Genomic DNA, 144,179 nt, shown 5'->3' on the forward strand with positions numbered 1-144,179 from the left:
TGAACCAAATATTAAAAATATGGATTCATCACTCCACTAGCCCACTGACTGCGTTACCCCTGAATGTGTGGTTTGTTATCTAATTGTGAAAACAGCTGGTTGATCCTGGTTGTTCCTACGGGTCACTTAAGCAAAGTAGTGCCGTGTAGTAGCTATTTGTAGCTGTGCCCATAGAGGGATGTTCTTACAAAAACACTTTCCAAAGAGCCCACATGCTGCCACCCACTGGACTCCTGGTGACCACTTGACTGTTTCCATCTATTTTAAGATGTGACTAATTACAAACAGAACTGGAGTACATAATATGTCCACTAAAGTGTTTTTGCATAACTTAACTAACATGCCATTTTAAGCCTTAGTGTGTTATTCTGCTAGGCTAGGTTCTTAGCAACTCAGGACTATAGTAAATGCTAACTAAATCATATTTTTAATGTTTCTCAAACTTTTAATAATGTTCTGGTGATAAAAATGATAGAATTACTGTTGGTGATCCCTAAGCCTGGCCACACTGTTACAGAAGCTTATCTGTTTGGCTTATTGCCATAGTAACTTTAAGGGCACTATATCTGATTTAGTTACCAGCACTACTTTCCTTGATAGATGTTATTACCTGGTTATAGGTCAATCAATGGTATTCTGCACTCTCATTGGTAGTCACTTCAATTATTTAACCATTAGTTAGTTATTATTAACCTCTGGTTCTCTTCCACAGTGTGTCTTTTGTCTTTTTCCTTCCCACTGTCACCACATGCTTGTTCAAAGGGGTTCATATGATTGTTGGGTTTTTCTCTGTATTATTGTAAGACCTTTACCTTATAATACAAAGCACCTGTTGTTGTGATTTGACTGCTGCTGTTATAAATACATACGTTTTTTTCAATGGACAAATTGTCAAGTGGAAAACTCTCTTGAAAAAAGAAATGGCCTGCTGTTGGCTGTGGTCACCAGAGGAATACAAAAGAGGAACAGAGCACATTCTCACATACATAAATCTTCCTTTTAAAAAAACAAAACAAAAAAAACCAAATGTCGTTGTCTAAATTCAAACCAAAACTGCTGAATCACTTAGTGCTGCTCAAATCTGGTCTGAGCAGCATTAAGTGGATCATTTCAAGTCGTCTGGTGAGTCAGTGACATCCAACCCAAAATGGAGCATCACATGGTAATGATGTCAGGTCAACATCTGGCTGGTGTTGAAGAAAAGAAAGAAGTGATAGATGATCAATGTTAAATTGTGTTGTAATAACTGCATTTTCTGCAGCCATGTGTAATTTTTTTAAAGTAGACTCTTGGATGCGTAAATAACAGGAAGTGCACCGCGCAATATCTGTGTCTAAACTCTGAGCACGTTCTGTTCCTCTTTCTCAACATACCTTTATTTTTATTTTACCCTTTCATATCAGAGAAGACACCAATGAAATAAATAGCATTAATGAGTCACTTTTATTTAATGTCCCAGTAAGCGATGAAGCTTTTCCTGCCTTGACATGTCAGAACAGCTGCTATGAAAAGGCTGTTTGTGTTTAGATGCACATTTATTAATACACATTTTCAGTTCATACATGGAATGAAGATCAGCCAAAGCATCAGATCCATATGGAGCAACAAAGAAACTGTGACCTTTCTCATGTCAGAGAAACTAAACTGGACGGGACAGTTAGTGCCACCTGCTGCTTGTCTCAAGGAAACAGCTGGTGTCAACACGAAGGCAAAGAAAAAGGTTTTAATGAGCTCATTTCTTTCATTTCTCAATAGATGAGATACATTTATAAATCATAAATTAACTGCAAGGCTTTGAAATTTCACATATTTACAGATCCTAAGTCACAAGTAATTTTTGCATTTGTATAAATGTACAACCTGGTTTTGCTTGTTCACAGGCTGCAGTGCAGGAGGGGCACAGTAAGTGTTGGTTTTTGATCACTGTGGGGTGCACACAGCTGGTATTTTTGAATCTACTCAAGCATGAGCGACATTGCTTTTTGTCTCCTACATGGCAGCAGGTGCTTTGACACCTCTGAATGTGAGTGGGGCAGGTTTGAGGGGATCCGTCAGGCAGCAGGTTTACACCCGCGTCCGGGAGCAGCCCTCGGGCCACATTTGCACCCTTCTCACAAACAGAGTCACTGAGGGCTTCCACTACAAACTACTGCAAACACCCTACCCCCACTCCTCCAAAGAACAAAAAACTCAAAGTCAAGTGTCATTGCAATGTGTCGCTTCCTGTTATCCTGATCTGAGAAGGTGTCGGTTGCTAGTAACTAACTAAAGTTGCTGTTTTGCTAAATTATAATTGCAAAGATGCTCGGCTCGGACCCCAGAGATTTTACCTACAGGAAAAATCACCAACATAAACTATTGATTAATCATGTTTTGTTAATTGGGGTACTATTTACTAAATGTTTATCAAAAAAGGCTAATTTGCATCATATAATATGGACTGATCTTGGATAAACATGCAGCGAACCAACAGAGACTCATAGTCCATAACCAGGAATAGTCCTAACCTTTGTGCTGTTTGTGCTTCCAGCTTACATCATGACGTTGTATTTACACTAATATTCTGATGGATTTGAATACTGCACCTTTCATAAGTAGGCCCAGACTACTTCACCCACCAGGGAGTCAAATTTGTTCACGGTGCCCCAAATTAACACTTTATATTGTAAAATGAACAATATGTGTTTGATTAATAGTCTATATTTGCCTTATCTGACTTAAAAGCTCCCTCTTATCTCATCACCACCACCATCACACTGGGATTCCCCTGGAAATGTCTCAGAGTAAGCCTACTGAACCTCTTCAGTAGAGGCACTTCATGTTTCTAACAAGTTTTATGAAGCCTGTGTCGCCTCAGGTCTGACCTCGCTAGAAAAATTTGGACTTTCAGGCACAATATCCCATTGCCTGTTAGTATCACATTAGCAACTCTTTGCTACATTCAGAACGTACTCTACACCCAGCTGGTAAACACTAATATGCATTCATAATCAACTGACAGTTCATACTACATACTACAGTTGTAGGTGAAGACACTGGTTTCTCTTTAAGACATTCTGTTCAGCCTGTAGTAGTGTCAGATTTTATACACAGGTTGTTTTCATGTAAGATCTAAACCTGGAAGGTAACAAGTATCGTACGACTTCCAGGACTCTGATTATAAATATCAAAAACCATATACTGATTTAAATTTGATATCTCCCTTTCCAGGTTGGCTCCTTGTGCATCTCTTGACCACTTTCATTTTAGCTGCACTCGTGGGCTTCAAACTTGCGCAGCATGGAAACATGGGTTTCTTTTGCAAACTGACCCAGTTCAGTGTGGAGGAGCATCACTGGTAATGAGACTGAGATCTCTGGCTTGAATCCTGAAAACTAAAAAGTCTGCAGTGGCCAGAAGGAAGCAGAACAAGTCAGATGCATGACTGGGAGCATATAGGGAGAGATGATCAGTGTGAGATTCTACTACTGTATGATCCTGAAGCACCTACAGCAGAACGCTGTGAATTTTATGGTCCTCCAATAATAATAATGTAAGATAAATGTGAAATCATTAAAGCAGTAGATTAGTGAAAGCATTACATTCCTTCACACAAAGCAACAAAACACAGAAACACAGCATGTTTCCTGTGTCAACAGCAGGTACCTATTATCCATTATATAATCATACAGTATGATTGTCGCCAGATTGGTTCATATTTTTTCTACAGACACAGGAAGACGCTCCTGGTTTTGAATGCAAAACCCAATCAAATCTGTGTTTCCTCCCTTGAGATGCTCTGGCAGGCCTTTACTGCTTCTCTGTCTGCTTGTTTGAAGGTTTTGTTCTTAATCAAGGGAGAAATTCTCCAATCATCCCCTTTAGCTGTCTTCTGTGCTCTTTCGCACCTTTTGGAGTTGCTGAGTTAGCCTGTTCAGAATCAGAGTCAGAAATATTTTGTTAATCCCAGAGGAAACAGCATGGTCACAGTTGTTCCACAACAGTAAGAAGAGTAAGAAATATTATTTGCAATAGTGATAAGTTAAAGTATCAATATTATATATAATACATTATACTATAGAATAGCTTTAATGTCTCTAATGTCTCTAAATCTCTGCCTAAATAAATAAATAAATCTGGGTAAATTCCCAGATGATTCCAGATGACCCCCCTTACCCCCCTGGAAATTACACCCCTGGCATTGATACTCCAATCAATACTCTAAAATCAAGTTCAATATATAGCCCACTGAATTTTGTAAATAATTAATTTTTGGGGTAAATTAAAAAATACAAATCAAACACACACTATGAAATTTGTGTGCTGTAACATCTACTAAAAAAAATCTCTCTTTTGATCTAACAAATTATTGTAGAAATAACTGTAGAATGAGTAATCACAGTGATTTAGTGGTCATTAAATTGTGTTCAGAATTTAAAAATACTGATTTATATTTATATTTATCCGGTCTACATAAGCTGCCTTTCTAAGTTAAAAGTATTGGTATTGTTATTGCCAATACTAGCCCTGTAGTTACTTGGTATTGGATCGATTCTAACCTCTGCAGTATCGCACAGCACTACCGACTGCTCTCCCAGCTTTAATGAAACTTTGAAGTGTATCATAAACAGGAAAATGATATTAGCCTTCAGAATAAAAGTTGTGCCTAACTCCTGCACCTAACAAATTTCCAACAGGTGCGACTTTTACTTTGAAGGACAACTTTAATGGTTTCTCGTTTGCGGGCACTCTTCACAGTTTCCCTCAGGGAGAAGCGAGTCCCTCTTTACTCACAAAATATGAACTCAAAGTTCACCACCCAGTGTTTAATGGTACATTCATTATACCCGCGCAAACTCCCCTCCTCTGACCTCCGTTGCGACTCAGGAAAGTCACGTGTCGATGACGTGTACGTAAACAAAGGCTGAACCAATCACAGTCGGTGAACTCCGGCAGCTGACAGTTACTTCCGCTAGTGTCACGGAGTTGTGTTGTCAAAATGGGACACGACAACCACCACCACCACTTATCTCTGTGTTTTTGCGATTTAATGAGGTATGTGTTGCTTTATTTGCAGTTCAGTGATAAAATGGTGTACAAAGAGCTGGTGCTAAACCCCCCAAACAAACAGGAAAAGTATTGTTGAGACACGCGACAAGCTAACTTTTGCTTAACTAGCAGCTAGCTGACTTATCATTAGCCTAATCAACAGTAATAACAGATTTACTGTCGCCTGTCCGGTTGTAACGATAGTAACAGATTAATAATTATCTTGAGTAGAGCTTGTTTTTAGTGTCACACATTGCCAGTCCTCTTTTTTCCGTCCCTCCGCAGGCTGCTGTGGTCGCTGCTGGTGCCATGCCTCTACCTGAGCCTGATCCTGACCCTCGTCCTCCTTCTGCTCCTTTTGGGGGTCCGCATGTGGCTGCAGGGGCGCCGCAAGGCCCGTCGGGATCAGGATGATGGCCCGGCGGTGGCTTTCTTCCACCCCTACTGTAACGCGGGAGGAGGCGGGGAGCGGGTCCTCTGGTGCTCCCTGAGGGCCCTCATGCACCGGTAAAATATTTAAAAATAATTTTAAGGGAAAGTATGTTTCATGTTTGTTGTTGTTTGTAGGTTGGCGAGGAAGTCACTTCTCTTCCAGCTCTGTCCTTGATTTCACAGCTATGTTTGGTTGAAACTACCTCTACTATTGTCTCCAAGACCCACAGACCATCTAGTGAGACCATTAGATCAGCTTCTTTGCTCTCTAGCAAATAGTATAGTACAAGTGACTGCTTTTAAAAACATAAGCTGACCCTCAGACCACAGAGATAAACCCTAAGTTTAAACACTAATGTAGAGTTTCTGCCTTTATCCCAGATATCCCGGCGTCTCCTTTGTGGTTTATACGGGTGACCAGGGAGTGACGGGTGAGCAGATTCTGGAGGGAGCCCGGCAGCGATTCCACATCACGCTGCCTCGATCAGTCACCTTTGTCTTCCTGCGTCACCGTGTACTCGTGGAGGCCAGCTCTTACCCTCACTTCACCCTGCTGGGTCAGAGCGCAGGCTCAATGTTCCTGGGTAAGATCTGGGCTAAAATGGAGAGACTAAATAAATTCAAGTACTTATTTATATTACAGTAAGATTTTTTTTCTTTGATTTAATATATGGGAACAAGATGATGTATATTTCTAACATTTTCTTTGTAGTCTCCACCCTATTTTGCTAACGTTTCTGCAAACATGAAACACATGATGTGTATGTGATTCCTTCATATAGATGTGATCCAGTGCTGTGGATCATATGTCTTTAATTTTACTGAATTTATTCTTTTCTGTGGGATCAACAGGTTTGTAAGTTGAAGTGACGCTGTGTGTGTGTGTGTGTGTGTGTGTGTGTGTGTGTGTGTGTGTGTGTGTGTGTGTGTGTGTGTGTTTTTTAGGGTGGGAGGCACTGACGGCCTTCGTTCCTGACCTGTATGTGGACTCGATGGGCTACGCCTTCACCTTGCCGATCTTCCGCTACCTGGGAGGCTGTAAAGTGGCAAGCTACGTTCACTATCCCACTGTCAGCACCGACATGCTGTCTGTGGTCAGAGAAAGGAACCCAGGGTAAAACTGCATTTAGACACAGCTCCATTTAATCCAGAGCTTCCCAAAGTATTAGCGCCCACACAAAGGCAAAGCAGGAGATGAAGCATAGCTGAATGTGTTTCCAAACCAACTTCATTCTAAGCCAAAGACTAGAAAATATGGTGAAGCATGTCTGCCCTTTGGTTTCACCTGCACAAGTGCCGAGGTAGGTCTCCCCTGCAGAATTGGTTTTCCCTTCGTCGGGAGCAGCGCTGCGCTCTTCAAATCACGGACAAACAGGATCCCACATTCTTGATTTTTAGTTCACAAACACTTGTAATGACTAACTACTCCTGACATTTTGGAGATGTTAGCTCTGTATACAGTAAAGTTATAGTGGGATACAAATAACATCAGGCTGATCCTGCCACGATTTCTTTCCCCGGTTCAAACAGTATCCCACAGCTGTTGATGTTTTTAAACCCATTTTGCACAGAGAGGCATTTTTTGAGAAGTGTATTGATAGCAATGTTGAATATTATTACACAGGAACTAAAAACAACTACACGTAAAATAATCACACCGTGACGCCTCTGCCTTTCTAAATGGAGGGACAGTAACTGCGTGTGTGTATGTAAGCGTGTAAAACCTGCAGATAGTCAGATTAACATTTTGTCTCTATCTGCCATTCTGCAATTCATCTCATGTAAGCAATAACGTGGCGCACAGCGTGACGTGAAAAAAGGCACATACCTTTGACGTTGCGTGAGGAACTCAGTATTCCTTGTCCACACTAAACGCAAAAAGGGAGTTTTGAAAAAAATCGCAGTTTTCAGTGATTCGAAACGCTGTTTACGTTTGGACGGAACAGCTGCGTTTTCACAAATACCCGTGTAGGTGTGGACGTAGCATAAAAGAGTTAGTAGTTTATTTCATTGCTACCTGTAATTTGAGTGGTACTCATGGACAGAAAGAGTAATTGAAAAAAAATCATCCAGCCTTTCTGTAAAATGAAAACAGAGAATTGCTACGTACACGATGTGTTCAGTGTGGAGTGTGTTACTAGATTTGCCCTAAGCTATTCAGTTGTGCTGTATGAAAGCGTCCCAGGCATTTGAGGCTAATCCAATCCTGACCTGTAAATGTTCTGTTGTGTGATTACTCTTGCCCAAAAAAAACAAAAACCTTACCTTTCATCTTCGTCTTTATATTTCAGATTCAACAATGCTGATTTCATCTCAAGAAACCCAATCCTGAGTGCATTGAAGGTGGTGTACTACTGCTGCTTTGCTCTGCTGTACGGCCTGGCCGGCTCCTGCAGTGACGTCATTATGGTGAACTCCACCTGGACGCTGGGACACATCCTCGCTCTGTGGCGCTCTCCGAGCCGCACCAGCATCGTCTACCCTCCCTGTGACATCAGGGCCTTCCTAGATGTCCCGCTGGAGGACGAGGACGAGATGGAGGGCTGGGAGGAGCTTGGAAGAGAAGAAGAGGACGGCGGCAGAGGGGACAGGAAGCGCCACTCCATTGTGTCGGTGGGTCAGTTCAGGCCAGAGAAGGATCACCAGCTCCAGATCAGAGCATTTCGCAAACTGCTAGACAGGAAAGGGGACGGCCCAGGGGGGAGAGAGTCTCTACGGCTGGTGCTGATTGGCGGATGCAGGAACCAGGAGGATGAGGAGAGGGTGTTGATGCTGCGGGGACTCTGTCAGGAGCTGGGCATCGCCGACTATGTCGAATTCAAACTTAATATCCCCTTTGAGGAGCTGAAGAGAGAGCTGGTGGACGCCACCATTGGTCTGCACACAATGTGGAATGAACACTTCGGCATCGGTGAGGACAGCATGTGTTACTAAAACCGTAAAAAGTATTTCTTTTTCAATAGTACTTACTACACAGTTTTCCACAGAAATGACCCAATGAAAAACTTAACAGTACGACTTTTGTATCAGATCAGCCGGTCTGAACATTAATCCTCCATCTTTGTCTCCAGGTGTGGTGGAGTGTATGGCCGCAGGCACCATCATTCTTGCCCACAAGTCTGGAGGTCCAAAGCTGGACATCGTGGTGCCGTACGAAGGCAGGCAGACGGGCTTCCTGGCTGACAGTGAGGACAGCTATGCAGCTGCCATGGAAACCATCCTGTCGTTGTCACCAACCGCTCGACTGGAAATGCGCCGTAACGCCAGGGACTCTGTGGAACGATTTTCCGACCAGGAGTTTGAGTCTTGTTTCCTGGCTGCCATGGAGCCTCTGATGGGTACTCTAGAGCGATGAGTTAAAACAGATGAGGTGCCGAGTCCACCAGGGACCAGAATGTTGTTGGTCTTTTAAATAGTGCTACACACATATATAGGATTGAACAGTGAGGGTCATGTGTATGTTTAAAATGGCTTAAGCTTGAAGGTTTAAGTGTGATGGGGTGGATCATTTTCAGCATAATAATCTCACAAAGCAAGTCAACATCATCAAGACACATTCGGGGTGGACACCCAGAGAAATAATTGGGATGAATAAACAAAACCAACAAAGAGTGTAGGACTGTGCGTGTGTCAAACTTGTGTGAAAGTCTTCAGTGACAGCAGAGCTGGAAGCACGATGATGGGAAAAAAAATCGGGTGAAAAATCACATTCTGTTCACCTCCAAACTGAGTCATGTGTTCATATGACTTTACATAAAAAATTACAAGACACCTTGAGGTTCAGGAAATATCCTCTTTAATCTCATAATTATAGCTATTATTTATGTTCTCTGTCATATTTGCTCCAGGAACAATTTAGGCAATCCGGAGATCACCTGGGTTTTGTTAGGATGTGCAACAATGGACACTCATAAAAGCTAAAAAAAAAGACAACAATAAGGTGAGGTCATCGGAAGGTAAAGCTAGGTAACAATGAAAAAGAACATTAACGGAGTTCTCACATAAAGACGAGAGAGGTGTTAACATTCCCGGATGAACGTTTAATTCCCGTGATTTATTTTCATCCTCATATCTTTACAGTTTCAGATTGGATGTTATCCACATAACTGCTTCGCCCCATATGTGCTAACAACCTTTTGTGATTAGTAAACTAAAAATACAGATCGAATCTGGTAGATAAAACTCACAAGACACATGCAAATCCAACAGCTCTAAAGAGCTTTCACTGTTGGTGGAGCTAAGGCTTCTGTGTTCGTGCTAAGCTAAGCCACACTTGCTGCATCTCTGTGCTGAAGAGAAAACTGATTGTGAGAAAGACCACAGGAACACTCACGTTTCTCAAAATGTATTTCGTTAAATAATTTAATATTGCGGGGAGAGTGACATTCCAAGCTCCAACACTTTTAAGCGTGTAGAAGTGATTTATGTCCAGTTAATACTGATATAGTTTGATTTTATTTTTTGCAGTGGCGTGATGTTAGCAACATGCTTGTAAATGTACGTGAAGGGAAGGGTGGAAATGTTGTCTGATGAAGAATTTCTTGTAACGCTTTCTGTGTGCACAAGAAGCACTTAAACCCACAGGTTTGTGGTTTTAAACCATGGCCAAAGCACTCTTAATTTAAATGTTTTTTCAGCTGTTGTATTCCTGTTTGTGATGAGGTCCAGGCATGGAAATATTATTATATGTAAAAGGCTGACTAACCTTTATTTTTAAAGATGAATTAGAACTATTTAAGTCTGTCCATGTAAAAAGGCTGTTTGGAGTTTGTTTCACTTGCAAACTGCAATTAAATTAAATAATGCTGCAATAAACGAAACACTTCAGATTTGTTGTGTGCTGCCAGCCTGTTGTAAAAAAAAACACACATGAAATAAACGAGACGAGATATCGTGCGCAAAAGTAAAACATTACCAAACATGATTAAAAACTCATCTGTTACATGTCATATATGAGACCTGTACTATGAAGCCAGTTTAGCTGCTTAGCTGAGTCCTGCGGTCCATCACCATCAACCAATAACATGTCAGTGAAATAATGTCATATTATAGTATCATGGAGTGTCCGATAATACCCATTTGTATTAATTTAGTAGTGCTTTTCCCCTCTTACAAGCCAAAGTGCCTTAAATTTCACAAAAACTCTTGTGCTTTTAATAGTGTATGTTTCCTCACACACACATTCACGTAACTGCACATTATTCAGGCTTAACATCTTATTCCACTGGGCTATTTACTGGAATAGGTTAAAGATAACTGAGAAAGTGTGACTTGTTGTTACGCCAGATAAACAACCTAAATTAACAACAATCCTTCACAGAGTCATGTATTCACATCATGAAAACAATCACTTTTTATTATCAGATTCCAGTTACTCTTACATTTTTGTCCAACTCTCACAAAATCAAAATGTTAAAGTTTGCAGGCGGTTAAGGAGTCTGAGGCTGCTCGTTTGAAGCTGTGGTATGTTGTCTGTGGGACTCAGGCTCAGCAGGAAATACCTTGAACGATCCCGCTTCTTCACTTGAATTCTGGACCTCTGCTTGGATTTGTTGAGGATCTCCAGAGCTCACTGCACCTTCATCCATCTCCTCCTCCATCCTATCAGCTAGTGGTTCGCGTTCCTGCTCCTTTTCGTCTGAGCTCGTGTCCTCCATGACAAACAGGTTCCTCATGGAGTCTGCCACTGCTTCTCTCAGCTCATCCTCTGACTCCTCAAAGTTCCTAATGAGAAAGAGTGGAAAAAATTAACACTTAATGACATGTAAGAGTTTAAAAACAAACACACATTGACCAAAATGTTTGATGTAATTAAGTAAGATTTGTGATGTTGCAGAATTGTACACTGCTGAGTAAAGACGGGTAGAGGCTTTTCGACTCGCTGCACATTGTGGCTCAACCTCTGTGTAGAAATGTGACTAAAAATATGAAGCATTGCAAAAATCATTGCTCAATGTAAAAAGTAACTTTGTTGTCTATAATACATTCATATCTTATATATCTGGTATTGTTCTATTCCCCCCCTCTGAAATTCAGAGACATGTAAAGCTCCGCGCTGTTACATGACGAGCAACACTGACGAGCAATTTTTGGTGCATTTTTTCACTAAATTCTTCTGGAATTTGACTAATGTGTCCAAAGTTATAGTTGACAATCTGATTCTCTTTCATTTAATCCTCTAATTCAGGGGTCCCCAATCCCAGTCCACGAGGGCCGGTGTCCCTGCAGGTTTTAGATCTCACCCTGGGTCAACACACCTGAATCACATGATTAGTTCATTACCAAGCAACTGGTCCATCAGCTGTGATGGATCAAGGACACATCTAAAACCTGCAGGGACACCGGCCCTCGTGGACTGGGATTGGGGACCCCTGCTCTAATTTCTGTACAATACTGTAATAAACTGATATCTGATAACTGTAACTCCATCTGGTTCAGCTCACTGTGGCAGCATGGAGTAAAAATACGCAGTATATTTAGAATGTGAACAGAAAGAAGTGTTGACTTACGTGTCATCATCATCTGACCTCGGCTCCAGACGCTCTTCATCCATCTCCACATCAGACTCCTCCTCTCCTTCACCATCCCTTTCCTCCACTTTGTCCGGGTTAATTTCCTCCTCTGTTCCGTCCTGCTGTGTCTCTAAATCTTTTTCACATTATAGACATTCCAGGACCACTGAGAACAGCACATTTCACCCTTTACACTGCTGGTTTCAACACCCATCAGATGTGAGTGTGTGATGTCTCACCTGTGGCCACTGAATCTAGAGTTGATGATGTGAGCTCAGCCTGAGCCAGAGCTCTCAGCAGGGTGTTAGGGGGCTCGTCAATCCACTGCCTACGACCTGCCACTTCCTCACCTTGTCCAATAGATCGACATTATTCAGAGAAGCAAAAACCGACTAATTGTAATAAACATTTTGAGCATCACCACCCAGCTGTTCTGTGGGTATGCTGCACCTTGTCCAGCCTCGACCGCCGTGTTGTAGACTGAGTTGATGTCCATGTTGCCGAGCGCGTTCAGCAAAGTCTGAGGAGTCCTGTTGCTCCACCCCCTCCTCCCCTGTAGCCAATCCTTGAGCTTCAGCTGTGCTCCTTCCTGGAAGGACAGAGTTCGATTCAGTGGATCCACTTCCTGCATGGAAAAGGAACGTAAGAGTGAGAAGAAGATTGGCAGTTAGAAAGATACTAAAGACTATATTTATTATATTTATATTTATTTAATTAATTATTTCACCTTTTCTTTTATTTGGCTTTGATTGATATCTTGTGTAATTTTATTATATAGTTCCTATGTACAGCACTTTGTGTCAGCTGTGGTTGTTTTAAAGTGCTTTATAAATAAAGGTGATGATGATGATGATGATATCTTCTGTCTCTCACCTGGTCATCCTGTTTTCTTCCTTCCTCTTCTTTCTCCTCCTCCTCCTCGTCTTCCCTTAGCTTTTCATTATCTAATCGGATCTCAAACATGATTCCCCTCTGTAGACGTCACAAACCCCCAAAAAGAGCAAAAGATACAGTAGTCTTCAGTGCTTCAGATGTGTCAACAACTTAAATGCCACTGTTGAATCTGGAAAGGTCTTCAATATTCAAATAGTTTGAATGCAGGTATACAAGTAGAATTACTGGACTAAACCTCTGCAGAATTGTTTTTGTTGGTATAAACTCACTTTGTCTTTGTGTTTTCTCTCCAAAGCTCTCATCTGGTCTCTGTTCTCCTCTCTGATCTGCCTCAGAGCTGCTTCAACATCCTGCAGAAACCAGACACAGAGAAAACTACAGTTATGAATTCTTCTGTAGAATGAATATTGTATCCCTAAATATGTGTGCAAACACTACAGTGATTGCTTTAAAAATAAAGCAGAATATACTGTCAGAGTATGGTTATAGGGTTGTAATAGTTCGTGAAGATAATACAGGTATATGCCATGCAGCCACAGGGTGTGATTTGCAAGGAGAATGGACCTTTAATCGATCTACAGTACAAACAACACTTTGTGCACTGGCAACGCTTTGATAGTTGAAATGATATTGCAAAGACGTGAACAATCTGGATTCTGTTCTGTTCCAACTTGTTGTTTCAGAGTCAAAACTATTACATTATTAATATAAAAAAGTAAATAAAAAGATTTAGAGTGTCACATTTTACAGGACATTCAATACAAATATTTACAGTGGGTGTCCAACGCATGCCTGGTCATCTACATCAGCATTCCCCAAAAAAGGTGAGATCTATAGTCTCGTATTTCATTCCATTGTATTCATTCAGTTATGCACGGTGTCTGTTGTCTCACATCCTGCAGTTACAAAGCCTTGATGTGAAGAAAGGCTACAGTTTGTTAGTTTGGCAGCTGATGGCGACGCTGCTGCGATGGGCTGTTAGAGAGGAACGGTCAGTGGAAAGACCAACCCTAACTTGACCATCATACACTGCATTCACAAGTTAGAGCCTGCAGTCCATGATGGTGCAGAACATGTTACAGAGATATTTTCACATATTTATGAAGTGTTTGTTGCTGGTCTGAATAAATGTAAAGCCTTGCCCCTTTTCCTCTCTGGAGGTTTGCATATATGAGTAAAAGAGGGGCACTGCACTGCAAATATCACGCTACAGGAAAGCAGAAAATTAACTGGCCTCTGAAAGAAATTAAATTAGCTTTAGAAAATTGCTTTATATTACTAAAATATCATCAATATGAAGAAAGTATTTGTGATTCCTATCCAGTAATCTATTTCACCAGTGCAGGTGCTGCTTCCTGGGGCTCTTTGTTGTCGACAGATGGTTCTATGTCCTTGGATTGCTCCAACACAAAGGTCTCGAGTTTGTGTTGTGGCCTGGCCTGAAACATGACAGGATGAAAATATGTTAATGCTCTTCATTATTGACTGAGAGTTGCTATTATGTGTATTTTCTGCAGAAGGTTGATTCAACCTTTGAAGTGACCCAAAGTGTAAAAGGGTAAGTTCAAGAGTTCAGGAGTTTGTACGTACCTCTGCTTCAGCTCTCATCCTCATCTGTTTCATCTCCAGGTGATATTGCTGTCTAATGAGATCGAGCTGACGCAGGTACTCCTGCAACCACACACACACTCTAAAAGCTACTAGAAAACATTCCTAGGAGAGTTTTTCTGCATTTCTTTATTTCTGTAAACACATTTTTGTCCTTCATTTAGATACTAAACATAACTGCTCACTTTAATGGCTGCTGTGTCTTGTGAGTGTGTCCCACCTGCTGACCCCCTTGTCTCTTGTCCAAAGGCATATGTTGGTGTTCAGGTTTGCCCACCTCCTGCTCTTGACCACCAGGCTTGCTGTTGCGCTCAGCTGTACATGGACGCAGACCCTGAACAACAGAAAAGCGAAGGCTAAAGGTAAAAGTGGCTAATCGTTGTGAAAACTGTGCCACTTTCATTTCTTACAGTATAGTCTTACAGGTAATAAACTCTACTGTGCATTAGTACAGTTTAATAGTGAACAGTTTTGATGTACTTGTGTTCCACTACACTAACCACAACACTACAGCTCCGCTTATAGTTAATACACTAATAGAAGAGTAGATATTCCAGCAACAGTGTGTGGAGGCACAGAGCTTAGTCCTACCAGCTGTTTCTCTGCTCTCAGCTTGTAGTCGTTGGCCTCCTGTCTTCTCTGCAGGTATTCATTTCGAGCGGCAGCCACACTGACAGAAGAAGATTAACTGTTACTTTAGTTCAATTCAATTGTATTTATATAGCGTAAAATCACTGAACAGGTGCTTAAAGGTATTTTATATTGAAGGTAAAGACCCTACATGGGTTACAGAGAAAACACCAACAACTAGATCACTGTCTTTGAGTAAGCCTTTGGCGACAGTGGGAAGGAAAACTCCCTTTTAACAGGAAGAACTAGGCTCAGGGCATCTATCATGACCTGTTGGGGTGAGAACAGGAAGACAGGGCAGGACCGTTCTTCTCCCTTGCAAAAAACTCTTATCTACTTGAAAGCTGAACAGCTGCTGACTGTTTTTATGAGTCGCTGCTATTTACATAAAGTGTGCTGCTAGGTCCTAGTATGAGTGCAGTTCCAAATTTATGGTCGTCTGGATGAAGGCTGGTCTAGTTTTGGAGACTTTTCCCTGATGCTAGGGAATCAGAGCTAACCAAGAAGATATTTTACCGTTTTATCCCATTTAAGTACTTAAAAAGAACCTTTAATGGCTGTATGTACAGCTGAAACAAATCATCCATTAATGAAGAGGAACTCAATTGACAGCTATGCTACTGTAATGATAGCTGGATGTACTTTCTATCCTATTGTTTTTATTGGTTGATTTAATTTAAAGTTTTTACAGAAACTGTTTCCTGAATAATTGTTAGCTACAGGTGTACTGGTCTTTGGTCACTCACAGCTGATATGGTTCCACAGAACAAGGAGCAGCTTGGTCTTCACATTGCTCCTTTGGTCTTTCCACAGGAGGAAGAGGAAGAACATCCTCTTTGTTCCTCCTCTGAAAGGCATCCAACTGGGCGTGGTAATGCTGGTAATGGCTGACAGGCTGCTGACCATTAAACCTGTAATTAATATTACATATTATACATGCATGATAAACCATCATCATTAAGTGAAGCTAATGGTTGATTAACCAAACCTGAGATCTGTATCTGTATGAATGATAAGAAACATACAATAGAGGTATAAGAAAGTACATCCTTTCAATTCTAAGGTTTTACATATCAGGACATAACTTGATGAGCTCTGGAGACTTGATGATGATGATTTAAATCAAGCACATTTGATTAGCAGCACATGGCTGCTACTTACCCACTTAATTCCCTCTGCATCAGCTAAGGGTCTACTTTGTCATACACTGCTTCTGCATTTTGGCTTAATTTTTGTTAAATATATAATGACATGGTGTAATTTGTCTATGTTCAAATCCAGTCTGGGGACTTTCTGTGCAGAGGTTACATGCTTTCCCGTGTCTGTGTGGGTTTTCCCTGGGAACTCCGGCTTCTTCCCACAGTCTAAAAACATTCTTGGGTTTAGGCTAATTAGTGATGCTAAACTGTCCATACATGTGAATGTGAAAGTGAATGGTTGTCTGTCTCTCTGTATTAGCCCTGTGACAGACTGATGACCTGTCCAGGATGTACCCCAGCTCTCACTGTATGAAGCTGGGATGGGCTCCCCAGTACCCCAACCCAAACTTGAACTGGATAAGCAGAAAAAGGATAGATGGATGTAATATGTCATGTTCATATGAGGCTGCGGCTAGCTATTATAAGCTCTAATTTTTTTTTACAGATCATCTTGAAATAAGATGCACTTAAAGCTGGTCAGGTTACACAGCTGTAAACAGAAGTGTCAATATCAGGCGGGAATAGGACCAAAGGAGTTACTATGCGTTCACATCATTCTGAGCAAACCTTTGGATCCCTGGAAACTCTCTATTGGCTGCTAGTTGTGCTTCTCTACGTTGAGGAGGCTGCAATTACAAACAAATGCAGTATTAATACAACAGAAATACAAGAAAAACTAAAGAACTGTATTATACCGACTGAGCTGTGCTTCCATTGCTTTACTGCAGCTTTGTTAAAAGAACAAAGAATTCCAGTAAAGCAAAAATCATGCTTGGATGATACGAGCTCTACTCCAAATCTGAAAAAGCACCTACTAGCTAAGTACAGCAGTTCCACACCACTGGAGGTACAGTAGTTAAAAATAAGCTAGCAAGTCAAGCAAGTCATTAACCGCTGAAACTTACAAAGTTACTTTTTTATGGTGGTAATCAGTGAAACTGTGGATATTGTTTCCATGTTATTACTTTATGGTGGGTGGGTGTGTAGGCTTTGAGAGGGACTTTCCAATCTGGTTTAGCAGGCACTCGCTTGTTGGCATTCCCCGGCCTCTCGGCTACTCTAGCCTTCTGAATCTTACCTGGAAAACATGAGAATCTTGAGTTAGAATAACAAGGAGTGGGCTGTTTTTTGCTGTCTGTGAGCACAGAGTCACACGCTGTGATTGTTGTTGATGGTCGCTGTCTCACAGATAAAGTTCACTTTTCTTGGTTTCTGTGTTTTTAATGTGTCACTTTCACACATGACATAAATGTAGGTTTATACGTGTATACAGTGGGGGGGGGGGGGGGGGGGGGGTTTACTGCTTTGACAGTGCATGCAGTTTTTCATGCACTGCTTTATCGATTAAAAGTAAAAGACTAAACCACTCACACAACAGGTAAAAATAATGTGCAAGTGTTGAGACAAATAAGTTAGGTAACCATTGTGAAGGAGAAAGTGAAAATAAACACCCCCTCAGTGATTTGTCCTTGGGCTGTGCGCTGATGTTATCAAAACACAATGTGAGCCAGGATGTAAGGTGATTACATTTAGTCCAATCAGGTTCCAGCTCTTCCCCAACAGTTACTGAGTGATACGAGCGGACAGGAGTTTCCCTGCAGCTTATCAGATGTGTTGAAGGACAGTCGTGGTGTGGGTAAGCTACCACTGGGTGTCACTACAGTATACACAATTGAAGACTCAGAACAGAACTGAAATTATTAAGAGATTCTCTTACTGCTCTTATACCTGAAGGCTCTGCTGATGTTTATCTAATACAACTCTTAGTGCTTGTACTATAAAAAGTAATGCAAAAAGTTTTGGAAAAAAACACTCCTGCATCATAGACAGTGACTGGAAAGACACCACAGGGAATTATGTTTGATATGTGCACACAGCATACAGAGGCATCCCTACAGCTATGCTTTATGTTCTTTAAATTATTTTGAAAGTAAATTAAAACATATAACCATCAATAAACACATCAGACTAACATCTGAAGCCCCTGAATTCGATCTGCACCATAACAACATGGTCCAAGTCATAATGAACTATCTTGAGCAACACAACAGAAAAAGAAGTACAAGCAGAAGTATTGCAGCAGATGGTCTGGGCTGTAAGGAGTCTTGACCTCAACATCATGGACACAGTCTAGGAATAGAATAGGCAGAAGATACTGACAGAACCTAAATCAGAAGGGGAAAAAAAATCAAAGCATGTTTTCCAGGAGATGTGTGAGGGAAAAAAGCTGCCTTCCAAGTAATTTAAAATTTTGTATTGTAAGTCCAGCTGCACCTGGTGTTTTTGCTGCTCCCCCTCTTGTTTTAACTGGTTGAGACCCCACAGCTTTGTTTCTATGCAACACGGTGTGGCTAAACTCCTCTTGCATCACCTGCTCACACACAAGAAATCACAAAAACAGAAGCAAACCTGCACATTCATATATGTATTTATCTGTCAGAGATTTTTATGACCAAGTCAATACCTGGAATTTACAAACATTTAAACTAACACACTATATCATTTTATGTAATGTGAGATCTGTTTGAATTCATGACCCGTGAAGTTCTGTCTGAAAAACAAAACAATTCCTGAAATCTGAATTATCTAAAATCTCAATTAATCTCAATTAATATTTAGTAATGTTTCAATCTGTTTGACAAATATATTGGGCACTGAAAAAATATTTTAAAATATTTATAACTAAGTAGTTGTTTAGTATTATGCCCATATAGTACTATTTTTTAAGAAATTTGTTTGCTGTGCTTGTATGATCTTGATTGATTGATTGATTGATTGGTTTATGTGTTTGATTTTGTTTCATGAATTAGTGACAGTGCTAATATTATCTTATTCCTAAACTATCTTTTTTATGTTGTAAACATGAACAATTTCCTTTTACTGAGACGATTTGATGACATCAATAATCTGTGAACCAATCCGATTGCAAACCTGAGTATCCAGGTGTTTGCTGATATGTTTCTCCAAAATAGGATGTCGGAGGACTGAAGTGACTGAGGGACGGTCTCGTGGGTTGACCTGAAAAAGAAAGAAAAAAAATGTTTGCTTTCATGTGTATGCACAATTAAAGTACAAACTCAGCGCTTCCTGGGAGATCCAAAGGTATTTTTTAGCAAAGACACACCATCTCGGTCTACCAATGCAGTCTCTTTCCTGTAGGAAGCATCCAGACTAGCTGCTCCAAAGTGACATCTTGGTCACATGACCAAACCACTTCAGATATTAGCCCAAAGGAGCAGTTGTTCTACTCCCTGCTAATTACAGTCTGACTCATTACTAATTAAGTCTGAGTCAAAAGACCAGCTTCATGTTCATACTTGTTGGTTTTGCACACTTGTTTATCTAACTCATATCCACAGACCAAATGAAAAACCTGGAAGTGACATGAGAGTGTCTGACCTTAAAGAGCTGGGTGACCAGCAGGCGTAGGTCGTAGGAGTAGCGGCTGGGTACTGGGCTGTAGCGCCCCCTGCAGATTTTACTGACAAGCTGTCGCAAGCTGCTGGCCTCAAACTGCAGGAGACAAGTCGACACAGGCACACACAAATACCCCATGGGATATATATATGCAGCACACAGAGAGTTCATGTAAAGATCTCTACTTTGGACGACCAAAACAGATTCTGTGTCAGTTTCCTATTCGGTCTAATTCTGATTCTCTTACTGCACTCCTACACAGAGGCCAGCATTGGCGTAAGTGTTAGCATTAAGACAGGATTAGTGAAGCTGAGTGTGTGAAGCAGCTTTGGGTGTGCAGGGCGTTGGGCATCTTACTGGATGTTTTAGGGTACAGAGTTCATACAGGACACACCCCAGAGACCAGATATCCCTGCAGGAAGGAAACACACACACACACACACACGCACACACACACACACACACACACACACACACGGACCAAGGTTAGAAGGAAAGATTTCAAAAGCAATCGGACATCATTTTAACCACATCAACTTTCTAGTGAGACATAGACTTTATTACAAACCACTCTCACCTCAGTGTTGATTTTTGGGGGTTTTATTTACTAAAGTGTGTTTGCAAAGCATGTTAAATTATTATTTCTGATACACCTCACCTGTATAACTCAATATTTCCTTGTGAAACTTAAGTTTCCAGTCCGCTTGAGCTGAACAACACCACAATCTTAAGAGCACTGAAGCAGCTAATCAGAGCATAGCTGCCAATAGTAAAAATTCTTTTCAGGCATTTGCTTTCTTGGCTCAGAGCCAAGCGTGGGTGTGGGGTGTTTGTCCTCTCGCAGTTTGGTGGGACCTTTTAAGCGTTGAGAAGTTAAAGGCATTTCTGTCTTCTTCTGAAAGGACAGCTTAGGAGTTTGGAATTAGTTCATGTCAGTAGGGGTGTCAGCCATGAAAACTGTGTGTGTGTGTGTGTGTGTGTGTGTGTGTGTGTGAAAGAGGAAGGAACTTTGACCTCAGTTGTATCAAAATAAGACTGCAGAAGAGTGCAGCAAAAACACAAAAAAGAATGGAGGAAGGACGAATCATCAGCTTGAGATGTTGCATGTGTGAGTTTGCTTTTGGCAGGCCTGTATGTGTCTCTCTGTGTATGTGTTTCAACACATTGACACGAGTGAAGGTGCTGCAGCCTGAGCAGATCATGACTGGAAGATTACAGCACCGTGCTCTATTATTACACCCACAAAGCTAATCCACAGCCACAGGTTCTAGCAGGGAACCTCCTCATTCTGGCCTCAGCTATTTGTTTAAACCCTCCCACATCCAATCACAGCTTAGTCCCCAAAAACAAGGTGTAGCAGGGATTTCAAGATCACAATGATTTCACCAATGATTTCCTGGAACAAAAAAAGGTTTTAGGCTTCAGTGGCTGATTCCGTGTGATGCACGCTGCATACTTGTGTTGCGGTTTCCTCAAGATAAAGATAAAACTGTGTTCTTCGAAAACTGTGGGCCTTTAAGGATAATAGTTTTAAGGGTTAGAAGGATTTTTTACTTTCAAGAGACTGAAAAACATAGCAGAGGACTGCAGGGGACTGTACTATGAAGAAGGAAGTTTGTACTATGAGGTTTTCCTGTACTCCAAAACAACTCAAAAACCTGGGACCAAAACTAAGAAAGATGATAAAAACTACATTGTGACATACTGTTTCATACTACAACATTTAAAAAAGCAAATATTCACATATAAATTATCAGAAAATTCTTTTTATGTAGTTTCCTACATAAGCTGCTCCTAATAAACAGACTTTACACTCTGGCTCCACTGCTAAAAAGTTAATGACAGATCAATTTATTTGTGCAGACATTTAGATGTCTGGTTTCAGAGCTGAACACAACTGGAGCTTCAGCCCCACACATGTGAGGTACAAAACAAAAACACAGTTTTACCATATCTGCTCTATTTTTGTGCCCCTCCTTTAATTGGTTTGTATAACTTTTTCTTTAAACATTAAATTGTGGGCACAACAAGCCTCTGTAGCTTATCATGGAATAAAATAAATATCCAAAAAGAGGTTATATTATGGAGCTTACTGGTTGCACAGGTATAACAGAACAATCTGAACAGTATGATATATATATATCATACTGGCAACCACACATACATACGTCTTGTTGTTATAGGGCCAATTCTCACAGATCTCTGGGGAGAGGTAGTACGGTGTCCCAACACAAGTCCTGGCCAGCTCCATGGTACTACACAATGTACAGAAACAACACTATTAGGATAAATAAATTAACTGTAAATACAAGTTTATATGCATGCTATCAAAGAACATACACTAAATTACTAGTGGTCTCATAAAGCAATATGGGTGTTTTTCATACAAATGTTTTTTTAGTAAGGGCACTCAGTGAAAACAGTTGGTTGAGGCAAAGTCTTGAAGGAAGCATTTGTTTTTGTTTTTTTGGTCAGCCATGTAAGATGGAAGTCATCATTAGTGGTGACGAGAAACATTAAATATATGTTCTGGAGAAAAGCAAATGAAATGACTTTCTGGAAAAATGTAAACACAAACAAGACCAAACATAACTTTAAACTGAAGCTCCTTTTGTCAGTGAGTCAAAATGTAAGAACATGAAGCTATGAACCTAAGTGATCAGGAAAATATGTATCATAAGTTATCTAACTGGCTAATTAGATTGTAGAAAACTTGTTTCTCTTCTTTACAAAGACTAACACGTAAGTCTGGTGTTTATTTTTTAGCCATTTTCACCTGCTCACTGGTTATTTTCTCTTTTATGAATTGTTTTTATGGGAAAATCCCAGTAGATCATCAGATTTTGAGGTGCACCTAACAAAGTGGTTGGTGAGCGTATATTCACCAGTAATTGGGACACGGTGTTTAGACCAGTGTTTGTGTGAATGGGTGAATTTAGCATGTTGTATAGATTGTTTTGAGTACTCCAGGAGAGTAGAAAAGGGCCATATAAGAATAAGTCCATTTACCGTACATTGCCTGCACTGAGATTGAAGAACTGGATTATCAGAGCAAACTCTGCTGTTAGAAAATAAATCATATGTAAATGCAAGTTTTGCAAAAGCTTTAATATAAGAGCTTTTAGCCTTCTCCCCTATCCGTCTAATGTGAACCATTACTTTAATTATCTGCTGTATTTTGTTACTGGGGAAAAAACGAAAAACACATTCGAGTTAATTGGCAACTAAGCTTAATGGACTGCCATTAAAGAAGCATGGTTTGCACAAGTAATAGCATTTTATAGGCTATTCTATATTGTGCTGGGAGCCAAACAGAGTGCTTTCAGCCCTGGGGTAATATGATGACATTTCCTGGTACCTGTTAGGATTCTGGCTGCTGCATTGTGAATGAGCTGAAGTCACCCTACTGATGATTTGGATAATCTGGCAAACAGAGCATTACAGTAATCTATCCTACTCGATATGAATGCATGGACCAATTTCTCAGAGTCAGTTTGAGACGATATTGATGCGATTATCAAAACTGAAACCCAGAATGACTGAAAGACTCCAGACTTGCTCACTGAGAGAGACAGAGTGGATAAATACGAAAGCATTTTCTGTCTCTGACTTTTTGGAAAAACAACAAATATTTCTGTTTTGTTTCTATCCAGCTCTAGAAAACTTTCCAGACATCAAGCAGTTAATGTCATCAGTGCAGCTCATTAGTTTGTGAATGGAGGTTAGTTCATCAGAGGAAAAGGATAAGCACAACTATGTGTCATCTGCATAAGAATGGGAGGATATCTTATGATTCTTCGTGATAGTATCAAGTAGGAGTACGTAAAGGTTAATCAGCAATGGACCAAGGACTGAGCCTTGAGGATCCATCCATCCATGCAATCAGGAACCTGACCTGGTAAACCCACTGTGTCATGAAGCCTTTGAATTAGAATGTCGTGGTGCTGAAAGCAGGAGTGAGTTCAGATAGAACTAAAACTCAGACTCTTTGTGAGCCATTATTGATGTTTATTGATGTTCTTTTTATTTTTTAACAGCCCTCTGTATCTTTAGCACCATTATTACATCCATACAATATTGATTGTAAATAAGGTTAGTACGTTGTTAAAGCAGGCCATACAAAAGGCGTCATACGTTTTTGTGCTCTGAGTGGATTTGAACCCTGATTGGTACTTATCATAAAGACTGTTAAATATATATTTACTCAGTTGTTTGTAAACAAATTTTCCAAATTTTGTGAAAGGGAAGAATAAAATATTAGAAAAGGGAAATTATGTCAATATTATTTTTCTTAAATAGTGGTGTGATTATTACATATTTTAGAGAAACAGGGAAGATGCCAGTATGTGGAGAACTATTGATACTGACTAAATGATTTGTAAAACATGAGCTACAAATTTGAATAGTTTCATGGGAATGGAGTCAAGGAACAAGGTGTAGGACTTGATGAATAATTGCTTCCTGATCTTTAAAATTTAAAGCTGAGAATATGAGGCATTGCTAGGTAAATTACTGTAACAGACTAAGATATTACCTATGATATCATGAACATTGCTCTTGTAGAAAGAAAGAAATTTGTCACATTTATTTATTGAAAGAAATTCAGTTGGTATGGTTTTGGAGAGATTAAGTAGTTTGTCAGTGGATGAATATAGAAAAGCAGTATTAAACTGGTTTTCAGTTCAGAGATGTAGAGTTGTCTGGCTAATTTAATTTTGTGTATCAGTAAAATATATTTTTATAGAATAAAAAATTAATTTGTAGTTTGTTTTTTTTTCTGTATTTTCTCTCAGCTCTCCTGCAAATCTATGAAAAACACCAGATAGTGATCTTGAAGTGAAGCTAAAGGATAAATGAATGTCAGTCGTACAAGTGGAAGCTGGCTGAACTCCTACAAAGCGTAAATCAAAACCTGCTGGTGGCTCTCATGAAAATTAGTCAAAGAATATTCTTCGGCATCAGGACTCATTCTCTGCGAGCCATGATTTTCTGCCCAAATGTTCATCAAACGTCCAATTGCTGAAACATTTTAAACATGTTTGCTATTTTCAGTCATGTCTAAAAATTATTGCATGCACAGACTGTTATTTACAGGACATGGATGTGTTTTTATCATTCTCTGCAAGCAGCCAAAAAAACTACAGACAGACCATTATTTCCACAGCCATTTGTTTACATGTCCGGGACGACGGTTTGTGGAATGATAATCAGTTGTTTGGAAGTCATCCATGTTTTACAGAGGGCTCAGCGACAGACAGCTGCACTGTGTGTGTGTGTGTGTGTGTGTGTGTGTGTGTGTGTGTGTGTGTGTGTGTGTGAAGATGACACTGACTTACTTATTCAACATTCTTGCGATTCCAAAGTCACCCAGCTTCGCTTTCATCCCTCCGTTGGTTAGGAAGATATTCTAGACCAGAGGGAGCGCAAGAATGAAAGGATGTCTGTGTTCAACAAGGATGGCACTAACATTGTGTGTGTGTGTGTGTGTGTGTGTGTAAACGGATAAGACTGATGATAGACAGTGATGGCCATGAGTAGTCTGTGGTCAGTTGTTTTGAGATATTCTTGGAGCTGGCATACAGCAAGGTCTTTGTTCAATGCAAAGCTGACCTCAGGACAGTTCAGCTGTACAATACTGTGCAATGATAACACTAGATAATTATAAAACTCAACCTCAGTCTCTGTGGGTAATGTTTACCACGTAAATGTCCAATAATGAATATAATGCATGATGTAAACTCTGCATTGTAAAGCTCAGGTAAAGTGATGGTACTTGTTCAGTTTGGTTCTGACAGGTGACTGTGATCACAATCCTTGTCTTTAAAAATGATAATCAGACTTACATTGGTTGTTGTCAGGACACAGACTACAGAAATAAATAACAGGTCTCGTGCATTTCTTTCACATCTTAGTCCAAAATCTATATGTAAATCATAAAAACATATAACTGTTCATGAGGAGGTGAATGCATGTGCAAGTTTGATCACTATTATTTGAAAAAACACCATTACTATATAAGGCCACCTGTTTTGTGTAATTTGTTGAAAAGTTCAAAATAGTTTACAAATACTGAACACAGACAGAACAGCTTGTTTTGAATGAATTAGCTTTATATGTAATTGCAGGCTGTAGTGAAGCAGGTTAAATACTTGAGCTTTGATGTCTCTGTGGAGAATCTTCCGGTCATGGATGTGTTTGAGGCCCAGACAGATCTGAACAAACCAGTCGACGATCTAAGAAACATGCAACTGTTTTATTACTGTGACATTTTCATATGGATAGAGAGCAAATTACCACCTAATGAAGAATATAAATGAAAACCTCCACAATTAATGTTCCGATTAGGCATAACATTGTGACCACCTGCCTAATATTGTGTTGGTCCCCCTTTTGCTGCCAAAACAACTCAGCCTAACAACCCATCGAGGCATGAAGGTGTGCTGTGGTATCTGTCAGCAAGATGCCAACAACAGATCTTCTAATTGTTAAGTTGCAAGGTGAGGGCTCCTTGGATTGGACTTGTTTGTCCAGCACATCCAGATGTGCTGGACAAACTTTGATGCCTCACAGAGACATCAATGTCCAATTGGTTTGAGATCTGGGGAATTCCGAGGCCGAGTTAACATGTTAAAACCCTTTGTTGTGCTCCTCAAACCATTTCTGTAACCATTTTTGTTTTGTTGCACATTATCCTGCTGAAAAGGCCATCCGGGAGTACTGGTTCAATGGTGCGGTTGGTCTGCAATAATGCGTTGGTAGGTATCTCATATAAAAGTAACATCAACATGGATGACAGGACCCAACGTTTCCCAGCAAAACATTTCACAAAGCATAACACTGGTTTGCCTTCTTCCCATAGTGCATCCTATTGCCAGGTGTTCGCCCAGGTAAGTGAGTCACACACACCCGGGCAGCCACATGAGGTAAAAGAAAACATGATTTGTCCAATGAGACCCCGTTCTTCCATTGCTTCATGGTTTAGTTCTAATGCTTACGTGCGTATTCCTGCCACTTTCGGTGGTGGGCAGGAGTCAGCACGGACACCCTGACTGGTCTGCAGCTATCCAGCCCCACACACAACAAACTGTGATGCTCTATGTATCTACAGTGGCTTGCAAAAGTATTCGGCCCCCTTGAACTTTTCCACATTTTGTCACATTACAGCCACAAACATGAATCAATTTTATTGGAATTCCACGTGAAAGACAAATACAAAGTGGTGCACACGTGAGAAGTGGAACGAAAATCATACATGATTCCAAACATTTTTTACAAATAAATAACTGCAAAGTGGGGTGTGCGTAATTATTCAGCCCCCTGAATCAATACTTTGTAGAAACACCTTTTGCTGCAATTACAGCTGCCAGTGTTTTAGGATATGTCTCTACCAGCTTTGCACATCTAGAGACTGAAATCTTTGCCCATTTTTCTTTGCAAAACAGCTCCAGCACAGTCAGATTAGATGGACAGCGTTTCTGAACAGCTGATCTTGCCACAGATTCTCGATTGGATTTAGATCTGGACTTTGACTGGGCCATTCTAACACATGGATATGTTGTTTTAAACCATTCCATTGTTGGCCTGGCTTTATGTTTAGGGTCGTTGTCCTGCTGGAAGGTGAACCTCCGCCCCAGTCTCAAGTCTTTTGCAGACTCCAAGAGGTTTTCTTCCAAGATTGCCTCGTATTTGGCTCCATCCATCTTCCCATGAACTCTGACCAGCTTCCCTGTCCCTGCTGAAGAGAAGCACCCCCAGAGCATGATGCTGCCAAACATAGCGTTTTGCATTTTGGCCAAAAAGTTCCATTTTGGTCTCATCTGACCAGAGCACCTTCTTCCACATGTTTGCTGTGTCCCCCACATGGCTTGTGGCAAACTGCAAATGGGACTTCTTATGGTTTTCTGTTAACAATGGCTTTCTTGTTGCCACTCTTCCATAAAGGCCAACTTTGTGCAGTGCACGGCTAATAATTGTCCTATGGACAGATTCCCCACCTGAGCTGTAGATCTTTGCAGCTCGTCCAGAGTCACCATGGGCCTCTTGGCTGCAAACTCCTGTGAGTTTAGGTGGACGGCCTTGTCTTGGTAGGTTTACAGTTGTGCCATACTCCTTCCATTTCTGAATGATCACTTGAACAGTGCTCTGTGGGATGTTCAAGGCTTGGGAAATCTTTTTTGTAGCCTAAGCCTGCTTTAAATTTCTCAATAACTTTATCCCTGACCTGTCTGGTGTGTTCTTTGGACTTCATGGTGTTGTTGCTCCCAATATTCTCTTAGACAACCTCTGAGGCCGTCACAGAGCAGCTGTATTTGTACTGACATTAGATTACACACAGGTGCACTCTATTTAGTCATTAGGGATCAGGCAATGTCTATGGGCAACTGACTGCACTCAGACCAAAGGGGGCCGAATAATTACGCACACACCACTTTGCAGTTATTTATTTGTAAAAAATGTTTGGAATCATGTATGATTTTCGTTCCACTTCTCACGTGTGCACCACTTTGTGTTGGTCTTTCACGTGAAATTCCAATAAAATTGATTCATGTTTGTGGCTGTAATGTGACAAAATGTGGGAAAGTTCAAGGGGGCCAAATACTTTTGCAAGCCACTGTATGTAACCAGCATTAACATTAAGCAATCTGAGCTACAGTAGCTTGTCTGCTGGATTGGACCACACAGCCCAGCCTTCGCTCTTCACACGCATCCATAACCTTGTAGCTGGTTCACCACTGTCCCTTCCTTGAACCACTGTTGATTAGGTACTGACCACTGCAGACCAGGAACACCCCACAAGAGCTGCAGTTTTGAAGATGCTCTAACCCAGTCATCTAGCCATCACAATTTTTCTCCAAACCTTACACCTTGAGGGCTCTTGCTCCCTAATATATCCCAGCCACTAACAGGTGTCATGATGAAGAGATAATCAGTCTTATTCACTTCACCTCTCAGTGGTCATAATGTTATGTCTGATCGATGTGTGTTTGTACTGTTATTTCTTGCGTGCAGTAATAACAGAGACTGAATGTCCTTCAGTGTGTTTGTGAACATATTTCAGTGCAAAACTATCACAGTGAGGAAAATCTGATCAGCCTTTATCAAATAGCTAAGGCCAGGGTGAGGTATACCTGCTCCTCAGTGAAAGGAACTCCTCTCTGTATGTTGATTTTCTTCATCAGATCTCCTCCGTCACAGTACTCCATCACTATATAAAGGCTGCCTCTCTCTATACAGACATCCAGAAAACACTTTAACACTGATATAAACTGATACATTACATCTTCTACTCTGAAGCCCACACATACCTTGAAAGGACCGGATGAAGGTGACAATGTTTGGATGTTTCATCTTTGACAGCAACGTCACCTCTTTATTGGATGATTCCTTTTCCTTTGCTGACATCTGAGCAGCAAAACACACAAAAATAAAAGGAGTAATGTGTTCTTGGGAAAAATACTTCTAAATAAGCACTAAATATAGTTTAGAATTGATCACTTGAGCTCTAATGGTTTTATCTGGGCTGCAACTAACCATTCATCATCAGTGCTTTTCAATGTAAGTATATTATTTACTGAAGTTACTCTTGTAACAAATAACACTTAAGCAACACGATTTTTAGCTGAGAGATGTAGAATGTCTCAAGGGCTGTAGTGACATACAAAAGACATAATCTAATGTACACAGTGAGAAAGACAGCTTATTTAAGACTTGTCTTAGTCTATACTGACTGCAGAATATGAGTTGTTTTACCATAACCTGATTCTACTTCAAATTAAGCTGGTGCCTGTATATTAGATAAGCTTAGTTTGTGCTTGAAGCATACATTACAAAGCTGAGACACTACAAAGCTGCTTGAATGCATGTGTAAGTCACAGAGAGCAATATAGTGTGATCGTTTTCCTGATCCCAGGCAGCACTGCAGGTAGTGAAACTGAGCTATGCTGCTGTACCTTCCTGAGGCTGATCTCTTTGACCACACACTGTGTGTTTCCACCTCCCCCTTTGTCTTTGACCAGGAAGGCTTTTCCAAATGCACCCTGCCCAATCTGTCTGATAACCTCATAGTCGTTCATTGCCCCTGGAAGACAATATGAGGGGCAAACAGTTTAGCTGATGAAACACAAACTCACTGAGACTGAGTAATAATGGAAAAAAAAAAAAGTAAAATAGTAAACTTTTTGTTCTCATTTTAAAAATTAATGAAAATGTTAAAACGGTGGTAAAACAAAATAAAATAAATGCGTGTAAGCTATTTGCCTATGCCCTCGCCTTAAAAAAAACGAATCAGTATTATTAACCCTTTCATGCATGAATTATGGCAACCTCAATCAGGATTTTTTCTTTTGAAAGTATTTTTATTCATCTTTAGGGCATGAAAAAAGATTTTTGAACTTCATTTTTTTAAAACATGTACTATTCAAAGAGTTTTTTACATGTCCACGTAGGTGGAAACCTTGCTGACCAGTGGGTGGCAGGGTATGGAGCGACACATCAGTGTCCAATGTAGTGGTTTATGTGCAAGTATACCATCAACACTGACACAAATACAAGAAAACAGACTTTGAATAGCTGTCCACTGTTGTGACCACTATGCGTGACAGGGTTAAACAATTTGGAATAAGTTTAAACAACTATTAACGCCTTCATTTTTCTTAATTATTAAGTCGCCGTCGAACACAGACGGAACTAAGGCCGTTGCCATGGAGACTGAAACACAGTCTACTAGCATTCAATTTAGCACGTTTAACACAAGTTCACCAAAGAGGAGGACAGTGCTCACTTTTTCTCTCTTATAGCGACACAGAAGCTCTGCACTTACCCTTTCAAAAGTAGCAAAAGCAGAAGTCACATTGCGAAAGAAAACGGCTGCAAATTACTTATAAAGTCATTAGAGGAAGCGCTTGTCTTCAGAAGTGTTGAACTACGGTAAGCGCGAAAGGAAACCACGCAGAATGCTGGGAGTAGTAGTTTTTGTAGGCGAGTTCGCCATTAGCTTTCGCCTTTATATTTCCCAAGCTGCTCAGCAGTTTCATTTTGTAGTGTTGTGTTACAGCACCTATTATTCATTAATTCATTCGTTCATTTTTATTTGCGCAGTAAACTACTTAAACTGCAACACATTTGGGCCATAAGGGGATTTCTTATTATTATGTTAATGTCAATTATTATTATATAAAAGGTTACCCGTTAAATGTATTTGTTTATAATTTCGTTTAAGTCTAACTTTCAACAGGTTATCTATTAAAATGTTCAAAGCAGCTGTTGCATGTCACTTCCTGTACACTCTAATTACGCCTGTTGCAGTACCCGACCTAGACTCGGTTTTATTTTTACACATAAACAGGACACGGACACAGGAAGATTATTTTCTATTGTTTGCTTTATATTACTTTCGATTACTTGCTGGTATACCTGCATTGTAATGTTATCTAAAAATCTTATGTTTACCTGTATAATTTTGGATGTTTTTTTAAGATAAGAACATTTATTTATACTACGTTTGCGTAGTTATTAAAAATGTTTCAGTAAATAGATGTAGTGGACTGGGTGTCTGCCACTTGGGATCAGAGCCAAAGGCGGATCATGTTTCTCTTGTCAGATTTTAGCATTCACACCCCAGATTGATATTCCAGGCAGCCATCATGTCTGTAGTTATTCATGGTGCGTGTTGCTCCGTCTGAAAAAAGGTGATGTAATCCTCTGAATAGCTCCAATATAAAATGGATCCTCACATCTTCAGTTATGAACGGGGTATTAGGTAATCATATCTCCAATTGTAATGACGGCAAAAACAAACTGATAGACGTGTTCAGGATAGATGCTAGACCTTTGGAAAAATGTGTATTTGTGAATAAATGTGAAATGCAGCAAATGTAAAATACAAATCTCTATATGTACTGTAAAAAGCAAAAATCCCCCAAAAAATTATATATTATTGAAAAAAAAAAAAAAGTAGGGACTTTGGTTGTTTAACTATTACTTATTACTCTGGTGTAGTGAGAATAGTTATAGGGGATGTCTTTACCAGTAGGAACAAAACTTATACCCCCCTTTTACATTTCTGAAAGCTGGCCAGTGGGTCTTAATTGAGTCTTTTCAGGGCCAATTCTTGCCCCTGGGCCTTATGTTTGACACCCCTGATGTAGACCCACAAACAGCCTGTAGGCTCCTGTTTGAGGGCCTCAGGCTGGCACAGGTTGGTAAGAGGAAAGCAGCTCTAAAAGACCTAAACTGAATCAGTACAAGCAGGCACAAGTTGAAATTAGCAAACATGAGTGAAACAATAATGAAGGTTTAACACGTAAAACAGACATCAAAGAAATTTAATAGTTTTCAGTCCAGTATTTAGAGCAGATGTAACTGTACGAACCTCAGCTTTTATGACCTGTCTGCAAACACCTCCCTGCTCCATCAAGGTGACTTTCCATCCACTGCTTTCCCCATGAGCCCCCTGGGTTAGGGCTCTCTTGATTAGTGCTTTAATCATAGACAAATTTCCACCAGGATCCTATGACACACAGGCAGAGAGCCCACTGTGACAGCTGATCTATGTTAGTTCACTGAGGTAACGACTGCATGTGATGACACCGCTGTAAACAGCATGGCCACTGACACTGTCAGTCACATTCTTTATCATGAGTTATGATCTGTATGATGAAAACAAACTGTGTGGTGAACAGTACACTGACTGAAGAAATAATCTGACCTTTCATTAAAGTCAAAGAACCCATAAAAGATGTAGCGCTGATGCACCAGTGTGGCCCACAGTGGGCTGCCACAAACGATTACTTTTGTGATTAGTCGACTAATCAGGTCATGCATCCATTGGACGTAAAACGTACAGCTTATTGCACCAGCAGCATCTGCTCTTATATAACTATCATTAGCTTACAGCTTTAAGTGTTTAAGGTCTGTGCTAACTAAAAATAAAGACAAGATGATAGTTTATTAAATTTTAATGAAATTTGCAGATTGTTTCGGTGAAGTTTAATAAACTCAGCCGTCTGCTCCTTGCTATCTAAAATATAACAGGACACTGGAGTATATTCTCGAGCATCTCACACTTCTGAGAATCAGTTGTCTGCTTGACGTTTATTCAGCTGTGTAAAAACTATAACTTTAATCTCAGCCAAGCCGATTTACTCTTAAATCCTACTACTTATTCCTGCGTCTTTTGGGATCTTACAAAGCTTCAAACGATGTGTCAAATATTAAATTAGTCGTTGACGATTTTAAAAGTCGACATAATCGTGACTAGTCGACTAATCGCGGCAGCCCTAGGCACACTAAAATAAACATGTACTGCTGGTTTCAAGTAGTCTGATCCTTTGCTCAATAACAGAAATACAGTCAAAATAATTATTAGTGTATATACACCAATTAAAAGTTTATAGGATTTTTCTGAAGCTTCTGGCACAGAAACACACAACACGCCATTTATAGTTTCTACCATTTTCTTTATTCTGTATGTCTGCTTATGTTTATAGATCATATACACAAATTGGTACAAGAAGAGTTATCCAAAAAAAAAAAAAAAAATTACACATTCATAAAAAGACAGACAACCCCTGTGAAAAAGATTTTAATATAAGCGTGTTTTTATTTCTCTGAGCTGTCTTTCATCTGAATGAAAATATTGTGTTCTTCGGTCAGATTTCACACACTTTAAAGCTCAGCAGCAGAAGCGCGCATTTACACTCTTATTTTAAGATCATTTTCCAGTTAAGAAAACAAGTGCAGTGTATTAACAGCTACAGCAGACAAAATACAAAAAAAGTCTTTGTGGACTGAGTGGTATAAAAGTCGCCCTGTCTTAAAATGCTATATGTGAACTGAAAGCAAGGAAATCTCATATTTACCCACGTCTATTAATGAAGAGCTTGATACTATGTTTGCAGTTAATTTGATTAAAATAATTTACTTTTGTATACTCAGCTGGCTGTAAGCTAATTTATCTCTGAAAATAATTTCTGTATAGAAATTGGAAAATAAAACAAAAAACGCAATGCTTCACTTTTTTTTTTTTTAAATTTTAGGATCACTGAATATTCACCCAACAGCATCACATTTCACCACGCTCACTCACTCAAACTACCTGAAGTAAAGAACAGGAAACAATAGACAGGTGCGGATTAAAAACACAATCTCACTGCACGCCAGTGACTTTAAGAGCACGTCGTGAGGCGACGAGGCGTCTTAAGGCTCACAGATCAGGGTTTCCACCACAAACTGACTCCCAAAGTGACGAATCTTGTGGCAGTTCAGAGCCTCGCGCTTCTGCATACCTGTGAGGTGATCAGAGAATCTCTTATATAAACTTGTATGGCTGCATTTCGTGTCTCATGTTGCTGAAAGAGTACACAGAACTTCCAAACATTCAAATACACAGATTAAAGGTTGCAATGATTTACAATCTCTCTTAATGCTTGCTAAACATTTGTATGGCAGTGCATTTTGTCTTTGCCTTTCCTGTTTGGCATCTGTAGTCTTATATCTCTGTATGTTTAAACCTAAATGAAAGCCTGACATGCTTACCCAGAATCCTGTCTCTGCGCTGCAGTTTGTAGGTGTCTTTGCCTTTGCAGAGGTTGTTGATGAAATAGCCGAGCTGGTCGACGTGCTCCAGGCGCTCGGTCACCATCATCTCCTCACGGACCAGGTAAGACTGAGGCAAGTAGGTGCCAGCCTGGGCAAAGGGAGGAACCAAATGCAAATTATTTAAAGCATGGTGCAAATATGTAAGAGCTTGCGCTTTTTGGGTCTGTATTTCAATTTTTGGACATCTCTTTTCTTTGAGGAGTGCCAGATTCTGCTTAATCGTCATTAATACTGGAACCTGTATTAATAGATCCATGGCAAATATCAATTTAAAGCAGGCAGCTTGGTGGTTTCAATTCATTTATTTTGGTCCCAGCTGTTTGGAACAGTTTGAAGTGTTTTACACGAGGAAGACGTTAAAGCATCTTCCCCGAGCATCAGTAAGGAACTAGTTTCCTTAACATGTCTGGGAAAGTATGGAATGGTAAATTTGAGCATGTAGGACAGCTATAAATCATGTCATCTAAAACCTAGATTATACTCCATAGTGGATGAAGGAACGGACAGAAGGAGACCTGATGACCGAGAAGCCATTCCTGTTAAAATTCTTTCTCATGGGTAGTTGGTGCATTGTAATGTAAATTCTGTGGGGACAAGCCTGCAGGTTAAAAGAAAAACAAAAGAAAAAAAAAAAAAGGCAAACATGTAGACATCCACACAGACCCTCAAATTCACTGTCTGATGATGAAACTGTTACTTGGACCTCAGCAGATTTATGGAAATATAATCCAGGCTTAAGCCAGCACAGGAACACAAATAGGTCTGAACCCTGCACAGTTACCTTGATATTGATGAGAAGGTCCAAAAAGTCTTTGGGAGGCATGACAATGGAGGTGTTGAGTGGGATGACATAGCACTTGTCCAGAAACAGATCCAGGTAAGCAGTCAGCCTCTGAGAAAGAAGGAATACAGTTAGAAAACAGAAAAGTAACTGGTATTTGCTTTTTTTTTTTTCTTCTTTACCTAGTAACGGAATAGAAAGCTGAGTTGGTTATCTTTAAAATCTAAATGTTAAATAGCTAAATATATCTGCATACAGTTTCCCATAAAGGTGCCTATGCTGGGAGATGGGTAAATCATCTCAGGCTGAATTCCTACTGGCTGGTTAGCAGACACTGCATCACTCACAACTCACATGTTCTTCCTAAAATTCTAAAGCTGTCAGAATGTTATTGCAGGTGATGTTTGGTCTACTTTGAATCCCTCTAAATGTGCAACCGTAGCTTTGCGTCAACATCACTATTTCCATCTTTTCAAGTACATACCCGGCTGAAGTCGTGGACGATGTCAGCTGGGTCTCCATCTTCAAACTCGGGCACTGGCACACTGATTAGCTCCACCTGCTCTGTCTCCAACACCCGGATCGTCTCTGACATCTGACGCATGTGGTTTGGCAGCTCCACCTCCACCTATGAACCAGTGCGTAACATTTTTAATAAGTTACAGTCACTGGTTACTCAGTGAAACGCTTTCCTTCTACCTAAACATAATTCAGAATTGTTTTTGGATCAAGTCATATTTTCTTAAAAAATACTTTTGGTACAGAAATAAAACCACATGGTGCAAAGCTTGGAGGCCTGTCAGCTCATACACTGATTTATGGCAGTGATGCGAAACTGACTAGGCTCACTTTCCTAAAAGAGCCCTGCAAGCAGAGGTCAGTTAGTCACCAACTCAGGACATTAATCAGTAACTCAATCGGTAATGATTAAATGAAAACAATAGACACACTGAACCAGTGTCACATACTGAACACAAACATATAAACACAGGCCTGTGTTGCAAGGGAGTTCATCATACTCATGGTATCTCGTCCTTATCTGGCTTCACCTACCCTCGCATCTTCAATTAGACCAACCAAATAACGCTTGGGGATTTTCAACTCGATACATAACCCAGAGTTTCACAATCTAACCACAAACCCGTTCACACATGAAAGAGCGAGGAATAAGGAATGTGCTAGAAATGACATAATTCGTCACAATCTTATTTAAGATCGCCAAGTACGAGGCTTAGGCTCAGGTTTACAGAGCAATGATTTCGATTTGAAGATGCCTGCAGCAAAAAAACCCAATTTTCCTAAAAATGTGATACCTGATGGGTATGCAGAGAAAACCAAAAGCTTTTTTCTGTCTCTAAAACCAGCTGGCCCTTCTGTTATCACTCTGGGGTCAAGAAGTTGTTTGTTTGTTTTTTTAAAATAAATGAGCAAAATACTCTCCAGAGAACTGATCAGTGGGTCAGTGGGTAGTGATTTCGTACCCGCTGGTCTCCAACCTTGACATATCATGCTCCAGAGCAAATCAGGTTTCCATCTTGAATGGCCACCATACTGATGTAGTCCACTAACAAATCAACCCCTGTTGTAACCCTGATAGCCGAGGGTTAACCCTGAAGCACCTCGCTGAGCTCCCAAATCCTGCTTCATAACACAGGCCTCTGATAAGGAAAAGATACTATATCCAGAGTTTTGCCATACCTCATCCTCCTCCTGGATCATGAAGTCTTCTTCGCGGTATTTGACGCCACAAAAAAATACTTGGCCCTCCTGTGGTTAAAAAAAAGAAAAAGAAAAAAGGAGACAGAGATGTGACATTTTTGACAAATAAAGCGTAACAGAACATACATCTCAAATTTGAGGAAGTCTTATTCCCAGTGAGTCCTTCAGTTTCGTCTGCTTCACAGCATTTTGTTATAACTAATAACATCAGTTTTTGACGTTAAAAGTTTAGTTCTCTCTGGAGAAATGCATAAAAACAGATACTTCTGTAGACACAAAGTTTTTCTGAATTTAGAAACAGCGCATGTTCGCATTTCCTTAAGGAATGTAATGTGACAGACATGGAGACAATTTGATTCTCTTTAAATTTAGAGAGAATTTGGATTAATAAAAATAGAAGAGGACATTCAGCCACATCACAGCCATTTACAGAATAGTAAACAGGAAGCCTGTTCAGATCAGCGACGGGTTTATTCAGTCTTCAGCTACAAAAGATGAGCTCAAGTTGATAAACTCAAAACAGCTTGGTCTAGTTTGTGTCTAGAACTGCCACTGTGCTGTAGGCGGAGCTTAACGTGACAAGAACAGCTGGCAGTGGCGTACATGCTCTGACCTGTCGCGCTGTGTCAGTTCACATTTACTTTTGCAATTTCTGATCCAAGTTTCATGCCTTTTCTTACCCATGTCATGAACAGAAATTAAATTTGAATGTGTTTTCTTCAGAAAGTGGAGCTGAAATGTGTTTAAAAGTACATATAAATTTGTACCATGTGCTTTGCTCTTCACTGTCAGTGTGAGCTGCAGGAGTACAGCTGAGCACGGCGCTTTAAATAAGGGTGGTTTTGTTCATGGAAGGACAATAACATCCTAAATTATATGCAATTTTGCAGTAACATACATATGCATGTTTATGTTCATCACTGTCACTGTTTTAAACAGAAAATGTGGAAACTTATATATTCCATTATGAAGTTGATAAAGTGGTGTCACCATTGGCCATTAGTTTTTAATCATAGATGATCAACTCTTCCTGAGCCACCGCCATCTGTGACATTCTGTTGTAATGTTGTTAACTGTATTTCTACCTGTCTGCTTTCATATTTAACAACGCACCATTTGCTCCATGCGCTGTATGAGATACTTACCAAATTGTCCTCAGGCTCGCTACTCACCTCCATGACATAGTAGCGATACAGGTAGGCACCTCCGACCACCACTCCAGACAGCATGAGGGCCAGACCGAGGCACATGCACCAGCACCAGGCACGAGACTGGTGACGCACCAGCACCGCAGCCTCAGCGTCCTGCAGGAGAGGGCAAACTACTGATTAGATACGATTAAGTTTAACTGCCTCCAATTATACATTCAGGGATCTGAGAGAATCCCCCAAGGATCAGTACGCATCTGGTTATTATCGTTAAATACTTGTGATGATTTTCAACACATACCTATTATTTCAAACCCTCACAAATGCATTTTCCTGAGTTTTGAAGCATTAAGCATTCAAAACCACCCTAGCCTTCAAGGCAGGGCCTCCTCCCAGAAAACAAATACACTGATGAAACTGCAGCTGGTCTGGGGAGAAGCACTTTCTTAAGGATAAACGCAGGGAACAAAAATGTGAGTACCACATATGAAAAGTTTACCATGCTGGACCTACTCAGGTAAAGTCTAAGTTCATGTAGGACAGTGCACGCACCAAGTACTGCGGTTATATAAATGTACTTAATAGCACTCCACATTACATTAATTGAAAGCAAAAATCAGCAGTATGGGTTGAATACTGTGCACATTTTGTTGTTTTGTTTTTTTAAATAAATTCAAATGCACTTAGACTCAAATAAAAATCAGAACCCGTCCCAACTTTCACCAGCTTTTCAGCCGGGAAAATATCTTGAACTACGTCAACTATTAATCCAGAGGCCAGGGTGTGAGATGAGGAAAGTGTGTGTGTGTGTGTGTGTGTGTGTGTGTGTGTGTGTGTGTGTGTAAGAAAACAAAGGCTTTCTTGAGATCAGATGAAGCAGGCTCAACATCTCTTTTCAGACTAACACAGCATCAGGGTGACTCATCATGATGCGAATCACAGAGGGGGGAAACAAACAGAGAGAGTGAAAAAATACCTAAAAATGTGAAAAGAAACGAAAACAGAGATGAAAGTGTGGCTCTCAACTCGTTCTGTTATTACTTCACTGGAATCTTCAGGAAAGAGGAAACTACAATAAGATCCGATTTACATTTTCTGTTTGTTGAATAGTGACTAAAAGGAGTTTCAATCAGGTAGAAACTTCTACTTGATTTGCATTTTCTTCTTCTCTCTCTGACCAGTGGGCAGTAAAAAAAAAAAAAAAAAAAAAAAAAAAAAAAAAAAAAAAAAAATCTGGGCAAGGTGAGGAAGCATGTTTTCTTGTTCTGGTTTCTCGTGTCACTGGAATGATCTCTTCATGCTATGTTCTTTTATTAGATTTGAATCGCGTTGCAAAGGCTGGAAGAACCGATAACAAGAAGCACTGAAGCTGTCCTGGTAGCTTTAAGGCAGCAAATGTTGATTTTTTTCCCCTCCGCTTTCTTTTATTTACCAGTTTCCAACCAGTTCTCTTGTTTGCTCCTGAGCAGCTATTGTACAGTGGCATTTAGAGCCCCCTTTTATTGAAGTCCAAATGTTTTAAAAGGAAGAAAACACAATCCACATTTGTGGAGAACCTTGCACGCGTTCGTTTGCTGAGTAGCAATAAATGCCGGGACACTTCAAGGGGCAGCTTTACCACCAACACAATAATACTGCCTTTGTGAGGATGAGAAGTTGTTATATTTGCATCAGCTGAAAGTCACGCTCTGCCAGAAGAGGCTCACCAAGCTGCAAGCGTGGCAACATTACTACATGATATTGCATGCAAGTCCAGCTGGCATTTTTGTTTTAATAGCGATTTCTGTTTATGCCATAAAAGTTACTTTCTCTGAACAACGTAACAAAGGAAGCTGAGATTCTAACGTGAGCCGAGAGGAGAAATGAAGATTATGGGATTATGGGCAAGTAATTCAACAGCTATGAAAAGAACAGGGGTTTTAGCTGCAAACAAAACCTACACTGTGTACTCCAGCCGGGCACGTTCTTTTAGGATAAAAACCTCCAACACATTTGGGAACACGTCTGAAGTACAGCTGATCTGTTGCTTTCCTGTGAATACCATTTTCTTTTTTTAAATTTCCTGTTAAGTCTGAAAATAAATTGTGCGGTTTCCGTTACAGAAACACAGACGAAAACATTTCATAATCTTTTTTTGTGGCAGTTTTGGGGGTGGGGGGCACTGATATTACATAATTATGCTTTATGCTTGCTTTCATAATTAACCTGGTTGACCAAACATTTTAACGTAAAGACAAATTGCTCACAGTGCTGCACTATGTAAAAGGCCCATCCTTCTGTCTTAACTAAAGCAGAACATCCAAGTCTCCTATGTTCATATGTAAACCACGCATGTACACCCATGCAACAATTAAATGATCAAAAAAGGCTAATATTTAGCATGCATTTCCAGACAGAGTGTGTTTGCTAATTTCCTAAATCCTTATTGGTCTAGAACTGGTTCAGTTCAACAGTGTGCTGTATACAATAACACAAGGGTTGACAGGAAAATGCTTATTATTATTATATAATCAAACCCAGGGGATATTATGGTTATTAAATCATCCTGGTTAGACCAAGGTCAAGACTACATGTGTAAATTTTATAAAATGAACAAACACAGTCTTTTGTCACACTGATCGTAGTTAATGGTAAATGGCCTGTATTTGTATAGCGCTTTACTAGTCCCTAAGGACCCCAAAGCGCTTTACACAACCTGTCATCCACCCATTCACACACACATTCACACACTGGTGATGGCAGCTACATCGTAGCCACAGCCACCCTGGGGCGCACTGACAGAGGCGAGGCTGCCGGACACTGGCGCCACCGGGCCCTCTGACCACCACCAGTAGGCAACGGGTGAAGTGTCTTGCCCAGGGACACAACGACTGAGACTGTCCAAGCCGGGGCTCGAACCGGCAACCTTCCGATTACAAGGCGACCTCCCAACTCTTGAGCCACGATCGCTAATCACTAAAATGTTAAAGTTGTTTTTTCATGTTTTAGTACTTGAACTTAACACATTTATACACTGGATAAAAATTTTTTTAGGACATCCTCATCTTTTGTGGCCTGCAGATATACTGTGTCATCACAAAACAAGACTTGTCAGCATGAATTATCTGCTTTGAGAACAGCTGACTTCCAGTTTAAAGCTTGTTTTTACATTTTTGATTGGTCAGTGAAGCATTACCATGCATTTCAGCATATCGGGTAGAGAAGAAGAGTGTTAAGAGCCTTTTCTGTTTTTTTAAAGCAGCAGCAGGGTGGCTGCTGAGAAATAGATAGTCAGCCCTTTCAGATCTACAAGTCAAAGTACAGAAAGCAGGAGAGGACTCTTAGAATGTAACATTTTTCCTGGAATGAACAGAAATACCGGTAGCGATTAAAAAAAGGAACCAAAAAGCAGACGTTAGCATGAAACCAAATATGCGGACAAATAAGAGGAAGTGGGGGGTGAGACCGTTTAAAAAGTACACACTGGCTGACAGATCAGCAACATGTTAGTGTCAGATGCAGTCAGTTTAATACCACCACTGCCTGGCAGAAAGACACCAAATTGGGAACATTTCCTCAGGCTTTTCTCCATCAGCTGTATAGCTGGGGTCACCTCTGCTAAATAAGGGGTTTGCTCCAATCACCGACATGTCTTTTTGGTTTTAAGGGAAGGGGAAAAAAAAGTTAGCAAAACATAAAAAGCAGAAGTCTCTATAGCAAACAGAACAAAAGAGTTCTGAGACCTTCAAGGAAGGACGCATGTATTGCAGTTTAATTAAAAAACATTTACTTTAAGGATCCTGATTCAATGTCACGAAAGAGACTTAACCCAAGCAAAAAGCTCATTCACAGGTACTCACAGCTCTCCACAATTGAACAGAGCAGAAGGAAGGAAACTAAAGCAGGAAAGTGTAGAGTAGTGCTGTCCAAAAAGGGTGTGAATATTGGCTCCAGTGGCAAAGCTGCAATAAGTTTACTAAGGGTGAGGTTAAATAAGGACTGATGACGACTTTCTCCCTGAAATGGTGAAATGCATGTTACTAATAACATATATGTCAGACCTGGTCTGCGGCTGAACTGCAGCTGACCGTCTATGGTTGGTTCATGTCTTTAATGAAGGATGAACTGCATGTGGTAACATACAATCTGAAAACTGCTCGCTACTCTCCAACAACAATTTAATGCACAGACCATCAAGCATGACGAGGAAGCATCAGTAGCAAGTTCACCAAGTAAAAACGTTTTCAAATTTCAAGACAAAGTTTGTATCAGGACCTCTGCTGTGGAGCACTGCTATGTCTTTTTCCAGTTTTACAACCATCTCTTAAAGTCTCACCAACAACAAGACCCAACAGGCCTTCAGACCAACGTTTCATAATTCCAACACACGCACCCTCATTATACCACTCCTATGTCAACACGGGAAAGCATGCCGACGTCATGAGAACAATATGTACAGTCAAAAACTCTACACTCAACACTCAAAATTTGTATCATTTCATCATTATTTGAGGGCCTACAGATTATTAATTGTATCATTACATTTAAAAATGTTTATGAAGTATATGAAACTGAAACATATCTGAGCTGGCCCAACTCTCAACACAAACATCTTTTTATACACAATGATATTTTTGTTTCTCAGTGCTGTCTGGTTAAATGACACGCCCTCTTTTGTTCTTAAGCCAGGAACGACTTATTGTGTAAGCTTTTTGTTGTGGTTGGTGGTCACCAGTGATGGGTGTAGCACATTCCAAAGTGTGAGGTTAATGTAATCAGATTACATTTCAGTACCTGCACATGTTTCTACAGTAATATAACTCGCAATCGCTTTGAAATCTCTTTGGGCTGGATTTCGACTGTCCTTTGTGTTACCATTTTTGTGTTCTCGTGCAAACACTAAAAGAAAGATTGTGTGTCCTCATTAGGACAGGGATTTGTGTTGCAGTGTGGTTTATATTGTTAATTGTGTACAAAGTCATTTATAGAGTAATGCAAAAGCAATGCAACAGTAGTGCAATAAGTTACTTTCTCTGGTAAGTAATTAATGAACATACAGCCTTACTTTTGAGAAAAGTAATGAGAATTGTGTAATACACTACACAATAGGGGACTCTTTTTGAGGAACAAACCCAACACTGGTGGCCACAGAAATCCCAGGTTTGAGCTGCTGCTGTGAGGATGAAGGCTGCTGGTTTACACTGTGCTGAAGTGTCCTCTGGGCTTCATTCACAACACCACAGGGATCAATGACGGTGTTTGTGTGTCTTTGAGATGAACCTACGGGCTGACCACACTAAACCCACCACAACAAACAAACATTTTCCAGTTAATTATGTTTGTGGATTCACATGGTTAGAGCTATTAATCTGTGTGTGAAGATCTTTAGAGTCATTGTGGCCACAAACCCTGCCCCCCCCCAACAAAAAAAAACAAAAACAAAAAAAACAACCAACAACAACAAAATAAACAAACCCAGTTAATTTTCCAGAATTAAAGTTGACAGCCAGGAAAAATAAATGATGTTTGTGCTCAGTGGTCAACAAGTAGTGGAAATCCTACAGAAAAGCTTTACAGTGTTGCTTAGTTGTTGAAAGTAAAAGACGATCAAGTCTCCAGAAATAAATCTGAGAAGTTCTTTTTGCCTTTTACACCTTAATGTAACACAAGACATGAAGTAAATTAAACTAGGGGATCAATGTTGATATTTATGCTTAGCATAAAGATATTAAATGTATGACAGTATAAAGATGAGGAGGAAAAGCTCATTTGAGAAGCTAGAATTCACTGAAAAGCAAAAGTACTTTTGCTTTGAAAGCAACTTCATGATTAAATGTAAACCACTGGCAGCCATGTGTGTGTTTATGTTCAATTCATTACTATTACTACTATTTCAGGAATATTTTAGTTATGCATATATTCCATTTCTGTCAGGCTTTGGTTACCTATTAATGCAGTTCTTTGTCTTTTGCAGGCATACTGAAAGCTTTAACACTTTTTCAGTTCACCTCAACAAATATGTTTCATGTTCTGTATTGTGGCATTTTCCTTGTCAATAATCAATATGCAAATAAAGTACTATTTAGAACTCCCTGTGATCCTAAGCACGATTCAGTCTTTCAGTAAATGTCTTAAGCGGATAATGCTGTCCATAAGCATCAGTCTACCTGAGGACGGCTTGTGTTTCCATCTCTGTGGATACAGGTGAGTATCACTGTCCAAGGCGGGTTTTATTTCAGTCTACACATGAAACTTTATCTTCACCTCTGAGCTACATAGCGTGTCTGTGAAGGCAGTAACTGGGTAACGTTAGGTCGAAAGAAGAAAGAGTAGAAAGAGTGTAAGGAATATAAAAGAAAGCAGCAAATCTTTGTGTTTAAAAAGCCAAAGTCAGCAAGTGTGTCACACTGGCTTAAAGGAAAGCATTTAAGGGAAGAGCTGAAATCCTATTAGGGGTTCATGAAGTGTATTACCATTGGCTGAAGTGTATTACAGGTGGTTAAATGTTGATCCTCCACCACACAGTGTATTTATAAGTATGTAAACATACATTAGGACTTAGATATGTGTCACAGATATAATACTAATAGCATCATGGTGGGACGCAACCCTACACTTTTTCACTACGTTAAGCAGTGGCTGTGCACACCATTCAGATAGTGTGCACTATGTAAATGTGCATGGGCTTCATAGCTGCTGTCATATATATGTGCCTGCTTAGTTAATCCTCCCTCTTCTTGAGTTTCAGTGGTCGGCAGCGTCCTGTGGGAGGCAGCTAAAGCTCTCTGGCTGAGTCTCCATCTGACTGATTACACTGTAATCCTTTTCAAGCAGCCCACGTGTCTGAGACACCAACCAGAGAACAAACAAGCAGAGAGCAACTGAGGAAAGGTTAGGTCTGTAATCCAAATCTGTAATTAGGTTTACTGATGAATGTGAAGGTGGAAGAAAATTTTTTACTGGCACATGTGGAATAGCTCCTTCTCAAAACTGAGAGAAAACATTATTTTCATTCGATTGTTTGCTGAAAGACGTGATAGACGGAAAAGAAAATCAATATTACGTAAAAAGGAGACCTTTTAAATCTCAACAGACTACTAATGATAATGATTACTTCCATAGCTGATTATACTGTTGTCAGACAGGGCAGGGAGGTTCACCAGGTTTCATGCTGAAATTAGGAATCAAAGCACAGCAAGTATGTACATGAAGCTCTTAACCTAAATACTGCAATAACGTTTTGCTTCAAAATGCCCACAACGTCAACAAGATACAACCACAGGTTCCTTTGAGCATCTGCATAAACAGCAGGTGTAAGCATGTAACTGCTCCAGCTCAGCCTCTATAAAACCACATACACTCAAAGTATATGACACCCAAACTGTGAGGCTCGGCAGATACAACTGCTCAAACATTTAAAGACTGAATTCATAAGATAAGAAGAACTTTATTTATCCCGAGGGAAATTCTGTTGCAATTAAAAGGCTCCTCCAAATGCGGCCGACAAATGTGTCCTTCATTTCCCTGGACTTGAAGGATGGGCTGGAGGTATTCTTCGTGGCCCAACGTATCCCACAATTCATAGCGTGGCCCAGCCAATTCCAGGTTCCAACAATAAAGCGGCAGCTACTTAGTTTTAATATTACTCTTTCTGGGTCACAAAATTTTCAAGATATCACCCAATATATCGGGTGATATCTGCTCGATTTATCAAGACATCACATATTTGCAAAAGTGCTATGCCGTTTTCATACCCTGCGCAGTCTTTCGCTACTGTTTTATTTGTTCCTGAGTAAATCGGTGCGGTTGATATTAAAGTTATAGTTTTCACACAGCTGAATAAATGTTACAAAGAAAACTGATTAAACAGAAGTGTGAGATGGTCGAGAATTTACTCCAATGTCGTGTTATATTTTAGGAAGCAAGGAGCAGAGGGCTGAGTTTATTAAACTCCACGTCCACACGTATTTTTGAAAACAGAGATTTAAAAAAAAAAAATCCCATCCACATGTAAAAGCCAAAAACGAAGTCAAACGGTGTCAAGAACATGCCAAATCCTAACCGTTTATGTTGTATGTTGGCCAATCAGAAGTCTAGGAACCTGGAAGGAAAAGAGTAAACAGGATTTTAACTTTAAGCACTTCTGAAAAGTTTTTGGTTTTTCTGGGAAGACTGCTAATTTTGTGTTACTTTTAAAGTGCCTTCATCATTTCAAATGTTAATGACTAAAAACAGTATTTTGGCTGGTGTTGACTCACAACTTAGAAATGGACAAAATGCACACAACATACATAAATAAACATTTAATTTAAAAAACATTATTTTATTCAAAATCGACGATGACGTTGGCGTCGGGATTTGGGTTGCGAGAGCGTCTGTGCTGAATGTAGAAGCCCCGTCCGACAACTCCGTCTTTCTAAATGGATGAACAGTATCTGCGTGTGTATACGCAAGCGTGTAAAAACTGCAGATAGTAAGATTAACAGCAACAGTATTTTGTCTATCTGCTGTTGTAGAAATTCATCTCATGTAAACAAAAACGTGGCGCACATCGTGACGCCAAAAAAGGCGCACAACTTTGACGTTGCATGACTAAATCTCAATTTTCCTCGTCCACGCATAAACGCGAAAACAACGTTTTTTGAAAATCTCTACCTTGGCAGGAGTTTTTAAAAATCTGCGTTTTCAATGACCCAAAACGCAGTTTGTGTGTTGGCCGAAAGGGCCAAATGCATAGAAAAATCTGCGTTTTCAAAAATACCCGTGTACGTATGGACATAGCCTGAGACAGCTGGTGACAGCAGTGTATATTTTTACAAAGTACCAGAACTTTGTTTAAAGTACAGTAGAAAATGTTCACAAATGAAATGCTACAACTAGAGATTAAAAAAAAAACAACTTAGCACTCTTTATTTTCTAATACTGTCTAGTTTCGTTGATGTTCAAAAAGACTATATACGGGAAAAGGAGTCTAGTTTCATAATCTTCGGAATACAGTGGTCCCTCGCTATAACGCGGTTCACTTTTTGCGGCCTCGCTGTTTCGCAATTTTGCATGCTGTTTTTTTTTTTTTTAACAGTGCATTGTGTTCTGCGTCCTGATTGGCTGTAGACCATTGTCAATCAATCTCATGCTGCGTCTCCTGTACAGTACAGTATGTGTTCAGCTGGTCAAATTTACATAAATCTTCAATCGCTAGCAGTGTGACTCTGAAGTGCTGCACTGTATGTTTGTAAGTTTTCTCCCAAACAAACACAACAATGTCAACGAAACGTTTTGGACCCTCAAAGGCACCTGCGGGTTCCTTTGGTTTCATTCTATAATACTGGACTTTTTTTCTACGAAGGTTTGAACTTTGAGAGTGTTTAAACAAGAGAGAGAAGTGTGAAAATGTTCATGTGTGTCTGAGAAAAGTGTATAAAGCTTATAGTGAGTTGTTTTACAATCTTAAAACATTTTGCAGATTTCACCTATTGCAGGTTGTTTTTGGAACGTAACTACCGCGATAAACAAGGGACCGCTGTATACTTCTCTTATCTGTACTTCAGCTTAGACACTTTATTAGCTGACACGCACAGGCCAAAGTTCAACCTTATCATCTATGTCACACTGAGACGGTTTTGACACTTTTGCAATATGCATAGTTTGAAGACTCATTTCTTCTATTTGACAAATCAAACTTATTATCAAACGCAGCTGCAGAAGCCATTTTGTAGCACAGTCAGTACACAGAGGTTGCACGACGTTGGTCCCAGGAACTTGCTCATTTATAAATAAATGGGGGAGTGGTTTGGCTGCTTTGTCTTGATTGTTACTTTTTAAAAATGTATTCATTTAAATTTAACCTGACTTGAAGACAAAAGTGGTTTCTCATCACTACAAAAAAAGTCTCTTGGTAGCTGGCTGTGTTTTACTTATTTAAAAAAAATATAATTTAAGTCGTGCAAACTTTTTCTCAACATATAATTGAAAGTAAAAAAAAAAAAAAAAAAGCCCATTAAGTCAGGAGAACTCAGCGTTTATATTTAAGCATGAAATTAAACACTAGACTCTTCTGAGAGTCTACAGCCTGATTCAAACACTGCCGCTCACCAACTGTGAGGTAAGCACAGGTGCTCCTCCATCCAAAGTTAAGCTGAGGTAGCTGGAAGTTATTTGCCTTACCATCTAAGCAGTTTTCGTCATTTAAAACCAAATTATCATATATTGGCCTTGTTTTTCTCATCTTAACATTAAGTACTAATAATGTGTTTGTTGTGTAAATGTGCCTTACAAACGCAAAACTGCACTGTCTCAATGACAATATCTTAATGTGATGAAAATCCTGTAGTGTGCTGTTGAAGCACTTGGTCAATAAAACTGATAATTTATTAAATAGAAAATTTTTAAAGAGAAAATATCTAACTGAAGAACGCTCTAAATTTGCACAAAGCGGCAATTTTGTAAAGCAGACATAATAGTATATTTATTAACACTTGAAATAAACAATAAGTGGACAAAAAGCATAAAGATTTTACTAAATTTGCAATAATTATTCTGCCGACTTGTAAGTCAAATAACTGTTTCAAACGTTTTAATTGGGGGGGGGGGGGGAACCAATCTGTTGGCTAAAGCTGAATTTACCATCTCAGACTCAGAAATATTATGATAGATTATTTTCTGTGCATTAAATAATAGGATAAATTGACTGTATGAGAGGTTTTTCACTGGACATGAACAAAGTTCTGGTTTTGGACACAGGGTGCTACAGCTGGTATTAATACTTGCTGAGTTTCCTAATGTGTTTACGGTCACCTGTAAATTATTTGCAAGGTTGCTATAAAACACACACACTGACATCGTTCTATACCAAATGCAGTGTATGGTGGCTACACAGCAGCTGTCTCTTATATAGCAACTAGGAACAACACCGAAAGTATAAAGGTGCAAGTCCAGCACTATGACTGTGCATGGCTCACAGCCATCCTGTATAAAAGAAAGACTGTAAACACAATCAGGCAGACAATATAAAGGGCTGCAAAGCCACATCACAAACAGCACACTGCTCTGTAGGTGCGGTCATGGCCTTCAGTTCAACTGCTGTGCAAGGATGTTTCTATCAGACCTTAACAGGTTAAACAATCCCCAATAATCCTGAGTGTGTCTCATACTAACGACAGTCACTGAGACAACTATAGAGGGAAAATAGGTCAAGCTAAATATTTAGGCTAAGCATATCTTCATGCTTAGTTTAGCTGTCCCCGAATACACCACAAGTGCTCAAGCAGTATCTGTGGAGCCAAACAGGCTTGCAAATTTGTTCCTGTTATACATGAACCTCTATGCGTTTCATTCACATGGCTTTTTGCTGTCTGGTAATACGCCAAGTCACTTTGTTAAAAAACATCTATTTACTCAGAGCAGATACATAATCAAGCACCTTTAATTCATTTCCAACCAATCTTAGAGAAATTTGTATTTGATGCAAACACAGCTGTATCCATCATAAAACATGCTGATAATTGTTATTCAATTTATCTAAAGAATACTATAAATTTTCAAGTTTACAAAAGTTCAATATGCTGTTTTTCTGCTCATAACTGAGCTAAAATATAAGAAGAATGAAAATGAAAGGGAAGTCAGACAAGAGTTTATCAGACAGATAGTGACTCAGAGAGTAAAGAGGAACCCAACAAAAAGAGAAACTATCAAAATTCAAGTTTTTTCTTTGGCAAAGTATGTCTTCATCACTCAATATAAGCCAGAACATACTCACTGCTTAGTTCAGCTAGAGTCAAGATGATGCAAATACAGCCTTTAATTAACAAGATCTATTCACAAGTAGTAAAATTGGAAAAATGTTCTGTAGCTGAGTTTGTGATCATCAGCAGTTGCAGGTGCTGGATTTTTAACTGGATTGCTGTCGATCTTTCACCTACTCAGCCTCCAGTGGCAAGCAATCAAAGTTTTGGTTAGCTATTGGATCTCTATCATTCCCTGTGAAACAAGTCTTCCACAGTTCAACAGTCTGCTGTTGTCTGGACCGCTCTTTGCTCCTGCAGACATTCTTTTGTTTAGTCTACCAACCAACAAGGAGCAAATGGCTGATCTTGTGAGACCTCCTACCATACATAATAATCATGTGGCATTCTCCCCAATCAGTAATGATTAATAACTGTATCTGAATCCAAACATCCAAGGAAAATTCACAGCTATAACAGGAGGCAGGAATGACCAAAACATCTGATGAGGGCAGAACGGGATGGCTTACAGACAAACTCACTGTCTCCAGCCTGTCAGACCACAAGACTCATGGCACATTCAAGTGTCTGCCATCAGGCCACCTTGTATCAGCAAGACTTGGCTCATCCCGCACTTTAAAGCATCCTAGCTCCTATTTTTGTATCATAACTCATCTGTTGTTTACTAATCGGCACATATGGCAGTAAACCAGCAAGCTGCTACATTTACAAGATTTGCAACTCACTGAACTACAACAGTGTCTGTGTTCACATGAGCAATGAGGAAAAGAAACGAGGAAAAGAAAACAAACAGGAGCCAAGACCTCAACAGATTGACTATTTTTATAATCAAATAACCTCCCCAACACACATAAACACAACTGGCAAAAACATAAAACATTTGCTAGTTCCTGTTTGGTCCTGTGCGGTCTGACCAGTAGAGCAGATTCCTCCCTCAGGAAGCAGAGCAGCAGGAAAATTTCCATGAAGGCAAAATAGATGACGGTGTGATAAACTCAAGCCTGCTCCATGAGAGTTTTTTTTTTTTTTAATAATTCTTTGATTTCTAAATATGTTAGAAAACACTTTCCAACATATTTCCTTGACTACAGAATGAGGTATGGGTATGGTGAATGGTTTTAATGGTATTTCTAATGATAATGCTTATCAGTCCATTACTTTAATGGTATTTTTATCGGTACTTTCTGAAGAAGAAATGAATCAAATTAAAAACAGAACTGAATTTACATCACATCACATGATTTTTTCCAAGCTATTTTCTAAACTAAGGCTAATGTACTGTATTAGCATACTGTTCCTCTCAGCAATTTTTACACATAAACAAAACAAAGTTCAACACGTTTAATGAGGGATTAGAGAACCAGAGGAGCTGTTAAAGACTTAATAGTCTTTCACTTATTCAGCTAATATTCATCCACCTATGACCGCTACTCAGGGGTACTTAAATCAGATTAGATATGATCCAGTGCTCTCTCACTGCTACAGACAGGACTGGCTTCGCGTGCTGGATGCGGGTAATAAAACTTCCTGTTCCATCTCTGCTCCTGTCCACTTCTGTTGGTGGTTTGGGATAAATGGATTTTTTCTAGTTGCGATTAATTTAAATCAGCTAACCGTCTGTTAAAGCAGCTGCTTACTAATAGCTTTAGCCTGCAACGTTTATATTTTATAACCACTTTTATCAGTTTTTGGATCCTGTTGAGCAACAAGACACACACCTCGTTCCTTGACTGTAGAATGTTTTTTTTCCTTTTTTGTTTTGAGGGCATGTTAATACATTCGAAAACAGATCTGATACAGTGCAGAATTTTAAATCGTGTCTTAGAAATTTAGTAAAGCGTCCTCATTTATGAAGAACTTGTTGACTTTGCCAATGATAAATCAATCATTAATCACTATCAGAAATGTCTGTTCTTCCACATGAGCACCGGACTTCCTCTACAGCTTTATCCTGTTTTGTTCTGATTTCCTCAGTTTGAGATATATTGCTTTATACGGACACTTTATTATATATTTGCCACTTTTTGACATTTTATTTAAATGTTAAGTTTTTTTTTAAACTTGCATTGTATTTTATTGCATTAGACTTTTACTTATTTAGTGCCTTCACTTTAGTTTTCTGAACTCTTTTGAACTCTTTTGTTTACAGGTTGAGTTAATTTTTGGCGGTTGTAACAAAGAAATTTTCAGACTTTTGGGACAATAATGCACTTGTTATCCTATCCAGACTTTGTTAATTTAAATCAAATTAGAGGATAGGGGCTGATATCTAACTCTAAAACAACAACAACCCTACTTTAAAAAAGGTTCAGTAAAGGACTTCAAAGGATTACATTTCAACTAAATGCTACTGAACCCCACGCACGAGACACATGGCACAAAGTCCTCATTTGCTCTCTCCACAAGTGCTAGAAAATCCCCCAAGACACAACCCCAAACGAAGTGCAGAATCGCCTCTTTTCTACTTCAATCCCCCTGAAGGAGCACATTAAGCTCTGATTATCAAGATTAAAAAGATAAAAGTCTGTGACACTGAAGCTCAAGACACAGGGGGGTGGGGGGTTGGAGGTGTATGCCACCTTCATACAATCTAATCCCACAATAACCAAGCAGGCAGATTGTGTGAAAGTTTCCAGCTAATGCAGAACTCTCACCACGAGTCAAGATAAGATATTCTCACAGCTTCTCATCGAGAATTACACTTTGTGGTTTGTCACTCATTGCACATCTTTGAAACTACAAGCAGCTGTTTGCGTTTGCAACTCCAACATGTAGCACGGTTGACATCGCAGCGCTCTCTGCATACAGAGAGAGCCCAGACGTCCTCAGTCAGAACGAAACAGAAACAACAGACAGCTCGTTTTACAACAGGGGGGAGGCCAGCGGGAAGATCTTGTAGACTTTACCGTCTGAGAGGCAACACGCCTCAGCAGCCCACACATTCAACTCCACAAGTCAGCTCGAAAACAGCTGAACAAGCTCCTTCGCAGGTTGAGATCACACAGCAGTCACAGCCACTCTGCAACTCCAAAACTGTCATTTAGTTGCACTTTTCTAGTGAATATTGTGTGAAATGCACTGCAGTGTCACCATACTGCACAGCACTCCTTTGGGTTTTTGCATTTTTATTTTTTTTTTTTTATTTTTTGGGGGGGGGGGGGGATTTTCCAACTTATGAATGACATTTCTAGGACACTCTACATACATACCTTTCAGACCACAGAGGTTGGCGAAGTGACAGACTCTTATGCCTTCCTATGAAGCCTTTCCTTCCTAAGCCGTCATTAATTGCTGAGAGGTGCAGACTAAATATAAATAAATTTGCATGGACTTTTGAGTTTAGTGATGGGGAAGTTCCCACCTATTATACTTTCTCTTTTGTGAGAGTGGCACCTTTCACCAAGACGCAATAACATAACATCTGCATTTTCTGTTGTGTTCTTTTCTTTTCTTTTTCCCCCCCTCAGCACATTTTCACGTCCTTGAAGTCTGAGGCGAACTGATTGCAGAAAAAGGAGGAATAACTGGTGAGAACACTGACAACTCCTGTAATACGAAACCAGATTAAAACCAATCTTAAAATTTGTCAGGTAAAAATCTACACGTGATTTGGGGTTAAAAAAAACAAAAACACCAAAATCAAATTCTGTTTATTGACTGATCGGTTTGGAAACTACACGCTTTAACCAGCTAGTATACTTGCTGACCTCTAAAACGACATGAAAAGTCAAGCAAAGCTCGTTCCTGCACTTTAGAGCCCATAAACTTACATTAACGTTTTCAGAGTATTGCCAGACCAACTTAAAAGGTGTAAATATTATATTTATGTGGCATTTAGTCAGTGTATAAAATAGATTTAAAAAAATGGAAACAAGTAGAAAATACCGGAAACGTCAAGAGTATCAAAGGTGAAAAAAACAAACGCCACCTGAGAAAGTAACGTCCACCGAACTCTGAATTATTTGACGTTAGTATTTTAAAAACATATTGTATGATTTTAAAATGTATTATTTAAAACTGTTCAAAGAGTGGGGAAACTGAAATATATCAGGAGCCCTGTTAAACAACAGTATTGTGTCTCTACGCATTTATGCTTAACTGCGCCTTTTCCCCCACCGAGAACCTAGTTTGCCGTTAGCCATTTTCTACTCACTTTGTCCTCCTCGGGAATAAGAGTTTCGGCGTCCTTCTTCACATCTTTCTGTGCCAGAGCCGTGTTAAATGATACCTTGACCATCTTGAAACAAGTGGTGACAATCTCCGACAGAAAGTGGGAAAAAAGCAACACAACAAAAAGCAAACAACAGCAAAGAGAATTTGCTCCGAAATAAAAAGAAGTCGCACTTCTTCCCCGGCCAAGTCTGTTGTTGTGATAAGAGCGACGTAAAGCTAGACTTAGAGTGACCGCGCTTCCGGCCTTCAAAATAAAAGCATATCCACGACGATTAGTCTGAGACGTTCCGACATTTGACTGAAATACGAAGCAAAATGGCACAATCCAAGCTTAAAACTTAGCTTACAAGCAACATCAATGTGAAACTATGTAAACATCTGTATCTACGTGCTTTATTATACCTTATTATACTTGCTTTTATTATGCTTTATTTTATAGCCTCTTCTATGTACGACATGTATTTCAAAACGATTTACAATAGGCCGAGAAGCACAGGCAATGGGAATGCAAGATAAACAACAAAATAAAACAATGCAGAAAACAATAAACGAAAAACTCAGTTAACATATTTAGTACTATACCTACTTAAAAGAACATATAAATGGCTGTTAAATAATAAAATAGATAAATAATACAAAAAAAGCAAGTAATAGACTAAAATGTTTTATTTAAATATAGAACATTAAAACTGTGCAAATATTATGAAAGTGATTAGATCACGACTGTTGCTCTAGTACCTAGAGCTGTCAATAAATATTATATAATTTACTTCCGAAATGTAATGGATTACATACACTAAACTCAAGACTTTATTACTATGACTATAATTTATAGAGTTTATTACTTTGCTGGGATATATTTGCATAACCAACCCATCAACACCAAAGAGTGGGGTGGGGGGGACAATCCGAGCTACGCACACACACACTGATTAATACGGTAAAAGTAAGGCAGGGGCGTCAAATACCCAGGGACCAGAATCAGTTGCCAAATACTCTCCAATCTGGCCCCTGGGACAACTTTTTAAACTGTATTTTCATAAGTTTTATGAGTTTTATTACTGATCAAAAAATTCCCCCGTGACCACTCACCTAAAGTAAATAAAGAATGAAAACACAAATGACACTTTTTTACTGTTGTTATTCAAATTCATCATTTTTGCAGTGGCCTTTAAAGGAAAAATACAAAAACAAAAATTCTTTCAACTAACAAAAATGTTCTGTTTTTATAAGTAAAAGACCATCTGTGCCATAAGCTAATAGAACTTTTTCTGTATTAATACATTTGGATGTAAATTTTATACAATTAACATAATTAGTGGAAGTAATTTATGCATTTATTTCTTACGGTTTAAGCCCAAATAGTTGTGCTGAAAAACTTTAGTATTTCTCTGTAATGCAGAAAAACTGAGATGTATTGTGTTGTTAAACTTTTTTGCAATGACAGAAATGACAGTTAAGATCAAATCTGGCTTTATATTTACACAAGGAGTTTGATATCCCTGCCATAACATAAGAGAAAATAAGAAAATTAACATAACGACACGAACTTAAATTATGACTAAAAACTGGTAGTGTGTTAAAGAAATAACATTCAACATAAAAATCCAAAATTTAAATAATTTAATGGGCTTCAAGGAAATATACACATTTTTGATTTACAGAAAAAAACAGAAGAACTGTCAGTTTTACCTGATGAGCTATATAATGAATTCAGAATATATCTTATTTCTTTGATTCAAATATCTCAACAAACCACGTGAATAAAATTAGGCTGTAATGTGAGTTCTCATCTGCGAAAGACAATATCCAACCACGAAATACAGAATCACAGTACACAGCTTGCAAGAGAAAAACGTTTTATGTATTTTATCTTTTAATTACTGTGGCACTTTTCCCTTTTTGTATAAATGCTTGCATTACATAAACTTTTATGAAATTTTAAGCAGGTTTGCACTTATTTTGACGGTCCGGAAGTTTCTTCAGTTTCGGTTTGCGCTGTCTACGGCCTGACCGGGGGAAACAGCCTACATCTGGGAAACGGCTGTTTCCCCCTGGTCGGAGAATATGGGAACAAAATAAAATAAAGCTGTGTGAACACATTTATATACAGTGACAAAACAAAACAAAAGATTAATACAATTCTTTCTCGCCAGCTGGAATGTGTGATATACTAAAAAAAAAAACACACACACACACAACAACAGTGAAAAAAGGATGCCAGAAGTACTGTACTCATTTTTATTTTCAAGCGCTTGAATCGTTACTTGAATATTTCCACTTTATTCCCCGTCATAATAATATATATATTATCAACCTTTCCAACTTAATGTACTCCTTATTTTTTTGGTGTTGCTTTTCGCTTGAATGAAGGTGAAATACGCTGATAATAGAAACAATATTTGATGCTCTTACTTGTGTAAATGAGAGGTAACCTGTAATTAAAAACATAGGTCTGATAAATAAGTGCAGTGCATTAAAACGTTAAAAAAAAACAGGAGGAATTTATTTGGAGTAGATGAACTGAGTACAAATTATTGAGAATTATAGATTACATTATAGATATATAAATAAGGCACCATAAGTCTAGGTTAGAATATGACTGCCAATAATATTAATAACGCCAATAAATGCTACGGAAGTGAGAACAGGAGTCATATCTCTAGCATACCCTAGAGACCAAAACGCAAATTGCCCGAAAACAACAAAGACGACGAAGAAGAAGATTTTGGAACGTCATTTCCTGTCTTGCGCAAACCAGAGGAACGAAAGTAAACATGGCGGCGGCGGAGAAATCGACGAAGGAGAGACTGCTGTCTGTGCTGGATGATTTGGAGGTTTTATCCAGGTAAAATTAAACTTCGTGCGAGCGTTTTCTCGTGTCTCGTGTAAACTGTTTGGTAAGCTATCAGTATTTTATCTGTGAAGAGATAAAATACTCGGAGCCGTGAACTAGCACCCCCAGTTTGTGCTGATTACTAGCAGACATGCCGCTCATTGGCCGAGCCTACGGCTTTTCTGAAAGAAAGATAACGAGCTCTGGGATTTGAAACAACCTGAAACACTGTTCTAATTTTTCTGTTGGAAACTGTTAGCAGTTAGAAGACTCCATTTTATAAAACAAGGTTGTTGAAGAGTTTGTAGGTACTACACTCTACGGCTAATAGTCATTTTCAAAAGGAAATATGTCTGTGAAGGGTCTCATTCATCCAGGTCATCGTAGTCTAAGGAGCTTGGAAAGAAAAGGGTCTGGACTTCTTTGAGACTGGGACTCTCCACCATTGGACCCTTAGAACTGAAGAAGCTTCTCGGATGAGAGGTGAAACGTCTTCAAGCAACTCAAAGAAGTCCAGGCGCTTTTCTTTCCAAGCTCCTTAGACTTTCAAAAGGAAACTACCACAAGAATGGCCAAAATGACTAATCAGAGAAACAAAGCGAACATAGGCGTACAGAAAACGATCATCAGTATGAGCTTTAAAAAGTAAATAAATATATAAACATAGAAATTTGATTTGTTGGATTGAAATGTGGTTTTTGACCATTTTTAATTGTGTGTGTGTTCATTTCAGGGAGCTGATAGAGATGCTGGCATTGTCCAGGAGTCAGAAAATGCCTCAACCTGGAGAGGACACGCAGGTAACACCCCACTCAGCCTTTAGTCGACACACGGAGATTTAAACAAACTAATGACCATCACAGTGGCTGTCAGACCATGCGTAGTCCTAGGGTTAGTGGTGATCAAAGGCCTTCTAGAAGCAAGTCTCACTATGTGGCAGCTATTCTAAAATGTCTCCAGCTATATATTTGGTCAGTGTTGTGAAACACTGTCCAGTTTGATACTTGTCTGCCACTCGGTGTCTGTATTTTTCCAGTTTCTGGTACTTGATCTTCAAGTTCTTTGTGGATTTGCACAGTCTTTTGTTTTTTGCTGTTTTAAAGTTTTGGTGAGACATGATCACTGATACAGGATCACTGTTTCTTTAAGGACAAACCTGTGCTTAATTGCTAAGCATAATTTTTTTTTAAATTTAAGCATTTAATTTTAATGCTGTCACATTTGAAGATATCTAGTTCCTTCCAACTGATTTTCTGTCGTCCATAAATCTTTCATAGCTTTTGAACCTTTTATTGTGTTAGACATGAGTGATTTTAGTTAGTTACACTAACCTGTATGAAGCCTATGAAATAGGAAATCTTTGATAACAGAATGTGTTGATGCTTTATCCATAAGATCCTGGAGCTGTTGGTGCAGAGGGACAAGGAGTTTCAGGAGCTGATGGAGGTGGCCCAGCAGCAGGGGAAGGTTCACCAGGAAATGCAACTGCTGGAGAAGGAGGTGGAGAAGAGAGATAGTGACATCCAGCAGCTCCAGAAACAACTGAAGGAAGCAGAACACATCCTGGTGGGTTTGGCTTGTCTCTTGTTGTATTTTTTTTTTTATCCAGAGCAGGGCAGCGCTGACAGATTGAAATAAATGCTCAAATGTTTTAAGTATGCTGGTGTAGCTGATACTGTGCTCTTACAGCAGAGGTGTTCAGGGTTATAGTGTTGCTATTGTAATGTAAAGGGGCCTATGATTCTCTTCTTTTTCTGATATACCGTGTTACAGATGTTCATATTAAACATGGCCAAGGTTTAAAATAATGAGGCCAGCATACGAATAGTCATAATAAACAGAAACTACATCTTCTTTAAATTCTAATATCATGTGAGAAGTGATAAAGAGGATTGATATATTTCTGTGTATCTGTTTCAGGCCACTGCTGTTTACCAGGCAAAAGAGAAACTGAAATCCATCGAAAGAGCCAGGAAAGGTGAGGGAACACTCCCGACACGTTCTGGTGAAAGCTTTGTTTGATGGCTGGTTTTCTCTTTGATGGCTTGCCCATAAATTGACACTGTTTACATGTTCTCTGCAGGAAGCATCTCATCAGAAGAAATCATCAAGTATGCTCACAGAATCAGTGCCAGTAACGCTGTGTGTGCTCCTCTCAACTGGGTGCCAGGTATGTGCCAGGCTCTCTGTATCTCACACTGGGTGTTGGTAAAAGTTCATGTTCAGCTTCATTCACTGTTGTCATACTTGAAAGGTGATCCACGCAGACCGTACCCTACCGACCTGGAAATGCGTAGCGGGATGCTTGGTCACATGGCCAACCTGTCCACCAATGGTGTGAACGGTCATCTGCCAGGAGACGCGTTAGCTGCTGGGAGGTTACCAGGTAAGTTCAGCTGAGCACTTAAAGGAAGGAGTACCCATACCTCCTGGCAAAGAGATTTTAGATGAGGTCAGAGGTTTGTTACGGTGATTTCAAAATGTATCATTTATCAATTTATCATTATCCATCCTTATCCATCCTTTAAAAAGTTAAAGGATGGATCCATTATTTTTCTTTTTATCAAGTATAAACACTGAACACAGGTTTTATTTGTTGCCATTCAGACTGCATCTACATCAAGCTCTGTAACATAAGAAACTTGGCAAAAAGTACCAGCTTTCAGATACTATATAAGGGAGCTGAGAGAGAGGCTGAGATAAGTAGTGTCAGTCAGTGTTTGGCGTTTCACAGAATAATCACTTTTCTCTCGTGTCACCTCAGACGTCCTGACGCCTCATTACCCGTGGCAGTCGTCTGATGTCTCAGTGGGGATGCTGCCCCCTCACCACGGCAATGACTTTGGCCTGGAGCCTCCGGGTCACAACAAGGAGAATGAAGATGATGTAGAGGCCATGTCCACAGATTCCTCCAGCAGCAGTAGTGACTCCGACTAAAAGTGTGTCTCAGAGTCAAGAAATGCTGAGACGTGTGTGTGTGTGCGCGCGCGTGTCTGTTTGCTCGACTTAAAGCTCACCAGCGAGCAACATCTGAGCAGGCATCTTCAGCTTCAGTCATTTATTGTGCCTTTGAGAAATTGATTTTTTAAAATGTACCCTTTTTGAATATTAGTGAGTTTATGGTGTTAGTAGGTGGATTATGTTCCCTTTGGACAGAACCAGGCTAACTGGCGTTATTATACAGTTCAGTGAAACTACTGTATAAACTAGAACTAGCAAAAATGAAGAACGTGTCATTCTGGACTCCTACATGAAAGAAGACAGACCAAAGAATATCCTTCAGAAAACAAAGACAATAATTTGCCTTCTTTTGCTCTTTGGTGACACCGTGTGTGTGAGAGACTTGATGTCTAATTTTAGTTGGTCACGGTCAGAATGTTTGCAGTGTAGTATAAGTTGTGTAAATATGCCTGTAAATACTCAGTCTTGTAAATAAATACTTTTTGAATACAATTTTTTTTCTACTCTTTTTGTGTCTGGATTTGTGGATTTGTTGTTTTGTTATTCATGTTTAGGAACACCAACTTTCAAATGTTCCTGAACAGCATTAGATGGAAGCAGATACAGTCAGAGGTCATCTCATCCATTACGATTCAGTACATTTCATGGTGCAAGGTGTTTGCTGTATGTTTTTATTTATCAAATCTTTGAAAATCTGAACTGACACGTGCTGGAACACTATTTCTCACTGGAAGTGGAAGTAGAACATAATGCAAAAGAGCAATAAGTACATCAGGGCCATCTTGCATTTGACATCACTTTTTTGAGTGGAAAGATAAGGAGATAATAGAGATACAAGCCAGAAATTAGCACTGGGTAGAAAAAGTTTCATTTCTTGTTACATACAAGTGGAACTAATGTCAGAGTGCAACACGATGCCTACATGTTGTTGTTGTTTTTAAAATGAGCCATGAGATATGACTTCATTTATTCATTTACAAGTTTATACTTGACACTAAGAATTGTATTTATTTAGGTTAAAGGGCGGAAGGAGTCTTTATTTACAGTATGTTGAGGCAATGATAGTGCTGCCTTCAGGAGCTCACTGTAAAACACTATGTTATTGTATACTATGGTTAAAGATTGAAATAAAGATTTGTTTTTGCAGTATGCTATTAAAATTATGTGATGTAGCCTATTTGAGTTTTTGCAGTGTTATGAAAAGGGGAAATAGTCACGAAGTGGATATTTAAAACAAATACATTTAGCTACTTTTTAAATGCTCATTTTTATTCTTTAAAGTAAGTACGCATATTTTCAGATATTTGAACACACACCAGCAGTATACTACCCTAACCCTGAGTCCTTCATCCTAAGCATTGTACAATGGTAGTAATAGGGCCAGATTAATAAAAAAAAAAAATAACAAATTGTGTTCATTTTCAGATTTTGGTTGAAAATTTGACATTACATTTGAAAAACTATTTTGAGGGGGAAAAGGCGAAATGTGGAGATTGCACATTGTGTTTATGGTTAAAAATAAACAATTTACTTGTAACATAAATCAATTCTGAAGTACGATTTTACTAGTTCATCTACGCAAGGCACTTTGTAGAGGGCTTTAATCTCTACATTTCGACTTTATTCTCAAAATACTAATTCCTAGTTTTTACAAAAATAGTGTATATATATGTGTGTGTGTGTGTGTGTGTGTGTGTGTGTGTGTTTATACGTATGTATTTTCTTTTTTTATTTGGCCATAACATTCCTTTCATGGGACTGAACGTTCCGACAGCATTTGAAATTACCAGAGGGGAGGGCGTCTTTGGAATCGCACTACGCGTGCGCGTTCAATCCACTTTGCTGTAGAGGGAGACATGGCGACGTCCCTGATTTGCGGCCGTTTGACGGCTAGCCTGAGAACTTCAGGGGCTAGAAACACTATTAGCTCCGCTTGTAAGGTAAGTGTGTATCCACAACGGAAGACAACGTTTGGGCTTTCATGGAATGTGTCTGTTATGGCACCACACCTTCCCCGAGGGTTAAAAGTTCTACGAATCTGACAGGGTCAAATTTGACATTAGCACAACTCGATTGAGTTTCCGTTATTTTGGCTAACACGCTAACTAGCACATAGTTAGCACGGCCGGCTGTCAAATCTGCAGATTAAGCAGTAAACGGCCAAAGAATCACTGTGCCCTTAGTCTTTTCTGTAGCCGTACACTTCGTGTGGCTGTGAACGGCATTCTTGGTGGAGGATATGCTCAGTGAAGCTCAGTGACCTCCACCGGCAGCTGCTACAGCTTCCATCCCAGCGATTCCTCCCCCATGACATCTGTCCCGCTGGGTCTTCTTGGGAAGTTATCTGGCCAAATCCGCTCAGGCTCGGAAGCATAAACAGCTTTCACTGCAGAGATACGCTGTAAATATACAACGGGGGGGGGAACAGCAAGATAAAATGACGGAAGAGATCTAACCGGGAAGAGCGCGCAATTGAACCGGGAGTCCATTACACCAGGGCCCCCATAAGGTAGAGCCTGACCAGCAAAACTCTGAATACTCTACACTGAGCAGAATTACGTTATTTATGTCGTATTGGTGGGAGGCTTTGGGTCTCGACATTCCAGCCTAAACATTGCTGCAGACACCTGACACCACAGGACAAACTCAGTGGTCTCATGGCTGTGCTCTGGCAGTCCGGAGCTGTTTTGGAAGCATGAAGAGGACCCACACAGTACAAAACAGCTGGTTTTAGTGTTTTGTCTTATCGGTGGTAAACGTATCAGCATTCTTAACAGAAGTCTTTGTGTCATCTTAGGTGAAAGTTTGAAATGCTTGTAAAACTTATTTTGACACATTGTTCAGATAACATCAGCAAAGCTTTACATTTGTTTTACTAAAAAGGTATCTGCAGGTTGTTGAAGCTCTCTAAAAGCACTGAATTCAGTTCTTTTGTCCAAAACTCGGAATACGCTATTTAGTGACACAATATTAGCATTTTTTCAGCTAAAAAAATTTATAGGATACTGGTTTGAAAGATGGCTGAAAGGTGTAATATAGATCAACGAAAAAGACCGGTGATCTTTAAATTGTTTCATTCTTTTTAGGCTACCTGTCAGGACTCCGTTTGCCTACATTTGTATTCATCAATAGGAATTTTTGAGTTATCCATCTGGAAATGTGATATAATGTATATTTTAATTGCAGTATTGTTCTGGGTTTTCATTTTGGATGGTGTAACAGTGAAATAATACATGTGTTACACTTTATGTGGTTGCAAGAGGGACTTTAAAAGTCTTACTTGAGTAGCCAACAAAAAGTCTTCAGTTGCTCCCTTTTTTTTCTGTTCATTATAATCTTGATAGTGTGTGCACACCTATTAGAGTTAATAATGTCTGTTTACACACACTTTTGCTTGTGATATAATTTTATATAGTGCGTAAAGGTAACAGAACAAAGTAATGTTTGACTAATTGTCTGGTATCTGAAACCTCAAAAACCGCAACAGGTTTAGTTCTTCTTGTTCTGTTTTAGCTAAACACTTACTTCAGTCACAGGTACGCCATACTGGTACCAGGGGGGCTTTTGGCCTTCAGAACTGCTTTAATTGTCTGTGGCACAGATTTAACAAGTGGCTGGAAACATTCCTTAGAGATTTTAGTCCATATTGACATGGAGCATCACACAGATGCAGATTTGTCAGCTGAACATTCATGGTGTGAGTCTCTTGTTCCATCACATCCTAACGGTACTCTGTTGGAATGAGATCTGGTGACCGTGGAGGCCATTTGAGTACAGTGAGAGCTTTTAAATGGTGATCAGTTTGTACTTAAGGCCCCAGAATGTTCCAAGAAAATATTCCCAACACTATTATACCACCTCATTAGCCTCAGCTATTGAAACAAGGCAGGATGGAGCCTGTTACGGTTAGCTTTGATGCTATCATCTGAATATCACAGCAAAAATCCAGAATCATCATTCTGTTGACTGCTTTCGGTGAGCTTCACTTCCTGTTCTTATCTGACAGGAGTGGCACCTGGTGTGAGTTTCTGCTGCTTTAGTCTGAGTGGTTATTGGAGCTACTGTTGCCTTCTTGTTAGCTCAAAGCAGCTGACCATTCTCCTATCACCTCTGACATCAACAAGGCATTTTTACCCAGAGAACCGCCACTCACTGGATGTTTTCTTTTTTCAGTAAACCCTAGAGTGCAGATCAGCAGTTTCTGGTACTCAGACAAAGCCTGTCTGGCAGCAGCAACCACTCCACCGTCACAGTTACTTAAATCGCTTTGTGTCTCTGGTGTGATACTGAGTTTGAACTTTAACAGGTTGTCTTGACCATGCCTATTTGCCTAAATGCTGATTAGATATTTGTGTTAATAAGTAAATATGTGAAGCAGGTGTGCCTAATAAAGCAGCCAGTTGTCTTCTTTTTTTTTTTTTTTTTTTGACCAAAAATGAAATGTTGGATTTTTCTTTTGGTCCACTGATTTAGTTGAGGAAATAAACGTGATTGTCTAATGCCCAGCTGATATGCTTTGAGTAACACTTTGTTTCACATCCTTGCTGAAGTTTCCAGTGTTGCTTTTGTGGTCCTACGGACTGTGAACGATTCTCTCTTCCTCCAAGGATGGTTATGTTTTGTGTTGTAGGAATTTTATCTCGTGGGTTTAGTGTCTGCGATTTTCACATGTTGCTCTAGCAATATTGAGCAAAAGACAACACAATGATGTGTCTGCTTGTTTTGAGTTAAAAGAGATTGTTTATTTGTAGGTTAGATTGACATTTGAAGATGGTAGATGTACTGGTTTTAAGTTCATTGCTTCCTGCGCTTGTTCTTTCTGTCCCTTCAGGTTCTTGGTGGTTCTTCAGGTCTGTTTGGCGGCCATGTGTCCCAGCCCCAGCCCCCTCACGTGCAGCAGCAGCAGAGGAACCTCTCACTACATGAGTACATGAGCATCGGCCTGCTGAAAGAGGCCGGCATCTCTGTGCCGGCCGGCATGGTGGCTAACTCCTCAGAGGAGGCGTACGCTGTGGCCAAGCAGATTGGTAAGGCTGAACAAGTCGTTAACAAGCAAGTTCACTTTCACTGTCCTTTACTAAAGGACAAAAAAAACAAAAACTGTAGTTCTGTTATTTAGAACAGTTTAAGTGATTTTTAAAGACAATGTCCAACCTCAGTCAAGATGCACAGCTTCACACTTTAATGGATAAAGAGGCACTGACATTTGAAGATGTTGTATATGCATTTAATTACAGAAGCCTTTAGAAACCCAGCAGGCTAAACTTCAAATGCTTTGATTGTGAACTGACTGTGGCAATATTAACGTTTTAAATAAATCATAATACAACCTTGTCTGTAAGAAGCCAAATTACATTAGTACTGTTTCTATTCCAAACAATCTCATATTGTATAAGCCATCACTTTCACAAACTTGACTTAAGTACAGAAGTCTTAAATTTAGAGTCGCTGTAGTTAAACTCTGTTCTGTCAAACTTCAGTCTGGAGACCTTTGAATTTAGCTACCATGTTAAATGCAGTGGGCTTTAGTAGTGTTATGAATGTTTTATCTGTTAATGGTCCACCACCAAGCCACTGTTGTGGATTTACTAGTGGTGATTTTCTTTGGTTGGTCTTATATGAGCAAGAAGAGCACTTTAGAGCTATGTTTGAAATGAAAAACTTTAAAGATGCCGGTGTTAAACATTTTGACCCCATTGCTCTGCATTAGACTTGAAAGCATTTAAAGAGATGGAATGAAAGTTTTGACTTTAACCACGCTATTACTCTCTGACAAACCCAGTGGCGTGACTATCCATTTATGCTGCTAACTCTTTCATCACCCCTCTGGACCTGAATGCCACTTGGAGGCTTTTCTAACATTGTGTGTGTGTGTGTATGCGTGCGTGCGCGCGTGCATGTGTGTGTGCGCGTGAGTGAGTGTAAGAGTGAGACAGACAGAGAAAGACTCTCGCACACCCAGTCTATACATAGCCATCTCCTGCTTCAGTGGTATCAGTTGACACTCAGCGTGCACAATTCTTGGATAGAAAGAAGATGCACCTGTTGGAATCAATACACACCCTGTTTCTTGTTCATTGTAAGTAACATGAAAGGAGCTGCATGCCATGTTTTTTTTTTCTCCTCATATGTTACTCCTACTTTGCCTGTGTGTGAAGTTATATTCCTCTATCAGTAAGGAGACATGTGATATGATAAGACTTATTTAGCTAAGCTGGTCCTCTACTGCTTTTTTTTTTGGGGGGGGGGGCATATACAGTATGTTGCAAAAGTTTTTAGCCACCCCTAATTTCTTTATTTTGCTAGGAAAATGGGAAGCGTTTGCAGTTATTTATTGACACATGTTCAATCATACATGGAAATACAGTATATAAGCCAAAAAGAAGAAGCTTGAAAGTCAAAATTTGGTATAAAGACCTTTATTCTTCAGCACAGCTTGAACTCTCTTAGGAAGATTGCTTGTCATGTGTTTCAGTAGTCTTCAGGAATTGTTCTCCAGGTTTGTCGAAGGACATTCAAAACTCTTCTTTGCATGTTTTCTGACATTTTTTTTCTGTTCTCTGACAAGATGATCCCACACTGATTCAGTAATTTTAAGGTCTGTGCTCTTGGGAGGCCACTGTCTGTTTGTTCATACAGGCATGCTTTCACTGGATTGGCAGTGTGTTTGTGGTCATTGTCATGCTGATAATGAAGCTATTGATAGTCAGATGTTTTCCAGATGTTAATTTGCAGTGGATCAAAATCTGATGGTACTTTTTCATGATTCCACCAATTTGACAAGATCTCCTGCGTCCCTGGATGAAATTCAGCTCCAAAACATGACGAACGAAGCCTCCACTATGTTCTATAGATGGCTGTAGACATTCACTGTTGTATTTTTTCCCCTGTATATATTAATGATGATTTGAACCAAATATGTGAAATCTGGACTGATCTCTCCATAAGACCTGCTGCCGCTGATTTTCAGTACAGCTTTTGTCTGATTTTGCTGTTTATGTTCTTTAAGAATGACTCCTTGACAGCTACCCCTTTGACTGAGACCATTTCTGAGGAGGCTTGCACGCCCACATTTGTGAATGTACTAACTCAAGAATAAGACGATGTAAAATTTTTATACGATAGGTGTATCTGCTAGGAGGCTGAGTGGTTCCACTGGCTGCTGCCACGTCTTCTTTTGTCCTCCACTTTTCTAATTTCATCAAAATCTTTAAGAAATTTTACAGACTGCTCTAAAGAGCTTGTTTGAGACAGAGGATGAACTGTGATAGGGTGTGGCCAAGGCCAAGTATAAGATAAAAGGAAATGATTAAACTGAGCTACGCCCCCCCCCCCCCAGTCCCAGAATGAAACTGTGTATTGATGAAAATGAACAAAAGTACTAATTAATGGAATAAAACTGAAACATGCTGTGTGCTACAGCATGCCATGCTGTTCTTAAAGAAGTTAAAGCTAAATGTGTATATAATTTACTATTATCATGAGACATTAGCACAGTTAGTGATAAGTTGCCACCTAGAGTTGAAGAAAACTGGTTCAAAAGCCAAACTTGTGAACAAACCTTCAAATAAAACTCAACTATGACCCAGAGCTTTGTGTCACTGCATATTTTTGAAACGGTCAAGGGTGCGTTAGTTGCCAACTGGAGTCCTTCCCTCTCACTTTTAAACTCAGCCATTATTGCAAAAGCCTCATGGTGTCTTGTAAGCCTCTGGCCATATTGTTTATGCGTGACAGGAGAATAAGATCAAATTAGTCCATCTAAACGTTGTGTCACTAAAGAAAACATACAAATGGAGGTCTGTTTCTGTTAATATCAAAATTGAAGTAGAGCAGTGATTGGTACATCTATGTATAAAGCAGCAAACACACATTTGAAATATGTGAGTGTAAATATTAACAGAAAACCAGGATATTTTTTTACTTGATATTAACAATGTACAAACTTCATTTCTGGCCGGTCTATCATGTAACTGATTAGTTACTATGACATTTAGTGCATTTAATATCACAGTGTGTAATTGATGAATGTGTGTGTGTTAGGTTCGAAGGACCTTGTGGTGAAAGCTCAGGTTCTGGCTGGCGGCAGAGGAAAAGGGACGTTTGAAGGTGGACTAAAGGGAGGAGTGAGGATCGTCTACTCGTAAGTAACCCACCCTTTATAATTAAACAAAATAAGTCGTTACTGGCAACAAATCGGCTAAATTACGATTGTCTATATGTAAACACATCTTAGATAAAATCCTGTCCTCACTTACGCGTGTACCAAAGAGTATGTTTTGCTGCTTCACAGTAAAACCCATGTTTAAGATTATTAACATGAAACAGGATCAGCAGGAAATGTTTGTGTTGGCCATGGGAGTGGAAAGATTGTAGGAGAGATAACGGTAAATAACGATCACCCTAGCTCCTCATCATGTTGTGGCACAGAAAGGAGGAGAGGAGAACACATACATGAAGAGGGAGGTGGAAGACACCAGGGAGTTCAGCTCCTTCTGTATGAAGAAACAGTGCTGTGTTTAGAGACCTTAATGATGTTTGACCATGTTTACATGCTAATCAATTTAACCTACCCTACCTTGAGTAGTGAATATGCAGTCATTTGAAGAATGTTTTCCCACGACTCTATGCACTTCTGTGAAAAACAGCCTGCGATTCGATAGCTTATAAAAAGATCTTTAGCAACAATAACGTAAAAAACTTGAAGTCATCACAACTGTGCTATCATGAACTTTGACATGCTAGCTACGGTCTGTAGGGTCTGACATGTAGCTCCTGTGTTTTTTGTAGTTTCTTAGCATTGCTAAGTCTGCACTTGCTGAGGATTTTCTGGGCTGTTTCCACTGCTGGAAAATTGTGAGGGGTCTTTCTCATGCCTACAGATTGTAGAGCTGATTGAATATCTGAGCTGCTGTAGTCATCAAAGTGCTTCATTAATTTTTATTTAGCACAGCTGACTGCTGTGTAATTGGAAAATGCTGCCTACTTGGCAAAGTGTCTCCAGTATGGCAGCAACAAACTGCAGTAATACTGAAAAATGGATGAAAATGAACTCCAGACTTCATCTGAAGAACAAAATAATTAATTGGACTATTCATTTCCTCTTAATGAGTTTGACAAGCCTGTTCTATTGTCTGTTTTCAGAAGTTACTGCACAGACTTTGCATACTGTTGTTTAGAGGACAAAGGCTGTAAAGAGTGGAAATTAACTTTTTCTGCACCGTACAATACACGGAGCAGATTACACTTACAACCTTGGTAACTGTGTCCATCCTCATTCTCCTGCTTACTGACTAGCTCAGGAAAGTAGTGCTGACAGATATGATTTAAATGTTAATAAACTCAAGTATCTGTTTAATAATTTTAGTTTGTATTGTCCTTACAGGTTTTTATCTATTTGTTTCATAAGTTTTCTAATTAACTTGTTATGCATTAAAAAGTTTTCAATTTCCTGTCTTCTCCTCATCTCCAGGCCAGAGGAAGCCCGAGACATTTCATCTCAGATGATTGGTCGAAAGCTGTACACCAAGCAGACCGGGGAGGCGGGTCGTATCTGCAACCAGGTGTTCATCTGCGAGCGCAGGTACCCACGCAGAGAATACTACTTTGCCATCACCATGGAGAGGTCCTTTCAGGTGAGGGAACACAGGCGCACCCACAAGAAGCCAAATGATGTGTTTGCTCAGCTGAGAACGATGCTTTCACGGGAAATGAATTTCCTTAAAAAACAACAACAACAAAGGTGGAAAAGTTCAAAAGGAGTGCTCTTAATGCCCATTTCTTTGTGTTTTGTAAATCATGCATTAACCTTTCAAACAAACCTTTAGAGGAGATGATAAATTTTTTATGTTGAATGGTGTTCAGGCTTTGCTCCTCCCCTAAATGGTCCCAAAAAATCACAGATTTAGTGTTACTAATAACCCATCAGTCTCTGTGTAGAGCCCTGAGCCCTGGCTGAATGACTTGACACGAGCTGTCAGGCGCGACTGCCATCGAACTGAGCGCAAGTGGAAAAAGGACAAACTACAAGTGTCATTCCAGATGCTGAAGGACTGTTGGCGTCAATATCAAAGAACTGTAAAAGATGCCAAAAGAAAACACTTATCTGACATTATTTTGTCAAACTGCCACAACCCGCGTATTTTATTTAAAACTATTAACTCTGTTCTTAATGCACCGTATACTGACTGTATTGAGCCCTCATCAGAAGCCTGTCAAAATTTTTTACACTTTTTTATTGAGAAGGTCTCCTCCACAAGGGATCAGATCTCTCCTTGTGGTCATGACCTCTCACTCTCTGTTTCCTGCTCTGCTGTCTTTGACAGGTTTGAGCCTGTGACTCTGTCCTTTTTAAAGGAGACTGTTGGTCATCTTAAGCCTGCAGGGTCTCCAAATGATGCTGTCCCTCCTCGACTTTTAAAAGAGGTGTTACCTACAGTTGGTCCTTTGGTTCTTGAGCTGGTAAACCATAGTCTGATGTCAGGTGTTGTCCCTAAAGATTTTAAACATGCAGTAGTCAAACCCCTGATTAAAAAACCTGCTCTTGATCCTACGGTTCTTGCAAATTACAGGCCTATCTCCAAACTACCTTTTCTTTCCAAAATTCTTGAAAAGGTAGTTTACAGCCAAATAATGGCCTTCCTGGAAAAGCAAAATGTTTTAGAGGTTTTCCAATCTGGTTTTAAACCCTTTCATAGCACTGAATCAGCCCTTTTAAAAGTTTTTAATGACATATTTTTAGCGACTGATGCTGGGGACTGTGTTGTTCTTGTGCTTTTAGATTTGACAGCTGCGTTTGATACCGTGGATCATGCCATTTTATTCTCTCGTTTGGAGCACTGGGTGGGCATTAGGGGCACAGCACTGGAGTGGTTCAGGTCCTACTTGACGGGGCGAACTTTTTGTGTCAGCCTTGGTGACTATGTGTCGTCCTCCGCTCCCCTCTTGTGTGGTGTCCCACAGGGCTCAGTTCTAGGCCCCCTCCTCTTCTCTTTATATCTGCTTCCTCTTGGTTCTGTACTGAGAAAGCACGGCATTCCTTTCCACTTTTATGCTGATGACTGTCAGATCTATGTCCCTCTAAAGAAAAAAGGCAGATACCTTACACAGCCATTACTTCAGTGTCTCGATGACATTAAGGCTTGGATGTCTGTTAACTTTTTAAAATTCAATGATAAAAAGACAGAGGTGATGGTTTTTGGTAGCTCCACTGAGACCCCCAATGTGTATGTAGATTCCCTGGCACAGTATGTTAAGCCAACTGTCACAAACCTGGGGGTCAAAGTGGACTGTGATCTGAAGTTTGATAATCAAATTAAGGCAGTGGTAAAATCTAGCTTCTTTCACCTCAGGCAGCTGGCAAAAATAAAGCCAATTCTTTCACGGCAGCACTTTGAGACAGTGATCCACGCCTTTGTTAGCACTCGGCTGGATTACTGTAATGCACTTTATATTGGGCTCAGTGCATTATATATTAGTCATCTACAGAGGGTGCAAAATGCCGCAGCTCGTCTTTTAACAGGCACTTGAAAGTTTGAGCACATTTCCCCTGTTTTAGCTTCACTTCACTGGCTGCCCATTTCTTTTAGGATTCATTTTAAAATTCTTTTATTTACTTTTAAAGCTCTCCATGGCCTAGCTCCATCTTATCTCTCTGAGCTGCTACAGCCTTATACACCCACCCGCTCTCTCAGGTCAGCTGATCAGCTGCTCCTGAAGATACCCAGGACTGGGCGTAAACTTAGAGGAGATCGTGCTTTTGCTGTAGCAGCTCCAAAACTGTGGAACGAGCTTCCTTTAGAGATTAGACAGGCCAGTTCTTTATCTGTTTTTAAGTCACTCTTGAAAACCCACCTCTTTACCCTGGCCTTTGACACCACGTGAGATGTTGGTTTTTTATTTTAGTTGTTTTTAGGTGATTCGATGCTGTTTTATCTTGTTTTTGTTTTAACATAGGGCTGTTTTTAATTTTATGTTTTATGTGTTTTATTTATTTATTTCGCTGTTTTTTGTTATTCTATTGTTTTAACTTATTTTCTGTACAGCACTTTGTTCCTGTGCTGGGTATTTTAAAGTGCTTTATAAATAAAATTGGATTGGATTTGTTAGAGGTGATTAGTATTAGTCTAAGTGTTAGGGAAGGTACACTTACACTACAGTAATCTCATGATGTTTTTGCGTGGCATTGAATGAGCTCTAGATCATTTTAGTTGAGCTGTTGACAGTCTGCAAGCCTAGTGTGAAAAGCTCAAGCTGCTGCTGTTTGTTTACTTAAACACATTAAACACATTACTCATTCATTTAAATTAAGATCTGTATCATAAGAAAAGTCAGCTCTGAAAAAATTAGAGGCAATTTATAAACTACAAAAATTAGATGTGAAATTAAAGATTTAGATGAGATTAACTGTTGTTTTTGTAATGTAACTGTACATCGCACCTCCCCTCCACATCTTTTCATTCAGATGACTAAATTAAGCAAAGCACACACAGATTCATCTGTCAGTGCTTAAATGCATCTTGACTCATCTTCATTGAACTCATAAAAAAACAAAGTTGTGATTCAGTTAACAGATTTTGTCCACTAGATGGCAGCACAATACTGAAGATAAAGTCAGTGTTTTTACATGTGTTAAGAATTTTAACACTTTCACTGGATCTTTTTCAGGGTTCAGTGAGTCTGTATGCTTGACTGGATGTTCAGGTTTTTATTCATAATTAGGCAAAGCTGCTAACATTTGAGTCGATTGTGTCTATAACTTGATTATAGATCATGAACTATGCGGTGAGCAAGAATTTTATGTGTTTAAAACGTTTTCACACTGTTGTATATAGTATATAAAATTCTTATTGTAATGTATTCCACATGTTCTTACTGTATGGAGAAAGGGATAAAGATGCTGCTCACCACAGAAATTCCTTCTTAGTATTTTGCCGTCATCACAGCAGAAATAAGGAGGTCTCAGCTCAGGAGTCTTTGGAACAAAACCTTGTATTAAACAGGGTTTGTGATCTGAGGAGCCTCCTTAGGATGTGCAGTCATGAAGACTTGTGTGGATAACATTTTTATTTTTTTCTCTCTATGCAGCTGTGTTTATGAAGCTGCTGCAAGCAATCAGCGCGCTCAGTGATTAGCCTATTGACAATCAGATGAATGTGAAATTAATAAGTATTTTCATATTTTATAAACTATTTAGTGTTGCTTTTCTAACAACAATGAAAATTACTTATTCCGGTCTGAGAGTTTCTTCTTTTTCCTGTTTTACACGACTTTAAATAGAAAATCTGAGGGTTTGAGAAAATAATCTGAAGATAAATGACATGATTATAAAATTGTTTATTGTTGTCTTTTGCATTTTATTATGAGGATGGTGATTTTACTGTGCAGGCACAGACTACTTTGTTGCTTTTGTTATGAGAGGTTTGAGGTTTTTTTTTTCATGGCAATAGCATCTTTTAGTTTTTACACAGAAAAATAGGAAGTCTGAAGGATGTGGCTTCAGATTTGATTTAAATTACAGGAAGAGCAGCCAGGTCAGTAAAAAAACAGAAGGTAATTTTGATTGTAATTATTGGGAGAGGATAGTCAAAACCTCCTTGCATAAAATCACTCTTATTAAATCACCCGTTTTCTTTGTAAAGGTGTCTATCCGGGGCTTAGGTTTCACAGATTTCGAAACAAAAATGTTGCAGTAACTCTAAGATTTTAAATCCCCATCCCTCCCACTTGTGTCCCACAGGGCCCTGTGCTGATTGGCAGCTCACAGGGTGGCGTGAACATCGAAGATGTTGCAGCGGAAAATCCAGATGCCATTGTGAAGGAACCCATCGACATCGTGGAGGGTATTAAGATGGAGCAGGCTGTCAAGGTGCGATCAATGGTAGATGTAATAAGTCACGAAACAGACTTGAGGTGCACCCACTTTGTAGTTTGGGCTGCAGGAAGACTTGGAGGAAGAGAAAGGGGAGTGTGTTTGTGTGCGTTCATGCTGCAGTGAGTGCCAAAATGTCTAAATCAGAAGGGGCTCTTTGCTGTTTAAAGAAGGTTAACTCTTATCTAAACAAGGTCATTGGTTGGAGAAATTGTTGCATTCTTCTTAGCGTGTTTTTGCACCTATTTTTGATATAATTAAGGTTTTTCGAATTTTTAGTTTGTTATCCGTTAATGACAAATTTCCGCCCATCATCCCAAATTTTCCTCTGAGCCTAAGTTATAATCATTTTCCAGGGCTTATAGAAAACAACTGATATTTTCTCATGTTTACAGTATGAAATTGGTGCCTGGTTTAGAATAATCATACTTTTTTTTATTTTTCAGTCTGATGTTTGCCTTTAAAATAATCTGTTAGAGGGAAAAAAAACCCTTATCCTGTTTTAGATGATGTGCCAAGCAAGATAAATAATGCTCCATGTTGTGCTTTATTTACAAAGATGACTCTACAAACATTCAGCTGGAGCTTTTTACAGAATCAGATTTTCACATGAGATGTACAAACAATAACGGCGATGAAGAAAGAAATGTTATCAGTTAATTTTAAAATAGTCTCAATAAGACACTGGCTCTAGTCCTTATGAAGGAGTAAGCTTGTTTTTTAAGGACAACAGGTTGTGTAGGTAGGGTTGGGTATTCCTGCGGTGCATCAGGATAATATCCCCAGTGTTTCACTTTTGTCAAATTACAGCCTTATTCCAAAATAGATTACATTCATTTTCTACCTCAGAATTCTATTCACAATACCCTATAATGACAAAGTGAAAAACATTTTCTTGCAATTCTTGCAAGTTTATTAATAATATAACATGTACAGAATTTTTCACAGTCTTTGCTGTGACACACAAAATTGAGCTCAGGTGCATTTCCCTCGGGATGAATAAAGTATTCTGATTCTGACTATGTTTCCACTGATCGCCTGTCGGGTGTTTGTACAACATTACTAGAGTCCACCTGTGGTAAATTCTGTTGACTGGACGTTGTTTGGAAAAGCACACAGCTGTCTATATAAGGTCCGACAGCTAAAGGTGCATATCAGAGCACAAACCAAGGAATTGTCTGTAGACCTCTGAGACAGGATTGTATTGAGGTACAGATCTGAGGAAGGGTGCAGAAAACAGCATTGAAGGTCCCAGTGAGCACAGCGGCCTCCATCATCTGTAAGTGGAAGAAGCACTAGGACTCTTCCTAGAGCTGGCCGCCTGACTAATCTGAGCCATCAGGGTAGATGGGCCTTAGTCAGGGAGCTGACCAATAACCTGATGGTTTCTCTAACAAAGCTCCAGCATTTTTCTGTGAAGCGAGGAGAACCTTCCAGAAGGACAGTCATTTCTGAGGACTACACCAATCAGTGCTGCATGGTAGAGTGGCCAGACAGAAGCCACTCCTCAGTAAAAGCCACATGACAGCCCCCCTGGAGTTTGCCAAAAGTCACCTGAAAGATTCAGACCACGAGAAGCAAAATCGTCTGGTCTGAGGAAACAAAGATCAAATGCTCATCACTGCCCATCACCTGGCCAATACCATCCCTACAGTGACGCATGGTGGTGACAGCATCATGCTGGGATGTTTTTCAGCAGCAGGAACTGAGAGATTAGTCAAAGTCGAGGGAAAGATGAATGTAGCAATGTACAGACACATCCAGCGCTCAGCTCTGCGACAAGGTTCATCTTCCAACAGGACAATGACCCTAAGCACACAGACAAGATAACAAAGGAGTGGCATCAGGAGCACTCTGTGAATATCCTCAAGTGGCCCAGCCAGAACCCAGAGTTGAACCCAATTCAACATCTTGGAGAGATCTGAAAAGGGCTGCCAACCAACGCTCTGCATAAAGTCTGATAGAGCCTGAGACGTTCTGCAAAGAAGCAGATCATATTAAAAAAAAGCGCGCGCACACACACGCACACACACACACACACACACACACACACACACACACACAAATGACTTGAGGCTGTAATTGTGTCATTATGTTTGTTTCATCATCACTATTGCTGTCATTATGGGCCAATGTGGAAGAAGTGAAGCGCTGCAAATACTTTCTGATGCACTGTGGTCTACCTTTTGTCAACAAGATGATGCTGCAGTGTTTGTAATGTAGCTGCTGTACTTTACAGCTACTTGAGCAGCTACTTGTGAGAGAGTGAGAATGTTCCTGCTACATGTACCGAACAAGTAAAAAGCACTAGGGGGAAAATTCAGCACTCTTGAGCTGAGCGCTCAGGTGTGTTCACTCAATCACACTTGGATCATGAACTCCATTAACTGTAGTTTATTTCCAGATCACCTGAACAAACTCAAAACATTACAGCTTTCACAAAACTATCATGTTTAATAATCATTATCACGGCATCTGCACGTTGCAAAAGCTTCTTCTTGACCGATCTTAAAAAAAAATGCGCTTAACACAGAAACATGATCTTAATAATAATTTCAATTAAAAAAAAAAAAAAACTACAAAGATGAAGTGATCGCCCTGTAGCCATGACACGTTATGTCTGCTTGTTTCCTGACATAAATCAACTTGGAATTCATAATTACAGAAGGCTTCATCAGGTTCTCCCTCTGTTTCTTCTTACATCAGCAGGAGTGCTTTCACAGTTGCAAGCTGTATCTGGACGGCTCTTGTTGGGTTTTCTCACGGAAGCTGCCATCAGTCTTTTACCACTGTAAATATGTACTGCTCAAAATAAAATGAAGGGAACACTTGATCATCGCAGTCTTACACCAAGTCGGTTAAACCTCTGGACATCAGTCTGTCCAGTTAGGATGCACAACAGGACAGACCCAGTGTCACCTGCTTTGGTATAAATGAAAGTAACAATGGCTTCTTCCCCTCAGAAACATTAAGCACTGATTCTAGACTTGAGTTCTCTAAAAGCAAAGTTAGAGGAATTGTAGTAATAAGAAAATCATTCAAACAGAACACAGTTCATGAAGAAATTATTCTAATCACCTTTAAAAGAAACATGAATTTCGTTATTTTTCGATCAGCTGACTTTCAGAAGCTAATGCTGGAGTTCTTTCTTGTTTTTGGTGGACTTGATTTATTTTGTTTACAGATGTACTCATTTCTCCACCCTGTCTCACTTCTGACTGTCTTTCTTTTCCTTTCCACTTTATTCCTGTTCCCCTGTTGCTGCACATCTCTTTGGCTCTGAATATTGAATATGTTGATTGTCATAGTGAAAGCAGAGACTCAATATATTTGACAGAGAGAAGAGGTGTTGATTGCAGGGCTCTCAAACTAGATGGAGCGGCATTGATATTCCTTCGCTGCATTTATTTTTGTCCGCCAAGACCACATTTTTCAAACAACGTGATGTTCTTACAGACCCAGCAGGCTTTCCGTGCTTCTAATGAGACCTGTCGAAGCTACTGTTTCTGTTTGAAATTTCACTTTTGTCTTAATGTCGACAGGATTAAGCTCTGTGGGAGCAGTGAATGAGACAAAGTGCTACATATGTGACCAAGAAAACCAAAACAATGAGCTGAAAGATGTTAAAGATATCAGGACAGTTAGAGGAGATGCTTAAATCAAGCTATAATTCTTATGCCATTGTTGATAATGATCAGAACTCCCTTTCTCTCAGTGTACAGAAGTTTTACTACACATTTAATTCCTGACAAATCTTAATGTAAGTAAACCACACAAGCTCAGTGTTTCTACGTGATAAAGAAACGCTGCAGTGGTAAGTAAATCTGTCAGCAAGACTTTTTCGGCAATGACCTACCAGAACTTTTTCTGTAGCTGTACACTTTAATTTAAGCTGCTTCGTAGTTATAAAACAGAAGATATTTGATCATTCAAAAAAATATGAAAATACTGAAAGTTTATTTCTTTCTAATTACTTAATTACTTTGTAGCGAATGCTGTGAACCTAAAAGTATAAAATTCCTCCTTCACATTCTCCAAAGCCGGAGTACAGTCTTTTCTCAAGCCGATTTTGGCCCCTGGGCTTTATGTTTGACCCCCTGATCGCGGCTATAAACATGTATTCTTTGGGCATTTCTCTGCCATTTGTTTGAAAATAGCTCGCTGCTGATTTTTTATTTTTATTTTTTTTGACAAAGTACATCTGTCTGCAGGTTGCTCAGAAGATGGGCTTCCCTCCAGCGTTGATGAATGAGGCAGCTGAGACCATGGTCAAACTGTACAATCTGTTCATTAAGTATGACGCGTCAATGGTCGAGATCAATCCCATGGTGGAAGACTCCTCTGGCATTGGTAGGCGCACACACATGCACCTGTCTGTTTCTGTCCTTGTAGGGTGGTGCTGGGTCTTGTCTAGCCTTTTCCCCTAACCTAACCCAGCTGTTTGGAGTGATGTATAGCCTGATCATGTGGGCAAACAAATGTGTTTACAGTTGTTTTGAGCACATTTTAAGCTTTCAGTAGCAGGAAACTGTTAAAATCCATCAGAGATGCAACCTGAGTTAGAACAGACTAATCTTTCCCTTCTGAGTCATAACATCACTGTTCCACTCTCTATCACACACATTCTGTCTCATTGAATTTTTAATCATGTGGTCTGGAGAACAAAAAAGAAAACATCCTCTTTGAACACAGAGATGAAGTCAGAGTCACTGTTAGGTTAGGAAATACAACTTGAAAAAGGAATATAATGGCATTATTTTATGGTATTTTAATAAATGTAAAAACTAGGGGTGCAACGATACACAAAATTCACGGTTCGGTTCGGTTCGATACTTTGGTGTCACGGTTCGATATTTTTTCGATACAAAAAAAATGTTCATGCCTTTTTAATTTGTCATTTATTAAAATTATAAATATATATTTTAACTCAAAAGTACAGTTTTTAAATTTAACCCTAACCCTTGTGCGCGTTTTTTATTTTGACAGCGAATACGCACCTGCGGACCACTTATGTGCAGCCCTGGTTATTTAGCTCGTCATATTGCAGCCACAGAAATTCTTTTGTCCATGAAACCATAAAGCTGCACTTTCTTTTTGCCTTATAGTCTGATTTGTCATAACTTCTCCGTTTTGTGGTAAGCTTTTCTTTGGCTGTCACTTCTTCACCCTGACCTGTCTTATTTGGCTCAGCAGAACTGAAATGCTTTTACACGCTCACTCACATAAGCTCAGCGATTCTCTGCGCGACCAACCTCTCACATGTTTAAGCTGCGGGAGATTTCACTTGTCATGTTTGCATAGTAAGCTAACGATTAATAAGACGATGTCAGAGGAATTGGTGCACAAATTATCATCACTCACAGATCAGTGCTGTCGCTCTCTATACACAGTTCGCACGATTGCAAAGTGAAAGCAAAAAAACAAGCGCAAATTCAAACGCGACTTCAATATGTCACATATTGACAGTGGCTCATCGATGCCAATGACATAATTACCCAGCTACATTTCTGAAAGAATGCAAAAGCATTGACATATATTTTTCCTACAATAGCCCGACGGGCAGGGAAGAGATAGATTTTGGTAGCTCGACTGAAAAAATCGCTAGCTCCGGGACATCGGGCTAGCGATATTGCGAGCCCTGTATCTGATTGAGGAATCACTCATCTTTGGAAAAGAGAGTTTATTACAGAGAAATGGCTCTTTCCAAAATAAAAGCTATACTATCCGCTTCTTCTGGGCTATATTCTCAGCAGCATAAGGAGAATCATGTGCTAACAGCTGTCTAAATGACTCGGCTAAAGTTAGTAGCATGCTTGTTGTTTTTGTCTTTGCACTACGATGATGTCGGCGTAAATGTGCAGTCATATTCGTTGTGTTCCCACTAGTGCTTTCAGGTTAATCTCGTTGAAATGACCTTAACGCCACAACACGGCAAATCTCCATTAACGAGCTACCGCCGATCGCCCCGTGCATGGGGCTAGACGGCCAACACGTTAACGAGCTAACTGCGCTAACACACTAGTTCCCACCCATGTAATTGAGCATTGCGTGGCACATCCAACATACTGTTTTACTTTAGTTCATGACTCGCTTACCTTCAGGGTCATACGTCACATGAAAACCAAAATAATTCCAAACGCCAGATCTGAATGAGGGTGGGGGAGGTCCATGTTAAAAGGAGAGCTTAACTTCTGTCTTGCTAGCTTGCCCTGCGCTCTTCCTTCTGACTATGCTGTCTGTGTGGAGCGCTCAGTGGATCTGCGCTCGACAGTGCAGCCTAGGCGGAGTAGTCGAACGCAGATTCACTGAGCGCTCCACACAGACAGCATCGTCAGAAGGAAAATTGATAAAATAAATTACAAATGTTGTATTGTTCGATACATATGCGTACCGAACCGAAAGCACTGTATCGAACGGTTCAATATCGATACGAATATCGTTGCACCCCTAGTAAAAACCAGTTTGGTCTTACCGAACAGTTCAGCATGTATTCAAATGAAAAGCATGCAGGTGCCCAAATTTAGTTTTGGAATTTTTTTTTTTTTTAAGGATTTGTAAATCTGGTAATCTAAAAAAATGGCCATTCATTTCATTGATGGCATTTCGTAAAAATTAATTACATTTTTTTTATGTCTTAATCCAAAAATAATATTATTAAGGAAAACAGTGGTGAGAGGCTGCTGCAAAACCACATTTATTGCAATGAAGTAGCATATGATGATTACCTTGGACATGGTTGCTTTGAAGATGAGGATCAGACCTGTGACCGGTCACAGTTGGCTGTCACATTAAAGACCTTTGGTGATAAAACTGAATCAAGACACTGCTATCAGTTTGCAACTGAATGGGGTTGTTTTGTGATAGTATGCCATTTAACTGTGATAAATCCCTGGGAATCACAGACCTGTGGTCATTTCCATGCACAGAAATCACCTTTAATAATTAGTGATATAGTTGCTTCAGGACGACTGTTTAGTTGGGAAGTGACTTGGTGCTTGGTAACCTTAATATAACCAGAATACAAGCTGCCCGGTGACCAGTTGAGTCTCCTACTGCAAAGAGACTCATCAGCGAGTTCAGCTCATTGGCAGACTGACCAAATCTTTTGGCAAATGTTTGCAACCCTTCTTTAAAGTAAAATATTCAATGCAATCACTGGGCAACCACCATTTTTTGTTTATTTGTTTTTTTTGCACAGGTGGATTGATCATAAAAGCTCTGCTAGCTTTTGTTTTACCAGGAAATGCTTTCATGGTGATTATAGTAACAAGCGCTGTTGCTGTGAATGCTACACAGCAAAGAGAGGCTTTACTTCCACATTAAACTACAACTCTTCACTGCTGTTGTGTTATCAGTCATGTTGTTCAGAAAAATATGTACTTGGACTGAATTGTGTAATCATTTTTGTCGACATGAATGTGCCTAGGCTCTCTTTTTTTACTAAATATAAGTGAGAAGCAGCATCAGCTTCTTGCTGCATTTTTCACTCTTTCACTCTTTTCCAAATCTTCCGGAAGATTGGTTGGAGTTGCACTTTTTTTCAGCTGCACAGTCATGTTGCTCAAGAGGGTTGACCCTGACAGACATTAACCATACACGACTTGTCAGTTTAATTGTTAGTTGGGGAATTTACCACTTGACAAATATCAGGATTCTTTAATTTCCCAGGCCTAGTTGACATTAAAGAAAAATGGAGCCATGCTAGTCTTGCCCAGGTTTGCAGTCTTGCTGACTGAGATGTGGTTGGTATGCTTGTGCAGCTCTTGGCCTCTAAAGGTCATTTTCATTTTGCGGAACAGACTAATTTAGCTGGACTTATGGGTCTCTGGCAAGGAGGAATGCACTGGGGTTTGTCCATGAAAGCATCCTGGAGATGATGAGGAGATTGATTTCAGTCTGAGGTGTGCGTGTTGTTCTGTCAGTGAGTCAGAGTTAATGGCTTTGCCTGATGCACAGTGATGAGCTCCTCAGGCATGAATCACAGCTCTCAAACACAGTTGTGAGGAAAGGAGACCGCTGACCTTTGTGCCAAACACTATGCTGAGCGCCTGATGAGCTGTTAGGTCCTCCTTCTGCATGATCTCATATATATATATATATATATATATATATATATATATATATATATATATATATATATATATATATATATATATATATATATATATATATATATATATATATATATATATATATATATATATATATAAGCTCCTTAGCTTCCTTCACTGTAGTTTGAGTGAAGCTCAGAGTGTTTCTTTTTCCTTGTACTCATAATCAAAGGCAGACATTTTAACAAAGTGTAGCCAGAAATAAGTTGTCCTCCTGAATTATTCTTTAATAAGCAAAACTCTTTCCTCAACATATTCAATTATTTGATCATTTCTGAGGTGATATGCATTTAGAAAAAAAGAACTCAGCTGCACATTTACATTCCTGGTGCCAGTGCTGGAAACACTCTGTGACACCCCCCCCCCCCCCCCCCCCCCCATGGCATGGCTCTCTGGCAGATGGAGAGATGAGCTGACATTGATCTTCTTCTAATGTCAAAATCTTATGTGTCTCCTTGTCAACAGTAATGTGCATGGATGCCAAGATCAACTTTGACTCCAACGCAGCGTACCGCCAGCAGAAAGTGTTCGAACTGCGGGACTGGACTCAAGAGGACCCGCGGGACCGGCAGGCCGCCACGGCTGACCTCAACTATATCGGTCTTGATGGAACCATCGGCTGTCTGGGTCAGTCCAAGCGAAATGTCAGAAAAGCTATTTAGTAGTTTCATTTTTTGTGTTTATTATAGCTTTTGAACCTATTTGGTGGTCATTTTGAGATATGTTCTCAGTTGTAATCCTGATTGGGTACTGCATTTCCCATAATGCTCGGTTATGCCAGACAGAAAATGAACGTTATAGGTTATAATGGTAACCCAGAGATATTAATATGACCAAACTGGACAAGATATGAATATCTATAGATTAAAAAAAGGAGCTTGCTAATTTGTCTGCGATATCCTGCAGTCTGTCAGTCTCCTGTTTACTGTCTTTTTCTCCCTCAACTTTCTAGCCACCTCAACTCCATACACGGCATCCCACAACATAAAGCCACCAAATAAGAAACCTTGTGGCCTTTTAGTGGAACTGTTTGTTTTTCTTGACTTACTTTAAACAATGTCTCAGAAACAGTTCACAGGTCAAGCTGAGCTGCTGTGTTGTGTCCAGTGCTGTGCTAGCTTATCTGACACAATTCTGTCTCTTAACAATGAAAAGCAGATCATACACTGTGTTTTTTCCCCTCTTTCTTATGTCTTTAAAAATATCCAAACTCAGTAGCTTGTTGTTGGCTCTAACACTTTCTACTGGCTCAAAGTGCGAGGGACTCATAAATACAATGGGGTGGTATTTTACAGCACAGTGGCACCCAAGTCTTGTTTCCATGTGTAAAAACTATTTTTAGTGAGAGTCTGTAATGTTTTGTCATCATTTAAAGATTTCAAAATGGATATTAAACCATTTCCAACCACTTTCACATAACATAAGGAAGAAGTACAGTTAGTTTCAGACCTAGAAGTACACACCTGAGCTGCTTTAGTTCAAAGTGGTGCATCAGTATCAGCCATTAAAACCTACCAGCCTATCACCAATTGGCTTTTTATAACGACTATCAGACCAGACTTTGAGTGTAAAGACAGCACTGTCGTAGTAGGAGCTCTTTTAGTTGTGATTTAAATGTAATGCGTTTCCATTTAATGTCAGTCTTATTATCAATGAGTGTTTTTTTTTTTTTTTTTTTTTTCCAGTACATATTCAGTGCAAAAGAAGAAAATCCTCTGCCTGAATCATTTGACCAGTGGCTTTGTCTGTTTTAGTAAATGGAGCAGGTCTGGCCATGGCTACCATGGACATCATCAAGCTCCATGGCGGCACACCAGCCAACTTCCTGGATGTAGGAGGAGGAGCCACAGCTCATCAGGTGACGGAGGCCTTCAAACTCATCACCTCTGACAGGAGGGTAAGAAGATGCCAGCTTCCAAAGGCTGTTCATGGTTTTAAACAGGAAACTGTTGAAGCCCGATGTAGCTCACCCCTCTGAGCTCGTCAACATTCAGTTTTTGATGAAGTTGTTTCTTTTTTCTTTTTTTCCTCAGGTTCAGGCTATCCTGGTCAATATCTTCGGAGGAATTATGAGGTGTGACGTCATCGCCCAGGGTATCATCATGGCTGTAAGAGACTTGGACCTCAAGATACCCATCGTTGTGCGGTTACAAGGTGAGGAACAAACTGCTATTTTTTTTTTTTTAATTTTCTTAAAAGGATTTAAAATGTGGCATTGTATTCATTAACTTGTTAAATTGAAGCTTTGACTTTATCCTTATTTGAATTTTTACTGTTGTTAAATAATTTCCCATGAATTTGATGGGGGATTGATGCCTCCCTCCTTCTGAATGTTGAACGAAAGGATGACGACCTCAGACATCTGGTAGCAGCCAGTTGAAGTGATTTGGGAAAAGGATCAGAGATTATATATATATCTCATCTGCACTAGGAGCCCCTCAGGATCCCTCCATGAGAAGATCTTGCTGAATTCAGGGATGTCTGATCTTAGTGAGCTATGGAATGCAAGGAAATCCCGACAACTCTCCAGCACAGTATCTCAGATTGAAAACAAGTACAGATATTTGTAACGCAGATTTCATTACCAACCTGACCAACAGCCTAAACCTTGTTTTAAAAGGAAATGGAAATAGACAGGGGTTTGGGCCCAAACACAGTGTTGTAATGTTCTGGATCAACCACAGCCACAGGCTCCCCCTCCAGTGGAAACACACACTCTCCCCCACCTTGTCAGGCGGGTTAACACGCAGCAGCTGGCAGTGCTGAGGGGGGGGGGGGGACTCGTGTCCGTTTCATTTGATGCTTCCTACTTCAAAGTCTGGCTCCTGGAAACGCGCAGAAAACGACAAACACAAATGAGCTGTGAATTATTGTGATATCGTGTGATATATGCATATGTACATTCATACTCTATATTATCAAAGGAGGCCAAGTGTTGAATACAAAGACTTGCTGGTCCTTTGTGGCCTTCCAGAGAGCTGAATCCCTCACTGGGTGAAATTCCTCTGCCAATTTGGTTTTCTCATCTTTATTCATTCGTCAGTGCAAGGCAGTGAAATTTGCAAGCACAAAGAAATGGTGCATGCTTGTATTTGGAGCCTAAACAGAGCTGACATTTCTCAGTTTTCCTCAGGGTAACATTTTCTGCTCCTGTTTTCTATTTTGGAAACGAGAGGATGTCACCTCAAAATGCTGCTGCTGAGGTTTGCGTTCCAGCGCCAAGACTGTAACTGCACTGCAGCTTTAGACACGTTACGTGAATTAAACAGGAGCGCTGCCTTCTGTTTACATGTTTAATCAGTTTTTTAAAAGTTATTCTTTACACATTTTATAATCTAAGATGTAGAAGCGCTTCTGAAGTTGGATTGGAGTCATTAGGTAGTTCTGTCTTGTATCTCAATTAGCACCTCTGTGGTCTTGTCTGCAAGTGTAAATGCACTGGTGACGAACAGGGCAGGTAGTTTTGGTGTTTTTTTTTTGTTTTTTTTTTAATTTTAGGGAAGCTTTGCATGTTGAGTTTTGACTGAGTATATGTCAAAGACATGGTTTGATCACCATTATAATAGTTTCTGGGTAGCTGCATAGTCAGAGACCCAGGCCCTTGCTAACTTCTGATGCACACCCATTCATTTTGTTCTATAAGCCTGAAATATGACAGAAATGACTCAGTTCTGAAAAGCTTCAATTGTTACTGCTGATTGGCTTTCAAAGGTTAAAAAGTTAATGCCACCCTCCTTTTCTTTTGATTGGCTGCTCCTTGCATGCTGTATTTTTTTTTATTTTTTATAGGATGTTATGATCAGCAGTGTCACAAGGCTTTGGATGATGACTCCTTGTTGGAGTCACCTGAACAGAGATGGACTTGGGCTGCTTTAAGGTCACTTTGTATAAAATCTGTTTCAAAGAGAAAATAAGATATGGGTGAAAGGTTCAACAACAGAGGAAGTTGCCTTCTTTAGCAGAGTACATCCTAGTTCATGGTTTGCAGCAGATGTTTTCAGTTCCTTTGTAGTGATGTGTGCTTCTTTAGAGGTTTGGACATACTTAACATACTTGCACAATTAAAAAATTGCTCATTAATATTGGCCATAGCAGAAACTTTGTGTATTTTATATTTTCTTCAGGGAGTATTTTCACACACAAAGTTTTTGGACATGGTTGAATGTAACTGAGATTTTGTTGATAACCTATAGCGATGTGATTAAATACTGTGGTTTGTTTTTCTACCTTCAAAATGAAGTTAATTGACTGAGTGCGGTTGATACTGTAAGGCTTCAGAGTACTCAGTCATTCAGTCATCTGAAACTAAATACTCTGCTGTTAGTCTAAAACTCTGAAGACTATTTGAATTTTAACACCCTGCAGTACAGGGTAAGATGGACTGCAGCAGATGCATTTGATTCATTTGGCAAGAATTCCTTCATGTATGCTTCATCTGCTTTTATCTTCTAAAGTTAGTGGTAAAGGGTAAAAGAAAGTAGTTGGAATAACTTTCCAAAGCTATTAAATTCTGTCTTGTAACCTCTTAAACATCTGCTGTGTTTTTAACTTTGATAAACTTTAAGCATCACACTGATGAGCTTGAAACTCAAATGCTTCATGGATTTTAAGTCAGAGCTACAAGTAGCACCTCTGTAAGGCTCTACATCAGCACAAAGACGCTTTTCCTGTGAGCCAATCCACAAATGTGCGTGTGACCAAATGACTTGTTAATCGGGGCCGGACTCGGATACATCAGATGGGTCACAGCTCCTAATTCGACTCTGGAAACTTGACTGGACCACGTTCTCCTTTCAAAACAGGAACATGCTCTTTTTTAAAATTTTAATGTTTTTTTTTTTTAAATAATAAATATACTGTGTGTGTCTGTCTACACACTGACAAGTTACTTTGGTATGTTTATACATGCTCTTTCGTGTCTAAGACTGCTTCCTGGTTTATCCTGGATTCATGGGTTTGTGTATTTGTGTCAGTGGCTAATTCTGTAATGTGTCTGCTTTGCTCTGTTTGTAATTCTTTTCTGGGTTGTGAGGTCTGTCTGTATAATCAGGCATTAAAGCAGATGTTGTTGATCTCCATTGATTTGTAAAATAAGCCTCCGTTACCATTTTTCCCCTATGGTTGTATCTGTGGTTGCCATGGCTGCACACCAGCCACAGAGGCAAGCTGAAAAAAGTTGAACCATGAAGTGTGAAGGCATCCACCAAACAAAGGAGGAGGCAACGGCTTGTTGTGTGACAGCAGCTTTAATAAAAACTGTCTGCTGGGAGGTTATAGGGCAGTTTTAGGGAAATTGAGTTTTCACTTTGGTCCGGCGAACATTTTCTTTTTCATCAAAGAAACTTCATCAGCTCTCCAAACTTCTGGAAAGACCTTTTAGACATTCAGCTTTGTTTTTCCCGAGTGCAAATGGAAACTGTGGTCTGAGGGTGGACAGTACAGGAGGCACAGGTATCCACAGAAAACCACAAGGAGGTTATTAGCTTCCTCGAGGTTCAAAAACATTCAACAGCATCCAAATGAATGTTTGCCGTATCAAGAAACTCTCAGTTCTGACAGTGACACAGCTGTAGGGTGGCCAAAGGTACTGCTGTTTTGAAAAACTGACTTTTTTTCATTTATTTTTTTTGTTTGTTTGTTCTCAGGAACAAGAGTGGACGACGCCAAAGCTCTGATTGCTGCCAGTCCGCTGAAAATCCTGGCCTGCGACGACCTGGACGAAGCTGCAAAAATGGTACGCACAAAGACCCACGTTCAACTCAAATGCTCACGTCATAAATGGGGAGAGCAGGGCTGACATGTACCTGCCTTTAGATGTGTCGCTGTATGCGAGGAGGCGGAGGGTGTGTGTGTGTGTGTGTGTGTGTGTGTGTGAGAGAACCAATGTGAGGAAAAACGTCACTTTACATTTATAGCACAAAGTAACCAGAAAGCAGCAACAGTGTGAAAGCGTATGTGAGAACAGGGTTGGGGAGCAGGTGTGCCGGGAGGCAGTTTGATAACATTTTATTAAATCTTACTCTGTTCTAAACACTTTTCACATCCAATTAAGCTGCTTGATTAATTGCTTAAAAGTGGACTGATTCCAGCTTTCATGTAATGATTATATATGTGGAAAATGGTTGTATTTGATCTAAAAACAGGATATTAGTGATGAGCAGGATCAGCTTTGTTAGATATGTGAGTTAGCGAGGAAATGAAAGCCTTTGTTCTGTTCTTCTGGAGTTAGAATACAAAAGATTTTCAGGAAAGATGAGAAAGAATGAAAACCCTTTAGATTGTTGTGAGTGGAGAGTCCTTGTTGTTAGATTAGGAAAAGAAACGTGTATCAGTCACCTGTATTAGTAGTTGTCGTGTTTGGTATTTTTGTTCTGCCAAAATAACTAAAAAAAATTTTTTTTAAACTTTAGAATTAATATGATTTTGGAGAAAATTACTAGACAAGTATGACATGATATGGCATGAAACTGCAGCGTGTGTCTCAGTGCACAAACCACAAGAACAAGACTGCACATGTGCAATCAGCTGATTAACATGTGCAGCTGCTCTGTGACTGTTCAAGTAGAGTTTGAGGTGTGCGTGTGTCGAGAGAAAAATATGCGTCTTCTAGATGACACTTGGGCGGCCCACTCCCACGGTAAAAGTTCTAGAAAAAGTTTTAGAAACGTAGAGCGTCAGCGGCTAAGTTGGTAGTAATGATGTGAAGTGAAGCATGACTGCTGTGAGTGATGGGGATGTCAGCTGTCAAACCTGAAGTGCACTATGTCTCAATCCTAAATTGAAAGCAGAATACCTGCATAACACCTGAATTTCAGACTTTTCAAGCACAGTCAGGAGGAGGATTGGGATCCCATTGAAACAGTTGCATGACTTCAGAGACCTGTATCATTTGTGTCATCTGTTCTGTATTGACTGTCTTAAAAAAAAGGTCTCCTTTTTAAAAACACGGGTTTGTTGGTTAAATAAAGGTCAATTGTAAAAGTATGTTATGTTAAATTTTATTTCATGAGCCCACTCTGCTCTGTCCACAGGTTGTAAAGCTTTCTGAAATCGTCTCCCTTGCAAAGGAAGCTCAAGTGGACATCACTTTCCAGCTGCCCATCTAAGAAACTCAACCTTTCAGATCTCTTCCTCCAAGCACTTCCTCTCTCACACCCCTGGGTCAGCCTATCAACAACACGCCACTCCACTACCCAATCAAACAGCAACATGAGCTAGAGAGAAGACACATTAGGTTAGCCCTTTGTTGAACCTGTTTCTGGCTCTGTGGCACAATGACACGACTCTGAACAGCCCCCCCCCCTTTACTCAAAGTCTCAAACCCAGAGAATACCCTTAAGTTGCACTTGAGTCGATACGCACAAACCTCCTCCTCCTCCTCGTTCTTTTTCGCTCTCTTCCACCCTGAGAGGGAGACTCGCGGTGAGCCTTTCTGTCTTCTTTGGTACTTGTTGCGAACACTTCCTTTGACCTACTTTGAAACAATAATAGAATAAAAACAGTAGCTTTGTCTTGTTACTCGGTGTTCAGGTTGGGGCTCTTTTGAGTCGGATCATTTCCTGTTTCCAGCTGAATGCTTGTGAGTTGGGACCCACTAGTGCTGTCCATTACACGGTTTAGCACGAGTGCCTTTCAATCTCTAAATAGGAATGTATTCCTCCATTCACGATTTTCTTTGTGTGTGAGTGAAGAGCTACAAACACACAAACAACTTGCTGGCAAGCTTGACACTGGCATGAGGAAACAACCTCAGTTTTCTCCTTAATGGAGAATCAGCAGCATTGATTTAATATTGGTGGGGTTTATTTTCCATGCAGGCCTCAGTGTTATTTCTGTACCTCCTGTAGGCATGAGTTCCTCAGCCTCCTTCATTACTCCTGACACAGCAGATGTTTCCTCCTTTCAAAACTGCACACTCGGCACGGACGGTCTTCGGGTTCATCTCTGACTTTACCTGAAGGTTTGAACGGCTCAATCCGGTTTAACCCGGGTTTGAACGAGTCGCATTTGTTTGCCTGAATTATTAGACACCAGACCTGCGGGCGTATCGATCGACGTCAGGATCTGAGCGAGTATTGATGAGCGGGCCTGGCGTTTGGGCTGTGCCCCAGCTGTGGTGGAGCTCGTGTGTGGGTATGTTGAACACAGGTGATACATCACATAAATGTGTTGGGCACCTCAAGTTTTGCCAGGAAGGAACATGGAGATCAAAAGTTGAATGATCTCAAAGTAAATCAAGAGAGCTTGGTGTACGTTCCTGTTCCCATGGAAACTGCTCCTGCTTACCTGCCAGGTTTCAACCAGATGGAGTTCACATCTTGTGACCATCTGAAAATCAAAAAGGCCGTTGTTTTGATGTCTTTCATGACAATACTTTTAAGATCTTTGTTTTGAGCTGCTAATTAATCCAAATAAGGAATTTGAAGTATTCCCGGGCAGTGTGAAAATAATTAAACAGAAAATGCAAAAAGTTCTCAGTTGCAGTCTTCGTGTTTTAATATTGAGATTATTTTCCAAATTGAAACTGCACAAAACAGGAGGACGCAAGCACTTCCACTGTCATCCAAACAGTACTTGCTTATACTGTCTAAAGGGGGCAGCCAGGAAGTCTGAAGGTTGACGTTCACAAGTCACAAGTTTTTCCGGTTGAGCTCAAACTGAAGAGGACAGAAAAGTCACTGGTTCCGATTGCAGGTTTATCACCGTGTTCAAAGTGGTCATTGTAGGCAACTTTCTTGTTAAATGAACTACTGCCATAATTCCCCCCCCCTGGAGCATGAAAGTCACCAGAAATGGACTGATGACTGCTGAAGACACTGGAATTTTGTGTCGTTCTTTATTTATCTGCTTTGTTCTCTCTATGGAATAATTCACTGGTTTAGACCTCTGCAGTTGCTGCTCCCGTGTGTTCAGTCGTGCCATCGCGCCACAGTCTATTAGCTCCTTTTTTTGTTTCTGTTTGTGAAGTCAGAGTCGAGGTTGGGGTACTCCAAGTCAAACTGTAAAACGGCTGTAGGTTTTTTTTCCTCCTTCCCTTTACTCCTCCTCCTCCAGCTCTCCAAACACAAGCCGACATTGTGAGTTGTACGTCATTTATTTTATCTTGTAAATAACCAGACTGATGTTCTCGCTCTGTAAAATATTTATGCTCCTCACAAAGAGCACAGCAAAGGAAGAAAAAGAAAAGAATAAATACAGAGAACACCAACTTTTCCCTGGTTGAATTTCTTGTCTCCGGTGTGTTTTGTCTTGGACACTGTACAAAGCTGAGCATTTATTTTGGTTTAATCTTCTTACCAAAAAATGCCTAATTGGTGCTGAATGTAGTGGCACCATAAAGCCTCAGAAGCCTTTATTTAGTTTCCTGTTAAAGAGCAACTGTTTAATGTTTTGTATGAGTTTGAAATCGAGAACCTGCAATAGTCTTGTGAGATAGTGGAGAATACTATTCATACATCCAGGCCTCCACCCATTTCTTCTGCTTATCCGGGGCATGGGTCACAGAGACAGCAGCCTAAGCAGAGAGGCCCAGACTTCCCTCTCACCAGCCACCACCTCTAGCTTAGTTTGGCAGGAGGTCCTCGGTGTGCCAGGGACACCTACAGCCGGAGGCATTCTACTAGGCTGGCTCCTTTCGATGTGGAGAGGCTCTATTCTGAGCCCTACTCAGATGAGTGAACTCACCACTTTCTCTAAGGGAGAGTCCAGCCACCTTTTGAAGAAAGCTTGCTTCTGCTGATATCTGCCATCTCGTACTTTCAGTCACTACATAAGCTCATGACCATCGGTGAGGGTAGGGTTGTAGATGGACCGGTAAATGGTGAGCTTCTCTTTTATGCTCAGCTCTGTCTACCATGACGGACTGGAACACAATCCACATCACTGCAGGCATGGCTGCAAAGTGTCTGTTAATCTCCCCTCCCCCCTCACTCGTGAAGAAGACCCCGAGATATTTCAACTCCTCCACATGGGGCAGCAACGTGTTCCTGACCCGGAGTGGGCACTCCACCCTTTTTCAGCTGAGGACCATGGCCTCAGGTTTGGAGGTCCCAATTCTTGTTCCTGCCGCCTCACATTCTGCTGCAAACTGCTTCAGTGCTCGCTGGAGGCCACCACCTGAACAAACCAGCAGGACAACTGCAAAACGCAGAGATGACATTCTAGATGAGTGTTGGTTTGATCAAGCGGTTTGGAGAGGTAAAACCTGTTCCCTTGTTAGTCTTTGTTGAACTGATTCCAAGTATACCAAAAAGAGTGGCCAAATCAGTGTTGGATAGGATGAATGCACTGGTGAGTTTAGCAACATCAAAAGGTCTGGAAGACCAATGAATTGGACGATTGCAGAATTCTTTCCTGGGTTAAGATAAAACCTTCCACGACAAACAGCCCAGTCAACAGCTGTCGCAACTGCAGGTGGCTCATTGTCAAGAGACACCTTCATGAGTGGAAATGCAGAGGGTTTACAACAAGGTGCAAACCACTGGTTACAAAGGATACCAGAGGATTAGACTTTGCCAGAAAAAATAAAAAAGATTCTGCACTGCTCTGGAAAACAGAGGACAAATGACACCAAGTAAGTCACAGTTACAGAAAACAACTAATATTCACTCTAAATTTATCGAATTACCCACGCTGTACAGCCTCTATTCATGAATATACAGATTACTGTCAGTAGGAAAAAAAGACTTTTTTACTTGTTTGTTTTTTTTTTGTTTTAATGTTACGTAGAAAGCAGTTTGTGAAATTAAATGATGGTTGCTCCTTATGTATGGACATTGCTTGTGGTGTACCCCAAGGGTCAGTTTTGGGTCCAAAATTCTTCAACTTGTACATTAACGACATCTGTAAAGTGTCCAAAGTATTAAAAATGGTTCTCTTTGCTGACGATACAAACATTTTTTGCTCTGGTGATGATCTGCAGAATTTATTGGAGGGTATGACTAATGAAATAAGTAAAGTGAAGTTCTGGCTTGATAAAAACAAATTATCATTAAATTTGAATAAATCTAAACTGATGTTATTTGGAAATAGTAGTTTAAATACAAATGCAAAGATTCAAATAAATGGTGTTGATATTGAAAGAGTCAGTGAAAATAAATTTCTGGGGGTAATAATAGATGAAAAACTTAACTGGAGAGCTCACGTAAGATATATTCATTCCAAAGTATCACGAAGCATTGCAGTACTAAACAAGGCAAAACAGGTATTCGACAGAACATCACTTCATATTCTCTACTGTTCACTGGTTTCACCATACTTAAGCTATTGTGCAGAGGTCTGGGGCAATAACTATAAAACCACATTACATTCACTTTTTACTCTTCAAAAAAAAAGCAATTCGAATCATCCACAATGCAGGTTATAGGGAACATACAAACTCACTATTTTTGCAGTCTGAAATATTGAAAATTGACGATATAGTGAAATTCCAAACAGCACAAATTCTATTCAAAGCAAAAAATAAAGAACTGCCAGGTAATATTCAGAGTATGTTTTTTTTGAAAGAAGGAAGTTATAATTTAAGGGGTTTTTGTAACTTCAAAACAATGAAGGTACGTACTACAAGAAAAGGCTTTTGTGTTTCTGTTCATGGAGTGAAACTATGGAACAAACTGAATATGGAGTTAAAGCAATGTCCAAACATAAAACAGTTCAAAAAGAGTTATAAAAATATGATCTTCTCGAACTATAAAGAAAAGGAAAATATTTAAATTAAGTGAATGTCTCTATTTAAAAACAAACAAACAAAAAATTCATGATGTGATATTATAGTATATAGTATATCAGAAATCTGTTCACTATTTTTATTACAAATTATATCAGTAAGGAAGCTGACTAAATATTCACTGATAATTTATGGGACAGGGGTGGGATTAAATAAGTGTATACTTCTTCCCACTCCCTTTCAACATGTAAATTAATCAGAATGTTTTTTTTGTATGTAATTTGTATAGTATATTTTTTTTCTCTCATTTCTTTTCTAAATGTACTTGTATATTGTTCACATGTTGAAATAAATTACCAATCAATCAATCAATCAATCAAACCCTTTTCTGTAATTTTGCTGAGGTTAAAAATGTTCTCAGAATGAGTTAAACTATCACAAACAACAGGGAATATGTTTTCTAATGTTTACCTGTGTAATCTCAGTCCCATCTGAATGGTGTTTTAAACTATGGTCTTTGTTTGATGCTATTTTCTAACAATTCTGCTCGGTATGTAGCAGGATCATTTTGGTGTTTAAATAATAATAATTTTGTAAGCATATTTCCATTTGTGTTGGGCCTGTAACGACTGAGCGAGCGCTCTCTGATTGCAGGTTCTGTCAGAGTCACCCACGCTGGCTGTAATGGCAGGTTGATTACCTGAGTGGGTGTTTCTTGACAGCAGGTTAAAATGCTTTTGACTATGTTGATGGAAAACAACACATGATGATTCAAACTCTGGTCAAGTAAAAAAAAACAAAAAACTGGAGGAACATTCACACATGGTTAACATTTGAAGATTACCCTGTTTTAGTTTTTTAACAAGGTAGAAGTTTTCCAAATGCATTTAAAAAGAAAAGACGTTTAATGTGGGCACTTTGTCGTCTTTCAGCTACCCTGCTCTGAAGTTGAGAAAATCAAACATCAGTCAGGTCAGAGGACAGAGACCAGTTGAGATTGTAGAAGGACACGAAACGGATAAGGAGTTAGATATTTCACACACTCACACTGAGTTGGTCAAGACCCAAAATGGAACTAAAAAAGAAAGAGTGTGTCCTATAGTCAAAGCTTGACCAATCAACTGTTGAATAGGTTTACAATAACATGCCAGATGATACAAGTTTAAATCATAGATGGTATAGAAGATGGATGAAGTTTATGGGTCTGAAAACTGAAGCCAACATGGAAAAGCCTTAAACTTGCATTCTTCCTAATGACCAGCAGTGGGTTGCAGAAAGCCTTCCAGTTTTATAGAAGTCTACGACCCTCAGCTTCCTTGTTCTCTTATCCCAGTAAACTATGCCGGCTCATTGGCTAATGGCTTGCCAATCACAAGTCGAAACACTCAGCTTGAGGCTTTATAATGGGACTTCAAACCATCCTGTGTTTTGTGCCGCCCATGTTTAAGATCAACAAATCTATTTATTTAATGATAGTTATGTAAGTTCATGCTTATTGTATCCATAGCAACTAAGTAACAGCCAGGTGCTAATAATCAAATGCTCTTCATTAATTCATTATCAGTGAGCGTGTTCACCTCTGAAATTTTGACAGCTTTTAGCTTTGCACAGCAGCATCTGAATAAATCAGACTTCTAGAAAGACTTAGGACAGATGTGGCCAAAGTAGTGCTGTTTAGCTATGGTGCACAGCACCGTGTTTGATGAAAACCAAACGCAGTATATCAGCACAAGCACCTCATACCAACTGCAATGCATGGTGGTGGAAGGGTGATGATTTGGGCTTGTTTTGAAGCCACAGGCCCTGGTGACCTTGCAGTCATTTATTTGACCCAAATTAGGTCGTGCAGCACAGATCGTAGACATACATCACAGTTGAAAAGGGAAAGAATCAAGGTTTTACAATATATTAATCAAAGTTCAGACCTCAACTCAATTGAGAATTGAAATGCTGTAGTGTGACCTGTGCAGAAAGAAATGTTTGTAAAAGAACTGAAGCAATGATGTAAAGAAGAGTGGGCCAGCAATTATTTCAGGGTACTACTGCTCAACGAGGATCTGCAAGATACTGAATCATAAGGTGTAGTTAGTTTTTCGCAGGACTGCATAGAGTTTGGTGAAAACATTCTTTCTTACATGACTATTGTTCCTTTGCAATTCATATAAACTAGCGTCAAAGGTTTTGGACTACTGACACCAGATCTTCAATCAGCAAATTTGGACAACCTCTGTTATATTTTTATGAACACATATTTAAAAAACAAGGGTAGTAATATCTTCCAATCAGTCGATACAACAAGAATAACCGCAATAACTACAAGCAAGAGTTTGTACTGTCACATTGTGAGTTCATTTTCCTGTGTGCATGTATGTGTCTGAGTGTGTTCTGGCTGGTAACAAATCTAAATAAAACCTCTACAGGAACACACCAGTTAATCTGTGAAAGATGCCAAAACAAGCAAAAAATATAAAATCACTTCTTAAAGAATGACACACTGATTCATAATGTGCAGTGTGAAGTCATTTACTATACAGTTGGTCAGACAGCTGCTAAAATGCAGGTGCTTGACGTTCACAAGCAGCAGATCTACCAATCAGTCAATCTGCACACAGCCACACGTGCCCTCTTCCAGTTCAGGCAACAAGCTCTAGCAGTTCTTTGCTGCTGAAATCCACAAGGGCAGCACTGTTTTAATATGGACGGTGAGATGAAGTCACTGCTTTAAAGCTGAATGTGGATATGGCCTTTGAGCGCTGGAAGGCCGTGTCACTGTAGAAGAGATGAAAAGCTGGGTTAAGTCATCAGAGGACTCCCTGCTGAGTTCACATCTTCACTCAAATTAAACCTTGCCAACACAACACACACTCACACTGAGCTTTGAAGTCAAGTTCAAGTTCAAGTTCAACTTTATTGTCACTTCAACCATATACAGTTTAAAAATACACAGTGAGGCAAAACAACGTTCCTCCAGGAACCAAGGTGCTACAAGACAAGTTAGTGCAAAAAAATAAATAATATATAATATATCTAGTAATAATATTGTGCAAAAGAGCATTTACAGGTTGGTGTGTGCGATGGTTTGGTGGTGTAGGTCAGTGTGTTTGCGCTTTGTGTTGTGAAGTCTTTGCTCCAGCCTCTTTTTCTACGATTTCCTTGGCTGTAGCACCAGGCTCAAATCTCCACCCTGTGGGTAGAAGAGATGATTTTGATTGTACACAAGACATTTCATTATATCTCTCCCTGCCATGTTTCTCCAGAGATGAAAAGTCTGCGGAGGCCAAAAATCTTGTGATAAATGGACCTTTTTTTATTTCTAAAACTAATTAAGAGGGAAAGGAGGGGTAAGCTGGGCTCTGATTTGTCATGGATGCACTGTATGCAATATGGAACTAAAATATGAAACTCGATGACACATTTTTAATTTTCTAAATGTGTGTTTGTGGGTGGCAGGCACAGCGTCTGTGCTGGAGCCGGGACAAACTGCACTGAATCTGTGTCATGAGTAATTTTAGCTGTAATGGAAAAATGTAGCAGTACCTTACTAAAATCACTTGTGCAGTGTTTAATAAACTTACGGCGGGTGGTCAAAGTAAAACAAATGCTCTCTACGATCTAAGTCTAGCTTTGTTCATCTCAAAACCAAACCAACACTTTTAATCTGGTGTTGTTTTTCCTTTTTTGTGTATGTGTGTGGGTTATTGCTAAGTCATTCAGTTCAACCAGGAGAAGGTTGGTTTTTTTTTTAACTCTGTGCATAATTTATATTTGTCTTTGGTATGGAGAACAGACCCCAGCAGAACATGGAGCAGGCATCTGTGGCTTGAGGTGGGTTCCAAAGTGGCCTGCAGATGTACAGCAACTTTTAACAAACTAAACGCAAGGATTACCAAAGTCTCTAAGAGTAATATTGTAGGTTTGAAACACATTACATATATGAATTGCAACATAATCAGTGAGACCAAACGGTAGAAAAGGTGGGTTATGAGGAAAAGCTCATTCACATGAGAAAAAAACTGGGGCAGTAACTTCCTTGTGACAGGGAAGACACAATTATGGCATTTCGTTTCAGTTTTTTGCTTTCAGTGACAGATTGAAAGTGTTGAGAGGGGTGGGAAGTCCCCCAGCTTATCTTTCATTACATCTGAGAGAGGATCAAAGGACTTAATATCCAGCTTTTTTATTTAAAGTGATACAAAGTGCTACAGCATTTTATCTGTATGTGATTATGCTAATAATGAATCATGCTTAAATCTGCTCAGAAACAAAAATAGATCTAATCAAAATCTAATCAGATGAATGAGAATATAATCATCAGAATGAAATGTTTCTAATACCTGAGTTCTTGAGTTTGGTGTGAGTTTGTACTGTGCTGACATGGATATTTCAATGGAGAAGTTAAACACGGTGTAGCCCAGATCTTGTCTGAGGGGGAGAAGCTTTAAGTGCTCGGTCAGAATGATTAAGGAATGTCTGACTTTACCATGTATCATTTATGAATTTATTTTTGCTGTATAATTACAAACTCTGTGTAAAGCATCTTGGTATGAAAATAAAGCAAACACTTGCGAGACCTAATCATAGGTGTAACCATCACACATGTATCAAAGTAGCTGAGTATAGAACACAGAAAAACATGAAGGATTTTTTTTTCTAATTCTTCATAGTTCCTGGCATGAGCAGAAAACATCATCTGAATCCAGCCCTGGGAGATCACAGTTAGAAATTACAGCAAGAAATGCCAGAGAAAAACCCCTGCATGAACCACAAACTCATTTTATATTTTCTGGCTTTTTCTCTGTGAGATTATAACCTTTGAGAGTTTGTCTGTTTCCTGCTGGATTACATTGCATTCAAAAATTCTAAATTGTTGCCTTTATCTTTTTAAATTATTGTGAAACAAAAAAGTTAAAACCCTGTGTTTTATTAAAATAACATCACCCAAAGGGTTGCATACATCTCCTGGTGGAGATGGAGATGTGTCTTCAAACAATTGCTGCAGTCACTCTCACACAGACTGGTACTTGCGGACTATTCTGTTAACATAGACAAGTTGCCAACATGTTGTAATTTGTCTGTTTGCTATGGGGGACGACTTAACTGTTTGCCAATGGGTCATATTCCTATAAAAAAGCAATGTTTCTAAGTGCTTATGCCATTTTCCTGTCAACTAACCATCCTGTGGCAACAACATCAGTATTGTACATCAGTGTCTAGACTTTGGATGTAAGTAGCACATGTTAATTTAATTTATTTATTATATAATGTGATTTTCTGTGTACATAGACAACTCCTGGAAGAACTGGACTACCTGTACAACCTGTAAAACCATTCCTGTTTTAGGGATTGTGCCATTGTTGTCCCTTTAGTGCACCTGTTGCTATAGTTTCATCAACATTTTCATTAACAACCCCTCTGCTACTTAACCCAATATCAATATCCCACAAGTTTACTTGACTTGATTCCGTACTCTGATTAAAAAGTGTTCCTGTAATTGTTTTGAATTTCTGTGTATGAAGAGTGCAACAGATTTATGACTTTCGAGGATTTTTTTTTACAGTCAATAAGCAATTTGACCCCATTAATTGAAAACAGCCACCAACCCTTTGGAGTCCATGTTGATTTTTAATCTATCCTTGATCTTGCATGCATGTATCCTATGTAAGCTAAATCACAGCGTGATAGCAGACTGATCAGGTGTCTTATTGCTGTTTTAACACTCATTTTGCTGTAACAAGACAAGACACTTTGAAGACAGCAGCTGAGTGCAACTGGCTGCAGACTCGCTCCATGTAGTGGTAAGACTACACACCTTTGGAGCAGGAATCACAAGTTCGATTCCCACCTGGTATCCAGTAAGGGTCCTGGCTCGACCCCCATGCTAAAAAAAAAAAAAAAAAAAACAAGCCCTGGAATTGTGCGGCTATGTCTGCAGCTCGGACACAAGCGTTTCACTACATGTTATACTTTGTATAATTGTGTACGTGACAAATAAAGGTTGTTTGTTTGTTTGTTTTGAACAAACCACGTGAAAAGCAACAAGAACTTCACTGCACATGGCTGCAGTAAAAATCTCCAACCACTGTTTTCCATAGAGTGACTGCGGGACGAATTTGCTATTCATTGACTTTCATTACTCTTCTCTCCAGAGCATACCTCCACCTCTCCAGGCTCTTTCCCACCTGCTTCCTACTCTCACTACAGAACTCACCATCATCTGCAAACCTCATAGTCATTCAGGGTGGACAATCCCGCCACTTCTCAACATGTGCTGCACCAGCTTCACATACTTCTCTGACACCTGACTTCCTTATACAAAACCACACTTCCTCTATTAACAGGTCTATAGCTAGATCTTCAAGAATGAATGTGGGTCATATGATCTACAGATGATAGCTTGGCTATCTATGCTTAAACTAGTTTTATTAATTATTTTTTCACCAAAACCAACTGTTTCTTCCCTCCTACAGTGGCTGTGACTTCAATCACATCCCAGTTGTTCTATTTAAAATCTACTGTGGTTGTGTACAGAAAAAAAACACTGTCACTGTCCCCAAACCTACAGGCCTAAGTGTATTAAAATACTATAAAACCGGCACCGACATGATGCATTTTACTGACGAAATTTGTGAAAATCTTAATTCTTACAATGGGTTATTTTTACACATTATGCCATGGCCTAAAATAAAAGGCTTCTCCACCACTGATATTTGAAGTGTCAGCACGGATCACATCAGGGACTCCCACTCTCTCAGCAGAGGCGACCGTGCTGCTGCTCACACGTGAATCCTGACGCCTCTGGCTGGTCATTGCTCACTTTGTTGCAGCAGAAGTGAGGGAAGAGCAGCAGGAAGGAACCCTTTAGAGTCCGGGTTGATTTTTAATGTGTCCTTAATCTTGCATGCATGTACCGTGTGTAAACTAAAACAGAGCCTGATGAAAGTTTGTAAATTAAAGAATAAAAACAATAAACCTTATTATACAACTAGATTGTAAAATAATGCTGTGAAAGATTTAAAAAACTATAAAAAACCCCACGTCTGCTTCCTTCATGCTGGACATATATATATATATATATATATGTATATATATATATATATATATATATATATATATATGTATATATATATATATATATATATATATTTATCAATGAAGGTTTTAGCTTTGTCTTTGATCAGGGAAATGTGTGTTTGTTGACCAAATCTATTGGAAAAAGTGAATTTTACATATTTTTTTCATTTTACAAAAGAACTTCAGTGATTATCACAGACTATATTTCATAACTTTATGTCATCTTCTATCCTGTCCTCCTTCTCTCACCCCAACCGGTCGGAGCAGATGGCCCCGCCCCTCCTTGAGCCTGGTTCTGCCGGAGGTTTCTTCCTGTTAAAAGGGAGTTTTTCCTTCCCACTGTTGCCAAAGTGCTTGCTCATAGGGGGTCATGTGATTGCTGAGTTTTCCTCCGTATGCATTATTGTAGGGTCTACCTTACAATATAAAGCGCCTCGAGGTGACTGTTGTTGTGATAAATAAAACTGAATTGAAATTGTTATAGTGGGATAGCGAAATGTGGAGGCTAGTCAGTGGTGCTGAAACAATGTTTATCTATTCCCATGTCAGAATCCTAGAACTCACATGCTGTTATATTAGTGTGTGATTGCCTGTTGGACCAATGGAGGACGCAGCTACGTAAGCTAAGTTATCATAATTATTATTTAATGGTATTTTCATGGTTTATACACTTGCACTACTGTTTGCAGACCTATATGAGTTGTTTTCAACTAACTGTTCCAATTTTAGCAAATTTGTAAAAATTTTGTTAAGGTATTTTATTTAGGAAATTCATTGGTTTGACAGCTTTACAGCATAAATAATGGGTCTCTTAACTGTTACAGTAAAAATGGTTGACATAAACTACACAGTGATATTAATCTTGACTTTTTAGTGTTCTGGTAAACAAAACAGCCTGAAAAAACCCCCCACAGGTTTACAGTATTTGTGTAGAAGCACAAAAACAAAAAGTGTGCCGATCTGGCCTATCTCTTTTATTCAGAAGCTGTCGAATTTGAGTGCATTTATGTGTATAAACCTGACACCTCTACAGCAATCTGAGAAATCCATCTTCTCAACTTTCAATTTTCAGTCAAATCCAAACACATGTTTTCAAAGACCTCTTGCTGGGTGGGAAACCTGTTATTTTCATCCAAAGATATCACTTTCAGTACCATTAGTTCAAGTGGGTTTTTTTCTCTTTACATATTATCTATTACCGGTAGATGATTGCTTTCTGCCCCAGTTGTCACATAAGTGTATCTGAGACATATAGGGTTCATAACGGTCCAACCTCTTATTTCAGCCACAAATCCACTTCTAGTCTGTCACTGTTTCCAACATTAGCTAGTATTTTGATGGTCAATCTGCCACTGACGTCACTGCTAAAAGCTGAAACAGAAATTGTTTTGCACCACATGTTTACTTAAAGTCTTATTTCAGTGAATGCTGTAAAGCATGATAAGACTTTGGTTGACTGGTTTGTCACTCTGGGCAGCAGTTATTTATTATTGCCTGATACTGATCGCTGTGTGCAAAATACACAGTATTCCACTTCCAAAATACCAGAAAAACTTTGCATCACCTTTGTACTCTATTGTTAAATTCAAAATTAAAATAAAAAACTTACAGACTCCTGTAGGGCTCAGTGATGGGGAGACCCTTATATCAGGAGAGGAAAGTCATAATAAAAGTGTCACTCATTCAGCATGCATAAGCCATAAATGATGAAGAAAAGGGTCTTTTAATTAGAAATGAGAGAGAATGGAGAAAGAAGGCTGACTGCTCAGGTGAACCCTCACTGCTTTAAGACGCCCGTTAATAAATAACTGGCATTATGGGATATCTATGTAGGGCTAGACATGAGGGAAGTGATAGCTGGCCACTTTTTGAGGTTTCCTCTTGGTAAAAAAACCTACATTTTAAAGAAAATTGATCATTATTTTACAATAAGGTTTAAATTTCATATACTTAGATAGGAACACAACTTACTTGTGGACACTGGACAGTTGAATAAGAGTAGACACAAACATAACCTTGATTTCAATGAATGATTTAATTGGATAATGAAAAGTCAATCACACTACAATGCAGGAAAAAAACCATTTTTGCCTTCGCCTTTTTTTAAGCTGTTAATTTTTCTATTTTGAACACACAGATTTCATGATGCAGATGATTATCGTGCATTGCATTACAGAGCGGCTGTGACTGTGGGCAACATTTTGTAACGTTTTATTATAACTTCCTACTATAAAGTGGAATCCAAAGCAATTTGCTTGATTTTGCTCTGATTATATGTTTATTTGTGTTGATACATGTGTATTATTTTTCCAGTGAATTTGAAATGTACTTCTTCTAAGTCTCACACACACACACACACACACACACACACACACACACACACACACACACACACACACTCCACTGTCGATTTCTCTTTTTGGCTTAGTCTGGAAACTTGGTGAAATATACTCATTTTCATCACAGAACGACAGCGTGTTTTTTTTTATGAATGGACTAAATTGACCAACAACTGCCTGCCACCTCCATCCCACCCAGCTTGCTGCAGCTGACTGGCCTTATCACAAGTTAAGTAAATGAACTGGCAGCAGCAGCAGCACAACTTCTGTAAACTCTGAACCTTATCAGAGCACGCCAGCTGAGAGCAAGCAGCCAGGGAGCCAAGCCACCTGTATTCACACTGCTGGAACTCCATCACTGTCTGCACCCAGTGAGGAGATAGCAGGGAGAGAGAAGGAAGTGAGCAAGATGACGAGAGGAGGATGAAGCACAGATGGAAAGAAAACTGTTTATCTGAGTTTTTGTGACCTAATAAAACTATCAAATTCAAGCGAGGCTCATCATTTTCAGCCGGAATCAGTTGAGATGTTAAAGTGAAAACTGTTTTACATCAGAACATTTGCTGCAGACAAAGGACACAGTTCATTTTAGTTCACAGTACACGGCCTCACTGATGACGAAAGCCCTGAATACTGACACACAGTCAGAAAATACAAGCTGATACACAAAAAACCTCAAACAACCCGAGGCACGTCTTGATTCATGCTCAATCATCAAGGTATGTAAATCTCAAAAGGTTGATTCTGTTCATCTGGACGTAGCATTTTCAGTGGAAGATATGTTTTGTCACTCATCCAAGTGACTTCTTCAGTCTCACTGAAGACCTCACAGACTAAAGAAACTACTGAAAACGCTACGTCCAGATGAACAGAATCAACCTTCTGGGAGCCCGAGGCACATTTACAACATAAAAGTTGCACATTAGCACAGCTATGCAACCCAGTTTTAATTGGAAACAGGCTTTTTTTTTTAAACAGCAAGGAGATAAATAATCAGATCTGGTGCCTCTCTCTCGCTCTCTCTCTCTCTCTCTCTCTCTCTCTCTCTCTCTATACATATATATATATATATATATATATATATATATATATATATATATAACTATATATTTCAATGCAAGTGACTTCTGATTAATATCATAATATAATATCATCTGTACAGCACATGACCTTTGATTTGGAGGAATAACTCTTAAAGAATCTTTATATTGGGGATAATTGTAATAATAATAATAATAATAATAAAGATTTATAATAATAATAATAATCAAGATTTCTTTGGGATGGGCTAAAGATGACTTTACGCAGTGGTCTGACTCTCCCATCACCCAGACTTTTGTAAAAAATTCATGTAATGTCTGGATGGATTTAAAAGTTGTGACCTTGCATAAATTTACCAAAATATCATCAAAGATAAAGCCAGTCTTATGAAATACTGCAGGATGTTAAGCAGCACCCATTTTGGCTTTAATGTTCTACACTGGGAGCTTGTCCTCACATGTCAGTGTGGGCTGGTTAAGCATGAAGTCAGTGAGCCACCTACTGAGGCATGTGCCCCTGCCTGCCTGAGCCCACTTCCTCTGTTTCACCTTCTTCAGGATGAAGCATCCTTGGCAGTGCTGTTCCTCCTTAGTGCAGCAGCCCAGCAACCCTGCACACAAGCCTAGTCTGAGCTGCCTGAAGCCTGTCCCAGCACCCCTTTATCTCTACTGCTGAGGACAACTGATGCCAGGTCCACGTCTATTCCTCTGCCTGGGTCAGCCAGGGCTGGGTCTAAATTCTTAAATTCTTCCCCACTCTGAGGAGGAAGGTCACTAGGGCCCAGACTGTTCCTGCACCTAGTATTAATACCCTCTAAGAGACTGGCTTGCCTGAGCCCCCATGCTTACTGTGCCAGCTTTCTAGCTGACTGTTTTTCTTGAGCTCCCTGAGTATCCTGAGCCCCCAAGTATCTCTGAACTGAAAAAGCTACAGAGATCCAGGAGCTCCTGAACTTGCCGAGCTCGAGTGACTAGAGACAAAGAGCCTTGATCCTTTTGAGCAATGTGAGCTGGGTCATTACATCCAATACTGACCAGACAGGATCGGATTGTGGATATGGTGAACTTTTGGTAGCTCTGCTATTTTTGCTGCTGTTAGCCTCGGTTAGCTGCTGTTGGCCTATGTTAGCCGCTGTTAGCGTTAGTGAAATTGTCTTTGAAGTGGATGTGACATAGCTGAACTCTGATGCTTAGTTAATAAACTCTCATATGATGCAAGAATGCAAACAAACTGTTATCAGAGGGAAATTGGGATTTTTAGGCTAATGTTAGCTTATAACCTCCTTTTGTTGTTGTTTGCTTGGCTCTTGTCAGCTGTCCGGAGGTGGGAGGGTCACATGTATAATCTACTGATGAGACATAATTGTGACAACATTGGAAATAAATGAACATATTTAAGCAATTTTTTCTGTTAGAGCTATGACTTTAATCCAGGACATTAGGCTTGAGGAGTGGAGGAAGAGTTTTATGAAGATGTCAGTGGCGTTGTCACTTTTCTTCATGTTTTTGCTTCTTAGTTCAAGGAGACCTACATATCTTGAGGTTGAAGGTTCGGGCATTCATTTAAATGCCCCTCCAGTGCCAACACGTTCTCATCCCAAAGCGTAACATTTTACGCTAGGTGACAAATCGTCAACATATTACGTTTTCGGGCACCCAACACGTTCCTACATGACGACATCGGAAAACTGAGGACCTATGACAACCGTTTGGACTCAATCTACACATGTTTACTCTTCTCCTTCAAATCGCTTGGGAAAACACTATTTAACGTCATTAAAGTGGTGGTTAAGCTTAGGAACAAGGTTATGGTTAGGGTTAGGGAGAAGGTTAGGTTTAGGGCTGGAATACAGGGCTGGAACGTCTATTACCGCGGGACCGTCATTCCACTGGATTTCTGCCATAACCCGGCGCGTACCATAAGAACGCGGAAGGTCACCTTTCGCGTTCCTCAGGAACGCCGCGGGACGTGACAAAACGTCGGGATGTTACGCCTCGGGAGTGAGAACAGTCTGCCAGTGCACATGAATGCCTACAGCTTCTCTTCCATCTTTGTTGTGACCATCTGTTGCTGGCCTCTAGCCATGTGTTTAAATTGCTATTAATCTGAAGGGAGATGTCCTTCACGGCCACTGTATTAAAATATGGGGAAGGCTCTCAAAAATTGCAAACCCGTTCCTATATATTTTTATAAATTAGTTATAAACTTATGAAAATGCATCTGTTTGTTATAAAATGTATATATATATATATCATATATGAAAATTGTATATATATTTATTAGTCATTTTCCTATTAAATAACCTCAAAAGATCATTTTAAATTTGTTTACAGTCTGATAGTTGATTTTTGGATGAGCAAGAGCTGGATACGACCTTCTGGCTGTGCCATGATTACAACAGTCAAGATGAGACAAGGTGAAAGCATGTTAGCATGAGGTAAAAATAAATGATAACCACGTGGTCCTTTTGAAGTGATTTTGGGTTGTAGGAAGCATTAATGTGTTACCTTGGTAAGTAAGTCCAGAATTTACAATAATATGAGCAGAGACCTGATTAAAATCTGTCAAGGATGCTATTAGTGGGGCATCCAGATTTCTCTTTTTCAGGAGTGGCCTGCAGTTTTTAATGATGCTGGAGAGATGCCTGTGAGAAATGAGCAGTTTATAATTTGCAAGAAAACCACTGCCGCAGAGCAAAACAGCTTTTCAAAAGCTTGTAGGCAGGGTGCCTAATGAGCAAGTAAATGTTTAACATGCCAAAATATTTCTTAGAAATTTCTATTAATTACACCAAATTCAGAAATGACCATAGTTTTTGCACATGTTTGATGCCATCCCTGCTCGACTGAGTGGATATAATATTAAGTTTCAGCAAAGTCCGCTGACTTGGTTCAGCATTACTTGGCAACAGGGAAAGTGAGGCAGGTTGTACTGGTGCATTTGTGACAGCTACACATGAAATGCCTTCATACATGCCATGTCCATGAACTGACAGATTTCCTTGCTGAGCTCAAAAACTCTATTGAGAATTTTTATCCCAACTCAGCCAACGGACCTCTGTATGATAAGGAATGTTGGCAAACTGAATCTATTTCCCACATAAAAGACTGAAATTGACGGTGATTTAACTTTTAGCTCAGATAAAATTTCGTTTGTGTTACGGTGATCATTACATGCTCCATTTTTAGGACTTTACCACCAGAGATGGGCTGTAACGCGTTACTGTAATCTGATTACTTTTTTCAGGTAACGAGTAAAGTAAGGGATTACTATTGCAAAAACGGTAATTAGATTACCGTTACTTTCCCGTAGGAACGCTGCGTTACTGCGTTACTAAAACCTGATTTTTTGCGAGAATGTCTCATGACAGTGACGTAAGCGAGTGCGCCGTTTGTAACAACAGCTGTGTGCAGATCAACAATGGATCATATATCGATTGTGGGAGAGAGTATGAGCGTGCAGCGTTTAAAGCGTGGAAGTACTGACCTTACTTTGAGTTTGATTCCATAAAAAGTGACAAAAACATTAGCGTCCATCGTGCGTGGGAAGAAAACTTCTTTTTACAGTGAAAAAAACCCCTAAACTTCCAAGCAAGCACCGAGTGTGCTATGACGTAATGGGAAACTCACAGAGAAACTCGCGGATTCTTCAACTGACCGCTGCGGCACACCTGCACCAGGGTAAACCTCTGCCTACCCAACTCCTGCTTTACAGGTGAAAATAGAGCAACAGGACCGCTGAGTCTTTGATGTTATTTATTTTCTGCTGTGTTTTACTTGCATCTATTTGAAAGATTGAGTGTAAACACAAAATATATATATATATTTTATATGCTGGAATGTGCAGAAAATAGGTTTAAATGTTAAATAAATTTCTTCCAGTCAGAGAATGGTGCATATAATTTAATTTTTGCTTCATGCATAAAGTCAAAAGATTAAAACTAATAAAACAAGTTTTAAAAAGGGACTTTTCCATTTGATTACATTTTGTATGATGGATTATGCAGAAAAAATAGAATTGGGCTGAAAGATCTATCACTTTATCACCTATTCAGGTTGTAAATCGTGTTTTTAAAAAGTAACTAAGTAACTATGTAATTAATTACTTTTGAAAATAAGTAATCAGTAAAGTAACAGGATTGCCTTTTTGGGGAAGTAATCAGTAATTAGTTACTGATTACTTTTTTCAAGTAACTTGACCAACACTGTTTACCACACAGCCTTTCCTGGTGTATGATGCACTGATATACTGTTAACTCACCGGTACAGTTCTCCTCCTGCATCTTTACTCGCATCCTGCTGACTAGTCTGCTTTTTTCACCGCATAACACTGGCGCTCCATCTGTTGTAAGTCCAACAAGTTTGTCCCAGGGCAGTTTTTATGTCAGTTACACTTTGACATACGTTTTTAAAAAATGTCTTTTCCTATCGTTGTCCCGTGCATCGATTTAATGTTCAATATTTCCTCTCCACGGATGAAGATGGCCAGCTGTGCAATGTCCATCATGTCTATACTTTCAGCAGCAAGAGAGTATGCAATAAAGTTTTTGCTTCTTTCACACAACTGTGTTCTTAAATCAGTGGCCATCTCACAAACCCGATCAGCAATCGTATTTCTCCTCAGGCTCACATTTGCCAAAATCTGCGTTTTGTCTGGACACAAGACGTCGCACAGCTTCATCATGCAGCTCTTCAGAGTGGCTGATTTGGCTCCTCTGCTACAGTAAAACTTGCTTTCACAACAGCTTCACGTTGTGATTTTGCTCTGGTGAAAAAAAGTCTGCTGAAATGTTAGATTCTTCCTTAGCTCTTCTACTTTCTGTAGTTTCTGCTCTGCATTTAGGTTTTTCAGCTTATGCTGACCAGAGGTGGGTAGTAACGAGTTACATTTTTCTTTGCCCCCCAAAAAGGTATGTACAAAGCGAAGGAGAACAATGCCGGTCCGTACAAAGACAGACTTGATGAAAAGTCAAAGAAAAGATACGAGGAAAAAATCAAACCAGTGAAAGGGTCAGACCCTTACGAGCACACAGAGAGACAAAATACGTTAGCGTGCTGCCCAACTTCACCACGCTCATATTTATAATTTTACGGTTCTTGGAGTGAGGGCATACACTCGTGAAGTTTAGTAACTTCAGGTCACTGCAACAAGCCCCAGTTTACCGACGGATGGGTACAGGACCTTGAAAGGCACCGTGTAGAACGAAAGACCATCATATGTATCATAAGTTTACCAGTCTCACAAGTCGTCTTCATGAATACACATTCGTTAACCGTTTATTAATAGGACCTTTGAGCTCAACGGTAATTAATTAGTAGTGGAAATAATTTCTGGTAGCATCACAGAAATGTAGCAGTGACAATAATATTGTATGTTGTAATCGTACTGGGCAATTAGTGATACAAAAAACCTGTTTTATCCTGTGAATAAAAGTATATGTTTTTGTCAATGTACCATGGTTATAAAAGAAGCGAAACACAATATTGTGTCAGGACAATTCACTATTTATGCACAATAAACAAAGGAGCATAGCGCGACAATTTCTTTTCAGCGCCAGACTTGCTTGTAACCTATATCACCAATTATGTTAAGAAAAATGACGCATTAACTACAACAGCAGACTGACCTTTGTGGAAATGCTTGGAGCAGACTAACCTGTGAGCTGGAGTGTTCTGGGATGTTATATTTTGTCTTTGAATGGCTGCAATCCAGGCCACCCGTCACCTCTTTGTTACTTCGGAAACATGGCTCGAACAATTTCTCTTCAACGACGTAATCCGATAACAACCGATCTCTTTACCCGTCGGCTTCCCGTGGCTGTCATGCGACCGGCTATTGCAGTTAATAATACAACAGCTTCTTGCCATTTTTTGGGTTTCTTTTTATCGCTGTATAACTGATTTCAATTGAAAGCCTGCGTGCACTAGTACCTCTTGCCACGAGTTCCCAGAATTCTTTGCGGTTTTACCCCTGAATGACGTCACATTTTCAATCTCTATATGCAGCTGAAGATCGCCTCGACCAGCCGCGAAAGCTGGAGTAAAACGATAGTCCAAAAAGGGGCTTAGCGTGAGACCCAAAGCCCCCAGGGGCGAGGCGAGGCCAGCAGCAGGAACAAAACTGGACGGCCAACAGATCGGAACACAAGATAAAACAGGGCAAGACAAGACAGCAGCTAGGCAGGTGTCTCGACTCTTTGCTTAAAATCAGGCAGTTGGTCCCTGAGAAGGTGCGGCAGCAATCAAACCCTACAAACAAAAAAGGCAAAGATAACCTTAATCGTCTCTAATTTACAAATACTAGCAGCTATAATATAAGCGGCTTACTCCAAGACTGGAGGCGCTGTACTGTACGGTGAACGCAACTCACGCGTCTCTCCACCACAGCTGGAGTAAAGAAAAGAGAAACAGCCGCGCTGTAGCGGGCCGGAGAATTATGACTACTATGGACAATGGACAATGCCAGGCATCCTCTGCACACGGCCATTAACAACCAGAAGAGTCTGTTCAGTGACAGGTTGCTTCTCCCAAAGACAAGAACTAACAGACTTAAAAACTCCTTTGTCCCACACGCCATCAGACTGTTTAACTCCTCTCTGGAGGGGAGAGGGAGGGGAAACAGGAGGACAAAGGAGGGGGGAACAACTAAGCTGTAGTGCCTCTTCACCTCACTGTACAATACCTTGTGCAATACTTTTGTAAATAGTCAACAGTGCAATAGACCTCAATACCTGAAATGTGCAATTCACTTGTATTTTTATTTTTTATTCCTATTTATTCTATTTATCCCCTTCGTATATTTTATTTATATTGTCTCTGTATCTATATATATGTGTGTGTGTGTGTGTGTGTGTGTGTGTGTGTGTGTGTGTATATATATATATATATATATATATAATATTCTGTAACTCTGTAACTTCTGTCGGTGCTGTGCTTTTTTGGAAATCAAATTTCCCAGAGGAACCCACCCGAGGGATTAATAAAGTTCTATCTAATCTAATCTAATCTAATCTACTAGTTACCGACTTTTGAGACAAATCAGAGGTCGAAAGGAGGCCTACCTGTAGCAGTCACACAATCCGATCGTATCGGTAAATTAACCAATAGGCCAGCATTTACTGCTGTATCGCACCAGAAGCTCGGGAGGAATGATCCAACAAAAAAACCGGCTTCCCTTTATACAGGTAAACACCACCCTGTAATCAATATGCAGGTGGGTTCCTAATTAACCATACAAGGATACAAGGAGCGAGTGCAGCGGAAAGAGAACGAGGGTGGTAGAGCGAGCGAGAAAGAGAGAAAAAGAAGGGCGAGTAGCCCATCCGGCTACATCCACATCAGGTAGATGTAATTTAACTCCAAGCAATGCTTCGGGGCTAATATAATGAGATGATCTGAGGACGATCTTTTAACTGCTCGCTGGTTAGCTAGCGTGAGCTATAAGCTAACAGCTAGCATGGTTAATGACGCTAGAGTTCCACGCACATGCAAACAGCTCGTCTCTACTGCTTTAACTGTTAAAACACAAGGCAATACTGCGGGTGACAGGGTTTGTTATGTGAAACAGCAGCTTGTTTAGTTTAAACAGTCTGCATTAAGCTGGGCAAACACTGTGCGATTTTTTTCAGTCACGTTATTCAGCTCCTGCTCAAACTGTACAATTGAATCTCAGGGGTTAGAAGCTCATAGGTCACGATGCAGGGTCTCACACGGCCTGATGCTCTGATGCGACCTGAGTGCTCAAACTGTGCATTCATAACATGAAGCTTATCATACAAAATCTGTCTCTCGCTCTCCCTCTCTCTGTCTTACAGACACACACACACCACCACCGTCAACTTTGCCAAATTACTAATGGAAAACATTGACCAGGCAGCTGTGATTGAGCAACAATGTCCATCCAACTCTTTTCATGGTTGCTGTAGTCATCATAATTTTGTGAGGCCACATTGAAAAGCCTTGGATACGGAAGCGTAGTACGGAAGCATAGAGCTGCCACCCAGGCAAAAGATAAATAGAAAAGTGAAAAGTATATTGTTCTAACAATATACCTTTCACGTTTGAACAATATAATATCACGTTATTACAATATACAGAATTATCACGTTCGTACAATATAAATATTATATAGGCTACATCACAGCTCCAGTCACGCTTCCATCACCGTCTTTCTTGTCTTTTCACAGAGTAACAGCCAAACAGGAGGATCTATTGGCTAGCACTGCTTAGCCTTGCACACATTCTTATTTTAAACTTAATCTGGAATTCATTGCAAACTGTTTGTGCGGGATATGAATGACAAGATTTTGTTTTTCTACAAGAGTTAGTAAAAAATATCTCCAGTGTGATCAAATCTTCTTGCCAAACATCCGCAGCTTTGCAGTGTATACAGCACTATAATGACCAGACCTAATTCTTTTGAAAACCTTACATCTTTCCACAGGTCTCCACTTTATCAGACATCACCTAGACACAGAGCTGGATGAGGCCAGCGCAAACAGCGGCCTAACCAACTAAGATGATGGATCCATGGGGTCAGGAAAGCCAGAAGCAAGGGAGCTGGAGAGGTACCTTTCATGTCCATTCACTGGAGGTGTGGATCTATTGCATGGCGTTCCTCATATCAAGAAGCTGTCCATCACAATCAATAGCTCTTCCTGCATCTGGAGCTTGTGAAGGACTTCTCAGTCATGCAGGACTCCTGTTCACTGCTAAACAGTTACAGCTGTTGTAAAAAATGTTGTAAAATTCTTGAAATTAGAATTGTTGTGCCTTATTTTGTTGATCTTTTTACATATATTCCTTTTGAAAATACTCAAATTTGTATATTTATTTATTTTTGTTTGTCTGATAGCATTTATTTATAAAATAAATCGGACATTTCAAACAGTTACTCGCTACTTGAGTAGTCTTTTCACCAAGTACTTTTTTACTCTTACTCGAGTAACTTTTTTGAAGACTACTTTTCACTTTTACTTGAGTAATAATATTTTAAAATAATGCTACTCTTACTTGAGTACAATTTTTGGGTGCTCGACCCACCTCTGATCCTGACGTTTTGTCTGGTAGATTAAATTCCTTAATTACAGCCACATAAGCTCCACTAATAAGACACATGGTTTACCAGCAATGTCTGTAAACATATATTCAGTCACCCACTGGCGCTGAAAGGTTCTTTTTTCAGAATCAACTTTTCTCTCCACCATTGTGAGCAGCTAGCTTCCTAATAACAGAAGTTTGACTTGATTGACGCGGGACTGTTCCAAGTTTGCCTAGCGTTCAGTAAGGAGGCTGCAGCACTGCATTATGGGATCTGTAGTTTGTATATTATTAGCAGTGTTGGGTAAGTTACTTTAAAATAGTAACTTAGTTACATTACTAGTTACTTCTCTCAAAAGTAACTCAGTTACTTCAAGTTACTCGTTACTTTCTTTTTTTTTTTTTTTTTTTTTGGAAGTGACATCAGAAACAGCAGCATGTGACATCACGTGATGGCGGAGCTTCAGTTCATCCTTTGTCATCCTTTTTTTTTTTTTTTTTTTTTTAATAGGACAGGGGGAAAGAATGAAAGAAAGAGGGGGAGAGGAAGAAAGAAAACCAAAGGGGAGAAGAGACGGTGAGAAGGGGGGGAAGAGAGAAAAAAAAAAAAAAAACAAACAAAAAAAAAAACAAAAAACTCCTGGGTCACCTGTATGGAGAGAAAGAAAAACAAAAAAAAACAGGGGAGACAGCAAACAACAAAGAGCAACATAATAATAAAAAAAAAAAAAAGCACCATCACAATAAACTAGCTAGTCATAGATATCAATAGTTACTAAATAATAAACGATATTGTGCAGCACGCAAGATAGACAGCGCACAGTGTGCTTTGAGGCAGCAGCCAAGAAAGCTGTAGTCCGCATCTGTGAATACCCATGTGTACACCTGTGTGCATACCTGTGTGGATCAGCATGCTTGCATTCCAAAGGTTTCTCCATGTAATGATCTGCTAGAGAGTGTGGGGAGCCACAGCCCTGTCCTCTATGGTATCAAGCAGGTATGGAGGAGATCAAAACTCCAGACATCCAGAGGCCCCCAGAACCCAAGAGACCAAGGAAGACCCACAGAGGGGCAGCCGCGCCACTGTCCCAGTAAGAGCTAAGGAGAGTCCCAGATGAGAGCTCATTCAGCAGCCGCGGAGCAGAGGCCAGGGGGAGTTGCAGTGACGCGCCCGTGAGCTCCGCCGGCAGCCAGCTGTGCCTGAGTGACCGAGCCCCAGGCCGAGAGGCCGGGGGCACCCCACCTCCAAAGTGGCCCGAGCGAGCCCCAATAAGCGGCCGCCAAGGAGTGAGCCGGTGTGTACCCGGACGCCCACCCCCAGACACAAAGAACCACCAACGCACCGATACCTGAGGGAGTCCGCCACCGGCAGGGGAAGTGGTGGTGGGTGGAGATAGGCCTCCAAACCTTGGAGGGCCCGAGATGTCCCCAGAGAGGTGGCGTCTGATACCCAACCTGACATATAGACACAGACATACAGGCACACACAGACACAAACATCCATTCCCACCCTCATGCTCTCATATGCACTTACTCCACACTCAACCGACGTGGAGACAGACATAAAGGGACGCTGTATACACGATCACACTCCCCAAGCGTACTCTACTAACCGGGTCTAGGTTACTCGTTACTTTCAAAGTAACTAGTTACTAGGGAAAGTAACTTTGGTTTTACTCAGAATTCTCTTGTTAATGTGTTTCTTCCATAACTTTGCCAGTCTTCTAGCTTGCTTACTTGCCACAAGTGCACTGTGCCACCTACCAATAGAAAGGAAAAGATAATGTGCATATTTCCACGAGAGAAATCCCACGCCTGGACCGTCATTGACTGCTGCCATGATTCTAGCCTACGTCACAGTGTCATGTGCGTCTTTTACATCCAACACAAAAACTGCAGTCGTGGTGCTTTCGATTGTACTCAGAACTCGGAAATTCTGCCTTCTGAATAGGAAGATATAGGTAACACCAGACTGCAGATGAGCTGCATACAGAGCTGGACTGGGACAGAAAATCGTCCCGGGCATTTTGACTAGAGACCGGCCCACCATTATAGGAAAAATCATAAAGCCTTTGAATGAAAACAAACGCTGTTGTGACAGTGATGTGCACTGTTTTGATGGTATATATGCATCAATCTATCAATCGTTTGTTGTAAGATTCAGATAATTATTTTTTAAAAGCGAGACATTTTAAATGAGAATAAGAAAGAAAAGTATTTCTTTGTGCCCCCCTTTCCCTGTTAATGCCCTACATGCCCCCCTGGCAACACTTTGCTAGATCCGCACCTGCACAGTTACCAGCTGTCAGCTACCTAAAAAAGGATCCTGGGGTTATTTGTCTCTCAGAAACAGTTCATAACTTCCCTTCAACTCATTCATGTCACCTAAAAGGTAAACCTGTTTCTCCATCACCTGTTCAGCTCTGATGATTCAGTAAGGACATCTCCTGGTTTCATCTTCATGTTTCCCTCTCACCACATATCCAAACCGACATCCTGACCAGCAGCTTTTTTGCAGCTGTGGCTCCAGCAAACATCAGCTGATACTAGAAATTAATATTAAATAAATTCTAACAATAGCTGATCAAGCTTAAACGTGCTGCTGTTGTTTAGCGCGACATCCGCTGGTTTCCTCTTTCGGCGCAAAGTGAGCGATAAACAAACAAGAGAGAAAAGCCGATCAGCTGATCATTGATCAGTTTAATGATTGAAGTAGAAACAGGAGAGGGAGGGGGAGAGAATGAGAGAAGAAGAGGCAGCTGTGCAGCGTAAACACAGAATAACTCCAGCTTTGTGCCTTTTCCATTGTAGCTGAATTACGGGACAAACTGTTCCTTTTCACCTCAATAAGAAACGCGTAATATTTTCTCTGAATACCAGACGGGACGGTTGGCAACTCTAATAACTTATGAACAAAATAAAGTTCAACATCATTAACTTCATAGCACCACCCAGCTGTATAGAAACTCCGTCATGCTAGCTAGCACGCAGTACGGAAAAAGTCAGAATAACGAAAATAAACTCCACCTAAACTTGGTTCATATCTGACCCAGAGAGACTGCAGGTCATAACTTCTTACCTGAAGTTCAGTTCACACTTGGACCGGCGGCTGCCTCGGGTCTCTTTTCCTTCTGTGTCCCTTTTCCTTCATCCACCTGCTGGCTTCCACCACTTGCTAATGTTACTGAATCTGTGGAAGCTCCGCGATAGCCACCACACGAAGTAACGAGTAACGACCCTATCTAAATCCCAGTAACGAGTAACGCGTTCCTGGTTTTGGCATAATAACTAGTTACCGTGCTCGTTACCACAATAATAACGTAGTTACCGTAACGCGTTACTTATTAACGCGTTAGTCCCAACACTGATTATTAGCGCCTCATATCGCCGGGCCATGCATAACAATATTAGTACATCTATATAAAATGATCTCGGGGCCGAATATAAATGTACGCCGGGCCGGATGTGGCCCGCGGGCCTTGACTTTGACACATGTGGTTTATAGCATCCTGCCATGCGATTGCATTTGTCCCTAACCATTGGGAACCCTCACGTTAACTTTTATCAAATGGTAAAAAGTTAGCATCCTTCCACTGTGTTTATGTTATGCTAACATAGCTGTGTCGCTAGCGATCACGTAGCACATCATTATATACCAGCTAGCCCAACTTCAGTAACCCTACAAACGTCACTGCTGTTTAGTTTTCTGTCTTCATTCATGTTGAAAGTGATAGCAGAGCTGCACATTTTAATTTTTTCAGAAATCTCTCAGTCAGAACATGCTATAGGTGGAAACTAGCGAGCTAACTTCCTGCTAACTTTTAACTCTGTTAAATTTAATAAGTTCTATTTTAATGGATGATTGGATGTTTTAACTTAATTGTTACACCTGGTAAAGCAGCAACACTGATTATTTTATTAAGGATGAAAGAATTTAGACAGTTTTTAACTCTCAGTGATGCTGCAGTGTTTGTTTAACTTTGGGACCTGAAGTTGACAGTGTTTTGGACCCAGATTACTCCGTGAGGCTCCTGACTACAGTAGCCATAATGCTCCGACAATCCATCAAGCTGTGCGGCTTTGTATCTTAACAAAGTCATACTAAAACATTGTTTGACAGATTTTTGAGCGCCGCGTACCACATAAAATCGTTTCGAGGTCAGTAAGCACAACCAGAATTCATACATTATAAGGCGCACTGTCGATTTTTGAGAAAATTAAACGTTTTTAAGTGCGCCTTATAATGCGGAAAATACATTAAATACATTTAACCACAAAGGTGTCAGCAGTGATTATCAAAAGTATGAAGTAAGGCTGGAAGTTCTCCAGCCAAGACATCATTGATCTTGTACAGTGTGTTTGATCAGCTGTTTAAGACCTGTGACATTTAAAGGGCTTTGTGATGTCATTCATACATACCCGAGTAATGATTTGTGCAGGTATTTTTTAAATTCATCTTCCATATACAACTACACATGTTTCTTTTCCAAATATTTATTTATAAGTGACTTATGTATGTATGTATGTATATATATGTATATATTGTACTATTCTTAGTTAGCGTATTGTCTGTCTTGTCTTAATGTTGGTTTAAAATGGAGCACTGTAACAAAAAATAATTTCCCCCAGGGATCAATAAAGTATTCTGATTCTGATTCTGATTCATATGTGTCACAGTGTTCCTGTACATATTATACATATGTCTGGTGTGTTTTTATTACAGATAAGTCAGTAATTTGTTGATCAAAGACACTTTCCCCCCCTAGTTTTGCCTGTCTACACCACCACTGGTGATTTGGTGGATAAATTAAATAGTCAAGTTGTGATTGATGTTCAGACTTTCAGCTTTAATTCAAGGGCTTTAATAAAAGTATTGTGTTGATTGTTTAGGAATTAGAGTCATTTTTATCCATAGTCCCTGATCTTTAGAGGCTCAAAGTTATTTGAGTTTTTTCACTGTTATTTTAAATATGTGTCCTAAAGAGATGCTTGTGAAAGGGAGGGAGACGGCATTAGGCTGGAACCCCCCCCCCCAACACCACACATGAGGGAGAGAGAGTAAAAATTCCAGGAGTGGCCAAATAAACAAACTAGTGCATTTAGAAACAGAGTGAAAGCATAGCCCAGCTTAGCAACACCGAAACACCCGTCGCGCCGTCGCGCCAGTACTGCTGAGCGGGCTGCACCTGTGGGAGAGAGTGACTGTGCGTCACACTCGCAGCCCAAGTTTTCTGATCCCAGACTTCATGACCTATGCACTACTGTGAGTAACTCTGTTTTGCCCGCCATTGTGTTACCTGACTCGGATAATTCCGTCACCTTATGTTTGGACTCCAGAGACACTGTACAGCGAGGCACCTCAGTGTCAGATCATTCACCGGTTGCTCTCGCTAGTAGCCTTTGTGTTTTTGAGCCCTCTGATTCTGGTAATGCTCACAGTATTTTCTTTGATTTAGCTGATATGAATGTGTCACCTGCAGATAGGGTTGCCAACTCCCTGAAAAATAAATAAGGGACACCTCGTGGCCAGGGCTGGGCGACCCAGTTGTCTTCACCCTTCCCAGTGTGGTGAATTTTCTAGCTCTTTTTTTGTGTGTGAAATTATTTTTTTAACCATTTGACTTGAAGTTGATTCAAGTAGATGCATATTCTATTCTTTGTGATATGAACACATGTGAAACAAATGATCATTTAGCCATTTATTTTTAGCTCAAAATTACAACATTAACACAATAAAACAGGTCTCTTTCTTAAACAGAAGCCTGTCATGCTTAACTTTTGAGAATATAAGTAAATCTTTCTTTAAAAGAACTCTGTCCTGCTTAACTTAAAATAATAGAAAACAATAGAAAGAAAAATATTCTTGTAACAGTGCACATTTAGTGCATTTAGTACAATTGGCTTCAGTTGAGGTATTATTTCAGCTTTTCTAATGCTAATCAGCTGCTCCTGTTTGAAAACCCGCTTGTTCCCATGATTACGCATCTTAACTCATCATCATTATTCATCTATGTATTACTTTTATGTATTAGTCATCAATTTGTTGTAATCATCTATCCTTGCAGTTGTTTATTACACAAAATAAGTTATATTATCTTCTGGCCACATAGCGCTGATATTCACTGCACATGCCCATACTAACTTTTTCCAGCCAGGTGTTTTCCTTTTCCCATTCTTCCCTTTCTCTGAGGGGAACAAACATTGCTGCTCTAATGCTGGGCTCACACTGTGCGATTTTAGGCCCATTTTGAGCCGATTTTTGAGTGATCGGACCGATTTTGGCCTTCATCGTGCGTCGTGTAGTATACGTGGGGTAACGAGAAGTGATTAACACCTCACGACCAGCTCCCGATCATCAATCGCTCGTGAGGGTGTCACCGCAGGCGCTCACACTGCTCACGCGCAAACACGTAAACGTCCGTGAAAAAGACGTTGCAGCACGGCTGTGGAGCGTGTGATCTGGACACAAGCGATGGAGGCACAACTTGGAAAACTTTGGAAAGCTCATCCGAGCCTTTTCGATGTGGCATCACAAAATTATCACGACCACAACAACCGTGAAAATAGTTGGATTTACATTGCTGCTCAATCACAGCTGCCTGAACAATGTTTTTCATTAGCAATTTAGCAAAGTTGATGGTGGTGGTGTGTCTGTATGAGTGAAAGACAGAGAGAGAGAGAGCGACAGAATTTCTGTTATAACCTTCATTTTATGGAGACACAGTGTGAGCACTCAGGTCGCATCAGAGCATCGGGCGGTATAGTGTGAGACCCTGCATCGTGACCTACCAACTTCTAACCCCTGCGAGTCAATCGTGCAGTTTGAGCAGGAGCTGAATAACGTGACTGAAAAAAAATCGCACAGTGTCTGCCCAGCATTAGGTGTACTGACATCCGAGACTTGCACCGCAGTGTCGGCGTTTATTACCCTGTTGGCCATGCTTCTTGTTGTGGTCATCTGTTGTCTTCCGGTATTTTCTCCGCAAGCGACCTTTCCTCGACCAATGAGATGAGCGGTAATCTGAATTGTCATACTCGAATTGTCATAAGTGTGCTGTCAGCTCATTGGTCACAAGCAACACGGACTTTCAACTCCCGCCACAGATTTTCTATGGGGTTGAGGTCTGGAGACTGGCTAGGCCACTCCAGGACTTTCAAATGCTTCTTATGGAGCCACTCCTTTGTTGCCCGGGCGGTGTGTTTTGGATCATTGTCATGTTGGAAGACCCAGCCTCGTTTCATCTTCAAAGTTCTCACTGATGGAAGGAGGTTTTGGCTCAAAATCTCACGATACATGGCCCCATTCATTCTGTCCTTAACACGGATCAGTCGTCCTGTCCCCTTGGCAGAAAAACAGCCCCATAACATGATGTTTCCACCCCCATGCTTCACAGTAGGTATGGTGTTCTTGGGATGCAACTCAGTATTCTTCTTCCTCCAAACACGACGAGTTGAGTTTATACCAAAAAGTTCTACTTTGGTTTCATCTGACCACATGACATTCTCCCAATCCTCTGCTGTATCATCCATGTGCTCTCTGGCAAACTTCAGACGGGCCTGGACATGCACTGGCTTCAGCAGCGGAACACGTCTGGCACTGCGGGATTTGATTCCCTGCCGTTGTAGTGTGTTACTGATGGTGACCTTTGTTACTTTGGTCCCAGCTCTCTGCAGGTCATTCACCAGGTCCCCCCGTGTGGTTCTGGGATCTTTGCTCACCGTTCTCATGATCATTTTGACCCCACGGGATGAGATCTTGCGTGGAGCCCCAGATCGAGGGAGATTATCAGTGGTCTTGTATGTCTTCCATTTTCTGATGATTGCTCCCACAGTTGATTTTTTTCACACCAAGCTGCTTGCCTATTGTAGATTCACTCTTCCCAGTCTGGTGCAGGTCTACAATACTTTTCCTGGTGTCCTTTGAAAGCTCTGTGGTCTTGGCCATGGTGGAGTTTGGAGTCTGACTGTTTGAGGCTGTGGACAGGTGTCTTTTATACAGATGATGAGTTCAAACATGTGCCATTCATACAGGTAACGAGTGGGGGACAGAAAAGCTTCTTACAGAAGACGTTACAGGTCTGTGAGAGCCAGAGATTTTCCTTGTTTGAGGTGACCAAATACTTATTTTCCACCCTGATTTACGAATAAATTCTTTACAAATCCTACCATGTGAATTCATGGATTTTTTTTTCACATTCTGTCTCTCACAGTTGAAGTGTACCTCTGGTGCAAATTACTGTCCTCTGTCATCATTTTAAGTGGGGGAACTTGCACAATCGGTGGCTGACTAAATACTTTTTTGCCCCACTGTACATACTGCTACTAGCACTGTAGCCCCGCAGAACTGTTTTACTCAGCCTTTGGATTCTGAGGTTTCCCAGTCTGAGCTCAGCCACACACCACCAGTATCATCAGCTCTAGATGTAACAGTGCATGCTGAGAAACACATACCCCCTGAAACCGTGTGTTCTATAGCTAATGCTCCTCCTAGTGACTGTTTCATGTTCCAGCCTATTTTGTCTTTAGACATTCCTGGTATTTCTCAGCCAACTCCTCAACCAGCCATTGCTTTCGCAGCTCCTCAAAGAGTTACTGAGAATGAGACCTGTGTTGCTGAGCCAGCCAACTTAAAGTCTACGCCTAGCGTTCTGCCTGAGCCAGGTGACACAGAGACTATTAGCCATTCCTCTGCTATGAACAGTTTACTCTTTAAACCAGCTCTTGTATCTGTGACTCCCAGTGTTGTTCCTTCAGTTTCTCAGGCTGTGGTTTTTTCTGTGCCACAACTTGAAAGTGCTAACTCGGACGCTACCTGTGTAACCTCACCTTCTCTCGTGCCTGCTAAGCAGGAGACTGCTTCTGTTTTTCCTCGTGGACTCCTTGAAACTGTGTATTCAATGCCTGCTAAGGTTAAGAGCCGCAAGGTTTCATCTGCTATACATAGACTGGCAAAGGATTTTAGTTTGAGCACTGCAGAGCTGGTTGCACAGGTTAACTTTTCTGTTCCCTGGTCATGTCAGTTTGACTCTGTGCGCCAAGTTCCATGGACTCTGTGTGTGCTACATCTCGGACTACATTCTGTACAACTGTGTGTAGTGTTGTTTCACATCCAGGTTATCCAGATGCTGCTTGTGTGAGTTCTCCAGTACCTGTGACTGCTCCTAAACTCACTCTTTCTAAGGCTGCTAATCATGACATGGACAACTTAAGTACAGCAGAGTTGCTAGAACCAGCCCACCATAAGTCTCTGTTTGCTAAAACTGTGTTTGGCTCCACTAACTTGATTTTCCCAGTGTCTGTTACTGCTCCCGAACTCCGCTCTCCGCCTCCAGTTCCTGTAACCAGGGCAGCGCGGGCCTGGCTTTCCCTTGCTCCCGTATCAGTTCCTCGGGTGAGGGTGGCTGAGGTCCCGCTGGTCCCTGCTTCTGTCCCTAGCCTGGCAGAGGCGCCGTTCATCCCGGCACCCGTACCTGCCCCTCGGGTGGGGTTGATGGACGCCCAGCCTATGCCTGCGCCAGTTCCGGTTCCCTGGGCGAGGTCCACTGTGACCCTGCCGACTCCTGCACCCGTCTCAGTCCCTCGGGCGGGAGCAGCAGAGGTCCAGCTAGCTCCTGCACCTACACCGGCCCCCAGGGTAAAGGCAGCCAGAGCCCATCTCGTCCCTGCACCGTATCTGTTTCTCGGGTGGGGATGACTGGTGTTCGGCCAGGCCCAGCACCCGTTCCTGTTCCTCGGAGGAGAGCAGCCAAGAGTCAGTCACCTGTTCAGTCACCGGTTCAACTACCTGCTGTCCCACCATCACTACAACCACAACTACAACTTGCACTTCAATCGATAGCACAGTCATCAGCTCAGTTCATTGCTCAGCAACCCATTCAGACACTGACCACCTCAGCTGGAAGCTTTGGTGAGCTTTCTCCGCCAGCTGGGGACTGCGTGGTGCTGACACACTTTGGACAGACTGTTTGCCCTGCACAGCCCCAGCCGTTGCATCCTAAGCCGACTGCGTGCCCTGTGCCGCCACAGTTAGCGTCCGCTGAGCCAGAGGTCCCCGCACCTGCTGGTTCTGCATCCGTTTCCGCTGGGGGTTCAGGAGAAGCTCTCCAGCCTTTCCTCGTCTCCGCTGGTGGCTCTGGTCAGCCCGGCCAGCACCTCCTCGTCTCCGCTGGAGGGTCCGAGGGGCCCGTTCAGCCTCCTGTCTCCGCTGGAAGGTCCGAGGGGCCCGTTCAGCCTCCTGTCTCCGCTGGGGGGTCCGAGGGGCCCGTTCAGCCCCACGCCACGTCAGCTGGAGGGCCCGAGGAGCCCGTCCAGCTGCCACCTGCGGCGGCCTCGCCGTCGCCTGGTCCAGCCTCTGCAGCTCCGCCTGGTCCGGCCGCCGCCGGGTCTTCGTCTTCGCCTGGTCCGGCCCCGTCTTCGCCTGGTCCGGCCCCGTCTTCGCCTGGTCCAGCTTCATCAGAGTTTGCATCCTCGCCTGGTCCGGCCTCCGCCTCAGCTTCGCCTGGTCCAGCTCCAGCATCTGCTTCAGCCTCGTCTTCGCCTGGTCCAGCTCCAGCATCTGCTTCCGCTTCGCCTGGTCCGGTCCCCGCTTCGCCTGGTCCGGCCCCCGCTTCGCCTGGTCCGGCCCCCGCTTCGCCTGTGGCTGCCACGCCACCGCCTGGTCCCGCCTCGTCTGGTCCGTCTGGTCCTGCCTCGTCTGGTCCTGCCTCGTCTGGTCCTGCCTCGACTGGTCCTGTGCCCACCGGGCCTCGGCCAGTACGCCTGACACTGGAGAGCCCCCTGAACTGCTCCGTCGTCTCCTTCGCTGCCGCCGCTGTCTTCCACGCCCCCTGAACTGCTCCGTCGTCTCCTTCGCCGCCGCTGTCTTCCACGCGGCCGGCCTCCAGACCCGCTCTACAGCCGCCGCAGTCTTCCCCGCGGCCGGCCTCCGGACCTGCTCTGCTGCCACTGCCACTTTACACGTGGCCGGCCCCCGGAACAGCCGAACTGAACTGTTGCGCTGTCACCTCCCGGGTTGACCTTCTGACCTCTTTGGACATTTGCTTCCCTGTTTTGCCCTGTTTTGTGTATTTGTGGACTCAGTTTTGTTCTCGTGCTCCTTGTCTTTTGTTTGGTTTCGTTCCCTCCATCCTGGTCCCCCGCCTCCCGCCCTGGGTGGGTTGTTCCTCTTTTTTCTTATCTTTCGGTTCTCGGGTTTGGGCTGTCGGGGGCCAGCCCTTGAGGGGGGGGGGGGGGGGGGGGGGGGTGATGTCATGGTCCTGGGCCATGTTGGCCCAGTATTCTTAGTTCTCATGTATTTTTGTATTTTGTTCCTTATTTAGGCCATGTTTCCTGAGTTGCCCTGGTGTGTTGTTCCCCAAGTGTTTTCCCTTCATGACTCTTACCCCCTGTGTGCCCCTCTGCACTGTAAAAACGATAACTAGCAATTGTTGATTTCACTAAAGTTTTTAAATTAAACTGACTTAGAAATAAAACTTTCCATTTACAACCTAAAAAAGCTTGTCTACCCAACAAATTTCTTTCATTGTTGTCCTAACTAAGATTTTCTAGACAGCATAACAAAGATTATCAACTTTTGAGCAGAGTTTCTGAGTCAAGTTGGGAACCAGTGGGAAACCCCGTAGATGACTGGCACATGTGGTCTGAACAAGTTTGAACTAAACCAAACGAACTTTCAACTGAGCCTGAGCAGACCTGAGCTGTGTGATAGTGGTTTACCATGTGTTCTAGACTAAAAACCTCCTAAGAAAATTTGAACCATCGTGGCTAGATTTGGATGTAAATTGCAATTTTTCGACCGTTGAGGATTTTCACTTCTGCAGTTGGAGTGTATAATTCTTTTGGACAGGTGCTGGAGCTCCGACCATTTACCCTAGCAGGTAAGCTAACTACATGTGTTATTAAGATTTTCTACAAGCTCCTAGGCTGCATCCTCCTGAGGACCCGGGAGGATGGAACTAGTAAAACACTGAAAAAGGCCAACAATAGCATTTTTAAGTTATCTAAGTGACTTAATTGATTTCCCCCCGGCTAGCTATCGAGCTGGTGGGTAACAGACGTCTCCGAAAACGTCGGAGCGCTTTTGCAAGCATATGTTGTCTTAATAAACTGAACAGATATTAGCAATTTACACAGCTACATTAACGCCTGAAAATATCTTAAAAGTTTATTTTGTGACCCAGAAAGAGTAATATTAAAACTAATTCCACAGGTAGAATTTGCACATGCGCAATAAGGATCGGGGAGTCCGATCCGTACTTTTTTTTTCTCGTTTTTTTTCTACATTATATTGAAATGTTTCAATATTGCAAACATTTTAAGTGATGCTTATTGTAAGGAGGACGTATTTCTCGGACACATTTAGAGGAGTCCACTATGAATTTGGGCAGCCTTCGTGGCGCCACTGTGTCGTAATCGGGCTACAAGCAGCCTCTGAAGGTTTTAGCTCAGAGTAGTGGCCCAGCGCAAAAAGTAATGTTTAATGTTAAACACTCTGATATTTAGACAGACATCACTAAATGACGGTATCTCACACTGGCTTTTTACAGCACTTCTGCCATGGTAAAACTTATTAGCTTATTACCCGTTTTGTAACCAGTTTCAATGTTATCTTTGCATGAAAACGTTATGTTAACCTTGACAACAAACTGGGCCAAGCACGCGTTGTCATGGAGACGCGTTCATGGGTCGGTGTAGGATATGTGCGCCAATTATATGACAGTGATATAAGTAACTTGCATATTGTCTAATATTGTTTTTTCACTTTTTCAATAGCACTGTTACTTTAAAGTAATGTTTAAAGCTGACTTGACAGTTTGTCAGCTGGTGTAAGATTGCCTAATGTACTGTAAGTTAATTGTCACACGCAAATTAAAGTTGTACTTCATGCTCTATATTATAAGATTGCTACATTTTCAGAGCTTTTTACATAATGGGGAAGGAGACAATATTTAAGGAATGATTGTGTGTTGTTGATGTATATTGTGTTACAGATAGTATTATTTTTTCTAGAGTTATTGCATTTTTTTTAACATAGTAACAAAACAAATGTTTGAATTCAAGCTTGCATTTATGTTACATGTCATGTATGTTATCAATCATATACTTGATATAGTAGACAAGTGGTTATATGTAAGTTAATATGATTCCTTACATATTTTTTTCATGATGTGTCTGGTTTTGGCTTGTTGATGTATTCAGCTCCTGCATCTATGGATTCCTTCTGTGTGTTAGATATGGATGTTTTATCCCATTGCAAAAGTGCTTTTGGCAAAATTGACTATGTCTCTTGTGTTTCAGGGGTGGATTTCATGCAATGCCGATTTTGCAAATTCACAAGCTCCAATCAAGAGACTCTTTTGAAACATTTCCGCCTTCATCACGGACAAGGTGCACATTGGCCATGCATTCACACAGACTGTGTATGTGTATTTAAAACACCTGGAGCATTACGATCACACCTCTCAAGGTCACACTCAATAGTAAAAATCCACAAAAATTCCACATTTCAGTGTGAACATAATATGTATTTGCATATTGATACTGTTTTTTGTGGAGGGTGTTTCTATTCCTGTGAAAAATGTGTATTCATGAGAGATTTTTGAAGTAGATTTTGCGGTTGATAACACAGTCAGGCATACAACATGGTGCAGACTGTACAAGGCAGCTACCCAGAAATTTTCTGTGCTGAATAAATGGCAATATTTTGGTTATTGTCTTGTTTAGATATCTGAAGAATTTCATCGGATCACAAGCAAAGACCTCCTGGGGACGTTCAATGCATCCCTCGACAAATTTGTGCCTGGCCTGCTGAAACTATACCGGTCTAAGAAGGGAGCTCTTGGTGAGGACATGGAAGACATCTTGGATAAACTTGATGAACAGGTAAGTGCTCCTTTACCTGACATTTTTAGAAGAGAGTATACCTTGGTCATAACAGAAAAAAATGTTGGCTTCAGCCAAAACACATCAATGGAAATGAATGTCATCAGTCATTACTTTGTTTTTATTTGGCGGTATTTTATTTAATTTGTAAAAAGAAAGTAAAATCGTTAAAATGGTGTTTTGTTTTTTTAAGTTTTACATGTTGCTGGGCCTGATCTGTATTTTATTTTCATTACTATAAGAGTTCTGATTTTGCATTGTGTGTAGGTACACCATGTTACTATACTAATTTAAATGCTTGTTTTCCACTGAATACTCTTTAGATATCTGACATTGTGTCCCACCGAAAGACAGCAGCACTGAGAGGCCTGCCCATTTTCCTCGGAGAGGATGCAACACAGGTTTTCCTGAAGTGCTTAGTAAGTACAAAAAAGTAATGCAAGCAAAACTAATTGCTATGAGATGTTTTTAAAAGATGATTTAATCCAAAATGGAAATGTCCACTTCCTCAGTGCAGTCCAGATAATTTTATGGTGAGGATTGCAGTTGTCATAACTCTCGCTGCTTTTTTTTCTGCTGAGGAGCACCTGGGCATTTTTAGTGGGAGTTCAACAGCAGAAAATATTTTTGTACAAAACTCATCACAAGCACAAGGTTGGTTGGTGAAAGATATTGTGCCGTTAATTAAAGGAAAATAAGCTTTTTCTTTTTAAAACCTCCATGAGTCAAATGAGCATCATGGTATAGAGGTTAAAGTTAAGATCTTTAGAAATGTACTTTGTCTTTAATTTTTCTTAGCTTTCAATAATTCATATTTTACTTTTCTTCTCTTCAGGACACTGACATTTTGGAACCAGTGTTGAACGGTGCATCAGTTGCCATCCTGACCATCCTGCAAGATGATGATGCCAATACTTCTGTTTGAGAACAGGCTGTTGTGTTGGAAGGGGACATCGTGCTACATAACATTCCAGACCTCTCTACTGCCTTGGCATACCTCTTTGGCCTTCTGTATGCCCTCAACATTGATTATCCAAAGCAGATGAGTTTACCTTTGAAGCAATTCAGGGCATCTTTTTTGAACTCGGTGGCTCTCGATGCTCACAGCGCATAAGGTCTCTAAAAACAAAGCTTTTGCTGTGTCTGTTAATGGGGAAGCCAGACATGAGTTTAACTTGTTCTTAAACATGTTCAAGTGCATTGTAGAGTCATGTAAAAAAACAAACAAACAAAAAAAAAACAGTAGTTCAACGCCTTTCCCTCTATATAATCGTTCACCTGTTACAAAGAGTTGCATATTTAGTGTTTGAACTGTTAAAATTAATTAGGAATAAGTGAAGGAAAGAGGGAGGAAAGGAAGAAGGGAGAAAAGAAGGAACAGTCAAAACAGAATGGTTCATTTTGACCTGGTCGGTCAATATGAAGGTGAAGTGAATAAGTGATTATTTGAAATGTAAATATTAGTCAGATGAATCTGTATTATTGAGAATCTATGGTGAAATTTTGTCTTGTAGGATTTTAAAAGATTTGTTATAGTGTTTTTCACTCCACCTGAAGCATGGAACTGGTATTTTACCTGATAGTTCGCTGTTCATTGATGGTAACATTTCTAATGACTTTTGACTTCTGTAGTTCATCATCGTAAGCCCATGTAAAATGTCAATGTCTGGGTACATAGGCAATTGTTTGTTGCACTACCCTATTTAGTGTGCAATAGTTAAGTTAAGCTTTTACAGGACAGTCAGGGTGTGAACGTGAATGACTAAGCTGCTGGACACTTTTCTTTTTTTCTGGACTCTGGAATTTTAATGTCTCTGCTGGGGTGCTCAAAGCACCCTAAAGAAACTGGCAACACGTTTTTTTCTGTTTGTTTGCTTTTTTACAGAAATTCACCCCACTGCCCATGACCTTCTGAAATATACTGAAAGCACTGTTGAAAAAAATAAATACGTTTTTACATAACATTCAGTTGTGCTTTGTTTTATTCTATATCTGTTTGAGTGTTTTTTCAAGTACGATAACAGCATACATTTTTCTTTATTAATATTGGTAAATTTTCAACTCACTGGAGTAAGAATTGTATGATTATTCAACAAGAATATCTGTGTTTGGTGAATTTAGGAATACATGGCCTTGGAGGGAATAATTGTATGTTAATTCAACAGGAATATCTTTGTTTGGTGAAGGCAGAAATACATGGCATTAAAACCAGAATTTCTTTGTTAGACTTACAGGATTATCCTAATTAGGTGAACAAGTAGATCCAAGTTGGCAGAACATGAAAATATTAGTTAAGTCAACTACAGTTGGCAGAAGTTGAGAAAACTCAAAAATCTCTTGCATCATGTTGCCTTGAAATTTAAAGTTTTCTCAACTTTTTCTTTTTTACAGTGTGGGTATTCATGAGCCCTCGTCTCTCTTTGTGTTTATTCTATGTTTTTCCCCAGCCCGTTATGGGAGAGAGAGCGCAGGGAGAACACAGGTTCTCCCTGCGCTCTCTCTCCTCCTGTCTGAACCTCTGTACTTCCTGTTTTACTTCGCCCGTCTCCCGTCAGTGTTGTGTTCACTCCTGCCATGTCTCGTTATGATTATCAGTGTCACCTGTGTTCCCCATGTGCTCCTACTTCCCTCGTTAACCCTCTGTGTATTTATGTCTGCGTCTCCCTCAGTTCTGGGTCGCGTTCTCCCTCATGTTATGTGTGATTCCCCTGTGTTCCTTGGTGAGCTTTATGTTAGTTTTTCCCAGTTTAGTTTTGTATTTCCGGTCATCTTTTGTCAGCAATAAAGCTGCTTTTTGAGTTCATCCCCTGAGTCTGTGAGTTTTGCGATTGGGTCCTCATCCTGCCTGCCACACAGCAATCCATGACAGACCACACAAAACAACAAAGTGTATGATTACATTATTTCCATGGTTGTGAGAAAAACTTGTAATAAAACCAAGCTACACATATCTACAGTCTATAGTCTACGTTCAAAAGACATCTTCATGAATGAATTGGGTTACAAGATTCAAGAACAAGAAGAGCAGACTGGTAGAAAACATCTAAACAACCCTGTTGTGACAAAGAAGTGTTAGGACAGATCAAACCCAGGAAAAAAGTAAAAAGTACAGAAGAGAGGAACAGCTGAAAAAAGTGGCAAACAAACTGAAAGTCTGAACTTCTATTGGATCTAATTGTATAATGATTTAAACTCGCAGAGTATGAGCTACAGTTTTCCCCGTTTTGGAGGAGGTTGTAGCTCAGGAGGTAGAGCATGTCACCTACTAATCAGAAGGTTGGTGGTTTGATCCTTGGCTGCTCCAGGCTGTGTGCCAAATATCCTTGGGCAAAAAATTGCTCTCTGTTGCATCCATCGGAGCGTGACTGATAAATAGAAAGCACTAGTTCTACTTTTCTATTTAGAATTAATACACAGGTGGATTTTTGTTGTTGCATTTCAGACGTGCAGGATTTTGGCCGACGGTTGACCAGCTACCATGATGACTCCATCTCATGCTAGCATCTCTGCTCACGCAGATGCCATGGCTCGCGTGACTCTGTTTCATCTTCTCATCAGCTCTCTGCCAACATTCAGACAGTGATCGGTGGGATGAGAAAGCAGACACTGCGCCAGATGTTTCCTCGCTGATGGGATTGTAAAACCATCTGTTTAACATCGCCTCATCAGACGGTGCCTCATTAAATCATATTTAATAGTGTCACATTGGTTTGAATTTATTAAAGACGGTGAAAGACAGTGAGATGAAGAAGATCAGTAATGAAGATGCCTACGTTATGTATGAAATGCAATTACAGGTAAACCATCACTCACTAATTAAAAAAAGAAATGTCTAAAAAAATGTAGACATGCAGAATTTGGAGACAAAAATGCATTAAAATTTTAAATATACCTGCTTTTTCGGTTATATGAAGTGGCAGTAAGTGTATTTTTGGCTGATTTTGTTCATTTTAGAGTAGATCCTGGATAGACTGTCTACTGTCCACTAGAGATGGCACGATACCACTTTTTTATGTCCGATACCGATACCGATATCATAAATTTGGATATTTGCCGATACCAATATGAATCCGATATAGTGTTTTTTAATCAACAAAACAGTTTTTTTAAATATCTTGTTCATACTCAAGTTTAAAACAACAACTACACTAAAGCTATTCTGTTATACCTGTATGCAAAAAAAAATATTTCATAGTTCAGCAATACTGATCAATCTAATAAACTTAAACCTACACCATCCTCACTATTCTGGTATTTTAAAGAGTACTTAGCATAAATATTAAGCAACCTAACTAATAGGGTTCCAACTCCCAGCAACAACAAAAATAAATAAATAAAAAATAGGGAACCACCCCTCACGCTCCACCTCATGATGCTTAATCGACGTAATCAACCTTAATTTGATGCAGTGTGGAAAAAAATGCACAGAAATCAATTCTTTTTCAAGAAATATTAAATAGATTCAACATCTTTCTTCAACAAAATTGCAGACTGCACAGATGGTACCTTCCCAAAGGAAAAAGTACTATAGCTTACTAGGGTATATTAGACTTAACAGTTACTATATGCAGTAATGGACTTCTATACATTTTACATCAGATTAAAACTTTAGGTGTAAGATTCAGATAAATATTAAATAATTAAAAGCGAGACATTTTAAATGAGAATAAGAAAGAAAAGTATGTCTTTGTGCCCCCTTTTCCCTGTTAATGCCCTATCGGCCCCCCTGGCTAAACGTTGCTAGATCCGCCCCTGCACAGTTACCAGCGTCAGCTACGTAGAAAAAGATCCTCGAGTAGAAAGTAATATTAAATACATTCTAACAACAGCTGATCAAGCTTAAACGTGCTGCTGTTGTTCAGCCGCTGGTTTCCTCTTTCTGGTGCAAAGTGGGCCAAAAACAAACAAGAGACACGGACTCGCGACAGAAAAGCCGATCAGCTGATCATTAAGCAGTTTCATGATTGAAGTAGCAGCCGAGGAGCGAGAGGCAGTCGCTCATTAAGCTTAACGCAGGAATGCTTTACAAACATTCAGAGATGGACTTACACACTTGCTTTACTTCTCTCGGGATAACTTTGTCGGAGATGAAATGCCGGGTTGCTAGCGAAGCTCCACATGCTATCCAGACCACCGACAGGTCCCGCATGCCACAGCCGCTCTATCACGTGATGCATACTGCTCCGACGTGCTAACGTTCTGAGGTGAGTTACAGCGTGTTGCAAGTTTTGTGAGGTGCTTTCGTGATATTTAATGGATCGGATTACATTTTTAATTTTTCTCCGATATGCGATCCAGTAATTTAGGTCAGTATCGGACCGATACTGATACGTAATATCGGATCGGTCCATCTCTACTGTCTACCTCAAAGTGTGTGGAGAGGTCAGTGGCTGTCACATAAGGAGGCTCTTGGTTCCCCTGGGTTATTGCATCCAGACTTTCTAAACTCCTTTAATTTAAAAAGGCTGTATTGAATAATTTATAATAATCCAGGCTCCAGTAATGTGCTGTATACCTAAAAACATAATTTTAGATCATGGACCTGTAGGAGTTTGAATGCATCAGTGCTTTGATTTTTCTTTATTTTTAGAAGAAAAGGACATTTTGGAGAATGGCGCACAAGAGTGGTGTGGGGAAGTAGAAGCAACACACACACACACACACACACACATTCAGCTATCTTAGTGAGGTCCTTCATTGTCATAATGCTTTCCCTAGCCCCTTAACCTAACCATTAAAAATGAATGCCTAACCCTAACCGTAACCTAATTGTAACCCTGACATTAAAACCACATTTTGAGCCTCAAAAAGCCCTTAAGATTTGTGAGGACCGGTGTGTGTGTCCTCACAAGTGACTGTTGGTTCTCACAAGTATAGTAGAATGCAAATTTTCGTCCTCACAAAGATAGCTAGACAGGAACACACACACACACACACACACACACACACACACACACACACACACACACACACACACACACACACACAGGATGAAAATCAGAGCATCTGCAAATACATCAGAAAGACGGCCCCTGAGATGAGCTGCTTTAAGAATACCGAAGGCTGCTGAAGACAGACTGTGATGAGGAACAGGTGGAGGAACCTCTAATGGGCAACCAAGTCCCTACATAGGATCTTCCATTGACAGCTAGAGAAAGTGGCTGACATAAAGAAATCCTACAAGTGGCTAAAAAAGGGTGGCTTAGAGGACAGTACAGGCTCTGATCATGACAACATAAGAACAGGCCTCAAGCACCAGAGCCATAGAGGAACGAGTCTGCCACAGCCGACAGGACCCAAATTGCAGACTATGAAAAGCTACACCGGAGACTATCCGGCACATAGTAGCAGAATATAAGATGGGACATTGTACAGTGAAAGTCACAACCAAATGGTTGGACTAATGTACAGAAATATCTTCGGCACGTATGGACTCGAAGTCTCCAAGTCCTGATGGGGAATCCCACAAAAGATGGTTAAGAATAGCAGGGCTAAATCCTGTGGAAGTTCCAGACAGACAATCAGCTGCTGGTTAATCAACCAGACATAGTGGTGGCTGACATGGAGCAGAAGACCGCATTTGACAGGCAGACCTAGAAACAGCTAAAATACTTTGACAAACCCTCAAACTCCCAGGGCTCTGCTAGAAGACCAGATGGACTGGAGGTTCTGAAGTTTCCATTTAGTTTTGCATTTACACTTCTATAAATAAACAATTTTCCACAAACTGCAGACAATTTTTTTGTTTCCTTGCCAGCTTTAGTCAGGCATTGGAAAAATCTCATTAAATACATTTTTGTTTAATCTACCAAGATTTAAAAAAAAAATCTTCTTCTTCTAACTTCGCTACATTTATCTACAATAGTCGATCTTATTGGAAACTATACAGATCAAGTTGCAAAACATACAATGACCTAAAAAAACCACAATGCCAAAACGATATCACAGTAATATTTCATCCAATTAACTTTTGTGTGAAATGCATTTTTAGCGTGTCTATTTATTTGTCTTAAAACGTGATAACGCCACAGTGACCTTGACCTTTAACAACTTTAACAACTTTAACAGCTGTCCTCAAATCATCTTTGTCATCCAATGAATGTCTTTGCCAAATCTGAACAAATTCCCTCAAGACTTTTAAAACATAGCACATCCACAAGCGTGGGACAGATAACCAATCCGAAAAGACCCTAATGATTCTGTCCACAGCACAGGAACATAAAACTCAAAGGATCGATAAAGTCATTAGATATACCCTGAGGCCACACAAAATATTTCTGCACTCTGGCCTGTGAGACGAGTAGCTGCTTTCCAACCTGGACGCTCACTGAAAGCAACAAAAGGAGGCTGTTCAATATCATAATTCAGTGTGTCTCTGGCCAATAAAGGTTCAAGTATTTGATCGTAATGTGATTCGTGATAAGCTGTCATCCTCAACAACAGCAAGCCGTTTTCTTCAATGAAAAAGCCATTACACGCTGTCCTTCACTGGTCATCAGGGAAGCTTGTTCATCCTCTCTGGATCTCTGCAGGTGGAGGAGTGTGTGATGAGTCATTGCACTGTTTTTCTCTCAGCTTCAGTGTAAGAGAGAAGAAAGGGGTGACCGGACCCTGCCTTCATAAATATAGATAAATGAGGCTGCCTGCTGATAGAGCTGTCTCTCACACACACACATGTGCACACATACACACACACACATACACATGGGTGTGCACATGTCCTTCTTTCAGGACTATGCTGACTTTCAAACCAAAGTTAACAAGAAGGACTGCCTTATGTCTCTGTGCGATCTCCATGGCCAAAACTCATGTGATCATAATACTCTTAATTTACCTCATTAATATTCAAATGTGTGCTTAATATGGTTTTAATTACCTTCTATGCATTGTTCCTGAGTTATCATTAGTGAAACAAAAATGGGGCCTAAGGAAGAAACGAAACACACCTGAAGGTAAAGTAATATTCAAGCACTGAAACTTTCATCGCCCGGGAGCGGTTTTGGCAAACAAGACAGGAAGGTGCTGAGGATAGAGCAAAGTCCAAAAACAGTACAAGAGCTCGCACACAAGGAGATAACTTTGAATGAACAAATACACATGAGGAAACCTAAAAACAAACAAACAATAAATAACAAAGAACACCAACTAGCAAAACAAACATGAGGAATACACACATGCTAGGAAGGAAAAGACAAATGCAAGCAAAGAAAGCATGGCAGTTATACAAATGAGCAAAGAATACAAGCTGGAAAACAAAGGACTATGCAGTCCTGTGAAAAATGAAGCATACCCTTACTGCCTCAACAGGAATTAGGAGAGTTAATAGCAGCCAGGCATTGCTAATCAAATGCACTTGGCTGCTCTTGACATGCCAGGAAACTCACAGCACGCTCAGACCATGAAAACTGATCAGTGAAATTGCAAAAAACTCAAGAGCTACATGTGAGACACTACAGGCCTTCGTTAGCATGTTAAATGTTAGTTCATGACAGAACAAGAAAATTATACAAGTTTGGAAGAGCGACCAGGAGAAATCGTCCTTGATAAGAACACGGCAGCACAACCTAGCTTTGGAAAGTTACATCTGAACAAACCACAAGACTTCTGGAACAATGTGTGTTGGACAGATGAGACCAAAGTGGAGATGTTGGACCACAATACACAACACCATGATTAAAGAAAACAAAACACGGCATATCAGGACAAATACTGTACACCATCAAACATGGTGGTGGAGGCGTGATGATTTGGGTTTGCTTTACAGCCACAGGAACTCGACACCTTGCTGCCAATGAGCTGATTACAGTATTCTAGAGCTAAATGTGAAGCCGTCTGTCTGACAGCTAAAGCCATGCAACCGCACAATGATCCAAAGCACGGCAGCATCTGCAACCGTCATTGAACTGAAGCAACATTGTAAAGAGAAGTGGACTAAAATTCCTATATGAGTGACCAGTGTTGGGAAGGTTACTTTTAAAATGTATTCCATTACAGATTACAGATTACATGCCCCAAAATGTATTCTGTAACGTATTCCGTTACGTTACTCAATGAGAGTATTGCTGTGATTTATGACTGTTACTGAAGGTCCGCGGCTCCAAACCATATTAAAGGGACCTCTGGCTAATATGTCGGGCTCAGAGTTCGTAGCCGAAAAATAGCTTTACTTCGTTGTCTGGGTCAACTTTGCTAGCGAGAAACAGAGAGAGGCGTTGAAAGGCTGCTTCAATGGAACTTATTGTTTTGGAGGAAAACACGAACACAGCGTACAGTCGAGTCTTAATAGCTTACTTACAACTGGGCTCGTCAGGCACTCTTCTTGGCTGCAGTGGTTATTATTATATTTACATGCTTCCAGCTCACTGGTGTCAAGCCAGCCTCCAATTCGAGACTTGCAGTCAAGCCAGCCTCCAGTTTGTTTTACGTTCCCTGTGTATTCAAAGTATTACGGGAATGGATGTGGAAACCGGATTTCAAAATAAAAGCCAACTTCGAGTGAATTAACAGATATGTTAAGAACATAATAACATATAATTTAGGCTTTTTTTTTTTTTTACAAACTCTAATGTTAGATCTATATGACACAGCCTTGTACCCTAATTGTGCCCTGTCACTATCAAGGCCATCTTATTTTGGATTTCAAAGTAAAAGCCCTGTGAATCTTCATTTTTGAACTACTCTTTCAATGACTTAATAATGCTCTTAAAAGCAAAAGTCGTATTTCCAAATACTATTTGAACTTTATATCAACACTTTCCAACCACAGTCATTTTACAGTGATACCATATCAATATCAAGTCAGTCTGATTTTGCCTTTCATAGTAATGGCCCTTTGAAATTGTCCATAATTGACTTAATCTTCTAACGATTCAAAATGCTCTAAAATGAAAAATTCTTGTTTCCACAGGGTAATTCCACCTTAGATCAACAGTATACAGCCCCACAGTGATACCATATCAATATCAAGTCATTCTGATTATGCCTTCCAAAATAAAAGCCTTTTTAAATTGTCCATAATTGACCTAACTTTCAGTGATTTCAAAATGTTTTAAAATGGAAATTTCCTGTTTCCACAGGGTAATTCCACTCCAGATCAACAGTATACAACCTCACGATGTTACCATATCAATATCAAAACATTCTGATATTGCTTTAAAAAATAAAAGCATTTTCAAACTGCCCATATCTGAGTTGCTCCTGGAACAATTTCAAAATGCTCTAAAATGGCACATTCCTGTTTCCAGAGGGTAATTCCACTTTAGATCAACAGTATACAGCCCCACAGTGATACCATATTAATATCAAGTCATTCTGATTTTGCCTTCCAAAGTAAAAGCCTTTTCAAATTGTCCACAATTGACCTAACTTTCAGTGATTTCAAAATGCTCTAAAATGGAAATTTCGTGTTTCCACAGGATAATTCTACTCCAGATCAACAGTATACAGCCCCACAGTGATACCATATTAATATCAAGTCATTCTGATTTTGCCTTCCAAAATAAAAGACTTTTCAAATTGCCAAGATACGACCTACTCTTTTAAAGATTTCAAAATGCTCTAAAAGTGAAAATTGCTGTTTCCACAGGATAATTTCACTTTAGGTCAACAGTATACAACCTCACGATGTTACCATATCAATTTCAAGTAATTCTGATTATGCCTTCCAAAATAATGGCCTGTTGAAAATGCCCATAATTTACCTAACTTTCAGTGATTTCAGAATGCTCTAAAAAGGAAGATTTCAGTTTCCACAGGGTAATTCCACTTTAGATCAACAGTATACAACCTCACGATGTTACCATGTCAATTTCAAGTCAGTCTGATTTTGCTTTTCAAAATAAAAGCTTTTTCAATTTGCCCATATATGACTTACTCTTGGAGCGAATTCAAAATGCTCTAAGATGGAAAATTGCTGTTTCCACAGCATAATTCCACTTTAGATCAATAGTATCCAACCCCACCGTGATACCATATCAATATCAAATCAGTCTGATGTTGCCTTCCAAAATAAAAGACTTTTCAAATTGTCCACAATTGACCTAACTTTCAGTGATTTCAAAATGCTCTAAAATGGAAATTTCGTGTTTCCACAGGATAATTCTACTCCAGATCAACAGTATACAGCCCCACAGTGATACCATATTAATATCAAGTCATTCTGATTTTGCCTTCCAAAATAAAAGACTTTTCAAATTGCCAAGATACGACCTACTCTTTTAAAGATTTCAAAATGCTCTAAAAGTGAAAATTGCTGTTTCCACAGAATAATTTCACTTTAAATCAACAGTATACAACCCCACAGAGATACGATGTTAAGATCAAGTCACTCTGATTTTGCCTTCCAAAATAAAAGTATTTTCAAATTGCCCGTAGACGACCTACTCGTTTAACGATTTCAAAATGCTCTTAAATTGAAAGATGCTGTTTCCACAGGATAATTCCACTTTAGATCAACAGTATCCAACCCGACAGTAAAACCATGTAAATTTCATGTTGGTCTGATTTCGCCTTTCAAATTAATGGCCCGTCGAATTTGTCCATATGTGATATACTCTTTCAATTATTTCAGAATGTTTTAAAAATGAAAATTGCTGTTTCAACACATATTGGGTTTTCATTTTGAAAAGCAAAATCAGACTCAATTGATTATGACAGAATTGAATCATAAAGATGATGTAAAAGGAAGCTGAAATTGCCACTAGGTTGTAATTGATAGTACGTTTATATTTTAAGTCTGTGGAAAGATGTCATTCTAAATAAAGAAATTACAAAACAGCTTGCAAACCAACCATGACATCTTTCCACAGACTTAAAATATAAACGTACTATCAATTACAACCTAGTGGCAATTTCAGCTTCCTTTTACATCATCTTTATGATTCAATTCTGTCATAATCAATTGAGTCTGATTTTGCTTTTCAAAATGAAAACCCAATATGTGTTGAAACAGCAATTTTCATTTTTAAAACATTCTGAAATAATTGAAAGAGTATATCACATATGGACAAATTCGACGGGCCATTAATTTGAAAGGCGAAATCAGACCAACATGAAATTTACATGGTTTTACTGTCGGGTTGGATACTGTTGATCTAAAGTGGAATTATCCTGTGGAAACAGCATCTTTCAATTTAAGAGCATTTTGAAATCGTTAAACGAGTAGGTCGTCTACGGGCAATTTGAAAATACTTTTATTTTGGAAGGCAAAATCAGAGTGACTTGATCTTAACATCGTATCTCTGTGGGGTTGTATACTGTTGATTTAAAGTGAAATTATTCTGTGGAAACAGAAAATTTCCTTTTTAGAGCATTCCGAAATCACTGAAAGTTAGGTAAGTTATTGGCATTTTCAACAGGCCATTATTTTGGAAGGCAAAATCAGAATGACTTGATATTGATATGGTAACATCGTGAGGTTGTATACTGTTGAACTAAAGTGAAATTATCCTGTGGAAACAGCAAAATTCTTTTTAAGAACATTTTGAAATCGTTAAAAAAGTAGGTCGTATATATGCTCAATTTGAAAGGGCATTTATTTTGGAAGGCATAATCAGAATGACTTGATATTGATATGGTATCACTGTGGGGCTGTATACTGTTGATCTAAGGTGGAATTACCCTGTGGAAACAAGAATATTTCATTTTAGAGCATTTTGAATCGTTAGAAGATTAAGTCAATTATGGACAATTTCAAAGGGCCATTACTATGAAAGGCAAAATCAGACTGACTTGATATTGATATGGTATCACTGTAAAAAGACTGTGGTTGGAAAGTGTTGATATAAAGTTCAAATAGTATTTGGAAATACGACTTTTGCTTTTAAGAGCATTATTAAGTCATTGAAAGAGTAGTTCAAAAATGAAGATTCACAGGGCTTTTACTTTGAAATCCAAAATAAGATGGCCTTGATAGTGACAGGGCACAATTAGGGTACAAGGCTGTGTCATATAGATCTAACATTGGAGTTTGTAAAAAAAAAGAAGCCTAAATTATATGTTATTATGTTCTTAACATATCTGTTAATTCACTCGAAGTTGGCTTTTATTTTGAAATCCGGTTTCCACATCCATTCCCGTAATACTTTGAATACACAGGGAACGTAAAACAAACTGGAGGCTGGCTTGACTGCAAGTCTCGAATTGGAGGCTGGCTTGACACAAGTTCCAGCTCCTGTTTCTGCTCAATGATAACTCCTAGTTTTCCACTGGCCGTTTTCTCCCTCCTCGCGCTCACAGACACATAACGGGTACGGCAGTCCATTCTCCCAGCAGCACGGACTACACTGCCCATGATGCTACATTCTGCATTCTGCCTATTAGCTTAGCACAACAACAAAAAGGCGCTCTCTCACCCAGGAAACCCGCAGAGAAAGAGCGTCACCCTGTAACCATGGCAACCGTAACGCTGCCACCTGGAACAACAGAACGTAGCTGTCAAACAACCCAAACAGTCCTGACCCGCCACAGTATAAAACAGGAAAGTACCGCCGTGTAATCCATTTATTTCAACAAAGTAACTGTTTTCTAAATACCACCTTTTTAAACGGTAACTGTAACGGAACGGCAGTACATGTATTCCGTTACTCCCCAACACTGTGAGTGACTCACACAGCCACACAGAAAATAAATACATCAAGTTATTGCTGCTAAAGGTGGTTCTACAAGCTACTGAGTCATGGACTACACAGAGTCCTGTGGAAACACGATTATCAAAATCAAAAATCAATCAAAATTTATTTATATAGCACATTTTTAAAGACCGAAGTACACCAAAGTGCTTTCCAGTAAAATCATGATACAGATAAAAATCACAATATAAAATATAAATTACAGATATAAATAAAAATAAAATAATTACATAATCTAAATGCAAAGCCAGATGTAAATTACCCTAATTCGCCTTGAATGCCAGGTTAAACAAATACGTTTTTAGACGTGATTTAAAAGACTGAATATGAAGAGGAAGAGTATTCCATAACCTGGGTGCAGCAACGGCAAAGGCACGGCCTCCTCTGGTCTTCAGCAGAGTTACTGATTTAAAAATTATATTTTTGAATTTTTAATTGCATGACAAACATACAATAGACTCTTGAGCATATTTATATAGCTAAATACACAATGGTATAACCGTGCTAAATAAAAGAGGCCCAAGTACCAAAGCACTCTAATGCAAGCCTCTAAACTGCATGTTGATAAGTACATGAAGCGTACCTCTACAGCTGAAAACAGATTGTATCCATACTTTGAGGATCTGCTGAATTGTTTTTAATGGCGCTTTTTTTTTTGATGAACTGCAGATGATGATGAATTCCTCTTTATTGTAGAAACAGTCCCTAAGCTGTTGTTGCTCATACTTACTGAGTTCCCTAGCTACTTCCTTACTATGTCAGTAAACTTTTTGAAAAGGAAGCTGCTGTAGATTTAAAGAAACACCTTAATTGAAGCAAAGGCAAAAAAATTGGAATGAATTTTATGTGACTGTAAAGCCAACAATAAGTGAAAATCCAAAAACGCCTCCAATCCTAATGATCTCCCCCCCCCCCCCCCCCCCCCTCTCTCTCTCTCTCTGTGTGTGTGTGTGTGTGTGTGTCCTCACAGAAGGAAGGTCACGACAGGAGCTTTTTTCAATCAGTTTTTTACAAGAAGTGTAGCTCATACAATGGTATAAATGTATTATTTGCGATACTTTATAAATATGAACCTCTAAAGATTTTGAGTTCGTGCACATTGTGAATCAAGAATCTAAATATTTGTATCACAATGATTTCTATAAAAGCATTTTGTTTATGGGGATAATGTGACAAATCTTTTGTGACCCTATTAATGATCAATGGTAATTGAAGAGGAACCCTGGCTCTGGACATTTTCATGACAAGTGACAGCGCAGACAACTACTAACGAGAGAACATGTTTTATCATCATAAACACGGTGATAAGACGCATCGTTAAAGTGTCACTTCAGTAATGTTGACTCATGTTTTTTAATAGATGACTTAAAACACTAAACTCTAATTTCTGTGGTTATTTTAAGTTTACAGAATATAACATGTGGTAAGACGACGAGTTTTACTTCTCATGTTATGTGTATCTATTTATCATGTATGCTACTTTGCTCTGTGGACTGTAAAATGTTTCATTGTGTTCATGAAATAAACCAGACTTTCACTGTCTGCATCTTTTACTGTTTTTCTGTTTTTGTTCACTCCAAGTTTGACAAAACCTACAGATATCCAGAGTTAACTCGCTAACAATGGGGAGCAATCTCAGTGTATTTAGCTGCTTTTCCCCTGAACACAACCAACCGAGAGAAACGCCTGTAGGCCTCACTTTGGTCATTTTGAACGCTGAAGGAGATTTGTTCAATAGACACCTTATACTAGTGTTTCCTGCACTTAATCCATCACTACTATGTTCTATATAAATCCAGATTCCTTTTATAGTTTGCAGTGAAATTTGTTAAACCGTTGCTTAATGGGACAGAAGTACAAGTCGCTCTTTACTAACACATTTGTAGATGAGTTTAATGCTGAACAACACAGCTAGCAGTCTCACACACTCTTTAGGTTTTTCAAGTTATGTGTGTGTGTAAGGGTTTAGTCTATCAAACCTTACCCTTTTCTCCCCAGTATCACAATAGTATGACTCCCAAAGTACGGCTCAGTAAACAACCTATGATTCTAAAGACAGAACAGAAAGATACAGTTGGAAGATGAATGATTGCGTTTTTATGATGTGTAGTAAAACGACCCCCTCTTCTTCTTCTCTGTGTTGTGTGTGTGTGTGTGTGTGTGTGTGTGTGTGTGTGTGTGTGTGTGTGTGTGTGTGTGTGTGTGTGTGTGTGTGTGTGTGTGTGTGTGTGTGTGCGTGCGTGCCTTAGAAGTCAAATAATACATTAGCCATACTTAAAAAAACATCTGAATTTCATTTAGAACTGAGATTCTAAGTTGTAAGGAGGAATCTTATGCACAGCCAGAAACATGTTTCCCCACTTTCACAATGCTGAGGTGCCAAATCCACAACCCCCAACAAATGGTTTATTACACGCAGGTGTGAAGGGCAAGCTTTACTTACACAGCCTCACACACAGTAGATTTTTAAAGTTTTTTTTTGGGTACAGGGGTTTAGCCACAGATGCAACATCCACTTTTGATAAAGATCACTCCACCTGTTTATTTCTTAAGAAATTAAGCATCTTTATTAAACTCTTATTTATACATGTCTACACATTAATAGACACCGTGTGCTCTGAGACATTATAGTCTTCTACTTCTGCTTCCATCGGTTTGCATTTTAAACTCCCAACCTTTCAGGTTGTTATGAACGGCTTATATTTCTAACATTTTGTGATGTAAAAGTGAACCATGCGACTTTTTTTATTTTCTGTTTGATGGAAGGACTTAAGACACGAGTTATTTAAACAATTCTAAATGACCGTGTGATGGCCATAGTACTTTATGTGGGCCAAATGTGTTAAGGATAATGTTTATCAATGTAAAATTGCAAAGAACCTTTGAATAGATTATAACATTTTGTAAACAGATACCTCAGAAGCTGTACTGGTAGATCTATGTATGTAAGGTAAAACTTTCCACAGTACTTCCACTTAAGTAACTAAACACATAAAGTCACCCTTACCAATAATCCACTGCTCCTTGAAAAAAAGTAGCACAAACAGACAACTGATTGAGCAATGATAAGTAGAGCTACCCGAGGCCGATACTCAAGCAGAAGAAAATTAAAAGTTGTTGTTTTTGTGGCTCGAAAAATTAAAGAATGTATGTTTAATAATTCAACAAGACCCGCACCTTCAACACATGTACATTCAAATTTTGGAACAGGCTCAACATTGCTGTTGTTCAATAGTTTTTATCCGTTTGAAAAAGTCATTTTACGGCTTTAATGTTTCCAGCTGATAAGGAGAATGAGTGCATTTCAAATGTGCGTCCAAAGGCTTTAAACATCTGCTTTGTCTGTAACGACAGTATCAAACTACAGAGCATTGTTTTTACTAAAATTCAACATTTTCCGATGAAAATTTGGCTACTTTTTTTTTTCTTTACTGTAACACGCACCTCAATGCCATTTTTAGGATATTCTTGGTGATCACATTTTTTCATATTTATGCTTTTGGCACTGAGGGTATCTAATACGCATGTTGTCACTGTGTTTGTACTACCAGCTGTGAGGGCTCTGCTTTTGCTTTGAGCAGTCTGTTTTTATTTTGTCTCGTGAGTGTGTGTGTTTTTCAAACGAGATCCTCGTCAGTTTGATTTTGTTACCACAAACTTTGTGTGAAGTTCACAACAGAGGTAAAGAGATTTAAACACCCCAGTTTAAGGAGGCAGGCAGGGGTTGAACCAGCTGCACAGGGCTGGTGAAGCAGAGAGTGTCGGGGGGGGGGAGATGTGCAACAGAAGCAGAGGGAACATTTTACAAGATGATAAATGGCAGATTTAGATGATTAAGGATTTGTTGACAAGATTAAAAGACACGTCTGTCAGAGTTCA

The 144,179-nt window shown here is 40.0% G+C and overlaps 5 protein-coding genes and 1 long non-coding RNA gene across 11 annotated transcripts; 4 read left to right on the forward strand and 2 right to left on the reverse strand.

Moving 5' to 3' along the window:
- Positions 1-4,827: 4,827 nt before the first annotated feature.
- LOC146690355 (GDP-Man:Man(3)GlcNAc(2)-PP-Dol alpha-1,2-mannosyltransferase-like) lies at positions 4,828-10,289 on the forward strand. The gene is made up of 6 exons (XM_085435382.1): positions 4,828-5,034; positions 5,314-5,535; positions 5,842-6,044; positions 6,406-6,574; positions 7,752-8,371; positions 8,532-10,289. Exons 1-6 carry the CDS (start codon positions 4,979-4,981, stop codon positions 8,813-8,815), a joined length of 1,554 nt encoding a protein of 517 aa, XP_085291508.1. The 5' UTR covers positions 4,828-4,978; the 3' UTR covers positions 8,816-10,289.
- Positions 10,290-10,789: 500 nt separating this feature from the next.
- Positions 10,790-30,673, reverse strand: nek5 (NIMA related kinase 5). 2 transcript variants are annotated; one of them, XM_085435380.1, is made up of 24 exons: positions 30,540-30,672; positions 29,671-29,798; positions 29,026-29,122; positions 28,849-28,946; positions 25,870-25,953; positions 25,057-25,127; positions 21,889-21,975; positions 20,078-20,132; positions 19,703-19,816; positions 19,235-19,321; positions 18,578-18,674; positions 17,269-17,381; positions 16,871-16,929; positions 15,851-16,015; positions 15,066-15,144; positions 14,695-14,808; positions 14,457-14,537; positions 14,204-14,305; positions 13,136-13,216; positions 12,846-12,944; positions 12,423-12,597; positions 12,212-12,322; positions 11,970-12,108; positions 10,790-11,184 (listed from the first exon to the last, which is right to left on the reverse strand). In XM_085435380.1, exons 2-24 carry the CDS (start codon positions 29,791-29,793, stop codon positions 10,890-10,892), a joined length of 2,526 nt encoding a protein of 841 aa, XP_085291506.1. In that variant the 5' UTR covers positions 29,794-29,798; positions 30,540-30,672; the 3' UTR covers positions 10,790-10,889. The 2 variants fall into 2 exon arrangements, with proteins under 2 accessions (XP_085291506.1, XP_085291507.1); XM_085435381.1 differs by lacking the exon at positions 10,790-11,184 and having other exon boundaries at positions 12,079-12,138; positions 30,540-30,673.
- A 2,483-nt stretch (positions 30,674-33,156) lies between these two features.
- itm2bb (integral membrane protein 2Bb) lies at positions 33,157-54,100 on the reverse strand. Of its 2 annotated transcripts, none has more exons than XM_085435385.1 (7): positions 53,840-54,100; positions 37,991-38,122; positions 36,798-36,866; positions 35,584-35,727; positions 35,100-35,210; positions 34,256-34,406; positions 33,157-34,005 (listed from the first exon to the last, which is right to left on the reverse strand). In XM_085435385.1, exons 1-7 carry the CDS (start codon positions 53,921-53,923, stop codon positions 33,917-33,919), a joined length of 780 nt encoding a protein of 259 aa, XP_085291511.1. In that variant the 5' UTR covers positions 53,924-54,100; the 3' UTR covers positions 33,157-33,916. The 2 variants fall into 2 exon arrangements, with proteins under 2 accessions (XP_085291511.1, XP_085291510.1); XM_085435384.1 differs by having other exon boundaries at positions 37,964-38,122.
- med4 (mediator complex subunit 4) lies at positions 53,154-60,164 on the forward strand. 2 transcript variants are annotated; one of them, XM_085435387.1, is made up of 7 exons: positions 53,154-53,213; positions 57,429-57,495; positions 58,091-58,261; positions 58,616-58,673; positions 58,779-58,865; positions 58,950-59,081; positions 59,460-60,164. In XM_085435387.1, exons 2-7 carry the CDS (start codon positions 57,442-57,444, stop codon positions 59,630-59,632), a joined length of 675 nt encoding a protein of 224 aa, XP_085291513.1. In that variant the 5' UTR covers positions 53,154-53,213; positions 57,429-57,441; the 3' UTR covers positions 59,633-60,164. The 2 variants fall into 2 exon arrangements, with proteins under 2 accessions (XP_085291513.1, XP_085291512.1); XM_085435386.1 differs by lacking the exon at positions 53,154-53,213 and adding an exon at positions 55,914-56,707.
- Positions 60,165-61,475: 1,311 nt separating this feature from the next.
- Positions 61,476-90,845, forward strand: sucla2 (succinate-CoA ligase ADP-forming subunit beta). 2 transcript variants are annotated; one of them, XM_085435388.1, is made up of 11 exons: positions 61,476-61,596; positions 64,488-64,683; positions 67,700-67,799; positions 69,129-69,291; positions 73,395-73,523; positions 77,738-77,876; positions 82,103-82,264; positions 83,392-83,534; positions 83,671-83,791; positions 87,283-87,371; positions 88,669-90,845. In XM_085435388.1, exons 1-11 carry the CDS (start codon positions 61,513-61,515, stop codon positions 88,741-88,743), a joined length of 1,401 nt encoding a protein of 466 aa, XP_085291514.1. In that variant the 5' UTR covers positions 61,476-61,512; the 3' UTR covers positions 88,744-90,845. The 2 variants fall into 2 exon arrangements, with proteins under 2 accessions (XP_085291514.1, XP_085291515.1); XM_085435389.1 differs by lacking the exons at positions 61,476-61,596; positions 64,488-64,683 and adding an exon at positions 65,498-65,735.
- Positions 90,846-125,989: 35,144 nt separating this feature from the next.
- On the forward strand, positions 125,990-127,885 carry LOC146690360 (uncharacterized). Of its 2 annotated transcripts, XR_014915611.1 has the most exons (4): positions 125,990-126,177; positions 126,514-126,672; positions 126,996-127,091; positions 127,508-127,885. It is a non-coding gene; the product is annotated as an uncharacterized LOC146690360 (long non-coding RNA). The 2 variants fall into 2 exon arrangements; XR_014915610.1 differs by having other exon boundaries at positions 125,990-126,672.
- The last annotated feature ends 16,294 nt before the right edge of the window (positions 127,886-144,179 follow it).

This window comes from Copadichromis virginalis, linkage group LG16 (genome assembly GCF_057382275.1).
Source record: "Copadichromis virginalis isolate Kocher_CV1m ecotype Utaka linkage group LG16, C_Virginalis_male_GT1.1, whole genome shotgun sequence".
NCBI lineage: Eukaryota > Metazoa > Chordata > Actinopteri > Cichliformes > Cichlidae > Copadichromis > Copadichromis virginalis.

What these genes read in the sequence shown, in the direction of transcription:
- sucla2 (XM_085435388.1), top strand. Translation starts at nt 61,513, where the DNA reads ATGGCGACGTCCCTGATTTGCGGCCGTTTGACGGCTAGCCTGAGAACT. An exon ending in GGAGTGAGGATCGTCTACTC is followed by an intron (nt 67,800 to 69,128) that starts GTAAGTAACCCA and finishes CCTCATCTCCAG; the next exon opens with GCCAGAGGAAGCCCGAGACA. An exon ending in TCATCACCTCTGACAGGAGG is followed by an intron (nt 83,535 to 83,670) that starts GTAAGAAGATGC and finishes TTTTTTCCTCAG; the next exon opens with GTTCAGGCTATCCTGGTCAA.
- nek5 (XM_085435380.1), bottom strand. Translation starts at nt 29,793, where the DNA reads ATGAACGACTATGAGGTTATCAGACAGATTGGGCAGGGTGCATTTGGA. An exon ending in ACAGAGACATCAAAGCTCAA is followed by an intron (nt 25,128 to 25,869) that starts GTATTTAACCTG and finishes CCTCTGGTCTAG; the next exon opens with AATATCTTCCTAACCAACGG. An exon ending in GCAAACACCTGGATACTCAG is followed by an intron (nt 18,675 to 19,234) that starts GTTTGCAATCGG and finishes GTGTGTGAGCAG; the next exon opens with GTGATGCAAGAGGAGTTTAG.
- med4 (XM_085435386.1), top strand. Translation starts at nt 56,637, where the DNA reads ATGGCGGCGGCGGAGAAATCGACGAAGGAGAGACTGCTGTCTGTGCTG. An exon ending in TCCTCTCAACTGGGTGCCAG is followed by an intron (nt 58,866 to 58,949) that starts GTATGTGCCAGG and finishes CATACTTGAAAG; the next exon opens with GTGATCCACGCAGACCGTAC. An exon ending in AGCTGCTGGGAGGTTACCAG is followed by an intron (nt 59,082 to 59,459) that starts GTAAGTTCAGCT and finishes GTGTCACCTCAG; the next exon opens with ACGTCCTGACGCCTCATTAC.
- LOC146690355 (XM_085435382.1), top strand. Translation starts at nt 4,979, where the DNA reads ATGGGACACGACAACCACCACCACCACTTATCTCTGTGTTTTTGCGAT. An exon ending in CTGAGGGCCCTCATGCACCG is followed by an intron (nt 5,536 to 5,841) that starts GTAAAATATTTA and finishes CCTTTATCCCAG; the next exon opens with ATATCCCGGCGTCTCCTTTG. An exon ending in GTCAGAGAAAGGAACCCAGG is followed by an intron (nt 6,575 to 7,751) that starts GTAAAACTGCAT and finishes TTTATATTTCAG; the next exon opens with ATTCAACAATGCTGATTTCA.
- itm2bb (XM_085435384.1), bottom strand. Translation starts at nt 53,923, where the DNA reads ATGGTCAAGGTATCATTTAACACGGCTCTGGCACAGAAAGATGTGAAG. An exon ending in TCGTCCACGACTTCAGCCGG is followed by an intron (nt 35,211 to 35,583) that starts GTATGTACTTGA and finishes CTTCTTTCTCAG; the next exon opens with AGGCTGACTGCTTACCTGGA. An exon ending in GCGCAGAGACAGGATTCTGG is followed by an intron (nt 34,006 to 34,255) that starts GTAAGCATGTCA and finishes ATCACCTCACAG; the next exon opens with GTATGCAGAAGCGCGAGGCT.